Source organism: Lepisosteus platostomus, chromosome 10, assembly GCF_059453375.1.
Source record: "Lepisosteus platostomus isolate fLepPlt1 chromosome 10, fLepPlt1.hap1, whole genome shotgun sequence".
Classification (NCBI taxonomy): Eukaryota; Metazoa; Chordata; class Actinopteri; order Semionotiformes; family Lepisosteidae; genus Lepisosteus; species Lepisosteus platostomus.
Window position 1 is genome coordinate 17428960 of NC_142620.1, and position 141739 is coordinate 17570698.

Here is a 141739-nt window from a genome sequence, read left to right on the forward strand (position 1 = left end):
TTGTTTGATGGAACATTGTAGTAGTACATAGTACATGTAGTACATATACTATAATTTGGAAATTTGATCCTCCCTAGCAATGTTTTTTCAGTGGAGTTGGATAAGAGGAGATTCTGCAGGTAAAGTACAGTACAATCATGTAATCATGTAAATAACAATCGAGTCCTCATTGCCAAGAACAGCCACATTTATTATCTTGACTTTTAATGTCTGATGTTTTAATGCTGTTATTTTATGTAAAGGATATTTACCTACATCTGTTTAGTTTCTCACCTGTTTTATTTTCTGTGAACTGCTTTGAGATGTTTTTTTAAAACATTTTATATAAATTCAAATAGACCAGTAGTACATAAAAAGAACATTATACTATGTTGGTTCTGATGTCAGAAATGAAAGGTTTTCTGTTGTACAAGATTTTATAAAAAGGTGTTGAAAATGAAGCCGGGGACTTTTGTGTTCTAAACACTGTCTTAAGTTACACGTTGTGGAGAAAATATCTTAAAGCTTGTAGCCAGCAGTCAGTTTAAGACATTGAGACAATTGATCGATGTGGGTCTTCAAGCATTATAAAGTACAAAGTTCTTAGTGTAGCTACAGGCCTTGTTATTATTATTTTTATTAAGAAAACTAGAATATAGTTTTGAGTATGTTCTCTTTGAGTGAGAGGGAAAAAACTGTATGCCTGAATTTTTCTTTTAAAACACTGTACTTGAAGTATCTGTCAAGATACTTATTTGTACTTGAACAACTAAACAGATTGGTGGTAGAACTTTAATTTTCAATACTGTTTCTTTTTTCTTTGTAGTTAAACCTTGGCCCAATCAGGACAAGCACATAAAAAGTCTTAGAGCTATATTTTTTGTAGTATTTTTGTTGTGTTTGTCTCTGTCACATTCTCATAGTCGCTGTTGGAGTGAATGGAGTGATCCTTGTGTAATGTCAATCTGATTAATTCAGATATGTTTTCCTTGGCTCTTTTGCTAACAGTGGACTGGAAGGTGTCCCTCACAAACAGGGCTTTTCTAATCATGATACTTTCTTGCCTTTCCCACCTGCCCAGCTCTCCTTCTCACTCTCTCCCTCGCTCTCTTGGATTACAACTGCTTCCTGATCGCCTTCTGTTCTCGCTCTCTCCCCAGTTTTCTCAAGCGCTCACACATTACACACACACACACACAAGGACACACAGCAGCTTTTATTACCATCCTCCCGCAGAAAATAAGGAGTGAGAGCAAACCAGATAGAGAGAGACAGCAAGCAGAGTTCTGTCAGCTGTTTCCCCAGGCCAAAGTGACAATGGCAGCGGATCCCAGCACGCAGCCCAGGGTGGTATTTCAAACCCCCGACAAGGAGGATGAAGAGGCCCCCCATCGTAAACTGGGGAAACTGACTGTCAAGTACAATCGCAAGGACTTGCAGAGGAGGCTAGATATCGAGGAGTGGATTGACGGGCAGTTACACCTGCTCTATGACTGCGAGGTAAGGCCATCCCTTTACAAGCCAAAGTTTTTTGTTTTATATTTTAGTTGAAAGAGATAAGAATGCACTTTTACCAAATCCACAAGCTTTCTAATGAACGCCCACTCAGGATGTCACAAAGAATCTGTTGGCAAGGCTAGAGGACATCAGTATTTGCGTATGAGTCTTTCCAAAATGTTTTGCCTGCTTGCTGAAAGGCATTTTTGTGTAACAAGCAGTCTAAGCAGGGAATCTAGTCTTTCTAACAAAAACCTGTTTATTATCACCAGCTCAGTGATGATAGAGGAACATTAATTGTGTACAATGAGCACTTACAATAGTTGCTGTAGAAAGTCTCTTTTTACTTTTACTTTTTTTTACACATTTTCACAATAATAATCTTTTTATTTTCTGGGCTTAAAAATGTGTGTATGTTCAATTACATCTGAATCTCGGATAAAACAATTTTTTGTCTCATGTCATCCTTTTTTTGAACAGCAAACAGAGTAAAATTCTATGTAGGCTAACAATCTAAAGAAGTGTGCAGCAGCACTATGCAAATATATGATAATGAATATGACATACTGTAAATAGAGAATACTTACCATCTGCACTGTTATCGATGTTAAAGCTATGGAATCCAATTCTTTTGTGTTGGCTTGTTAATTATTGTTCAGGTCCGGTGGGAAATTAGAACACATAAACAGCTCTCTAAGCAGTATGTCCTGTGTAATCAGCATGACTTTATTCTTAAGGATAAGCAAAGTCAGAAATGACTTGTGTGCAAGTTCAGAGAAAGAGAGAAATTCAGACAGAGGCTCACTGGAGCTCTTTAAGACATGCCGATATTAAGGGGGATAATCAATAGAATTTAGTATAGAATAATGTGTTATTCTGAAGATATTAAGTGTTTTAGTGTATAAAATCAACAGGCAGGATACATCAGGGGGTCCTAGACAAAGTCAGCTTTAGTGAAATATGACTTTAAAATACATACCTTGGCTAACATTATAGAACTTAAGTGTTGTGCTCACAATGATTTGTGAGGTGATGGTCAGTAAAAATATTGCCAAAATATGAATCATAGCACTAATTTGATAAAGACCAAGTGCCGAAAAATCATTTTCTTGCTCTTTTGAATTTGAGAAGTTCTTTGTGAGGCTGTGACTAGCATCACAGAACATACAAGGCACATACAAGGCACACACAGTACCTTATGTCTCTGGTGGTACAGGTTCTGAAGAGGTGTTAACATTAGAATCAGTTTGTGTTGCTTAAAGGGGTTGTTCTGATATTTTACTTCAAGGCAGTCAACATAACTGTAGAAGTAAATTGTTCATGTTTTCCTTTACTTCACAATGCAATATATATTGAAAGCATTGACTTTATTCTCTCCTCCATCCATTCCATTTTCTAACCTCTTACAGGGTCACAAGGTTCATTCACTCATGTTTTTATAAATATTTTTGCAAGCAGTATAATATAGTAGGTATGGGAAACCAGCTGGAAAGAGTAAGAACACCACGCACCTATTTATTTTCCAAGCATTTTGCTTATTGTTGGCATATTGTCTTGATAAGGGCATGTGGGAAGGCACAGTGGCATCACTGCCTCACAGCTCTAGGGTCCTGGAGGACCTGCATGTATTGCATTTTCACAATCTCTTTGTGTTTGTGTGCAGTTTTCCTGGGTGTTGTGGTTTCTTCCCAACTCCCAACAACAGGTTGTGGGTTAGGTTTGATTGATTTGATAAATTATGTCTTCCTGGGGGAAGTGGCGTGAAGGGATTTCATAGTGTTGCCAGTATAATCAGTACAGGACTACAGAGAAATACAGCTAAATGAGCATGGCTCACGAAGGTCAAATGCTCTTATTTTGGCCCTTCTCATATGTTGTTTATTAGATTTGAGGACAAAAAACATTAAATTGGTCCCATTTCTTTCCACATCTCAATTTTTTCCTTCCTGTTCTGTTTTTGTGCATTTTCCACCCTTGAGATAAGAGAATTATTATTTATTATTGATCTGTTTATAGACCCCATTAAAGATATCATTTTAAAAGCATTTTGGAATAACTACTGCAGCAATAATGAAAGGCAACAGGGGGTAAATTACATCTAATTTGTCCTATGTGATCTGCAGACAGGGTGGATTTAATAACTTGAAAGGTTTACAATATTGAACTCCATGGGGGGCTATCAAGATGAGCTGCTTGCAAAAAGGTTGCAGCTAATGATGCAAAGATTTAGAAAATGTTTGCATAATGTACTTTAAAGATGGATAACAAGCTACAGGAGAGAAATACAGGAATCATTGATTTTGCTGTGTATATGCTGTATGAAAAGTTCAAACCTAATTTAAATAGCTAACAGTGAAATTTCAACAGTTAAAATTTTCTGCTGAGTCTCTGGGTAAGCCACAATAATACAATTATGTAAATATCACTCGCTTCTTGCCATTACTGTTACAAATAGAGGGGTTACAGAAGAGAGGCGGCTGTCAGGTTTACCTTGCTGGGAAATTATATTAAAAAGTGCAATTGAAAAAAAATTATTGTGTTCACAACACAACAACAACTTGACCATCAACAATGAAACATTCAGTGTTTTGTTCACGATCACAGCCTTGAAGATAGTAACTGACAAGATGTGGTGATTTCAGTTGATATAATGAGATCATTCAACATACCATATCATATAATTAATTTGAGTTTTATTAACTTCTAAAAAGGCTCCGAAATAGAATACAGAAGACCCCGTTTTAAGTCTTTCTTTGCCTGTAGCATGTCTGAAAAGTTACTCTGACTGTAATCAGAGCAGTTTTTTAAGGACTTTGCTCAGTTACTTGAATATTTGATACCTAGTCATGACTCATGCCCTACACACATACATTTGTAACATAAAAATATATCACTTGCCTTCCATACAGCATTGTTTCATTTTATATCCAACAACCAGTCAGGAAAAGATAAAGAATTTATTGTTGAAGTTAACTACTTTCTGTAAAAGGCACTAGGCAATCCTGGTCTTAGTCATTTGGTCAACAAGGAAATACACATTCAGGCCTGAGCAACAACAGGAGCTAGTGTTATAAAAGAAAAGGCACAGTCCGGGCTTCACAAAGGCTGCACATCCAATAGTTCAAGTGTACAGCCAAAGGACAGCAAACAATGTAAGGAAAAAGGCTGGGATCAACTTGACCTCATTCCACTGGCTGGAATGACAGTGTGGGTAGCAGTATGGTAGGTATGCAGCTTGCATTCGTGGGTTCATTTTAACAAAGGCTGTTGTCTGAAATTGTAATTAATCAGGGCTAATCAAAAGTGTAATATATACAGTAAATGTGCAAAAAATATGTCAGTGGATATGTGACAATCAAAAAAGAAGTTGCAACAATTGTCAGAAATGGTCTGCTAGGACATACCATTACCCAAATGTATACAAAATGCTAATTTATTTATTATGTGCAAGCATTTAACTCTGTATACACAACATTAGTTTTGGATGCTTAAAAAACCAAGGCAATGAGGAAGCTTCTGGACCTACTGTGATCACACATCCATCCATCACAATTCAAATAGAATCTGCAGAAAGGTAACCACTAAAATAATCCTCAATATACTCAGTGTTTTTGTAAATGCATTATTTTGCACCTTAGTACAGCACATAGCTACATGAAGCTAGCACCATAGTATATATCAAAAGGAATATAAAGGAAATCAAAATGTTGTTTAGTAAACATGTTTCTCCCACATTTAAATAAAACAGTGATCTGGAAGAAGCAAACCAATAATACAATTATGTAAATATCACTCGCTTTGGTTTGGTTTGCTTCTTCCAGATCACTGTTTTATTTAAATGTGGGAGAAACATGTTTACTAAACAACATTTTGATTTCCTTTATATTCCTTTTGATATATACTATGGTACATCCCAATAAATTAATATAATCAAAATGAAGTGAAGATGACACTAATCTAAATGGCCTTTAATGCTTCAAAGAAATTTAGACATGTAAAAGAAAGGTCTTCTTCCATGTGTGCACTAACATTTGGATATGAAACATGGATCTTGAATCCAGAGAAAATACAAAAAAACATTTAATTCAAAGTAGCATGGATCCATATATGAAGAAGAGTCTGTGACATTAGGAGACTGAAGAGATTGAAGTGGCACAGAACAGATTGAACTACAATACGAAACTAACTTTTTGAACTGAGGTAAAGTGGAACTTTTCCTCCAAGAGACAAAACTAATGTTTTGACAGTTCAGTTTAACTTCATATTAATCTTTGAAAGACCGATTTCTAAAATTGAAAGAAACTGCATTTTAGAAAAAAAAATCCCTTTGTATATTACATGGATCTTTTCTTCCCTTCTTTATCCAGCAATGCATGCAAAGCATAGATGAACTGGTGATATAAATTTGCTTTTGAAACTATCTTTTTTCAGCAGATTCTTTTACAGATCATTTACTACAAAATGGAAATTGAGATAAGCAGCACAATATTGTTTGTTCAACTTCTTCAAGCATTACAATATCCAGTGTTGAAGACTAGACACATTTAATGGCAAAAGATGGCAACCAAGTCAAAGTTACTGTTAATAGTAAAAACAAATTGGGTCACTTCTAAAAAAGCTCTTATATCACTGACAGAATACTAGAAGTGTCTATGTTAACAAATAATGTTCTGGGAAATTAGAGAATTTCAGTTTAAATAAACTTGCTTTAGCATTTCTTTTTTACTTGCTTAGTCATGTAAAAACATATAGGGACATTTTTATATTAATTTTATGTTTTGAAAAAGCTCACATTTTAAAATGTGACAAATGTTTGGTGTCTCCCTTTCCCTCCCATTCACTAATTTTAACACTCTTAATTAACCCTTATGACTGACAAGTGTAGTTTAATTACATATCCAATTCCATGACATATGTCATGTTATTTCTTGAGCACAATGTTTCTCTACCAACAGAAAGATAATGAATTTCAGCATTAAATAGGGTATATCCTCCTTCTCAGGCCTTCAAACAGTAATGTTTCCCACAATCTAAACTCTGTAAAACTGACCTTCATAGAATAGAACGACAAAAAGATGTAACCAGACTTCCTTTGCAACCATGGTAATTGAGGGCCACAGTTCATTCAGGTTTTCATTCCAGCCCAGCTCTCAGTTCCTTTACTGAATCATTTATGCTCTTAATGAAACTGATCAAGCGTTGTTTTCAGATTTTATGGTGGCAGTGATTTTCTATTGCAAACAACACCTGTCAAACTGCACAAATGTCCATTTTCTGTTTACGAAAATGCAGAAGAGCAAATTTCAGAAGTCAGTCTGAAATTTGCATTACACTAGGACTTTTTGTAATCCACAAACAGAAACTGTTTTAATATGTTTTAATGTGATGAGAAAATCGAAGCAAAGGCCTGAAACACAAAATGATTACTCAGTCCTTTCCTATGTCCTTTTCCAGCAATGAAAGTTCCACTTTGTGACATTTCTGTAAAAGATTAGCAGAGGCACATTTATCCATCAAGAGCAAGCTGAGAACTAGCTTTTCAAGGTATACCTGAAATGTTTCCTATGTCAACATAAAACAGAATATGCTCTGCATATTTTGTTGAGACAATAATTAAAAGAATAATCACATTTTCTTTTCAGTTTTCCACAGGAATTCACTGGTTGACACCACCTAATGCCATACTGTGGTCATCACATGTCCTAGCAGTACAATGTATAAATAAGAAATGCCCTTAAATAATTCAGCAATTCTTCCACCACTGAGAGTATGTAAGAGTAATCTTGTTCTTTGTGACAACAAAATAAATATTTGCCTGCTGAATGATAAAAAAACAGAGGTGTTAAATGTAGTAGGCTTCAAAACTGTTATTTATCATGCTTTTTCTAAAATCTACCATTTATTAAATGTTGTATTTATATTTTTTCAGTTTTTTTTAATATACAAGAAAATAACCCAGGCATGGAGCAGTAAGCAAAAACATCCAATTTTTAACTATTTATTTTAGAAAAAACAGTATTAAAAAAAAGGTCCAGTAGCCCATATACAGTATACTCAGTAAAGAAACAAGGACACAGGGCTATAATTGGAGACCAAAAAGACTCAATATCGAACAAAGAAGAGGAAATACCACTTTATACAAAGAGTTGTAGTTATCTGGAAGTCTCAAACTCTGGGCTCAATTAAGAAAAGACAGAACATAATTCAGATTCACTTACAGTAGCTACTAAACCACCCAATAAGCAAGACAGACTCATGTATTATTTGTTGAAAGTCCTTTCAAGTAAAAATAATCAGCAGATTCAAAACTTTTGGAAAAATTAACCTCTCATGCACATACATTTTGTCATTAAATGTAGTGAAAAAAATCAAATGCTTTTGCTAGATGTTATCCCATGAAGATCAAAGCTCTCCAGAAGCAGAAGGTAACTGGAAAGACACAGGCTCACTGGTGTTTTGTATTTTTCAGTGATCCTTAAGTTTTAGTTAAACTGAAACTGGGTTTTGGTTGTGAGTGCATTTAATTGATCTGGACTCATACCAGGCCTTTATCCTTTGTGTGCTCCAATTTTATTGTGTTAAATGGAAAAATGTTACCTCTATCTTTGATGTTACTCAATTTTGAAATTATTTCAATTATGAAACATCAATGGGGCTTTGGGGGAAAAAATTTGGATTGGTAATAGATAATCCTATTTTAATTTAGATATCATTGGAAAATACATCCCTCAGGTTTAAATAATGAAATATCGCTTTAACCCCCAATTCATAATCTGTGCATGTACGAAATGCATATTTTCTTAGAATAAAATTTATATTAAAACCTTTCTTTATTCTGAATGTATAAACTATCATCCATGAAATAAAGAACCAGGTATATTTATAAAAGAATGGGAAACAATGCAGAATGATAGGTTGGATGCCATTGGATTAATTTTAATTTGGGCAGCATTACATTGGAAGAAATAAGGTTAAAATTTTAAAATTCCTCTTTACATTGCTTATAACTGACAAACAAACAGCAATCTTCCTTTTGTTGTATATAGAAATTTAATGTAATTCTTTTATCACAAGTGTTAATAATCAATGTTACGGCTATACAAACAGGTTGGGGACACCATAAGGACTAGACGTTGACTAATACATTATGCAAGAGCACCACATCCAAGAAACATTATTTATTATAAGGAAAAGCAGGATGTAGCTGCTGTACTGTGGTGTTGGTAGACATGTAGGTGGCATTCTGCAACCTGGACAAATTTTTATTTTTTACTTAATTTGTATTCAGTTTTTTAATTTCACATATCAATCCTTCTGGATTAATAAGAAATAACTATTTACAGTCATCTGTCAGTCTTCAGCATTTGATCTTTTCAGTTGACGTTTCATTTCATTTCACTTAGCATTGAACCGTCTTACTTGTTTAATGTACAGTAGGTGCTGGTGGTTCTTCAGGCTCATAGACTTCACAATAGGCCATGCCTTGTTTTTTAGGTTTTTTCTCTTCTTCAAACATGGTGTAAAGGAAATAGGCTCCTTAAAATGTGAGTACTCTCTTAACAGACTCAATATTTGTTTGATGTCAGGCAGTGACTGGATTAATGGTGGCCCAAAGCTATGTTTCTTAAACAGCAATTGCACAGTAACTTATTGCCATTCCATCCATCCATCCATTACATCAATCTTACATTTTTATATTTACAAAAAAGGCTACAGTCGAACAAACACCACAGCTAGTTATATAAAGGATTTAATTTGTTAATTTAACCCTCTGTGTACTTCCTGCACTTTAAACTTAGAATTTAAACTAGGTTAATCTGCCAAATCGGAGCATATTAACCACAAGTCTAAATTCTAAAAACGTGCAACTGCACAGTAGCAAAATGACACAAAAAAATAGAAAATGTCAACCTGTCCAGCTATTTTCAATTACTGCAACGTCCAGTACAGGCTTGTGGTAAACTGATGCTTACCACATTTGGAGCTGGAACTCAACACAGGAGGCACCTCACCTTGGAATTTAATCCAAGATCCAAGAGCTGTGAGGCAGCATTGCTAACCACAATGCCACCGTGCCTCCCACATAAACGCCTATTAAAAGCAAACCGAAATGCATAAAAAGCTTTCATGACTGACACAGCTGATAAGATTTAAATAGCTTTAATTACCCGAGGAAATTATGCTCCATTGAATCAGATTAGACATTACTTAAAGTCTAGGCTAAATTTATAGTTAGGAGGAAAATTAACTGCACCTGTTTTTTCTCTGGGTGGCATAATGGCAGTTAGCTACTGCTGCCTCACAGCTCTTGTCCTGGATTTGATGCTAGACTAGCTTTCTATGTAAAGTTTATATTTTCCTAGTGCATGTAGGATTTCTCTTGGTGTTTTGCTTTCCTTCCAGAGATGTATAAATTAGGTTAATCAGTGTCTCTAATAGTCTAATTGTCCATGTGTGTGTATGCCATACAATGGATTAACCTCTTGTCCGTGGTGTAGCCTTGCCTTGTTATCTTCTTGGATGAGCTCCAGGATGCAGTGACCCTGACAGATATTCCTCCATCATTCCTCCCATTGGTGTACAACATATTTTATGGTATAGTTTTTTGAATGAAAGCTGAAAATTGTCAAATGCTATTGACATGAGGAAAAAGATGAGAGAAACCAACAGTTTAATATATCATATTGTAAATGTACTGTAGGTATAATGTATGTACTAGTGCACTTAGTTCTTTTTTATTTCTTAGCTGTGAAATTCTGCAGTGTACATAATGCTTCAGTGGGAATATTGTTATTATCCGACCTCTGGAATGTCTTTACACTTTTATCATGAAAGGAATATTATAGATACCAGTGTTACATTATAAAAAATGATCTATCCTCCTTAAGCACAGTTTGTATCTCCTGCTTTGTGACCTCAGTTATTGTGAAGGTATACCTGAGACAGAAGAAGACAATTTATGTAGGTGTGGAAGAGGTGGCTGTCAACAACCAAACTGTAAGTCTGTGTATATATGTGTAGGTCAAGGAATATATATCACAAATATTTATTTTTCTTTCATGTACAGGAGGAGGAGATTCCAGAATTAGAAATTGACATCGATGAACTGCTGGAACTTACAGATGCAGAGCAGCGATCAAAACTTCAGGTGACCCTTGACAGGTCAAGAAAGGGAAATGTTGGAAGTTATCATGGAATTAAAATCTTTGATGCTAACTTTTTACACAAATCTTTACACATAAAACGGCAGTAGACCCACCTGCCAAAATATATCTGAATTCTTTTTAAAACTTTGTAGGTAAGATATGGCTGCACCGTCAACAGCCATATCACCCTGCAACTCACAACTGGCAACCCACTGAAGCTAAGCAGGTGTGAGCCTGGTCAGTACCTGGATGGGAGACCTCCTGGGAAAAACTAAGGTTGCTGCTGGAAGAGGTGTTAATGGGGCCAGCAGGGGGCGCTCACCCTGTGGTCTATGTGGGTCCTAATGCCCCAGAATAGTGTGGTCATTAAAAATCCCAGGGCGTTTCTCGAAAAGAGTAGGGGTGTAACCCTGGCGTCCTGGCCAAATTTCCCATTGGCCCTTACCAGTCATGGCCTCCTAATAATCCCCATCTATGAATTGGCTTCATTACTCTGCTCTCCTCCCCACTGATAGCTGATGTGTGGTGAGCGTTCTGGCGCACTATGGCTGCCGTCGCATCATCCAGGTGGATGCTGCACATTGGTGGTGGTGGAGGGGAGTCCCCATTGCCTGTAAAGCGCTTTGAGTGGAGTGTCCAGAAAAGTGCTATATAAGTGGAAGTAATAATAATAATAATAATAATAATTGTTTGAAAACAAAGAATGCAATTTGTAAACAATTGAAGACAAAAATAATTAAAAAATTTTAAAAAGATTGATAGTTCTTTAATAAAAACTAAGATATTTTCAAATTGTCATCAGTGTTATGATGAAAAAAAATGCCTCATGCATTGCAACACCGAGGAAACCCCTCATAATATAACAGCTTTTCAGCCTGAGGAAGAAGTATAGCCATTGTATTGAAAATACATTATTTAGAAATTGCTCTAAGGCAGTGGTTCTCAAACTGTGGTACACGTACCGGCAGTGGTACGTGGAGTGCTGCCAGGTGGTACGCCAAATAACCCTGGAAATGTGTCGTGTGCGCTGAAAAATCGGGACGGGTTTTCATATTTTGTATTTTAATACGTGTCGAATAAGCAGCCTACGTACTACGATACAGTGCGTGCTAATACTTCAGTGGACACAAGAGATACTCTGTAATTCTATACCACTCTATAGAATGCATGCTACGGATGCAAGTGACCAATTGTATTTAAAAAAAGCTACTGTATCTCCAGCAAATAGGGAGAAAGGAGAATGTGCGTGATTTTGGAACAATGCCAACGTTGTAAACACAAGAATGCATAGAAATACGTGCTACGAACGCAGGTAATCTTGTTAGCACACGAAAGCGTGATAACAGAAAAATATTTAAGAACTGTTCTAATTTCTTGAGAAAAATACACTGAGCGTCTCATGCGCATGAAATAAAAACTAAATAAATATGGAAAAAAAACGGAAATGCGGAAAAATGCAAGCTTACGGATTGCTAAAGCAGGTAAGCTACACTATTTTTGAAGAACCTTATTTACAGTTGGCAAGAGAGCTGACACGTATTATGTGTAGAGAAAAAGCTGCTAAACAGCCCATCCTGCTGCCCCCCTCCCCCTGAAAGACACAGTCATTCATAGAATTATTGAAATGAAGGATTATATCAAAAGTACACTGATAGAGCGCGTTAAGATGAGCAGATGTTTTTCACTGCAATTAGATGAGTCTGTAGTCGATTTGGCCAATTTGCTCGTTTACGTTAGATACGAGTTTGAGGGCATGTCCCATGAAGACTTTCTGTTCTGTAAACCGCTACCAACAGGAACTACAGGAGAGCACATATTTCAGCTTCTGAATGAATTTATCGAAGAGAATGGCCTCGACTGGATAAAATGCGTCTGAGTTTGTACAGACGGTGCTAGAGCAATGACAAGCCGACATAACGGTGTAGAATTAGATAGGTTGCTCCAGAAATTAATGTACGCATTACAACATCCACCGCGAGACCTTTGCCGTCAAGAAAATACCTGACGATTTAATATCTGTTAGACTCTGTTGTGAATTGTATCAAGGCTCGAAAAATTAATTCACATCTGCTTTGCTCAACTAAACAGGCTCACCCCTCTCACTGAAATGGTGCTTTTTTATTAGTTGTTGTTAATGTTTTTTTTTCTGTAAAACACTTTGAGAAGCCACCTTTAAAGGCGCTATATCAAATAAAGTTTATTATTATAATATTTATTATATGTATGTGTGAGTGTGTGTGCACGCGCGCTCATGTTGGTCATTGAGAATTTCTGGGGTTCCTATGAGATGATGACTTGTAGGTGGTACTTGGATGCTTTGGTTGGATTAGGGGTGGTACTTGGTCCAAAAAGTTTCAGAACCACTGCTCTAAGGTAAAAATTAGGTCATAAAGCATATGATTTCCTAAAGTAAAAGCATTTGACTTTATATTGTATGGGATTTTACTTTGATCAGGAAATATATTTTCCTTTTAACTAGGTCTTGCAAATGCCCTTATTATTCTTACGTTAAATGTTTTTAGAACATTTTCTTTGTTTCCACAGGAACTTTTACAGGAATGTGGCAAGCCTAAAGAGGTAAGACATTGTAAAATATATAGCCCTCACTTTGGTTTAATCATTTGAACTTTATGTTTACAGTCCCTAGCATCAATCCAGTGTCCATTATAGCAAGAATTATTATAGCCGTTATGTAAGATTGTCTTATGTTATCCTATCTGTACAGTGTTGCTATTTATTTATTATATAAAAGTTATTTTGTTTTGTTAATAAATTCCTTTGTTTCTTCAGAAATTCCTGGATTCAGGAATGCTAACTGCTAATCCAAGGAGTATAATTATCAGGTCATTTGTTAGTGACATAAAATTGTACATAGTTTAACCAAAGTCCTATTACAACAGTGACTTTAAAGGCATTATCAGTGTCTTTTAAATGAACTGCAGACTAATTACAATGATTTTTAAACCAAGGAAGCAGGCAAAATTGCTGTCTTATAATCAGCGGTTGCTCGATTTTTTCTTTTTTTTCCCTTAACCAACTTAACACTGATTAACTTTTTCACTTAATCAGTGTTAAGGACAGGCTCTACTTTTGGTCTTAGTCCTTCGGTAGATTCAGAATAGTACAACAGTAACCTATTATAAAGACACTTGAAACCATGGAATGTTGATAGTTACACAGAACTAAGTTACTGATTAGTACAAATAAGGCTGCCTTCCACCACGCATTAAAGGTTGTCATTTTTCCCTTACCAGGATTTTATCAATGGACTATTATATCGCATGAAGGGTCTGCGAAAAATGTCTGTACCCCAGAAGAAATGAGGCTAATGAAATCTGTGGATAACAGTAATGTGAAGTCATCTTTATTTGGCAGTCTGGATGTTTGTATGTAGAGTTTACAGTGTTCTTAACAGAACTAATGTCTTGATGGAGGATGCCTTCTCTACGCACACATGGATCACTGTCGGTCTTGATGTTGAAGGCCTATGGACTGTTTTTGAACATTATTTATGAATATTTTGACTTTTTGAGTCTGATGTACAAATGCAATACTTGTATTTTTGTCTTTTTTGGGGGGAGGGGGGGATAAAAGCAAATAAACACAATTGTTGACAGTTTTGTCTATCAAAATACCCATACAAAATGACTTTTGTGACTAGCATAAGGATGTGTAAAGTTTCCCATTTATATTTTCTGGTTACAGTGTCAGGTAACATGGGAATAAAAAAAGGATTTCCAGTGTATGAATATTTTAGTTATGTACCCTCAAGCTTCCCTGTGTATTTAAACACATCCAATTAATATGCTTCAAGAAGAAAAGTTCATATTACAAGCCTTTGATGCCTTGTTCATTACTTGCTTTGAAGATTATTATGGTGAAATATCACTAAATACAAGCATATAATAGCAAATAACTGCAGGCCGGAGGATATCCTAGGAAAGAGAGTGAAGCAAATGCTTTTAGAGTCTGTTTCAGAGACCAGCCATGTGGATCTTACTTGAGCGAAGCCAGGGGATTTAGATTAGAGCCGAATTGCAAGACTGTGCTTGAGTATTAGGGTCTACACAAGAGGTTGAATGTAAGTATCTAAACAAGATGTTGAATGTTACAGTCTACACAAGAGGTTAAATGTTGTATTCTAATAAAAGTCTACACAAATTGTTGAATGTTAGGGGCTAAAGACGATGTTAAATGTAGGGGTATACACAAAATGTTGAATGTTAGGGCCTGGACAAGATGCTGGGTTTGGGAACAGTGTTTGGGAAAGCACCAGTTACACTATGAACTACCCTTGATTAATCTGGCTTCATTTCCTCCCTGCTATATCAGTGCTTTATGCAAGCTGGGCAAGTACCCAATTATGTATTTGTCTTTTTAATAGTTCTCTCACATTCATCCTTTCGCGCCCCGCACTCAGTGCACAAAGATTGAAAGCAGTAAAATGTACTCATCACTTTAGAAAAATGTGCTCTCTCTTGAAAATCCAATCATGAAATCATATTATGCGTTGTGAAATTAAGTTTAAATTATGATCGTATTTTCATGTTAATGTACTTGTGGTGGATCATAAAACCTTAATTTACTAAAGATAGCAGATGCGTGAAATACCTGAGATAACATTTACAGAATATAGCAACTCACCAGCGCAGGAATTGTACAGTAGAGAGTAGAGTAGAGGAGTTTATTGCCATACGTGCATATACTTTGGAATTCTTATTCACTCTGATCTCTTGGGACATACAGTACACAATACTCCACACAATTTAGACAGTACATTACAAACATAATAGATAATAACAACATATAAATAATAACAATTAATACAGGGCAACAAAATGCTTTGGCGATCCATGGCTGTACTTATGACTGTTTTGGAAACCAATTTTAATTGCTACCCTTGCCTCCTTCAGAAATATGAAAAAAACAATCATACAAAAATCTATATAGATGTTTTACATTTTTACTATGATTTAACCGTGATTTATGAACTGTCTGGGCCAGTTACCAAGTTATTGTCTGCTTGTTTTGTTTTACTGCTATCATAAAAATAGATCCAAATTGCAAATCTAATCATAAAGCTAAAGAACAGTAACTAACACAATATATTATAATTTCCTTTTATAAATTAACATTTTAGTTATTGCTTTATCAGACTTGGGCACCAAATCCATTTCATTAGAGAAGAACAGGTTAAACCTTTACATTTTCTGTTTATTCTTAAGCATGGTGCCAAGGAGAGGCATTAAGTACTTACAATTGCCCATAAAAAGGGTTGGATTGAATATTGTATTTCATGTGGTAAAAGCCTTTCTGAAGATTTGACATGAGTTTACTATACTGTAGATTGCTGTAGTCATCACATCACAGTAATATTCCATTTACCTATTATCAGAAAGCTGCTTATTCCTTAGAAAGGTTGAGACAATCCAGAGATTACCCTTATTATCATGTTGGTCCATCACAGTGCACTCGAACAAGTAAGCATTCAGGCAAGCAGCTTAAGGAAATAAATAAACATACAGTAGCTTGTTCTTGGAATGTGGGAGGAAACTGGATCATTGAGAAATAATGGGGAGAACATAAAAACACCAGGCATGAATTGAACCCTGGAGCCAGGAACTGCAATCCAGTAGTAATGTTATGCTACCCTTCTTCCAAGTTGCATTTCAATACAGAAGTTAAGACTATGCAAAAATAGGAAAATGGCACCAATGAGGGCGGATTCAGAAATGGCTATAGAACACAGATCAACTGTTACACCAGTATGGAAAAGATGTGTGTAGAATCATATAAAACCATATTTAAAGTGATATTACCAATTTAGAAATAAAAACATTTTGGGGAGTGAGTTTAATAAGCTTTCTTGGTCAGTTATACAATTAAAGTTTAGAAAGCAGATGAATATTTGGGTGATTTCAAATATGGCTGACAACATGCAAACTCTTAACAATTGCAGCACACAGTATTATGATACTCTACTGTATACTGTAAAATGATGTTTTCATTTTCAGTCACATACTTTATTATGTAAAAGATGCTTACATGTAATCACTAAAAACCTAAAATAAATGGATTAGAGATTACTGGCTATGAGTGATACCTAGTAGTTTTAGGGTGTTGCACATCTGAAGCAAGTTTAAATTTCCATTGGGGAAATACATGAACCTATGTCTGTGACGTGATTTTATAAAGTTATAAAAACAATTTACAGTATTAGAGAGGTCATTTGACACACTGAGACATTTCAGAGGAATAAATAGCCCAAAATGTATGGAGAAACTACATCCAGAAGATTTCTTCTTTGACTGAACAACTAAGCAGGCCCCTGAACACAGTTTGCACAAATCATGTTTCATTACATCTTACACATCCGAATTAAATATACAGTAGATTAGTGATGCTACCCTAGCTCTATATTCAATAGGTCTTTTTGTCATTGCCAGTGGAAGGCCTTTGCAAGATACAAACAAAGGACAAGTACTGTGTACACCAGAAAGGAGAGCATGGCAGTATCTGTCACTTCCTTATTCTGCAAGAAGGCACTTTGAAACAGCTTTCAGCCCAATAATGTATAAATTCAGGCTGTGTGTGAACTGCAAAACTCACAATAAGAGACTCACCAGCAGAGACCTAGTTCATGCTTCTGTGACAAACTTTTTGAATGTATCCAAAAGAGGCTTTTCATTGTTAAGAGTACTTCAACTTCAGATCCTATATTTTGCTAAATTGAATGACTATAAACTATTTTCATTAGGTATCAAACCTCTTCACCGATGAAAGAGGCTTTTCTCGGATTTATTCAGTACTTTAAAGACATAAACTAATGAAATGTAAAAAAAAGATGTTTGGACCAAAATGAACCTTAGAGGGACAGATTGATTTCTGATTATGTACTAAATCCTGATTAACATTCGATTTATGTTTCTCTCATCTTCCCTTTATAAAACCAATGACCTTTACAGTAAACTTGACAAATGATATACTTTCTCACCAAATGCAGAACAACAAGCCAGCTTTTCTTATCCTAATAGAAGGTCCAAAGTCAAACATTGCTTGTTAAAAGTAAAAGAAAAGGCTATGCAAACCTCTGAATGCATTGCCTTTAAGTATAAAATCCTTAAGAAAGTTTAACCTAAGTATCGGCTTTTTAACGGTGGAAAAAGGCTTGATCTAATTGTCAGACTATTACCATTTAGCAATGAATGTTAAGTTGTGCATTATCACGGTATGAGTAAGGAACTGGTAAAAGAAAAATAAACAAAAGTAAATAAAAAAATTATAATACTATGATATGACAAAGCACATTATCACAGCATAATATTATCACAGCAAAGTATTATCATCATGCTGAAAATCTGTTATTCTAATTGTTGGAATTGGTTGTAGTAGATAAAAGTCTTATCAGGAAATTCCCATTTCAGGCTTTAGCTGTCGTTCTCATGGGATTAGATTTAAAATCAAGATCCTGTTGTAAGCGACTCTGTAGCTAATGAAGAACTGTTTACTCCCCTGTCTCTCTATATAGTATGTTCATTAAGTTTCAGCTAAATGGTGAATTAACCTTCATATTATTAGTGGCATAGGGGTTAATATACATGGTAGAGAAATGTCACATAAAGTTCAATTGAGAATGATGTATGTCATAGCTCATAATTCCAGTTTATTCACTGTAGAAACCCACATCAGATACTTCTGAACAGCTGACCTTTGATTTCAGTGCACTACAATTATCTCTGCTTCAAGAATTAAAGCTTGAGAAGGTTGTTTTGTTCAATTCTTCCAGTAAATATTTAAACCGATTCTGTGTGCTTAGGAGTGCCTTAAGAGTTTTTCATACTTTCTGGCCATTCTACGATTATAATCTCTGACAGCAGTGTTACCACTTAGCAGTTAGATATTTCACATCTCAGAAGCTAATAAAGGCTGGTCATGTTTATTGCTGGGATCTTAGGCTTCTAAGAAATACCAGGTTTTGGTTGTGTAAATGGTGTAGGTGGACCACTAGCTGGTTCTCGTCAAACCCAAAGTCCTTATATGTTGGCAGTAAGAGGTTCTGACTCTTTAGTTTGTCTCTAAAGATCCCATGATAGTTTGTGAGAGGAGGGGGCATTAATCTTGTCCTGGCTAAATTTCACTCTAGGTTTGCACAGCATGACCTAACGAAATTCTCTTTTTAATCCAATTGGTAAAATTATTTGGGATGAAAAGCACTACACAGTACATTTAACAGTTTCATTTAACTGGAAATAACCAGATTTTTTATCCAATTGTTTTTGGAGAAAAACAACTCTCTCTGTGTGTAAGCAAAAGGATGTCCTGTACAATGTGAACATACTTTTCTCTTTCCTGAAATTGAAAATCTGGGGTTAGTCATTAAGGCCTTCATTTTTCATTGAGTAGGACCCTCAAAACATGATACCTGCATTTTATTAAAATGGTTTCATATTAGCTTTTCTTACTTTAAATAGCAACGCAGCCATAAATATTACTGCTGTGGGTCAGTTTTGATGGAGAAGTACTGCAGGTTTTCTATGCATCCCAAACAAACAATTTTCTCATTTTCATTTTCTTTCATTCTCCGAGAGTAATTTAAGCTCTGATTAAAGAAATGATTTGGTCCATGATTCAACATCCAAATTCAATAAAAGTAATTTATTTAAATACATAGATGAGAACAAATTATTCTTTAGGATAATGACTTGGCCAAGGGACTCACACCGCTGTTGCACATAATTCAAATCAGTGAAGGAAAACAAAGAACAATCTATAAAATGAAAATATAATGGTGAAGGAGAGTACAGGAAGTGGCATACTGTATTTGATGAACAGTTAACATGTGCAAATTTTATGATTTTGTATTCTCAGACAAAACTGAAACTTTTCCAAAAAAAACTGGATTTGGTAATTTGGGAGTATTAACAGTCTAAGCACCAATCCATTCTGTGTGTGTATAAGGATAGAGAAAATAAATAAAACATTGTGTTCACTTTTGAGAGCCACTGCCTCTACTTTGCAGAATTACCAGCTTTTAGTCTAATCACATCAGATTTAAGAACTTGGTCCCTTTGGATAACACATTAAACCCAGGTTATGCCTACCTGGTCATTAAAAATCCTGTAGCACTCTTTGCAAGAGTGGGAGTGTTTACCCCACCATCCAGGCTAAATTTCACTCTTCACTTGTGTAATCTGTACTCCCCTAAATCCAAATAACCTCTCTAGTTGATGAGAACATTGTGAATTGACCTGTCTGTAATGGCTGCCACTTGTCATCCAGGTGGGTTCTGCATTTCAGTGCACCTCATGTATCACACAAATTAGATTAGACAGGATTAATCTTATACTTATATTTTTTGTGCATCACCCAACATAAATCTTAATTTGCTGTACAGTATATGACCAATCTTCATACAGCTCATAATGATTTACAGGATTCAGCATATAATGTTTAGTTACTACAAAAAAAAGACATAGAAGACAAAGACGATAATATAATTTTGTGAGCCTATAGAACAAGCTAGGCACAAGTGCTCTGAAGAAGCATAAATCTAAAGCTGTTAAATTACTTCTTGAGATATTACATGTTTGCTTAAGACCGACACACCTGCTATTTGGGGTGATAAATTTATATTTTTTCTATACAGGGAAAAACATTTTTCTTTTTGAAATATTTTTATACTGTAGATGCCGTTATTTGAAACCCACAGGCAACAGGACCCAGCAGAAACAGAAGATATAAGCATTTGGCTTTAGTTTCTGAAGCTGTGTTTTGCAGAGGCTGGGCTTAGTGCAGAGCTGGTCTTATAGACCAGTGGCTTAACAATCTGCAGGTATGAAGAGTATGAATCTCTATAATGTAGCGTTAATGAGAGAGCTGCAATTTTCCTATTGGATTTAAAGGTAAGCAACCATAAGTCTATTATTTGTATTTCAGATTCTATTGCTTTGTGGGGTCATGATATCTAATACACTTTAGTAAGTACTAATAAGTACAATTGACGATAAAACAATCAATATACTTTGTAGAAATTACCTTTTCATTCCAAAAATAGCATGTTTTTCAAATTTAGTCCTCTGCAGAGAATGGTCCTTTACTACAGGTGGCGTCTGTCTTGCGTTAGAATATCTCACAAAAAAGTTTTGGACGATATGTTTTATTGTATTCCTGTTTATGTTTAGAGTTGGTGAACAACACTTTTAAAAAGCAACTTAGAAGTCTGTCATGTAACATTAAAAAAAGAGTTGAGTGAAAATTATTTTTAAAAGTAGTGTGTGGAATTACTATGTAAATACCTCTTAAAAGCAATGTGGGCCAACATTTTGTTAATTTAAAAAATAATCCCTTCTGAGTCACTTACTCAGAAACTGTAAAACGTTACCTTTAAAATAACTTTACCCAACACTATTCATGACCTACAGTACCCTTTTATATTTCCTGCAAAACCTTCTTCCTTTAGGTTGACAAATATTGTCATTCCAATAGTACTAAGTTACACAGTATAAATGTTTAATTCAAGCTTTATATACTGCATACTCAAGATATATTTTACAAAAACAAACATGGAGTAAGACTGGCACATGGCAAAAACTTTTGTCTAGAATAATGTGAACTTTGTGGAGGTACCAAGGATATATTTTTTTTCTTGCAGGGTTTTAAAAGGAGTTTAGATTTAAATAACCAGATCGAGGGAGAATTCTACTACACTCCCTGTGCATACAGTATATTTTGATAAACAAAAACATGGATGAATGCTCACCCCAATCACAAAATGAAAACATCAGTTATGTAAAATCTCTGGCATCCTTTTGGAAAGGGAAGTATCTACAGTATTTATAATGGGAAATAACATGTACAGAAGGATGTTTTTTTCTTCTCCAGAAGAGATGTGGAAAGCATCCTGCCCATCCTCAGTCTCGGAGACTATTTCACTCTGCCAACTGAGATACAGAGAATTCCGCCTTCTCTACATCTTTTTAGTCATCGAGTTCTCCATGGCTTGCTTCGCCTTGACCATGGCCACCATGCTGATTTACTGGCCATCAGTTTCAGGTACTGCAGGCACGCTGCTCTGATTGTATTCCTCTGCTTCCAATAAAAACCCTGCATATGTTGAGGCAATGCAGAACAGGCCTGTCTGTAATAATGTACACCTCAAATATATGTAGAATTCCTAGTAAAAGCAAGAGAGAGTCAAAGAATCCAAAATAAAAAAAACTGTGTTCATGATGTTAAACTTGCACCAGAAAAACAGGCAAAAAATGTCTCATCTTAAGATCTCAAACTGTAGAACACAATTGGTATTCCGCTGCCAGCCCAATTTTTTGGCTACCGTGCCAAAGAACATATAGCAGTTTTAACGATTTTTCACTCATGTTCACTACGTTTTAATGCATGATGCATGGACAATAATTTTAAATTCAACTACTTTATAACTGTTAAAAATAGAGTAGGGAATATTTAGACAGTCTTTCTAAATGCCTTGCTTACCTCTGTGAACAATTTCTGTGAGCAATTTCAAGCACTTCATAAAGTAAGGAATTTTAGACCCTAGAAAAATTCTTTGAGATATTTCAAACCATCCCTTTTCACGGGTAGTGACACACCATTTCTGTAACCGTTTCAGATCCCAGTCATCCTCAGACCAACCTCTCAGTGTTGCTGCATAAACTCCAAGAAGCTCAGGTCGCAAGAAGAGTTTTTCAGCAAGCAGCGTGTCCCAATGCCTCAACTCACACCTCTCATTTTCACAGCCTTTTTCCTTCACCAAAAGAGACTCCATTCTTAACAAAAAAGTGACAAATTAAGTAAAGGCCTAAACCTAATTGACATTGCTTCTATACCCAAATACAACAGAGATTTGAGCATTCTGTGTTATTCAGCCAAATATGGAGTTTACTCTTTTACAGAGCATATGGCTCTTGCATAAGGGAAGAAAAGTTTCCTATAAATTTACATGTAAGGGAATCCCACAGCTTTTGTACATAAATACAGTGCAGTGGGCACTAGAGGTTCTTTCTGCAACATTTAGCATGTGTTCAGTGCAGACACATGACGTTAAGATTTAAAGGGTAAATTAATATTCGACACCTTTTAAATATCTGTGGATAATGCAGATAATTCTGAATATTTATTAAGGGAACACATCATATGTTGTGGGGAATGTACATTTGACATTCCCCTTCATGTTAGCTAGTTTCTAGTTTAGTTCCTGACAAAAGTGGGGGAAAAAAAACATGTAGTGAAGATTGGTATAAAGGTAATATTTACTTAATTAAAGCGGAAGAAGTGTGAAAGAAGAGATAAGAATTTTAATTAAAATAATAAAAGAATTGCATAATTTAAATTATCACCATGTGTAAAGCTGAAATAAAAAGTGAATGAGTTTAATATCCACAAAAGTCAGTCAGAAACATCAATTTTTGTAAAAGAAATCATTAATGGAATCACTATCAAGAATGAAACTGAAAATGTCAGAAATGGCCAAGCATATCTTACAGCTTTACAGCAAACCAATGAAGTATTAATATAATTGCCTTATTATTTTTTCAGCCATTACAAGCAGAATTAGCTGGATAATTATGTCAGTGACATACAACTTAGTATATCTGTTGTTCAGTCAATTCCATCAGAAAGGATGTGATCAAAAGGCCTTTGGTCTATGATAATTAATGTAGTTTTAGCTTTTCATTTGCAAGAGTATTGATCTCTGGTGGGTTATAGATACATGCATAAAGTATCAACAATAAATGTCTTTCAGTAAAAGAAAAACCAAAATCAAAAAGAAAACTCTACACATAGGAACTGATGACTGATTTCTTTCATTTGCTTGCACTTTATAAAACAAACAAGCAGACAGGGGCTAAGGACAGAGCACTTCAATCCAGATAAATCACTGAAGTTAGCCCTGTGCACTATCATAGCACAGCCCAAATGCTCATTTTCCCCAAAGTATTTTTCACTCTCCACAACAATCTGCATTTTCATTGTGCTGTTTCTTTAATGATCAGTTGTTTAAAATTCTGAAGGAGGCAATTAATGAGATTAATCATGAAACTCAGCGGTGTAACCAATTAGAAGGAATTAAAACTGGAAACTCACAATCTACCTAATGACAACCCAATTTTGTGTTTAAAAAACAGGAAAACAGGTTTCTGAAGAAACTGATTTTCTAGCTTCATCACCACATGAGTCTGTAATGAAAAACGTATCCGGTATTGTCCAGAAAGAGAATCACAAAAGCTCTGCTTTGATGCTGCTTAAAAGCTTTAAAATGGGAATTGCAATATGTATTCTTAGGAGCAATTTTAGCTCATTAGAATCCTACGCCTACCTTTGGGTGAGATAGCTGTTTCCATGACAACCACCGTGCAGCAAATGCTATAAGTGACCTACTTTTAAAATACCCGATTTGTGTTTTACTCGTCCCACTTTTTTTCTTAATCAGCCACAGTAAAGCTAATTCATAAAAGTCTGTTCAAGATTCTCTTTCGCAATTTAACCATATCAAGAAACATATAAATACCATATAAATAACCATATTTGTATAAACAGTTAATAATAATAATAATAGCTTACACTTATATAGCTTTTTTTTGCACATTCCACTCAAAGCACTTTACCGGTAATGGGGACTGCCCTTCACCACCACCAATGTGCAGCATCCACCTGGATGAAGCAACGCAGCCATAGTGCACCAGAACGCTCACCACACAACAGCTATTAGTGGGGAGGACAACAAAGTAATGAAGCCAATTCATATGTGGGGATTATTAGGAGGCAATGATTGGTAATGGCCAATGGGAAATTTGGCCAGGACACTGGGGTTAAACCCCTACTCTTTTCACGAAACGGCTTGGGATTTTTAATGACCTCAGAGAATCAGGACCTCGGTTTTATGTCTCATCCAAATGACAGTGCTTTTTTACAGTATAGTAGCCCTGTCACTATACTGGGGCATTAGGACCCACATGGACCGCAGGGTGAGCGCCCCCTGCTAGTCCCCACTAACTCTTCCAGCAGCAACCTTAGTTTTTCCCAGGAGGTCTCCCATCCAGGTACTGACCAGGCTCACACCTGCTTCAGTGGGTTGCCAGTTGTGAGTTGCAGAGTGATATGGCTGCTAGCAATGCAATTCAACAACAAAACAAAATTATTATTATTATTATTATTATTATATACACAATAAGAAAAATACAATTAAATTGTGTACAATGAAAATAAATTTAAAAAGCAAGAAGGATCAATAATAAAAATACATACTTTGATGACATAACTGAATAAGGACTTGATCTCAAAGCTTAAGATTTTCTTAAGCTTATATTCCAAAAGTTTTTTGTTGCAACTTCTTTAAGAAAAGTTACTTTTCAGTTAATATTTCATTTTGCAATAGTCAAACAACTGACGTCTAAGCAACTACAAAAGCAGGTGGCAAAAAACATCTCATAATTTGTAATGATACAAATTTCCCAGAACAAAAATTTAACTTTAACTTTGCTTCTTCTGAAATTTCCACCACTATTAATTAAAGAATGCCTTTACATATAAATTACACTGGATCTTTTACAAACTTAAAGCTGCACCCCACACACAAATTTGAAAACTTAAACTCTTAAGTCAACAACCCTATTGCAAAGCAATTATTATGATCTTTCCCCAAAAAAGCCCTGCCAGTTTAACTATGCGGTATCACCTACAGTAACATTACATGCTCTTGCTTACTGAAAGATCACAGCAGCTCATCAGCAGTACGGGTGGTGACAATAATACATCTGAATTAGTGACTGTGATGTAACACTTTATTTACAGAACAATGGCTGGAATACATAAAATATTTTACGATTTCTTGTTTTGTCAAACTGGACTCTGTAATATTTTCTAGTGATCACAACCATCTTTATATTAACAAATAATCTGGTTGGTCAGGAACTGCTGACTGAAGAAATAAAAAAGTAAAACAAAATACTACCTTCCCCCACTCCACTTCCATAACTAGACAATCATTATCTATATTCACAGACATTACTGTACCTTTCACTTCTGTCATCTGGGATGTCCTTGTGAAATCTCAAAAAGTAAAGCTTCTCTTTGCCAACATATCATTATGAGCTACAGTGTACCTTTCATTTGCTTATATAAGCATTACTTATAAGAAAAAAACCTTTAATAGACCCAGCATTGTACTTAACTGTAGTGCACACAACATGAACACTCAGTAAGAACAAAGATTGATTAGTCACTTGTACTTAAATTTAAAATATCAACTTCTGAACTTATAATAAGAGGAGAGTCCTTCTTGGATTCTTTTGGAAAACCCACCCAAAGAACCTTCTTTGAGAGTTTTTTCAAAAAAGTTGGAACTCTAGGCCTCTTTACAATTCAGTGCTTAGAAAATTTGCAGAGCTATGGCTCTTTTGAATTGTGACTGATGACTGATGACTGACGACTTACATTCTCAGTACAGTTTTCAAATCTGCTTAATGCTTGTTATTTAAGAATTGTAAGTACTGTATAAAGAAAAGCTTTTTCATGAACGTGTGACATTTTTAAGTGCTCACATGTGAGAGTTATTTTAATTGTTTTTTCCTTTATACAAACAAGGCTAAACAGTTTCTGTGAAAACATTCTGAGGAAGCCAAAGTAAATCATAATACATCAGATACACTTTGATTATGTTTGCTTTCAAGGTTATAATATTCAGAATTTAATTTGTTTATTGCATCAGTACACTGCTCCTCAATCTGCCACAGACAATGTATGGCCAGATTAGTTCCAATAATTAAGCATTAATAAAAATAACAGTAGTTCAGGGGCTGGAGTTGCTGGAAGTGACATGAGCTAAATCACTATTTCACTTCTTTTTGCTTTTCCTTGGAGCTTTGTAACTGGTTGTCCGGTGATCTTTTCTATCAAAATCATCGTGGCCCTCCCTGCAAGTATGGGATATATCATCAGTTAGGTACTCAGTAGTCAGCTTTAAAGTTTCTTTAAGGTTCTCTTTTCAATTTTAAGTATAATACAAGCCACACTTAACTTACTGGGTCAGTAAATTAGATATATTTGTAGAATAAGGAAAGAAGAGATTATTTTCAAAAGCAATGTTAACCTGGCTGGAATCATGAATACGATTTTAAAACTAGGAGTAGCAGTAAGAGAGCCAGCATTCACAGCCAAGAGTTCTTAAAAATTGGACAAACCCACCAGAACAAAATGAACAAATTACCTGACAACTAATAGGGTTCGAAACTTGAAACAATGCTACAAACATTTTACCAATAAACGTAAAAAAAAAACACACACACCTGAAACACCTTTTACAGTAGAGCTCATCATCACAAGAGCGGCAGCGAATTGTGGCATCTTCATTGCAGATACAACACCAAGGCAGCTCCTCCTCATCGCTGTCAGAAAGTGGGGCGGCAGCAGCTATCTTCTTATTTGCTCTGGACTGCGGAGCACAAGGCATCTAAAATATCAACCAGCACAATCAAACAACATCACAGCCCAAATTAAATCAAAACTTCGCCACACTCACCAAAGGTACATTCCAAGCAATTTAGTGGATGGCAGTTTTCTGTCTAGTTGAAAAGCTGCTCTTTCAGCTGCTGGAAATTACTGGCTTTCACAATTGAGACGGTCTCATTTTATTACCTTCTTATGACCAGTTGGTTTTTCTGTGTTTATTGGGCCACTCTGTTCAGGAAGAATGTTGTAGCCACTGGCTTCGTCTAAGGCTGCTTCCTCAGACAGCTGCAGGGAAGGGAAAGCAGAGTTTTTAGTCATGACCATCAATTTGTTATTGGTGACAGTACAGTACGTGGCAAGGAAGATCTATTTGGTTTCTTGTTAAGCAACTTGTGGTAAAGGGAATGAATTAGGGTTGACCATGCCTATTAAAAAATACAAATTCTTTGCATTTATATACTGCTTTCCAAAGGATCCTAAAGTGCTTATAGGAGGGGACAAAGTTCATGAGACTGATACTGAAAAAGAAAAGTAATGTGAGACTTTTAAACAACTGAGGTCGGTCAGGAGATGCATTCTTACTTGTGTGAGAAAATGAAAGTTTCCTCCCTGTAACTGTTTAGAAGCAGAAAATTTCTATTTAGGACACATTTTAGATGCTGAAGAAAAGAAAAATCAGAACACCCCCCAAAACAAGCAAGAACACAAAGAGGCTGCAAAAAACATCCCAAATGATTTCGCAGAGTTTGGCAAGCTCAGGCTTCATGCCTCAAAGGGATATACATAAAATAATGACTTCTTATAAGGGCACTTTATATGAGCACTTACCAAGAAATAAAACACATTTTATTGTTGTTATTATTTTAATATTATGCTCACAAATACAGATGCTTGACTGTAAAGTACAAATAACAGTTATCACCTTCTGGTCTGAATACTTTTAGATCGCACAATATATTTTATATACTGATTTGGATATGAAGGACAAAGAACTATAATACAAAAACATTAATTACTTAAAAACATGCAACCTTAATAATCTAGTATTCAAGAAATGTGCTCTGGTTCCCTCTTCTGGTCAAAGATTTAACAAGCTATTAACCTATTACATTACAAGATATTTAAAGTATGGTGATAAGAGATACAGTATTTGTATACACATCTGTAAGACATTCACTATGTGAAAATGAACAGATGTTCTCTCCGTATTATAAATATCCAGGTTACACACCTGCTTCAATATTCTCTTCAGTGACTCCTCCTCTGTCTCCTCTTCACTGTCTGGTTGACTGAAATCATTTGCTGTGACTGGGGTACAAAACAGAACATAGGGAGTGATGCTGTGAATACCCGAAAGACGTTTGCCAATGATTATTAAGAGGACAGTGGATGATCGTTTTGGAGCGAGAACACAAGGATTGACCTACTCTTGCCAGGGTCCTGTCCCTTCAGGAGCGCCAGCCTCCTTGCCATCTGCAGCACCTGTTCCCGGCCCAGGTTCTCCTGCTTCAGCTCCTCCATGGCCTCTGCTAGTAGCCGGCTCTTCTCTGACTCCAGCTGCTTGGCATCTTGCCGCAGGTCATCCAGGTTCTCATCTAACGTGCTGTCTGCCTTGTTCAGGTTGTTCAAGGGACCATCTGTGCCCGGGAACAGAGAGTGTGATCATGTGGGAAAGGTAAAACTGGCAATTAAATGTAATGTGTAGGCATACGAAGAATTGTGGGAGCATAATTCAGAGGCTTAGCGTGTGCAAATGGCACTAAAACTTTGTGAAGAAGTCTTGAGGTCTCTGTTATTCAAAATTCCTTCAGAGACAAGCCATCTTGATTATATACAAACAACAGTGTGCTCTTCATGTTAGTTATCGTAGTTTACCTCTTAAGTAAAGCACTTCCCATATTAAGAGCTGTATATACTGTACTGTATATAAAAGATATGCTAGTGCCATTTTTCCAACAAAATAGTGCCTATATAAGGGATAGGAAATGCAGATAGTGAGAGGTATATTTAGAGATTCTGTACCTGTAACACCTTCTGAGCCTGATTCTGGTGCAAATCTGTTGTCTATTGCTACCTCTTCAGACAGCTGGGTTATCAGATCACTGGCTTGCTCAGTCTGGGTCCTTGCATCTGGAGGTTGGTGGATCTGCAGCGCATTTAAATAGTCATTATCATAAATCACTAATATTCTTAGATACCCGAATAAAAATGTATGGTTGCTTGTCATATATGTAATAGACCTCAGGGTCTGTGTTATTCTATTTTTGCATGCCCTACCTTTTCCAACAAGCAAGATTAAATTTGGGCTGATGAACTGCTGTTGCTATGGTATGGACTATACTTTTACACTTTCCAGAAAGTTATGTCTATTAATAGTGAAAAAAGACAGCAGTTCTCTGACACGGTTGTTTTATTGTTTTGCATATCCATGGTCATTAAAGTTGATTGGCACTTAAAAAAAAATTGTTTAAAAAAATGGAGGATCACAGGAACAATAGGAAAAACTGCTTTATTTACAGCTGAATCTTTTATTCTGGGGATATTTGCTAAACAAAGGCCCAACTTAAATACTAAGATAAAGTGATTAATCATATTTACAAGTAACAACTTTTTCTTCGATTTTCAATAAGAAATCCTCGTGAGTCTATGTTAGAAAGTATGATTTTCGAAAAATTAATAGACTTCAACAGCATACATGGAACTATCAATGGTATATTTGCTGAAATGCTGCATTAAATAAAAACAAATAATAAATTCTGTGATTTATTAAGATATTCCTGATCCTGAAGTTTCTTTCAGAGATTTTTGTTATTGAATTCTATCCTGATTTCAACAATAAAGGTGGCACGATGCACACAACAATAAAGAAACCACTCTTTCTTCCACAGTCTAAGCTCTCCCGCAGTACTCACTGGTCTGGGGACTTGCGATGGCGGGGTCACTCCCTGCAGAGCGGCCAGGCGGTCCTCCATCTCTGCGGCAGTGGGAATAGGACGGGCAGGGACTTTGAGAGCAGCCAGTCGGGACTCGATCTCTTTCTCCGAGGGAATTGATCCTGGATTTCAGACAATCACATACTTTATAAGGCACAGCCTGGGCAGAGCCTTACAGTCAGGCAGCTAGGAATACTTGGAGCCTTCCAAATTAAAGGCTACCTTAAAAAACAAAACATATGATATATTGCAATTTCACAATAATGAAATATACTGCAATGTTGTCATACAACCTTTTTCTTCTTTGTGGTACCACGATGCTTCTGTAAGTTAGTGTAGCATTTACTATTTTTATGATAGAGCTTAAATAAATAACATATTATAGGGATGCTATTTAATGTGTGCATATACAACTGAAAATCTTGCAAATATGCACCACAATTCTCTTTTTTATTTTTTACATTTTTATTTGGGAATGTGAATACTTGAGGCACTCTTACTAGTGGTAACAAAAGCAAACAATTTTCTCTGTGGCCAGATTTTCCATCTAATTAATTTAGGACAGATCAACTTATTAGGAAAATTTAGGGGAGTGTTACATACATGAAGTTAACAAGCCTAGTTGTTCAAATCAAGATTTCCAGAAGAGAGTGGTATTTTCGAGTCCAAATGCAAGAGTTTCTTGAGTACATTATTTTATTCAAGAATAAATTATTTTATTCTAGCAACTTTCACTTAAAATACACAGAATGAAAACTTAAATCTGGCTCTCCAAAAGGCATTCCATATGACCTACATCTCAAAGAAAGAAGATCTTAAAGATTTAAAAACTAAATAAACTAACTGGGTGTGGTGTCCTCCTTGAGTCTCTCCAGTCTCTCAGCTATGGCCTGATCCTCCTTGCTCAGCCCCCTGGCAACAGGGAGTCGGGGGGCAATGCTCTTAGAACTGGGCCTAGATGGTGGACCCTGCTGGCTCTGCTTGGCTTCCAGAGCTGCCACTCGTCTGAGGATGCAGAAAAATATATTGGTTATTCTGCATTTGAGGACCATTAAAAGATCTGTACTAATCATCTTTCATATTTTTCAAATATGTTATTCAAATGTACTCCACACAGTGCTGGATTAGCTGGATTTTGAATCACAGCAGGAAACATAAACATTGGTATCCTTATATCCATCTACACATCAATTAACAAAAAGCCACTTACTTCTGATAAGTGCTGCAGCAATCTGGAGCATATAGGATAGGCTCTGTCCCTGAAGTATAGGGGACTAGGAGGAACTACACCTTAGACAGGGTGCAGACACAAGCTCATAGGGACAACTTATAGATGCCATGTAAACCAGCCAGCATGTCTTTAGGGAGGTAAGTACAGAAATCAAGAAAAACCCACACTGCAGACAGATTGAGCCCAGGGCCGAAAACAAATTCAGGACCCAAGAGCAACGCAAACAGCCAGGCCATCCCATCCTGTACCTGAAACTACTTAATTCACCAGAACAAATAACTCTTATTTATAAGATATATATAAGATTACTGTTCTATAAACATTGAAGATGTATCCATATAAACGTATTACATTCACTTAATTCTTGAATTATTTTACTTAAATATACTGTAAGGTGGTTGGTAATGGTTGCGTCTGGTTGAAACCGTTTTTAGATTTTAAATTTGAAGAATCAGCAAAAATAATTTTTGTATCTAAAAATGTTTTTAAAATACCGTAGTATACACATATACAAATTAAGCAAATACAACTTTACACAATACTTAAAACTGACTACTGCTGCTTAAACTAAGTGCACATAACTTTTATAATACTAAACATTTAACAGATCTCATGGATATTGTTGCTGTAATGATTACACTTTCTTCCTTTCAAATGGCATCAAATGCCAAAGACTTTGCTATGTAACTTCAGTAAGAAATTGTTGACTGTATCCTGTGAAGTCTGATGATGCCAGAATAAATATAACTCCTCTGAACAAATTCAAATACAGAAAAAGACCTGCTATCCTAAAAGTGAAAAATGCTTTGTTTTCTGTATCCATAAAGGAACAGAAGTGGGTGGTAATGTTTAAGGTTATGTTTTTTATTTTGATTTTCCAAAGGAAGGTGGAATAATTTAGTGTTGCATAAGGTCCTAGGATTCAGGAAAAAATATATTTCATTGGTACCTGCATGAACAAACTCCTGTTTTCAATTTCTACACTGTATAATTTAATAATAAAAAGAAACTGAATTTCCCTATGTATTTCACACCTTTTTGCCACATTTTTTTATTATTCTGGAGACATTCTTCAAAAGGGGTAAAATTCTATTCATATCAACTATTAATATATCTTCAAATTCCAAGATGAAGTAGGAGGAATTAAAAGCAACAACCCAGCATCCCAATGTACAATCACACCAAATTTTGTAACCTCATCTGTGACCAAGATTGACATGATAATCAATGACTCACTTTTTGTAATTCTCTGGTGGTGACCACTTAGCCGCATTGTTTAGGGTTCCTCCACTGCAGTAAATGACAGTAGAGAACAGTAGATAAGCATACTGATCTTTAAATGCATGTTCCACATATACATTCTGAAGCTTAAACCTCTTTTTGTTTTACTTTCAAATACCTGAAGACAAACCACAAAGACAATAATTCAGACCTTTTCTTTAGGGATGATGGTAGCCTTCATTTTACAGTGTTTTTTTAAATATTTAAGGATAATGCTTAATGAATCTGCAAGAAAATATCAATGAAAATCAATTTTCACACTAAAACAAGCTAATGGGAAAGAAATCAATCTATTTTTAAACGGTCTTCACTTTGTTGAAGTGTTTGAAAAATACACTCTATTGTTCTATATAATGCATGACATGAAAACTTTCAAAAAGAAATGGTTATTTTTCATGTTTGTGATTGCAACAACACTTAAACCACTGATATCTTAATCAGCCCTCTACTTTGTTCATGTGGAAGCTGGGGATGAGTTTAAAGGTCACTAACAAAAAGTTTCGATTGCCACCTTGTGAGGTTTCCATGGCATTGCTTGCAGACCTTCTGCTGAGTGTTTCCACACCTTGGCACAAGACAGCTGTAACCGAGACACCCTGCGCAGTAGGAGCGACCGCAGTTCTTACATGCCGCCTACAAGGGAAAGCGTCGAAAGCTATTAGGTGGACAGACAAAAATGAGCACTGTTCTGTGGAGAAATGTGGAATACATTTTGAATCGCTTGACATAAATCATAATTAAAAGAAGCACCTAGTTTATTTTCAACACACAAATACGATTTGATATGAGGTTTGGGTAGAAAGTAAAATGTGTACTTTGTCAATATTAAAGATTGCTCATAAAAGACAGACCTCCTTCTTGAAGAGCGAGAATTTTGAAGCACAGCCGTAACATCTGCTGTCCATGTCGTTCATCCAGACTAGTCCCAAGTCTAGACAGAAAGGAGATGTTGCTTCTGAGAAAAGAAAAGGACGTTTTGTATAGCATTGGTGTTTTATTTTAGACGTGCTCTAAAGTTTATTCCAATTAAAAACTAACAAAATACCATCAATCAGGTAAAGTTGTTAGCTACCGTATTACTATGTTTTACCACCACACCTACCCCTCCTATTGTTGTATTAGTCAAACTGCAGCTGTCCAATTCAACTTACCATAGCAGTTACATGCTTCTCAGTATTAGACTACTAGTGTGCTGTGTTTTATGACCTTTGACGCATTAAAATTGAAACGCACATAGTAATTGAGACTAAAACAATTCGGGTAAGGCAATAAAAAAAGAAAAGGAACAACACTGAAAACTGCGGACTTTTCCAGATTTCTAACCCCAACCAAGACAGGGTCAGGTTGAACTGACGCGAACACAGTCAAATACAGGAAGTTTCCGATAGCTTTCCCACTGCATCCTGGTAGATATAGTTCGAAAAGAAATGGTTATAAAACAAATATTGAATACATAATGAAAATGAGATTTTTGTTGTTTTCCGAGGTTAATATATAGCAAATCAATTAAAATTAAGCAGTATTTTCTTAAACACTTACTCATCGCATGTTTTCTGTTCTTGGTAAGAGTCTTGAATCATTAAACACCCAAAGTGTTGAACTACATTTCCCAGGCTACTTAGCTACAGCGTGTATATATTTTCAACATACTATTACCCTAAATATTTTTCAAGAACAGAAACACAATTTGGATATTAAAACTATAATTAGGAATCCTAATCAGTTGCGTAGTATTTTATTTAAATTCGTTTTAAAGGGGTTTCGAATGATTGGACTATTGTTAGAAACACGTTGGTGTGACGGCCCAATCAATTTCAGGATGTTGGTCTCTGACCCTGGCGGTTTGCATTTGAATTATTTTAAACGCAGGGAGGAGAAAGCCAGCTTGAATCTCATTGTTAAAAAAAGAAACACACTTTTCAAGTATATAGATTTAAGGTAAGTTATTTCAAATTGTTTCCTCTTCCACTGCGAATTGCACAATTGTCAATAACACTTGCTGAGTAAATGTAAGCGATTTCATGGTATTGGTTCCTAAGAAGGGAAACATTTGCTTTTGTATTACCTCATACAGCTTTTTCATTTTAAAAGGCGGAACGTGTAATAACGACCAAACATAACTAAATCTACATCAGAACTATGTATCTTATTGTGGAAAATGCGATATTTTTGCTAGCTGTAGGTTAATGCTTGCCTGTCTTTTGCAAGCCTTTTTTTAAGCATGACTTGCAAAACCAGGGCAATCAGTGAAGTAACAAGCATATTTCGCGTTGTTAGAGGATTTGTTTTCATGCTCTTGCTGCATTGTTCCAGCTGGGACACAGTTCGGTATGGCGGAGGAGTCTCCAGAATGGGAACTGTGCAAAGAGAATATCCAGCCCCTGAAACAGGGTCGGTCCATGTCCGCTCTTCTTCAAGCCCTGGCCAGCCAGGAAGGGGGCCACAGCGCTGCCATCGAGCAGGAGAAACAGTGAGTGAACTTGGCAATCTTGTGTGTGTTTTTTTTTATGCCTGAAGCACGTTTTTCTTTGGCTGGTTGATATCATTTGTAATTTTGGTGCATTATCATTTAGAACGGAGGATAGATTATTAAACGTCTATAAACTACATGGATATTGGTTAACTTTATACTGTTATGTGTAAACCATGATTACAATGTGCCGATGGCGTTAAAACTTCAGTAGATTTGCATATACTCATTTTAAATGGAGAATCTACTGCAGACTTATGAATTTTAACAAAACAGGTGAATCCTAGTAAGTATGCCCCACAAGTGGAAGAAGCTGTGATGTAAAAGTGTTACACTGTCAAATGGCAATGTGAGGTTGAAAATTGTAATCATGCAAAAATGCAGCCATCACCTAATCAAAATGCTTATTTTATAAATGGTTATACGTGAATGAAAAGTCTCTGAATCTGAATAGGATGTTAATGCTGTTAACTTCCTAAACAAGCAGTAGCTTTAGTTGAAAATAGCCTGTAGATGATAGGAGTGCAATATATTGCATGCAAATGTGTTGCAAGGATAAGTTAACATTTTGTACACATAAGTTACATTTTGGGAATGTGTGTGACCTAGCACACTCTGCAAGGCTTGGAAGCCAAAAGGTTGCTTGCACCTTCCAGATGTAAACTGTTTTCTCCCCCATTAGGGCTTTTGAGTCCGAAATCAGATTTTACGAAGGGGATGATCCGCTTGATGTGTGGGAAAGGTAGGCTGTTTTTACCGTTCCTTCAGAAATAGGAGTTCTCTACTATAAGACGAATGTGCATTATTCTCTTAAGATACCACAGCGTTTTAAATTCTTTAAACTTTTGATTGGTGTAGTGTTTTTAGATTTGACTTCTCAATAATCTTGATACTGATCAAAATATTTTGATATCAAAGTAAGCATGCATAGTCAAAAATGTTGTAACCTGCAGTTCCAGTAAGTATTAGTATACCTATTGACTTACCAAACTTGTTTAAAAGTTTGCTGTGACATAACAACATTTGTTTGATTGCCTAGTTGTCCCCCAAAAAATAGAGATTGTAAGTGCTAAGAGAGACATATTGCATTAGAATAAAAACTGTATAAAGTATTTTCCAGTACTGTAATGCTACAAACTGTAAGAATAATACAGAAAATGGTAAGACCTGGGAATATTTTTTTTTCTTGGGGTTGAGGCATTTAATCTTGAATAAAAGCAAACTATTAAGTCAAATTTCTCTTGTCTTAATTTGCATTCTCAGGTGGTATGTAATGCAGCTTCTGTAAGTGTTCTGAATTAAATGATAACATTAATGTGGTTAGTGGTTAACATTGTAACAGCTATCCAAGAAAAAAACAAAAGGCCTACAGTATATTCAGTCCTACAAGTGTTATGGTTTATTGTAAGGTGAAAACAATGAAACAGTCTGTAAATATAAAAAAAAACTTTTAAGTACAGAGACAAAGTACACCAAAACCAATTCACTTCAAACTTTATTATCCCCTTGGAAAAGTTCACTTTACAGGCAGTCCAGTACAATGAAGCCAGTCAAACATTACCAAGAGTAGACAGTACAATAGTGTCATAGGACATAAAGGAAAGGGTTTTTATAGATTTTTACACCTGGGGACACAGAGGTCAATTCACAATTTAGGGCGTGAGACACCATAATGCTCGTGGCCATGTTTACAGCCCTATGTTTGTAAAAAATATTATTTTACTTATTTTCTTCTCTGATTTTCAACCTATTTCAATTAACAGTACTGATATTTCCAAACCAGCAAGTGATACAGTATTGTTACAAATGGGGGGGTATGAAACTGGTGAAAGTCAGGAGTTGACCGAGCGGTTTAGTCAATCAACTTGTAACTTGTAAGTGATTTCTAGCAATATACCCGAGTGGCTAGTATAAGTAGAGGCATGTGAATTTCTTGTTCTCTGGCATAGCTTTTTTGAGAGGAGTAATAATCCAGACACACTTGGTTAAACAAATATTTATTGCAATGACAAAACACAAACTACACTACAAACAACATACCACACACAAGTTACTTTATGTACAGCATTTACACACAAGGCCTAATATTCTGGTCACCCAGAAAACCCCAGACTGCTTCTAAGCATTAATAAGTTCTCTTTGAGGGTAAATGTTCTGAAAACAAAGGAACTGGTCAGTGATCTTAGGAAAAAATGCAACATCTCTCCAACCAACCTTAATTAATAGTGCAACTATAAAAAACGTTAAAGACTTAAGTACTTGGGACTAGTCATAGATAAAAAAAAACCTGAGATGGCACAAATCTGACACTTCAAAAACAAGTCGACAGTCTTTTTTTCTTAAGAAACAACTTCAAGGTGGATAGAACTATTTGAGCACTTGTCTGCAAATCATTTATTGAAAGCATCTTAACATACTGTTACAGCTTTAGGTGACTTAGAAGTGTGTTTTGGATTTTAGATAAAGTTTGTGACACTGGGAAGAGTAAACACTTCAAACTCCAAAGGAGAGAGGATGTTTATTGAGGTCAGGGGGGTCCCTTGAGTGGGGATAAAAAAATGTAAAAAATGTATCTTAGTATACCTAGGTGAGTTGTGGGTTAATGATTGCAAAGGAGCAGGACAGAAATAGACAATATAAGATCACATTATAGAGCTTGGGGAAAAAAGGACAGGAAAAAAGAGGGAGAGGAGTACGGAGGAGTAGGGACTTAAAGCTTGCTCCAGGCGAGAGCCCCTACTTTTTGACCATCCAAATCATACCTGAATGGAGCAATGTATTCGAACCTTGTGAGAGAGAGTGTGCTTTTCTGTGTTTTAGGGAACTTGAGTTTTCAGGGTAAAATATACCTCAGTTAAAAACGTCTTTCCTGCTTAGGGTGCATTTTTATGGATAGGGATATAGGCTCCCATTTATTTTGTGGCATCCGGGGTGCAGAGAGAGATTTAACTGTAAGTTCCTTTGTATTTAGTTAGAAGGCAGCTTCTCTCTAATAAGGCTACTGTAGGCATTAAGAGTTTAAACAATTTAGTAAAATAATTTAGAATGGGCTCATGATGATTTTTAAGTCCTATAATAAGCTGACCAGGGTTGTGTCATCAGCAGATGTAATAAGATTTTTATCTGTTTTTTCTTTTACATTTGTTACTGTAAAAAAAGTACAGAAGAGGGACAAGTCGCAACCCTGTGGTGATACAATGGAACTGTAGGGAATGTGAAATATCTAGTTCCCAGTTTAACTTAAGTCTAGGACCATCTTATCAAGTTTAAAATGAAGCTCTGTGAGAGGTTCTGTGCAATCAACAGTATTGTATTAAAAGCAGCAGCAAAATCACCAAATAAGATCCGTACAAATGCCCTTGCTTGGTCAAGTTGTTGATAGACCAAATCTAACAATTTGATCATTGCTTTATCTGCTCACCTCTGTAAGCAACTGCAGGGGGTCAATAAGGTCCTGTGTTCTTTGTGATGTGATGTCACAGAAGACACATGAGAAAAGACAATTTGAGATTGACTTCAGCATTATACTTGACGTAAATGTTGCCCGATTCTAACTATGGAAAAAATAGGATTACTGGAATGTTACATGAAAAACTGCCGTCACATTTCTGGAAGTAATATATAAGGCAGAATTTTTCAGTTACCTGCTACGAGCTCTTTACTGTAAGTATGAGCAGAAATGCATTTGTGCAGTGACAATTTCCCCTCCCATCTATAGTGGGATGAAAGTTCTCAGCTATCATGGCCTCTTTTCCAGGCTAAAGATCATCTAACTAGACATTGTTGCAGGTTCGGAAGAGAATCAAGTATAGACCACCTGTAGCTACTGTGCAGTGAATGATGAGCTTCGTGCTACAAGCAAAAAATGGAAATGTTAGAAATCATTTTATGCTGGCGCATTACCTGGACTGTATGTTTTCTTCCTAGATACATAAAATGGACACAGCAGATGTACCCCCAAGGAGGAAAAGCAAGTAACTTTTCCACCTTGCTGGAGAGGGCCGTCATGCGGTTCAAAGACGAGACGAAATACTTCAATGATGTCCGTTATGTTAACCTCTGGATTAAATTTGTGAGTGATCGACTGCTATCTTCAAATTATGTTTTGAGAAGTGTGGTGATTAGGTTTGTGAACCTTTTTTTTTTCTTTTTTTTTTAAAGGCTGGAATTTGCGATGAGCCTCTTGATCTGTATAGCTACATGCATGCCCAGGGCATTGGGATAATGACAGCTGTGTTCTACATATCTTGGTCTGAGGAGTATGAGAAGCATGGCAATTTAAAAAGAGCAGAAGCTGTCTACCAGGATGGTCTGAGATGCCGGGCCGAACCTTTCGATAAGTTGCAGTACCATCACAAGTACGTTTATTTTTATTTACAATAGATTTTTGTCCTCTTTTGTTTTTTAAACATTTTTGCCATTTGGCTATATTTAGGGTCTACTATATAATAATGAATGCGTACCCTTGGTTTTTGTATGTGAGGTTGCATAAGGTCGGTTACAACAAAAAACGGAATTAAATAAGATGACAGATTAGATGATCAGTACAAATGCACAAAACTACAAAGGGTGACAATTGAGTTGACATGTCCATTGGAAAAATTCTGCTTGTTTGTGCACATTTTAAAAGCTTTGTTAAGGGGCTTGTGTGTGGCTCAGCCAGTCAAACCCTTGCCTGCAGTGCAGGTTGAGCTCAATGGAGCTCTATTTGAGGTTTTAGCCTACATCATATTACAAGATGACTGTGTCAGTCCATATTTAGCTCGAGTACTGGTAGGATAGGATTTGGGATTATTTAGAGCAGGGGTCTCTGTTTTTCAGTACATAGCATTCCTATAATGTGCCAGTCACCTGCAAGCCTGGCGCCTTCTCTGCTGTCAGCTACTGTAGAATTTATAGCCAATGCCTTTTCAGACATGTATTGAAGCTGTCGCCAGTGCACAAGGTTAAAAAAAAGTAAATGTTGATCGCAAATTGGAGTGGTATTTAATTGGCAATTCCCAACTACTTAGGGGATGAATCACCCTTACAATGCTGAATTAGTTTAAGACATTTTAGGGATTACAATATGCAATTTCTTTGCCAAGTCTGATGTTGAACATTGTACTGCTTTACTGGTCTGGTACTTACTGACCCTCTCTTTCCAGGAACTTCAATTCACGTGTGATTCATAAGGTTGTAGCAGACATGGCCAATGGGGAAGAGGAAGCAGAAAGCCCTGAGCCCTCACAGCCTCAGAGGGCTTCACTGGCAGATCTTAAGCCCAGAGGGCACAAAAAGGCGATTGTACCTGTGGAGCGGATAGGGGCTGCTGCCAGCTGTAAGCTCATGGTTCCCTCTTTGTTTTTGCATGTTTTATCTTTAAAATGTTACAACCTTAATTCAAAAACAGATTACACGAAATTGGTGTTTTTCTGCTTATTCATTTCTTTCTGGAGCTTATCATGTCTTTTGCATTTGCTTCTTTCTGGTAGATCGTGGTGGGGGACTGAATTTGCAGGCACCTACCTTAAAATCTGTCCAACAGAACCACCGATTAACAGTGTTTGATGAAAATCAGGCGGGAATTGTTGAATCCTCCAATTTCAAGCCGGAACCCTGGCTTGCCCCACCGGAAGCCAGAGCCAAAGAGAATGACCCCAAGCCAGAAAAATGGAATGGTGTCAAGGTATGCAACAAGAGACGCCACCGTGCAGTCTTGGGTTTAGAAGTGTTTGTGCTCCTTTTGTGTGAGCTCCCTGGCTAAAATATTTTAAAAAAGCCTCAGCAAATAATTCAGTGGTTTGAACTGGATGTGTATTCTACAACATCCAGCTTTTGCAGCTCAGTCCCATCCCATTTGTTTAGTATTACCTTTGCCTTCTGGCTGAGTTTGTGGTCGCGCCGTTTGGTAATGGAAGGAATGTTCCTGTCAAACTGGTTTTCGTTAGGAGGGAGATCTGAGGATTGTTCTGACCAAGAAAGGTGATGGGAGCCTGCTCTCAAGTCAACCATAGATTGCCTCCCAAACGCCTTTGATCAAGGTTTCCTAGCATTTGTGGGTATTGTCAAAACCTGTCAGATTTCAAACTTCAAAACTCCCCGCTATGCTAAATTATATAAAATGGCTCCATTTTTTCCCATTGAATAAATGATGTTTTTAAATATTAAGTAGTTTTTATCTGTTGTGAAAGCCTGCCATTTAAAGTTTTGAGGTTTTGCCGGGATGTGAAAACTTTGGAAAAACTTCTATAGGCACTTGAGATTTTAAAGCCCATTCTGATGTGCAAACAAGATACACCAAGAAAGTCTTTGTTTTGAAATACAATTACTACAGCAGTAGTTGGGATCTGTTCTTAAAGCCATTTAAAGCCTTGGTAATAGTCAGGCTTGGAGTTATTTGAAATGAGTCTTATGCAATTTCCAATTCCACAGAAAAAGTCTGTGTCCAGTTACAGTACCGAGGTTCCGCCTTGCAAGCCAAACTTCCAGCCGTTTGTGGAGGAGTCTGATCAGCTGCCAGCTGTGTAAGTACTACAGTGTGATATGACAGTTTGGATGAACTCCGCTTGGTGGTTATTCATGGTTCAGAAATAGGTATAAGCAGTCAGTCTCCTTTCAAGTGTCCATTTTCTCTTAAAAAAGAAACTAGAAACTTTAAATATATTAATCATGTAACTATACAGGGTGGCAAGGTAGCACAATCATTACCATTGCTACCTTGCAGCACTGGCTTTGCATTCCTGGGGTGGTATCTGCAAGGAGTTTGAAATATAGCTTAAGTAGCAGGTTAATAAGTCTGCCCTAGCATTTCTGGAGTTTTTCAATAAGGTGAGCTTATGAGTAATAACCCCACAGGGATGTTTCAAAATTGTTTGACAGAAGTTAAATCTCAAGTGAATAGAAATGATCAATTCAATTTTTTCTTCAGAATAACAGTTGTTGAATAAATGCTTTACTTTTTGGATATAGTTGAGCCACATTAGCTAATTGTAAATATATTAATAGCTAATAAATTTAACTAAAAACAAGTTGCAGCCAACTGTTAACTATTTTTTCCCCATCATGTTTTCTATTGCATGGTCACCTAATGAGTGAGTCTGTGTTTTTGTGCAGAACACCCTGCAAGATTGACCCATCGGTGAACAATGTGCTCTCGGCCAGAAAGCCAGCGAAAGAGGAGACCCCACTACAGAGACTACAGGTCCAGCAGCCCGGTGATGGGGAGAAGAAGGAGCAGAGTACATACTGCAAAGAGTTGCTCTATAGTGGAGCCACTGAATTCTGCTTTGAGGAGCTACGTGCTGAACGCTACAGGATAAAGAAAGCCAAAGAAATGGAAGGTAAAACAGTAGGGCATTTGGCAAGCTCACCTTGCATACTGTGCCTACTTCCGAAGTTGGATATTTCTTTATTCACCAAAGGCTCATATATGATGTGCTCAAACTTTGTTTCAGGAAACTTCCATCAGGAACAAGCAGTTAAAAGAATGGAAGTTCTTCTCTAATTTTAACAGTGCGTTCGATTATTCGTTCTTCATTCACATTTACAGGGGGAAAAAATCCAGATTTGTATGTACACCCATCTCTCAGTTATAGCAAGTAGCCATATCCCTCTGTGACTCACAACTGGCAACCCACTGAAGCTAAGCAGGTTTGAGCCTGGTCAGTACCTGGATGAGAGACCTCCTGGGAAAACCTAAGGTTGCTGCTAGAAGAGGTGTTAGTGAGGCCAGCAGGGGCGTGCTCACCCTGCGGTCCATGTGGGTCCTTATGCCCCAGTATAGTGATGAGGGCACTATACTGTAAACAGGTGCTGTCCTATGGATGAGAAATGTCGAACTGAGGTCCTGACTCTCTGCGGTCATTAAAAATCCCAGGGCGTTTCTCGAATGTAACCCCGGCGTCCTGTCCTAATTTTCCATTGACCCTTACCAATCATAGCCTCCTTATAATCCCCATCAATGAATTTATCTTCATTACTTTTCATTACCCACTGATAGCTGATGTGTGGTGAGCATTCTGGTGCACTATGGTTGCCATCCAGGTGGATGCTGCACATTGGTGGTGGTGGAGAGAAGTCCTCATTACCTGTAAAGCGCTTTGAGTGGAGTTTCCAAAAAAGTGCTATATAAGTATAAGCAGTTATTAATATTAATATTATTAAGTAATTGAAATAAAGATAAAGTAATGTAATCTTCAAATTTATTTTGAAGACTAATAATTCACCCAGTATGTCTTATTTCTACATTAACAAAACACTAAATAGCCAAAATAAGAACATTATTGCCTGTTTATCGTTGCCCTACTTGCCATAGTACAGTAGATAAGATAAATGTGATATACAAATGAACTTGGATGCACTGAGGAACTGTTGTTGGAGGTCACTATGAGGTTGGTACCTTTATTACAGCAAAAATCTCTTTGTGACTCTGAAAAATAGGCATAATAATGCATGCTTTGTTACAGTGAAAATGGATAAACTGGGTGTTTGTAAATTGAGGTATATGAGTATTCTCTTCTGTCTTTGATAAAGGCACGTTTATTATGGAGCGCATCTCTTAGTTTTTCTTCAATTCATTTTGATTTGAACCAGTAATGTTTCTTCCACACTTCAATCATAACAGGAGTATATCTGTGTACAGGATTCTCCCATTGTAGTACTTCTGTATATATGCTAGGTTTCGTGTTTTAGTGTTGAAAGCACATAGTATTATTGACAGTCATTGTCACAATGCAAGCGTTGAAATGCAAATGGAATTCATTTTCTAAAGAGAAACTTCAGTGTCCAAGTCGGCTTCGATTGTCTGTGACATAAATTGCCCAGGTTAGTTGTTTTATAATTTAGTTTCCTTTTAATATAAACATTTTTGGCTTAAGAACCATGAAAAGGAGTAGGAAAGAAAATAGTGTTTTGGCAGTGGAGCACAGCTCCCCACTCTAATTTCTTTTATGCTTTTATATGTCTGTGTGTATATATCAATATTTTCCTCTAACATTTTAGAGGAAGTTGCTAAGCTGGCTAGAAGAAAAGAGGAACTGAGAAGAGAAATTGAGGAAAAGGAAAGACTGCTTCAGGAAGCGAGTGTGAACAGTCTGTCTTGTTTTCCTAAGCAGGTGAGGAAATGTGACCTTAATTGGAAAATTTATCATGTAGGACTTTTTTTTTACCTCCATATTTGTTGCTTATATTTTGTATTCTATGCTGTTGTGTAGATGAGTTTTGAACTTTTGTTTTGAGATACCAACTATATATGAATTTGTAATTTTACCATGTACTGCACATCACTCTCATATAGTACCACTGGTAACCTTTATACATTAGCAGTTACAAAATGTTTAAGAATTGAAATTTTGTTTTAACATTAAAACAAGATTTAACTATTTATACGCTGATTTTAAGAAACATTTTTCGTAGGTCCCACCAGACCACCTTCAAGTTCCAGAAATTAAGTTTGATTCGGTGTCTCTGGACCAGTCAAGAGCACCTGTGGACTCTCTTGAGGGATCAAACACAAAGTTCACAATTTACGATGAATCGGCACTAGGTGCCTATCCTCCACCAAAGTAAGACTTCAGTGTGATCTTGAATTTGTTTTAACACAGTTGGGGGGGGGGGGAGTGTGATAAAAATGTAATGATAAAGCAGTTTAGAACACTTGATGCAAAGAATATGTTCTTAGCTAGTTGATCCCTTTAGCAATGTTATGCAAATAGACTAAATCAGAAGGTAATCACTGTTCCCATAAGAAAAATCAATCAGTTTAGTTTGTGTCAATAATATACCAGATTCTTTGATGAGCAGTATTTCCATATTGACAGATATGTCATGTTTTGACATTAATGATCTTGGCTGAGAATTTCTTAAACTGTAGTGGGTTTATTTTATGATAAAGGAGTGGGTTATTTATTTAATGTTATAAGATCTTCATCTTAATTTGTTATAACTGAGAATTGTCTTTCTCTTTTTGTAGAGACCAGTGCATCCCAAGCCCTGTTGACCTTCTAGGTGTGTTTTCAGGTCATATTTTTGTTTGTAAGATGCCTTCCTCTTGTAAGAACAGATACTACTAATTTTCCAATACAACATCTGTGGATTGCACAATCCTGTAGAGCCATTCCTCATTTGACATGTTGCAAGCTCCACAGTGCCTGACAGGAGACTTCGGGGTATGTCCCTCAGTGAAGCCACTACAAGCTTGCTGGCTCTGGGCATATCACAAAGGATGTATGCTGGTAATCCAAGAGAGATTTGATTGACTCAATTCTACCTTGGCGGTACTCTGCTAGTTGTGTGCCTTAATAAACATAACATCAATTTACAATTGATTAGGGACACAATCCAGGCTCAATCGATTCTCCACCAAACTCAGTCTGTGCTCCAAACAACAACTATTTTTTTTAACCACTTGAATGCTCCACAGGGTAGATTTTGTTTATGAATAAAAATATTGAAGAATAAGTGTTTGAAGGAACCTCCTTTTATGACTCTTTACCTCTTAGTTTTTTAGATGTTTTTGGATTTAGATTCTGGCTAACAGATTTAACACTTAATTTATGCTTTTTTCTGTGGCTAAGAAACTTCTATTTTTATTTCAGATGATGTTTTCACAAGTCCGTCAGTGAAAGATGATCTTCAGTTTGAGGCAATGTTTCTGAAGTCTTGTAAGTTTTATTAAGATTTCATACCACATTAGTGCCATATCACTTTGATATTGTTGCATTCATCAGTGAAAATGAATATAACTTAGGTTGGAAGACCGTCTTTAATTTTGGAATAGTATGTATGTTTATTGGGGGTTCAATTTATTTGCAAAACAAATGTTAGCACCTTACTATATTTAAAATATCAAAGAACTAAAATGCTCTTTGCTCTGTATCCAGCACATCAAAAATTGTGATTTTGTTTATGAGGCATTTTGTGTTTTATTTATTATAGAAAAATCATTTTTCATATGTAAGGAGTTACATCTGTTTTATTAATACTTACAATGTGACCTTATGAACATAGTTTTGCTGTAATTGGGAATGAAAATAATTTCCCAACCACACACTGTCCATTATTGTTTCTGATGTGACATTGCTGGATGTTAAGACTGAAATATGCTGATTTGTATTATTTAATTTATAGGTAATGATGGATCAAGGCTGGAAAATGTACCTGTCAACAAACCCCTCTCAGAATTTCTTCCTTTCACTATTCTCGAAGAGAAACCAATCAGTGAAAGTCTTCAGAAACCGTATGTACTTTACATGTATTTTACTAGCCTCTATTTCAGGTTTAAAGCATGGTTTTACGAGTCACAGTTTTTCTTTGTTTCAGGGTTTTTGAAAAGACTGGAATGCTCACATAAAACTAAAATAATGTCCACTTTTTTCATGGGCAGGTAGAAGTATACACTATATGTGCAAATAACTAGTGAATAATGATTTTAATGAGTGAAATTATTAATCACCTGGGCTGTACCTGATAAATTGTGGTCTCTTTGTAATGTTTCTAAGTATATTTGGTACATCACCTACAGCTTGTCACATGAAAAGTTTTAAATTATTTGTAATGGTGAAACTATCTTTTGCATTGGATTTTTTCAAATGTCACATAAGCACATAAAACATACTGAAACTTTAATTCATGCTGGATCCTAATTTTAGAATTAATACACTTTTTGATTGATAGCTGACCGTCACTGTCATATTATTATGATCTCGAATCATGACTTTCTTCCGATTTCTAGAGCTCCTGTGAATGCTTCGAAACCTACTGTTCGCAAGCCGTTGGCTGCAATACTGAAGCCACTGGGGAATCCTCCACCAAAAGAAGCTGCAGATGATTGTGTAAAACTCTTTTCCTTTCTAAATTGGAGTTCGATATATTATTTGAAAGGAATGGGCGTTGATGTATAAAGTTTTCTTCTGTTTTTAAGTCCATAAAGTTTTCACTGGGAAGAGTTAAGGATGCAAAGATATTAATGTTTGCATTTCAGCTACAATATTTTAATATTTTACAGAACCTAGTACTCTTGTTTCCCAGTCATATTTTTCCTTAATTTCTTGTCCGCGGCAATGTGAGATTACAACAAATGGAAGAAGTCATTCTGAGGTTTTTTTTCAGGATGAATTGGAAGGAATTGAGCCTTTGAATGAAGATGCTATAGTTGACAGCTACAGGAATAAAACCCTCTGCCCTGTGCCTGATGACACCTGTGACTTTTTGCGAGCAGCACATCTGGCGTCCACTCCTTTCTCTGGAGGTCTGGGCCAGAGGACCAGCTCAGACTCCGAGAACACTCTGAGCAAAGATCTGTCCAATGTTAACAGTGATACCCCAAAATCTGTAATAACGTCTGTGAAAGATCCTGCTTTTGAGGAACCCTTGATGGTAAATAAGCTTAGGTAAGACAAAATACTTTTTCTCATTAGAATATAAGAGGTCTGGTGGAAGCATCCCTTGTAATTTTCAGTGACTTGCTTAGAAAACTATGCTTCAGTGTACCGGTATGGGCTTTTAAGATGCAGTTCAATCCCATAGGTGATGGCAAGAAAAATGGTTTTGGCTACTGCAATAATGATTGAATAATATGCAATAACTCGGCTTTCAAGTGGAAGTTTATTTTAGAAAAGGCAGTCGGCACCTTTTCCTAGATTCAGAGCAGCCTAAATACCAGAACAAATTCTATGGTTATAAGCAATAAAATTTGTGTTAAGAACAGACCAGATGAAATGTAGATTTCTTCCTGTCAGGATGCAGTAAAGATGGATGAATAGCTGGTTTCCTAGGTTACCGTCAAGGCCTTAGGACTCCTCATTTAGCTAAGTGGTGTGGAATAGAAGTGCAGATATGAACACAGCTGTAAGTCCTTATTGTTACTATAGAATTTGTGTTTCATGGTTGTGTGAGATTGTAAATGTTTTGTAAAAATTGTTACATAGAAATCAACATAGAGATTTACCATGTAAAATCTAACAAGTGCATAGAATGTTAATGAATGATGAAACAAATGATTGAGTCATTTGTATCTGTTTTGCTTGGGCAATCACATTATTTCTGAAGGAATTACTTGCATTTTTTACTGCTCATAACTATTGCACACATTAAACAAAACATTTTTAGGACTACTTTTTATCTGTAACTGTTCTGTATATTTTCTCCTTTTTACAATGGTTGACCACATGCAGCAAAAGTGTAGTAGTTTTATTGTTTAAAATAAAGTAGTGGCTTGGGCTTTGGACTTGTAACTGAAACGTTGCAGGTTCAAGCCATTCAGATTAACTACAGCAGAATGCCCAGCTGTATAAATGGTTACAAAACTAAATCATCATAGAGATTATAGTGACATTTGGTAAAGGTGTTAGCTAAATAATTCTTCCTTCCATTTATGTGGGATACCAGTTGCTTGCAGGACATATGCTCCAACACACAAGGATGATTAACCTAATTAACCTAGCCAACATGTCTTTGGAAGATGGGTGGAAATGGGACCACCTGGTGAATGCCCGTGCCAACATGGGGGCGTCATGCCAATGCCACGTGGCAGGCTCCCCACTCCAGAATTATCCCCAGGACCCACCAACAAGAATTTTATTTTAGTCATTGGTGTACTAGATGAGATACTGTATGACAAATGGTGGATGTCATTAAATGTTGGACAGGTATAGTGTGTGCTACAAAACCTTTTTTTTTTCCCTGAACAATGTCTCCCATTTTGTCAGGTTTTTATTTTGTCTGCTCCTTAATAAATCTGCCTTGTTCCCCTGTAGTCCTATCCCAGAAGCCAGTCTGGAAGACACCCGCTCTACAGCTTCCTCGGCATCCTCCACTTCCTCCTCTATTGGAGGTCAGTCCGGCATGAAAGACATGAGCCTTCCACGCAAATGGGAACTGAGTCAGTCTCTGTGTGTGAACACAGTTACTGAGCAAGAAGATCGCCCGCAAACTGCAGGTAAGCGCTAGCAAGCACCCAAGTGAGAATCTGTAAGCTAACATAGTTATAAATGAGTTCAAGTAGGTAGCTGCATCCGCATCCATGGGCTGCAAAGGAACAAGTTAAGGTTAATTCCATGCTGAAAAGAGAGGAAAAGAAACAATGTTTCAGCTATGGAGCCTTCACACCCGAAAAAGGTCCATGGTGTGTTTTACACACTGCTAGATTTAGAGGAACATGTCCTTTTATTTTGGGGGGTATTCTTAAAAGGATCCCATTGAACCCTTGATTTGGAGACATTGCCCTCCAGAAATTGAGTCTCCAGTTGTTTTTTCTAATTACTTGTCTGGTGTGTAGTGTCAATTTGAATAGAATGTATTGAATGCATGTAGAACCAATTTGAAAGCAATGTGCAATTAATAAATTAATTATTAAAAATGCAATTCCAATATATGCTAGTTATATTTGTAATATGAACACTATACTATTGAAAACTAGTGTATTTAAATATGGATGTTCCTGGTGATGATCTCTATCTAAAAGGCAAGTGTTAAATGTCAGCTCGATTTGATCAGAAAATTATTTTCATCATTAGTCCGAGATGGCTAGCTGTAATATGCATAGTTAAAGGTATTGTTAAATGATAAGCTCTCTTGGGGTTGACTGACTTGAGTACTAACGCCGAATGGCTTTTAATAGCCTAGTTAATGTGAGTAATCAGATGTATTTACAACAGGTCTGGTGATTTGCACAAGTGTTTTTGGAATTTGGTTGCAGATCTCAAGTCTTTTGTATTTTTGGTTCATAATTTGAGATTCCTTTTGTTTCCTCTGAAGGCTCATATGCCGTTTTTTTTGTGCTCTCTGCACAACCCTGCCATTAATCGGTATAACTGGGATGTGTGATATGATTATGTAACGGAAATAGCAGGCATGTGCACATTAAAGTACTAAAGGTTATGCATGTGTTTATGCCAACTCACACACCCAAATAAATCGTGAGGACTTGAGTGGATAAATTATCCCAGTTGTAAAATATGCTGTTTGTATTTAGAATTCTTGTTTCTACCATTTTTGTCGTCACAGTATATTTGGATAGAAATGTTCATTTAGATGTATGTGTAATGTAGCTCTACTGTGTTTGAAACGTCACGAGTTTTTACTATTTAAATGACTATTTGTTGGGGGTGTAAAGTTTTGTTAAAAATAATCTTGAAATAATAATGGTGGTGTTACTTTTTTCAGTTATGTATTTTTTCTAATGGATTCTTATGGTTTTTTGCCTTTTAGGACACTATACAAATTGATTCAATCCACAAAGTTTGAGATAATGTTACCAGTATTGACAATCCACAATCGCAGGATCTTAACTTTTTATTAGTATTTTATCTCTTTTTCCACTGTCTTAGACTGATGCGAAGCATACAGATTATAGACATTTTGCAAACACCCATCAGAAGAATTGTAGTAATGTAGTTACTGCATTATCATGTAAATCTGTATATTTGTAAGAATCAATATTCAGTATTAATAAAGCATAGAAGTTATTTATATGCTATTTGGTTTGTTTCTGCAGGAACTGTGATGGAAAACCCTGTGGGCTTGCATGTCAGAAAACAGCTGTTGGAGAAATTTACTCTGGGGAGTATTCCAAATCTTCACATGGAGCTGGGGTCTTTGCCTCAACTAGAGGAGTATTGTGTATTGCCTCTAGGTAACTGTTTATTTTATACACTTACCTGAATATAAAGTATAACAAATCATGTTTTCTCAGTTGTCTCATGTCAGACACTACTTGTACTTGCTGAGTTTAAGAAACCATTTGTACAACACTTACTATATGCATGTTTTATGCTTGGTGTGTGAATGCACTTACATAGGATAAATGCCACATCTTCAATATTCCTTTGGAGTGCGAAAATCAGTGCTAAATTACTGAGCACTAGATCTATTTATAGAATGTGCCATTTCAGAAACTAGCTCTTCATTATCAATGCCAAGTACATTGTAAAAACATGTAAAAACTGGGTATGCTGCCTATTTCTGACAAAAGTATTTTTGTGTGCATACCTGTTCAGTTTTATAGGACAACCTTTTGTAATGTTCTTCAACTTAAAGCATATTGTACAAGCAGAGTACAGTGAGAGCAAGGAAAGGAATGTAAGAGTTACTAAATTATATTTTACAGTTACTGCAACTCCATAAGCTACTGGAAAGGGTTAAATTTTCTTAATTGTGACATTCATAAAACGTACATTTTCTTAAAAGGTGATGACACTTATGAAATCAAGCGGGAGATGGTTTGCCATGAAAACTATAAAATGTTTTCTGGAAGCAGCTGTTTGGATGATGATGATGATAAAGTCATTATAGTCAAGGTAAGACCTTTAAATTGTTAAAATAATTTTTTATTGCCTGTTCCCAGCTGGGCTATATTTGCTGTGATTTTGTTTGTGTTTCTAAGGCAAGAAAAGGTAGAGGACAAATAGAAGCTACAGTGAGATTTTTGAGAAAACATCAAATTAAATATAATACGATCCACTCATTGTTAAGTACCGATGCACTAAGATGGCTGCCTTAATAAATGAAGTGTTAATTCCATTCTTTGGCCATGTTCATTGCCTCAAGGCCAGCTGCATAAACACTTAAACAAAGCCCTTGTATCCTTCATTTAGAATGGAGCAGTTTTCTTTGGAACCTCCTTGAATAATATTCTCTCCTCCTCCTTCCGAACAAAAAAAACATTTATTAACACTGTACTCAATGGACACTGCTCAGGAAAGTTCAAACCCACTCCTGTAGCATCAGAAGATGTGAAATGCTTAATACTGAAGTGGTATCGTAACTCATGTCGGAAAGATTTAAACGTCTCAGAATCTAGAGGTGATTATAGTAATTTTATTTTCCTGCAGGTTGACTTCCAGCCTGTGCCCTGGGATTTCTACATTAACATGCAGTTGAAGAAACGCCTAGGTGCAGATTTCCCAAGATATTTCAATGACCTGTGCAGCTGTTATATGTATGAGGAAGGCTGTGTGACATTGAATGAGGGAGTGTACTCAAGAACTCTGCTGGTGAATATTGAAATGAACCTACACAATGAATACAAAAATATTGGCAATTATTTAAAGCACACAAAGCAATATAAATAACTAATTCAAAACTGTTGTTTTTTCTAAAATCTGATTTGCTGTTTGACTTCAAATAGTCTTGAAGATGTTTGTTGCAAAATGATCTCTTCTTCACTTTGAACATGAAGAACCTTAGCATTTACATAATAAGCAGTTCTGATATTTCAAAAAATGAATACATTTTACATTCTTTAGGGTTCTGACTGTTTCTTTTAATGACAGGATGTTTTGGAAACAGCTACTCTTTGCACAAATGTGGCTGCTTTTCTAACGGTGAATTTGCTGGAGTTAATTGAACAAATGCACAGTTGCCATTTGGTGCATGGAAATGTCAGACCTGATACCTTACTCCTGGAAAGCAGGTATGTTGAATGGCTATGGTTGATTTTGTAAATCTCAGCCTTACTAGTCCTGTTATGAACATTACAGAAAGATGCTGCCATATGTCAAAAACAAGTGTTTTGGCTATTTCTTCAACTATTACTGAGAGCTAGCACTGTGAGATAATTGACTTGAATTTGATTTAAATGCATTAACTTCACAAACTGTATACCTTTATAAATTTGTAATTAGCAGTGGAACTTTAAATTAATTTTCAATGCTGCTTCAGTAATTGTCAAGCAATGATAACCATGGATGGAATCATTCGTCTAAATGAAATTATTCAGTCTTGCTGATTATTCAAGGATTATTCAATCCCTTGCTTTGTGAGTATTGTGTAGTATATTTCTAATCTTTTGAAAACAATTCAGTTTTCTGGCGGAAGGCGGCACTCCCCTGAAGGTGGTAGATTTTACGCACAGCTTGGATTTGGATTTGCAGCCTGAAGTGACATCGGTCCGTGGGCTTCAAAACGCTCAACCCTTCCTGAAGCAAGGCCTGTTATCAGAAACCTCTTCTCCTTATCAGGTACAAGCAGGGCTAATTATAAACTACATATGGGTTTTAAAAACTTTACTGTGTTGAGAAAATTAGTGACCTGCAATGGAAAAAGTACCAAGTGGTTTTAGCTTGTAACAGTCCATGCTATGGTTGAAAAAATGATTGTGAAATGTGACATAATTTATTTTTGTTTTTGATATGGTTTAAACTTGGTTTGAGTAACAAAACATACATTTTTTTTAAGAAGTACCAGCACAGGTTTCTAAAATGTACTTGAATGAGGTTTTGATTTTTAAGAACTAAAAAAATATTTCACTGAAACGTTTGTTACATAAAGGCATTAACAGCAACTACAGTAGCTCTAATCTTTGTCAGATACTTCATAACAGAATCCAGTCTGTTTTTCTATTGCATCTTGGAATTGATCATTGAAACTTCCGTTTAACAATTTTCTAAATTAAAAATGAAGAGGGGCATCTTTTTATCCATTTTTATCCTTTGATCACCTTGTGTGCTATTTATTTTAAGTAAAATGTTAATATACCCTGACAAAAGATTACTTTTAAGCTTGTATTCATTATCAGCTGAGCACAGCTTAACTGCTTCTTTGTTGTTTTTTTTTTATACACAGCTAGACCTTTTAGGAATTGCAGATACCGTGCATATGATGCTGGAAGGAAAAAACATGCAGGTCATCAAAGAAAACTCTGAATGGAAACTTGTCAAAGAGTCAGACGTCTCTTCTGGGAAGGAGAACGTGTAAGTTATCATTCATTCTATAGTAACCTCAAGAGCATTGGCTTTTAATCTTTTTTTCCTCTTTTGTTTACCATCTTCCTTCTGTCTTATGTCAGCTCAGGTAGTGCCTTATCTCCTTTGTCTTTTTTTAAAAAAGGATTATAATTGTTACAGTTAAAATAAATGATAAGATCCTAAATGTCTTGTTTTAACTGTTTTCCATATAAAAACACTTGGAGTTTGGAAGCTAAGAATAGTTTCAGATGAGAGTATTTTTCTCATTTGTTTCATAGGACAGTATTGTTCTAAGAATTCCTTCTATTGGTTTCTCAAAACCAGGTTCAAGAACTTCAGTGCATCAAGATGTCGATTAGTCACTGAATTCAGTCTATAGTTTATGTTAAACATTTCTTGTTTAGACTTTGAGTGTTCCAGAACTTCCAGTGTTACACTGCTGTATTGACTGATAGACTGAAAACTATTTTTTTCTAATCGCATATAAAGCTTAGAAGAGGTCTTTGCAACTCTTATCAATTTCTGTTCCCTGACTTTGCAAAATTGCATCTTCATAAATTCTTAAAGAAATTTTATTTTAGTATCGGACTTGGTGCTTGCCTGATATCGAGTTATACTGAAAGAGAATCAAACATCCACCTAACTACATGTGATTCTTGCTTTAAGCAATTTGGAGGCAAGAAACTTTACAAGTATTTTTCCTCAGCCTTACTACACGTGTCAAAAGTCAACCTGACTTTTGAGGTCTTTGAGATGCATTTCCAAAGCTTGCTTACTTTATCACTAAGTGCCTTGCTAATAGTTTTATATAGTAATTTAGAGCTCCTTGATCTTAAAGGCCCACATATCTGAACTCTGAACTGGAAGCAGGCATGTACTGCAAAATAAAATGCAAAGCAACAGTTTTTTTTTTCCTTTTTTGTGCAAGCAACAAAATTAATATATTTATAAAACATGCACAGTTGCTTCCAGTATTGATATTACTTAAATCTTTAGGCTTGATGTTATGAAAGCCTGCTGTTTGCATACTCGTAAATGATCACTTTTAAACTGACACATAACAAAAAGGCGAAATATAAATATTAATTAATATATACAGCAGATTTAAATATTATGCACAAATCATTAATTTGTCTTTTTTTTACCTGAAGAAATTTATGTGCTCAGTTATACAGCTGGGCATTTTACCAAAGCAGAAGAGGATGACCTCACTGCCCCACCCAGGCTTTGAGCACACATCTTTCTGTTTACAATTCCAGAGACCAAACCACTATTCCACAGCTGTCGAATTGTGACATACAACACCGTCCACAATACAGCAATCTTTAATTTTTATGTTTGGGTTAATTAGTAACCCTGTGGTTGAAAACCCCTGCACTAGGGGATAACGTTAAGAATGATAACTTATGGATATTACAAACAGGAAGAAGTAATTTGATCTGACTTGCTTGTTTGGTTGCTAGTAGCTTCAGATAATGATCAGATAATTCTATAACTTAAAAGATTTTATGAAGTTGGTATAATCCAAGTGTGACCTTCCCTACAAATTAGGAATTAGTCTTGTTGCTCTCTTTCATGCTGCCTGGACATGAGACCATGATATACTCTTTAATTTTATGGTACTGCTGTTGTTTCTGATTGATTTTTTTTGTAAACAAAAATGTTTCCATGCAAGTTTGTTTCATTGCAAGCTTTCTGACTTTAAGTGCTATTCGAAGCCAGGGATAAAAAAAGACACTAGTCTTGGAGTGTTTCACAATGTTAGCTGTTTTTAGACCTACCAGATAAGCACTCCTGCCGTTTCAGAAAGATTAAAAAAGATCATAAGTCTCAAAAAAGTTATTTTTTTGTTTTTCATTAAGGTTTTTTGTTAATATGGAGCTTTGACATTTTGAAGCTGCATGGAAAGTAGGTTACAGAGTAACTTTTTTTTCATATTTCCCTTCAGTTCTAATACTTTTCATTTAATTTGCAGAAATGTAAATAGAGGCATTTGGCAGGATTTCTTCAGGAAGATCCTTAATCCTGGGAGCAAACCCACAGTCTCCATTCTTTCTGAGCTGCGTCAGGAGATGTGCAAGGAGAACTTCCTTAAAGACATTGAAAAGGAACTGGCCTTTTTAATCTAATGTATTTTTGCCACTGTTATCACAGTGACCCTTTACAGCTTTTTTATTTCTTTGTAATTTTTGCTTTTCATGTTAACAATAAAGCTTTTCTACTATTGTAAATTCACACATTTTCCATGGTTTGCTGTTAGCATTTGCTCAATATGTCTACTAAGAGTTGAAACGTGGGAATCAAAATAAGGAAGAAGCTTGACTATTAAGATAGTTGTACATAGATTTTGTACAGGGGATCCAATAATTTGATTGAACACCTTATTAACATTAACAACGCCTGTAATTAAATTCCACAAGTAAATGTCAATGGCATATCTAGGAAACTATGATGAAGTGGCCAGAATGTTTACTGGCTTTGTTCCTTATTTTCTGGAGCTTACAAGTTATGTACAGAAATCCATCTCTTCTCAGAAGTTAAACGGAATCGTAGAAGAGGAATTGGCTTTAAACAAGGCATCAAATCAGTAATATGTATTAATGAGGCAATGCCAGGTCAGACAGAGTGCAAAATATATAGCCACAAAATCCAAACTGCCTTCCAGCGAGGCAATTATTTTATGTGGTTCCCTGTATCAGTCTAATAGCTATGCAAATTACTCAATTTAGGAGTTTAAGAACTGCAAATATAAGGATCACCTTGTGTATCGGGCTGTTAATCATCTGCTTTTACAGTCTGTAGGTGTGGTTTGAGAACACTGAACAGTGCAAATTAAATATAAATGACAGGAAGGGCAGCAAAGTCATAAAAGCACACAATAATAAAATGCAAGTTTTTGGAGAGACGCTACTGAAGAAGGGAGTTGTTTAGAGAGATACCTTTGTCATTGTGAGCTACCAAAGAGCAGAGGTGTTAACTCCAATGTAAGACGGGGAACTCGTATCTTTATACAGTTCAGAGAACATTACTTAAGCATGTACCTCAGTAGCTCTTGTACATGTACCTGTGGCAGGTAAAGTTTTGATTAATATTAATTTACTAGTGCTGCCATCCTGAAACAAAATACAGCCCTCTCAAGTCGTATACATTTGTATAGCTGTTAATAACTTAAGTCGTGTGCATTAAATGTGAGAGGAGGTTCAAAATTATCTAGAGGGTATACACCTGCCAAGCTGCAAAAATAAACCTGACATCTCATTTCCATGTTTGTTTCCAGATCCCTGACTATAAAAATAAAGTGTATTATCCATTTATGTGGTTTTATAACCAATTCAATTCAGTTTTGCCAAAGCCTATACCGGCTACAAGCGCAAAGGCAAAGGACAGGACACAGTGGCAAATGCAAATTTCCAGGTTTCCCAGAAATCAATTACCCTTCCATTATGTTGGACTGTGGGAGGAACCTAGTACACCTAGAGGAAACCCATGCAAACATGGGGAGAACATATGAACTCCATACAGACTGCACCCCAGGAACTGAGCCCAGGGGCACAGCACTGAAAGGCTACAATGCTAACCACTGCACCACTGTGTTACTCTGAAGTGCCTAATTTTCAGCAAATTCCTTGCACAAAGCATCATGCAATCTCTCCCCAACTTGCTGATTAAGGATTTTCTGAGTAAACGGTTTTACTAGGTAATCGATTGATAATGAACAGGAATGAAGGAAATGTATCGGATAACTCCCACAGTGAATTGGCAGTGCATATTTCAGCTAGCATACCTGCATAAGGACACTCCTTAAACTCCCTAGGGTGCATACTCCTTACAAATCCATCCAGCTTTTTAAAAGCTGAAAGCAAATTTTAAAGAGGCCTCACACAGAAAATTCAAATAAATGAGTCTGTAATTTAAAGAAATAAAAACCGTTTTAGTGTTTGTGAAATCAAGTATGAGTGCAGGAAAAAAAAGTGTATACAAGCAAACAGTTCAATTGCTGGCAATACCCAGAACTGGTGATTAAGGGCCCAGTTGGCATGAGCAGCCACAGGGGTACTGCAGTGCAAGGATTGAGAACTAGTGATCTAAGGTATTCTTCATAGGTTATAAAAAACCTGATGTAAAAAAAGCGTCTTTGCCTTTTGGATTCCCGAATTGAGAAAAACATTTTATCAGTTATCTGCAAAAGGCATTTACAATGTGCACAATATGTCATTACAATATTGATTACTGCTTATTTCTATTTCGCAGTGTTTTTTTTCTTTTAATTGGATCTGTAATGCAATCAGTTGAAATTTGTTGGGTAAAAGATAAGTCTCTGGGACATGATGATGTGCAAATTAAATAAAAAATGTTGACTGCATTTTTCACTAGGCTCTGAAATAGCCGCATGCGAAATATTGAAATTGGATTTTGTTTTTTTCAAAATCAACTGTATTGGACCCTATTCAAGCAAATATTTATTTGAAATAAAACTCCATCCATCCATTTTCTAACTGCATCATCCTATTCAGGGGGAGTCGAAGCCTCTCCTGGCAAGTAACAGGCACAAGGCAGGATTCATCCTGGCCAGGACACCACAGACTGACACAGACACACACACTCACACCTGGGTCAATTCTTAGTGAAGCCAAATAATCTATAACCTTTTTTCACTTGGCAAAAACCCACGCAAACACAAGGAGAACATACAAACTCCACACAGATAGCACCTAGGTCCAGAATTGAAGCCCAGGGCCAGTGCTGCAAGAGAGCAATGAAAGTAAGAATCTTAAAAAAAAAAAAATTTCTAAAATGACATTTAAGCATCACCTCATTTTACTATAGAAAAGCACAACCCAGCTAGTTTGTACCTCATTAAATGTACTACAGTATCCCTGAGGACGATGGCTCTTTTACATCACATGATTTGAAACAAACGAATAGCTCTGCAATTTAAACTAAGCAAATTACATCTGTTTCACTTGTGAAAAACTTGTTCTGCTTCTGCAGTCTTTAATCTAGCGTTTGAGAATTGGAAAATATATTCAGATTTGGCAGCCATGAAACTTTTTATCTTTCTATTACATTGTCTGACAGGTGTTCAGTAATACAGGCTTTTCACACAGCAAAGTTAATGTTTAACTAGATGGGAGGTACGGTGACTAATTTGCAAGTCAAAACCAGTTACTTCGGCTTTCTAAAAAAAGTACTTACTGCAGTTCTCCTGTCCTGCTGTCTGAATAAGAAGTTTTTGCTGGATGGAATAACAAGAAGTGAGGTTGAGGATTATAGAAGATTGCTGGTCATCTAAGAGAAGTCTACAATCGTTAGGAGGTGAGACTGCACTACATGAAGCACTGAAGATGACCTGCATCTAACCCTCTGGTAAGAGAATGCTGAGAATAAAAAAACAGCTGTCAAAGAAAGAAATTCAGATATGAATGTTAAATAAATGGCTGCATTCCATCATTTTATTCCCTTTTTATCTCATGATTCTTTTTATCTTATGGTTCTGCTGATTGGCTTGTTATAAGAAAGGAAAGGTAAGGCCCATGATTATTCATTTAACAGATTACAAGGTTCAAACTGGTCCACATTTATACCCTTTTAGTGTGGTGTATATGTAACAACTCAATTGTAGTGTTAGGACAAACTAAACGTTTAAGAAATTGTCAAGACCTTGTACAAATGTACACTTTAGACTCTCCTAGCATGTGGAAATTAATGTGGAAAGGCACTATTTAAAATAAAGTTGATTATTATTATTCTGACACAAGCTCCTGCGATCTCTGATTTTTCAGATCAGTTAGCAATTCAATGAGGATTTTTGATACATGTATTTTAATGCCATAACAGAAGGTACTTTGAAGTCTTTGCAATACAGATACCAGCTGTTGGTGATATAAACGGGTTAGTGTTGTCACTCCCAGAGAGAAGGAAGCTTAACAGCTGACACATTTAGTCCCTATTGAAATGAAGTACAATGCCTTAAAGAACCTTGCTCAAAGGCCTTTGAGCTAGCATGTAAGACTAAATCTTTGGATGGTCAAAACCATTTATTTTGTGTAGATGCTGTACAGTTTTAACCTGTACGATATTGTTTTCTGCTTTAGAATTGGCAGTTCTGATGCTAAACCTTGAAAATGTCTTATTCCCACTGCGTATAGGAGTAAATATCCCTTAAGCGGCATTACTGTTAACTGTAGAATTTTGTAAAACAGTAGCTCTTGTTTCATGCTTAAATATGTTTTCAAGTGTCCTGTCATTTTTAAGATAGAATCAAAACAAAAAACAAACAATAAACAGAACCCGACAAATAAAGGAAATATAATTAGCTTCTTTAAAATTTTTTAGTTTGATTTAGCTTGTATGCAAATAATGACATTTACAGTGCACTCAAAGACTTATAATTTTTATGTAATTATAATAGGCTTATGTGATGAGTACTAATGTATGAACAGAAATTGAGTGAAACCCTGACCTAAAGTGTTGTATTACAGTGTGTTAAAGTTCTAATCCTATCCATAAAACAATAAAAACGATTAGCAAGGAACGCTTATAGATAGTTTGTCAGGAAATATGTTCAAGTAATATGGTAAGTTTTGCTGGGTTTAATGCAACTTTGTAATAAACTCCAGTTAGCAATTAACTACCTGTCTGGGCTTATACCTTTCACCTTTTCCCTGCTGGAAATGATTTCCTAATAAGGAACTTCGACTCTGCCTGAGGCCTTATTTCTACACAGAGATGTGACTTTATGCTTGACGAAGGGTTTGACTGCAAACGTCTAAGTAAAAGAGTATTAGCAGATGGCTCAGGTTTGCCAGAAGGAGACGGGCTTATAGACTACCAGAGGCTGGGGGTGGGGTATACAGTATCAAGAGCTTCAGATCAATTTCCAGCCTGGCTTTCAATTTTAACTTTTTAAAACCACCCACTGGGGTGCAACAGGCAGCCTTCAAAGAAAACAGACAGGAACCTGATCAAGTCCTTTGCTGGATTTATTCTCATCAGGGTGTTATCAGCAAGGTTCACCCACACAGCTGGCAATCCAGTGCCATGCATTTCTATTCCAGCTCCAGCAACCTGTTGATTTGTATCTCACAAACAAATAAGCCAGAACAAAATTAAGCATCGCTGACCCACGGTTCTCAAGTATAGACTTTTGGGCCTTTGCCTGCCATTAAATTTACCTGTTGCATGGTCCCTGTGCCAGATGAGTAAATATCAGTTAATGGCAGAATTACTGCCTTCTTGAAGCTGATTTTTCCACACCTGTTTAGTTACTGCAGAATGTTAGAATGTACTAATCAATGGAGTATTGCAAATGTCTCTGCTTCTGAGTAACACATTCTCATTCTTCTACTAATGTTGTAGTGGAGGTTGGGGAAAAAAAGCTCAGTCACTTTTATCCTTCATAACATAGCAGAATAAGATCCTTGCATTGATAAACTAGTAATCAAACGAACAAGGCAGGCCCAACTATTATTAGGTTCCTCTCTTTGCATTTGCTCCATATTAGGTTTAAGATCACTTTATGGGCCATATACAATTTCTTGTATTAGGAATTTGTCTTTTTTTTCGCATACCCCAACTTGCTCTCCATGAGACACACAGACAGGGAGAGAAGCTTGGGGTCAGAGTGCAGGGTCAGCCATTTATACGGCGCCCCTGGAGCAGTTGGGGTTAAGGGCTTTGCTCAGGGGCCCAACAGAGTAGGATTCCTCTGCTGGCCGCAGGATACGCACCAGCAACCTTCCGACCACAGGAGCAAATCCTTAGCCACAAAGCCACCGCCCGACCCATGATTTACACTTGTAATGCTGTTGTTGATTGTGTAAAGTGGTAAAGAAAACCCTGGATGGCTTAAAATATTAATTCTATACCGTGTTTAAGGGTTTCATAAGCAATTTAGTTTGTCATTCTGATGATGTATAACTGACAACATTTGATTAATTTAATTTTGAAAACTGTCAGTGTGTGATATACTGCACAAATCTCTTGCATAGCATTATTAAACAAAAAGGGAAATTATACTGAAAAGTAGGGCATTGGAATCCAAAGACTTCAGAATTTCAGTTCACTGTGTTAATGAATAATAAATAATAAATCTCGAATACTGTATGCTATTGACTTTATTTTCATGCCTCCCAAATTATATTTCTTCTTTATATAGGTATCTCTTGTAGCAAATACATGCTTATTGTTTTACTGTAGTTCCGCTGTTAAGCAATGATAATCAGTGTGGAGGACAGAGAACATGCTTCTAAATCACCAGAGAATAAATGAGCTTCAAATTGCTGGATGATTTAATTGACCTTCACTAGTTAAAAAGTGATGTCTGTTTCACAGCATCTTTTAAGTTAAAATAAAAAGATAAAATGTACTGTATTTGAAGTTCTTCAGCATTTTTAGAAGATTGTCGAGATTTTTTTTTCCAAGATCTATCAAATGGTATGCTTTTGTTAATTCTTTCTGCATGAGCTCAGCAGGTCTCTTAATTATCACTTACAAAAAATACAAAGCATTGTTAGCAGGCTTAGCAATTGGCAAGGGACTAAAAGAATAATTCTCAGTTTACCTAAGCTTTTTCACTTCACTTTGTTATGATCAATAACACAGTTAACGACCTCTAAAACCTTAACAATGGTCTTGATAAACAATATGCATCTGCAGCACTCCATCTCGCATGGGTAAAAAGCAATCACAGTGGCAGTTGTAGACAATTACTTTGTAGACAAATGAGGGTGTTTCTATTTACACTGGCTTATTCACTAGCTTTGTTTGTCCATCTGTATGTAAGCAACACATATTGCATACTGAGAATGGAGGTAGGTAGGTCCCTTTTCAGACCATAAAGGCCCATGTGGGAATGGGGGTCAAGGGCCTCCATTTTTCTCAACCATCCGACACTGGGAGTGGAGGTGATGTGGTCAGTATCACGCTCCGGCCGGCCTATTACCCCCGGAAGGATTAAACCCCGGTACAGGCTGAGTGGACCTGGGAGCTGCCTAGGAGGAATTAGAGCAAGCTACATCACTTGCCCCTACCTGGGGTTGAGCGCAGGACCTTCCAGTCAGGAGCTAGATCCCCTTGCCGTCTGAGCTACCACGGCTCCATACTGAGAATGTGGCTAGCCTTTATTAGTTTAACTTTATTTTTCTCTAGTGATGTTCACTGGATTAAGAAATGTTTTAATCGAAGAAACAGTTACAAGGCCTTTATTCCAATGTGACATAGATGCTGTAGGGAGTTATGTTAGGAATTTCATAGTTTTATGTAATGTCTAACTGCAGTCGCAGACAATGACTGAGACACTGATTTATTAATAGTCATAGCTCTGAATTTCTTTGGCTGTGATTCTGTATGTATGCCTGACATTAATCATGTACTAGCTCAATTAGAGACTGATAAGCTAGACAAAAGCATGCGTTTTTTGAACAGCTTCAAGAAAAATTGCAATTCTGGGGGGAGGTTTGGAAGGAACACTGGGAATGGGGTCTCTAGTGGTTTGTTGTCTTCATATCATAATATAGTACCCCTGCATAGAGATGTTGACTGTATTGCAGTTGTGGGACGGAGCAACATTCTACTACTGTCCATTCTAGGAGACAGAGTTTAAACTTTATATGTTGTTCTTGGTACACCGGATATGTAAAAAAAAGGCAGGGTCATTGTTGACATAATAACAAAGAGAGAAACACGAAGCTGAAAGGTAAATTTGAATAAGGCCCAACTTTTATCCCACTTATATAAGGTAAGAATACTGAATGCTGCAGTTTCCGTGGGAGGTTTTCCTTTATACAGTATATCTCTTTTACAGCATTTTTCAGTCGTGTTAGTTTCAACAGTGTTTCTGGTTCAGATTTGCCTCTAAGTCTCCTGGGTTTTAATGGCTTATAAAATTGTGTAAATCTGCATTTTAAAGCCCTGGTTATTTAACTTATATAGCCTCCTTCAAACTGCTGTGTCCCAAAGCACTCTACGTAGTAAAATGCAACAACATGTACAGTAGTTGCTTATAACTAAAATTCATTGTGCAATAAACACAACACATACATATGAAACTACTTGCTAAAGTGCACATAAATACACAACAAAAAATACAAAAGAAAAATCCTAAAAGAAAACCATTTCCCCCAACATTAAAGACCCCCAATATTACTAAAACTGTGTTGGGGAGTCTTAAAAACACATTTCTTTGTCATATCATGATTGTAGGCAGTTGTATGAATATATCATGTTTATATGTAATATAAGCTCCTGATGCTGCTACAAACACAAATAATGTTCCTTTCTTAGGATGATCCACCATCTTCCCTGTCAATGGATCCTTACTTGTATCAGTGGGTCTCCTGTAACCTTTGATGAGTGCAGTAACCTGCTTTTGGGCCTAAACAATGGCCATTCCTGAAAAATCCTGATTAGATTTCTGGACAACAGTTTTCCATGTGAAACTCTCTTTGCCAGTTGTAGATGATGTTCCAGGGAGATCGTATCTCTGAGCTCAATGAAAAGCCAATGTGTACAATTCACATTTCTGTTGACATAAATATGGGATCAATTCAGATTGTGCTTCATGGTACAATGCAATGTTTTACTCTCTCGTGAAATTACCCAAATGAGTCCAAAAATTACCTTACTGCTGCCATTTCAAAATGTAATCTTCCAAACATGAGAACTTTCCCTCAATATAGTTATAGAATCACTCAGTTTCAGTGATTTTCACTTTCTCAAGACATTCATACCTTAAGAAGTTGTCTTCATTACCTAACATCTTTTGGGAAATGGGAGTTTGATAAGAATGCAGATGTGGGCTCTTCTTTGTGGGGAAAGATGGTTGCAGGGTTAAATGAGTGTGTGAAAACTAATCTTCATGCACTGGAATTCTCTTCCAGTCTTCTCTGATTTGAAGTGGTTTGTGCACCTCGCCATCATTATTTGAGTCTGGAAAATGGAAAAGCTATTGCTATGAAATTATGCTTTTGATGTTTCTGCAATTGAATTATGATTAACATTGTCTGTAGCAGATGCAGTGAATAACCCTTTTCTTAATGTCAATGGACACACTATGTCCTCTTCTAGTAATTTTATGACCACTACATCTACATATTATACCACAATTTATTATTCTCTGTCATCTGGAATTACTAGTAATGTAGTTGTCTTTGTAAACAACAACATTCCCATGTGAACTAAGAGCAAAGTTGCACAATTTTTTAAATGTCTATGTTGCTGGTTCTTCTTCGTAACCTACGAAACTGTTATAATGAAGCAGCTGTGTCATAGGCATGTCTATTTTAGATATATCAAATATGAACTGAAATTTTATATCTGTACTAAGTTCTGGTTTATTCTTCAACACATCCTGCATTGAGGGAGCTAGAAAATTTAGGCTTCTGATCAAACGTATTCCTTCATATGATTTTAGCTGTTTTTACGAGGAGAACAGCTTCAATGTACTCAGAAGCTAGTGAGAGACCTTTGTTTGTAGCGAATCTTCAATGGTAGATGTTTTTTTGTAAGCTGTTTGTAACTGGATGTTATTGAACATGAATCAATTGATTTGATAATATTTTATCTTGTTTTTATTGGAGAGAGTTGGATTGTATTGGAGAGTGTGCACCCGTTACCGTCAGTTGTGTAGTGTGACACCCCCAGCGACTCACTTATAGCGCTCCTCATACTGTAGCCCCTACGACTCTTCATGACTCGCTACGATAATATCAAACAGGTTTAATTTTCTCATAACCAGTCCTAAGTCTTAGGGGTGGGCTCTTGTGTCTGTGACAGTCATAGCCAATGAGCACTCAACCAGAAGTCCAATGCATACAATACGGCTACAAAGAAAGAAGGAAAGCAAGTGTTTTGGACTGGGCAAGTGGAGGAGAGACTCGTCAAACTTTGGAGCCAGCACAGATGTCTGTTAAATGTTTTGTGTTTCTCATTTCGTGTTTGTTGTTTGTTGACTTTTGTGTGGTGCTCCTCCTCCTTTCAGAACCACTGAAATTAAGCCTCCTGTGCTGTCCGGTATTGCCATTTTGGGTTATTTATGTAATAAGATAACTGGAGCCACCTTGGCATTCAATAACACCAAAACATTATTTACGATGTGGCATAAATTGGAAAAGCAGGTACTGTATGTTCAAAAGCATAGAAATTGACACTTTAATTACCCGAATCAGACAGCTTTGTCACATTCTGCTGCAAAGACAGGTATTCCTGATAATTATTTGTGGTCGACTTTAATTTTCATGCTGCTTTCTAAAAAAATACAGCAGTTTTTCATGCTTGTATTACCATTTAAACAATTCCTGTAATTAAAGGTACAATAGTGTCTTAATAAACAGTATTTCATAGGTATAGTTTAAAATACCAGTATCTGGGGGATAGGCCTTTTATTTTATAAATTAGATTTTAAAACACCAAAATCTAAATCCTATTGCAAAATTAAATAATAAAGTAAAAGCAATCTAATTGAAATAATTCACCACTATATTTCTACATTCTGAATTTTGTTTTAGATTAAAAAAAGCTTCCGCTGTAAACTAGAATTTTATTTTTTGCTAGTCAACATTGACTAAGAAAGGAAATTGGGTTTCTAATATTTTCATTATATTCTGAAGTAAAAGTGAAAAAGAGCAATTTCATACATTTCTGACATTTCTAAATGTGATGTTGGGGTAGTTGTTTCTACAACAAGGTAAGAAAGAGCAAAAAGGAATAGGACTGAACAAACTGTTAACTGTTCCAGTGGCCTGGTTCATAGGTTGCTTTTATATTTCTAGGCATTTCTTTTCTAACATCTCCTTAATAAATGGAATTTATAAAAAAAAAACTAACGTTTCTACTTTACAAAAAAATAAATTATAGGGAACACAAAATATTTGAGTCCTATAATACTTCCCAGATGATGTTCTTTATATATGGGATACTGTCTTCAAATTATAATATTGAGAACAATTTACAGTAGTAGTAGTGGTGCATTGGCTGGCATCACAGTAGGCATGGCAGGGGATCACTGCCGTTCCACAACTCCATAATAACTTTCACTTTAGTCTGTATGCAGATCCCCCCCACCCCCTTTTTTCTTTACCTTATTGTGGTTAAAGCAGGAAATTACTAGATAAGAAGCAGGCTACACCTGCAATTACTAGGCAGATATTATCCAATTACATTTTAGGGGGTGGGGAGAGGGAAGACCAGGTGGTGTCCTGTGTGCTAACCTTTACCTCCAGTCAGTCTGAAACCTGACCTGATGAGCAGACTGTTATTTAGCACTCCACAAAGGAATTATTCATGGGGGAGCCTCTATGTTTACCTATAATAACTTTCCCACTTGGATGGCTTTATTTCAAAAATGGGGTTACTAAAATCCGCTGTAGCCTATCCTGGAGCAGGTATTGAGGAGCACATAAGAAGTTTGCAGGCATGATAAAATGAGTCATCTTCCACAAAGAATCTCTGAGCTGCCTGTCTGCCTGAGGGAGGAAGGCATTAGCTTTCTCAGGCAAGCTGCAGCCTGCAGTGAGAGGCAGTGTGAGCCAGCGCTCATCGTCTGTGTGCTCACAACCAGTCCCTGAGGAGGCTGTTCTTCGCAAACAGCAAGGTAAGGGCCTGCGTTTTTCATTATTTTAACTGCCAGAATCCCTCCCTTTTTCTCTTGGGAGTGCTGAGAAAACAAAGCCGAGATTTATTAACCAAAGGCTGGGTAGCAGCACAGAAGGCGAATGCAGTAAGCTCTGGTGAAAATGAAGAGGAGAGCACACAAGGCAAGCTTACTCGAAAAGATGCCTCACAAGGTGCAACTTTTTTCTTTTTAATCCCTTCTTTCTTCTTTCCTCCTTCCTCTTTCACTCTTTCCCTTCCCTTGAAATAATTTTCTCTGCATCCAGGTGAGATAGAAGAAGCTGATGTCTTTTGTTTTACTCCCTGTGAAAGAAAATGTAGATACCTCAAATAATTTACCGTTTGTGAAACACTCAGGTTTTGGCATGGTCTTTGAGCTTCTGTATTTTTTTGTGTATGTTGAAATGTCAGTGTGTCTTTGAATGCTGTTCAGGTGAAATGCAGTATTATCAAACCTCACTAAGCATATTGTGCCTGTCATTTATCTGTAAATACACATTATTTTGTTTCTATTGAATTGTTTGCATTTTGAAGCCCGGGAGAATTGCTCTTTAAAGAAATAAAGATTGACAGTCAAGATGATGCATATCCTTAGCAGGCACTGGTTTTAGCAACTTGAAGAGCCACCAGCTGTGAGTTTATTTCCAACAGAATTTGTAGGGTTGTAAACTTATCTTGGGAAATTGAAAGGAGGAAAACAGTACAGGATTTCCATCTGAAATTATTAAATAGTCTTTTTCATAGAACTTTATTTAATTCTTTGTAGTCAGCTAAGACTTTCTTTATTTGTTTAAAAATGGTATTGTTCTTTTTTCATAACTTTTAAAAGTTGCTTCCAGCATTGAAACGTAGTACCTATACCTGGCCAATCAAGTCATTTCACTCAGTTTTGAAAGTGCCAATGAGAAGCACACGTCATAAATACATAAAATTGAGTCAGCTCTGTTAGTCTCCTCCCCCCCCTCCCCCCCAAAAAAAAAACCTGACACACCTGTATGGTGTATCACTCCTTCTAGCTAAATGTATCAAGAAAAAGAGGTCTTATGACATTCCACTTTGGTACCTTTAGAGTAATATAAACACCCTCTATGTTAAAAAGTATCACTCTGCAACTCACAACTGGCAACCCACTGAAGCTAAGCAGGTGTGAGCCTGGTCAGTACCTGGATAGGAGACCTCCTGGGATAAACTAAAGTTGCTGCTGGAAGAGGTGTTAGTGGGGCCATCAGGGGGCGCTCACCCTGCGGTCCATGTGGATCCTACCACCCCAGTGTAGTAAAAGGCGCCGTCCTTCGGATGAGACGTAAAACCGAGGTCCTGACTCTCTGTGGTCATTAAAAATCCCAGGGCGTTTCTCAAAAACAGGAACGGTGTAACCCTGGTGTCTTGGCCAAATTTCCCATTGGCCCTTAACACTCATGGCCTCCTAATAATCCCCATCTATAAATTGGCTTCACTACTCTGCTCTCCTCCTCACTGATAGCTGATGTGTGGTGAGTCCCCATTATCTGTAAAGCGCTTTGAGTGGAGTGTCCAGAAAAGCGCTACATACTGTAAGTGTAAACGATTATTATTATTATTAAAAGCTGTGAGCTAGTTTACATAAAAGTTTCTGTTTTATGGCCATTGAACAAAGAGTACCATTAGCCAACCTCTCATAATTGGAACAAACTGAATTCAGTTATATTTATTAACTGTGATGCTTTCTGGTGTTGCATGTATAAGTGACAATGACATAGAAAGAACTCATGTGCAAGAGAAAGTGTACTACCACCATTTAAGTTGTATATCACCTTTCAAAATTTTTTAACTTATTATTATGGCCAGTTTAAGCTCCAGAATATATAATTAGTGATTCTTCAGTAGGCTTCAAAAAGTTTTTCCTTTAAGAGGATATAAATTATTGACCCCCCCCTACACACCCCCCCTCCTTTTTATAACACCCTAGACCAAGCCAAACCACTTAATTTGAGCTCCACTACAATGACCAATTCAAGCTAAATGTATCAAGAAAAAAGAATCTTTGAAGTGTTAATGCTTCACTGTTCTTCTGTATTTATATGAATACTCCTTATGATAAAGGCTCAAAGTTTTAAAACTCTTTTTTTCCAGAGACACTTTTGTTGAGTGTATGAGGAGTCAGTTTAGATTGCATTTTTTAAACAAATGGTGTCAACATTTGTTTTGTCAAACTAAAATACAGAGCAGAGAGAACTAGAATTGAAACTTTAAGACAAACAAACGAGTTGATGTGTCTTCACAGAGTTTATCACCTGTAGGTTCTAGTTTCAGAGTATTAATGAAACCCAGCCTTCACATATCAGAACAGGCTTATTACCATTGAACATGGCCTCCTATGTTCACAGCTGCACTTCAAGAGAGCTGGACAGAATCAAAGAAGTGCTATTAAGTGAAATTATATACCAAAGCATTGTGCAGATGTGAGGAAAAATAAGGCTTTGCAATAGTGACAACCATGAAAACCCAGGATAAACAGCTTACTCAGACTATGTGCCATGTTACGCAAAACAGTTCTATTCAAACCTGAAAAATTAGAGCACAGGACCTATATTGAACCTGTTCTATGAAACATCTCTTTCCTTTCAACACAAACCCATTATAAATGTAAAGCAAGTTTTTATTTCATGGTTAGGTGTTCCAGTAGCTGTCCAACTTAAAATTACAGATGTTTAAGTGAGGCTCCAATGTGATTTTACAATATAAATACTAATAACATTGTAAGTTTGTTAAACTGTATATAAAAGTCTATGCATATACGTTGCTATTGCTATTTTCCTGGCTGATCAGTTTAAGGCATAGCTTGATCTAGGCAGTGTCTGGATGGTACCTTCTATTTTTAAAGGTACTGTATGTGTTCTCAAAAGAGGTACTTAATCAGCTGTTATGTCTATATATTGTTATATATTGTTACTCAGCATTTACAAAAACAGAGCAGCTTTATAACAGATTTCTTTGTAAAAGACCTGATAATCAAATGAGATGCTTGACCATATTCATAAAGCATTTGCCTTCAGACCACAATGTTTTCCTAATTCGAAAGCAATAGAATGCAGTTAGTATCCAAAACATGTTGCAACAATACATGTTGCATGTCTGCTACAGGTTGCTTGTGAATTTCCTTTTGATTTTGTAGTTTGTTTTGCTCGTTATTTCATCTACAAAAAAGCATGGCCTGAAATGTATGAAAGCTTCAGTGTTTTTATTATGGCACACCTAATTTGCCTTCCCTGGCAGATAGCTTTTAGAACAGCTACCTGTGCCAGAACAGGCAGTTAGCATTGACAAACAAGAATTAAAGTAGAAGCAGAGGCTGAGGCACCAACAGTGAAGAAAAACGGAGCCATCAAATTTCACATTTGGGTAGATTACGACCTTTGTTCTATCAACAGACCCTGGTCTTAACAAATAACTTAATCTCCTTGAGTAGATAAGCATATTGACTTAACGAATACCCCAAGAGAATTCATGGGGAATTCAATTTGACATCAGCATCCCTACATTCCAGCATCCAACCTCTCAAACTTAAATTGAATGATTGCTGATAATTTCTTGATGAATGAATACCCTTTTGTCAAATGTTTGTGACTTTGACTAAATATGTAAATCTTTTTTAAATATAACTTTTGTAATAAAGCCAAGATATTATCAAGGGGGATAGAGTGGGAAACAATCTATTTAATCCCTACCTTCCATTTGTTCATTTGTTATAAACATGGGTTATTGGTATAGAGTCAGTTCATTTTCATATTGAATAAATGCACATTCAATTAATTGTCAATCCATTTACAAATTAGATAAAAGAACAATGAGAATGGCACATTTGCAGACGTACATATTAGCGCCCTCCATTTGCAACATTATTCATTATTTTGCTGCGTACCAATAATAAATTAATTAATGTATTAAATGTTATGAAGTATAGAATACTTCATTGAAATAAAATATTTCTTTTGAGAACACATTCAGTACATTAAGAATTGGAAGGTTCCTGATAAAGGATACCATGGTCAGTCTCAAGTTTGAAAAATCTGCTGAGTTTTAATGGCTGAGATGGTAGAAAATGTGTCCATGAGCCAATAATCCCCACATTACACTGCAAAGCTGCCCTGTATGGCAAAATGGTAAACCCATCTTGCATCAAGATTGCTAAAGCATTTGTGATACTACAAAACTGTGGAAAAATGGCCTGGTTCCCAGATGAGACAAAATTTGAACTTTTTGATCTAAATGTTAAGCGTTATGTCTGGTACAAACCCAACGTAGCATTCACCAGTGTTCACCAGTCAACACTATCCATACTGTCAAGCATAGTAGTGGAAACATTATGTTATCCTCTTTCACTCATAAAAGTGTTCGGTCTAAGCATTTACATTTTGACTAAAAATATTCTCTAGAAGGGGGTAAATGTCCAGTACATGTAACTTACAATCATGATTGAGACATCTTTATTCTCACTTTTTAGAACTAATAAAGATTTTGGAAATTAGGCAAGGGTTTCATAGCTCAAAGTAGTGTCATACGTTTTGCAAACAAGGCTTACTGCGTCAATAATTTAAGCCTCTGAGAGAACATTTGGCTCGTTCTACTGTTGCTACAATATTACTGTTGTAGCTACCAAGAAGAGAGAGATTGTTAATGGGATTGAAGCCTGCATATTCTTTAATTAACCTAAGTGCTGGTAGAGCTTGATTGCATTTAATTGTGCATTTTATTATCTATTTAAAATATGATATATAGCAATGATGTATAGCTAGAGTGTTTGGACTAGCAAGAAGATTCCAGGATGTACAAACTATTCAATTAATTTGAGCATATCTAGTACATCAGACAAGGAGTGATTTAATGCACTACTACTGCACAGTGACTCCCACATGTCATCCACGTGGGTGCAGCACCTGATCGTTATTATTGTTTCTTTTCACAGCCTTTGTGACTTCTGAAAATAGTAGCACAGATCATAATGAATAACAATTGTCACAACTGTAGTCTTTCACCCTTAAGGGCGCGCCTTTCACTTCGGACTCGATTTTGTGCACCTGTCCCCTGTTCCCAGTCCACCTTAAAAGCCAGGCGCTGACGTTAATCTGGGTTCTGCATCTGATCTCTGTATCATGCGAGTCCGGGACCTGGAAGCACCTGGTCCCGTTAAGGTTTTATTTTCTGATCCCGTTCCCCTCCTGCTGGTTCCGACCCGGTTCCAGTTTTTATCTTGTTTGTTCTCGGATGGACTCCCTGGCTTTGGACTTTGCTCGTGTTTGGATTCCCCCTTTGGATTGCTACTGGATTGTTCGCCCCGGACTCACCCCCCTGGACACCTGCGCACTTTGGACACGGACCCCCCCCCCCCCCTGTATTCATTCCCGATTCCTGCATGGCTTTTCTCCCCAGTGTTTCCTCACTACCCCGGATTGTGTCGTCCGCATAGGGTCTGGAAAGAACTGTTCCGTTACAAAAAATAATGGGCTACTTCTGCTTCTTATCTCTGGGTATGATTGGCGGACGTGAAGAGTATTTCTGTCCTGTGTTTCACCTTACATGAAGGTTTTAGCTTTCTGAAAGGCTAAAGAATAATGAAAAAGGTGTTATAAAAATCTGCTTCAGAATCCCGGTTATGAATTCTCAATCCTCAAAGCACATTGATTTAACTTCTTCCCCTCTCAAAATGAAAACCCCTCCAAAAAGTATTGCTTTGCAATCCTTTGGAAAGAAAAGCATTATGTAAATTCACAAGGGATTACTATTAAGCAAATATTATGACTATACAGAATGTTTAAAAAAACTGTTGATTAAGGAGATTATTCTACATGCGGCCTAAATCTACAACAGTGATATCTTCATTATAAATAATGTTTAAATATTCCTATCTGTGTAACAGCTATAATATCCTGATCTAAAAGGCATGGTTTAACCTGAATGGAGACTGTTTCTGAACGGTTACAAATTTCTGTACAGTTACAAATAGCTGTAGGTAGTTAACAACATCTACAACTGACAGATCTTGACATCAGTTGTGAACCAGTTTGGGAGGTGCTTTGAATGAAACAATTAGGAAGATGTCTACAGTTGTAGAGTGCTGCTAATGTTCATGGGGAAGAATGGTAAAAAAAGCTTTTTCTCATAATTTACATTGGTTTCCTCAAGGCATCTTTTATTTCAAGTATTGACCTTTGAATTCCAGAACGTATTTCAAAAGAGCCAAAATACCACCTATGCAGCTGTCCCATGAGTTTTACTCTTTGCTATAGAAACAAAGAGATCCTAAAACAGACCCCTTACAAACCTGAGATCAGAATATGACCCTCTTTTGTGTTTTTCTTATTATCTTGCAAAATTTGCTTTTCAGCTTTTTGGCAAACATTTGTCCAAGGATAAAAATGTACTCCAACACAAATACAGATCCATGCTTCATTCTATGATATCAAATTTAAAAAAGAGCATTGTTTCCATATTTTGATTTATTGTCCATCTCATCAAATATTTCTGTTTGTACCAAATAATCCGTTGGGGTTTTTGCATTAATCTGTTGTGAAAGCCCATTTCCTATCCACAATAAAAACTGGACACTTTACTTTATCTGAAAGTAAAAGTTCTATTCATATGAATACAGTTCAATGTGCAGTAGCAGGTTACATACATTTATATTACTAGATTATTTCACTGCATTTCTGCATTTCAAAAAGCTAAAAATAACTGTTACATAAATATGTATGCTTCATAAAATACAATATACAATATAATTTAATATTATTAATTTGCATATCAGATGGCTTTATCTAAACATTTGTCTGCTGTAGGTACTGTAACTAACAACAATAATAGTCTTTTTATAACCCAGCATCAATCGCATTTTTTGCTTATGATGGCAATAGCTCCTTTTACATAAGGCAATGTTTGCTATAGCTTTGGTTTTCAAAGGTTCAGCATAGCGCTTTTAGGACATTTTTAATTAAGATGCATTAGTAACAATGATTTAAATAATGAGTTGAATAAATAAGACCCAGCTATTAGAAAAGAGCTACTCCACTGTTTATTATTTTACATTATAATTATTGAAGAGAAAGCGACTGATGATGAGAGGCAGCAGCAGATTCAGACATGTATCTCATTTTTATCTTAATGAAAAACTTGACAGGTTAAAATATGTTCTTCTTATTTTTTTTTCTCCATATGCATTCCAGAAACAGGCCTGCAAGCCTCAGGAAAAGAACTTAAATATATGAACAGCTCCCAACTTTGTCCATCTAACAAACAAGCAAAACCAGAAAACCGTGTTAGTGAGGCTCTGAGATTAGCATGGGAATCCGCATTTACTTATACAGTACCTCTGTGTGAATGGAGCTATCTGATTTAGCTGGGATTATACTTTTTTGACAGCCAAATACAAAAGAGGCTTTGCCTATCTCTCCACCCACATCTCCCCATGATTAAATACAAAATGTCTTCTGCTAGGCGCAGAAACCACTCGGGGGAGAATCAGTGACTCAGTCTGCGATCTCTTCATTAGTCACTCATACCCTTCTAGCTTCAGGTATTGGTTATTCAGACTCCCACCCCTTCCATAAAAATCAGGTTGAAAATTTAAACATTTTTTGCCTAAAGAAATAACATATGTACAGATCCAATCACTCATCACTATCATCCACCACACCCAGAATTCAAAGTTGTTCAGTTTCTAAAAAAATACTGTACAAACATGCCACCTCTCTCACTCTTTCATCTTTTCTCACTCTTGCAAACATATCTTTGAGTTCCCCACGGATTAACTGTACAGGGACCAGGAAGTCTAGTCCTTGCAATAAGCCATAGGAAAGAAGGTAAGGTTAACTGTATGTGTTATGTTACCTTTTTCAAGCAGTTTGAGTTCACATAATGTTGAACTCTTGTGGGGCACTACTACTGTTGTACTCCTTCAGATGGATGTGTTACCTTTTGCTTGGGGAAACTTTGCTTCCTCTGCAGGATTATTTTTTGACTAATTTGTGAGTTTTTCTTTTTGGAATGTCCCTCTTTAAAATCAGGTATGACTCATCCGTTTTTGTGGAATAACAACCAAGGTGTGTGATTAAAGATGTGATTCAGAAAATCAGTTTATTGGAAACAGTACTTTGCAATTGTTTTTCATCTTCTGAGGTTCTTCAAAATTTCTATGGAAAACAAAATACACTAATTTGTAATTCCTGAGTAGTGTTTTTTGAAGTAGAAAAACGGCATGACATTTTCAGCCCAGACTTAAAGTATGTGTCATTAAAATAAACTGTGATTTTAAGGAATGTAAAGGAACTATGTGGATATTTTGCTCAGTCCCTGAAGTTTTAGAATATAAAAAATCACAATGATTTCTTACTTAGAAAAATCGGAGACTATGTATTAATCTGTTTTATGCAGAAAAAATATATTAAAAATGTAAACACTCATGTAAATCCCAAAAATAGTTATTAATGATTTCCTATTACATACATTTTGTGTATCACTTTACTTTGTTAATAATGTGATGCTCATTTCTCTGTCAAATTAATAATAATTTGAGATCTCTTAGATTTGCAACAAGCTAATGGGGGCATAGAGAGGACTGAAAATGACTGAAAAATGATTTGGTATATAGTCTTTCCTGTATTTTTTTTCTTTGCAATATTTTGTTTTTATTCCTGACACCTAAAATGAGCTGTGATAAGTCTTTGCTCTGTAGCATGAGATGAAAGAGCAATGCCTTTTATCATTATAATGCATGGCTGTGGAGCACTGGCTACAATTTACATGTAATTCCTGACTAAACTTTTGCCAGTTTCTGTAGGAAAATGGTGCTATGTGAGTCCATCCCACTTCCAACATTTTAAAATGACTACGTTTTAAGCATTTTTAAAACCAAATATGTCCTAACATTGTGAGTTACATGTTATAAACTGTCAAACACAACTTTATTATTTCAAATAAAGTAATTCCAGTTGATTCTGTTAATAATTTAGTCCACTTAAAGCTTTGGTGGATTCCACACAGAAAAATATAGAGTTTTTTAAACCTATGTTACTTTACAAAATATGGCTCCTAGTCAGTTGTGAAAGACGTAGAACCCAGAGATTTAACCAAGTATGCCATCCACTTGTAGGCCAGAACAGAACTGACACCTTCAGATAAATGGATCTGAAAACGTAAAAGAAACAGAATATTTTGCGAAATGTGCAAGACATACACACATTGGAAGTTCAAAGTTGTTTTTTATTTATTTTTCGAGTTAGCCAATTCACCTTTACAGTATGTACTGTAGATAGGATTATCTGTTAAATAAATCATCAACTGCTGTGATAATCCCATATCACTTTAAAGCAGCTTTTGGCTGTGTTGTGTGAAATGAAAGATGTCATCTCATAACATGAAAATAGGTTAAGGTTGTCAGGAAAAAAACAATCTTGTTTTCTTTACATTCAACATAGCTGGAATTGTTCTAACGAGTTACACCATCATAATCCGTGCATTACAAGGGACATTTGATTCCCTCTGTACATAGGCTCTGAATTTCCAGCGACCACGAATGGGAATTAGCAGTTAGAAGATGGATGGAACCTCCATTCCCATCTTAGATAGTGCCATGACCAGTGTAGGCAGAGTATTCCAAGTTCCATGTGCTGCTTTTTTCAGCAGAGAAAGCAGGAGTGATGAGTGATTTAAGTGAGTACCTTGTTTAGTGTCCTCTTGTGGGACATTTTGTACTAGAATTTGCTGAGAACTAGTGAAAATAAGCATCACTTTGCATTCAATAGGTATTTTAATATCTTAGTTTTTGGCACAATACAAACCTAATGCATAGTTTTCTCTGTAACATCCTGAATTCAGTGACAATCTATATTTTGTTCTTAGTCATTTTGTTCTTATGTAAAATTATAGTCATACTAATGTGGCCAGCAGCCATATCACTCTGCAACTCATAACTGGCAACCCACTGAAGCTAAGCAGGTGTGAGCCTGGTCAGTACCTGGATGGGAGACCTCCTGGGAAAAACTAAGGTTGCTGCTGGAAGAGGTGTTAGTGGGGCCAGCAAGGGGCGCTCACCCTGCAGTCCATGTGGGTCCTCATACCCCAGTATAGTGATGGGGACACTATACTGTAAAAAGGCGCCGTCCTTCGAATGAGACATAAAAGCGAGGTCCTGACTCTCTGTTGCCCATCCCAGGGCATTTCTCGAAGAGAGTAGGGGTGTTACTGACCCCTGGCCATATTTCCCATTGGCCCTTACCAATCATGGCCTCCTAATAACTAGCTTCATTAGTTCTCCTCCCACTAATAGCTGATGTGTGGTGAGCGTTCTGGCACACTATGGCTGCTGTCGCATCATCCAGGTGGAGCTGCACTTGGCTGGTGGTGGAGGGGAGTCCCCATTACCTGTAAAGCGCTTTGAGTGGAGTGTCCAGAAAAGCACTATATAAGTGTAAGAAATTAATTAATGAAACTCAGTTGATAAAGAGCTGTTATGGTGCCTCTGGCTTCACAAAGTCTTCAAGATGATTCTTCTCTCTTATTAAACATTATTATTTGACATGCTGCACAAATTTTGAATTTCACTTCAGGTCACAAAACATTTTATAGCTCCTTTACAGTTCCTTACATCAGATGCATTAGATACAGTAGTCTCCAAATATCTTAATATCATTTGATGAACTGAACAAAATGTGAGACAGAAGCAAATCCAAAGCTAAAGACCTGCATGACTTTCAGAACTACATAGACAGAAATTTTTATCGTTATCACTAGTTCACTTGACTGACAATTTTATTCAAAGCAACTTACATGTGAGCCCGTTCATAGAGTTCTGAACGTTAATAGAGCAATTCAGGTGATGTACATTACTCAAGGGTAAAAAAGCAGTGCCTCATCTTGAATTTTAACTCACAAATGTTCAATACCAGTTCTAACTAGGACCCCAGGAGCAATAGAAATAAACCCAGCCTGAGGCATCACAGCTTGATTCCTATTCTTCACAAATCACATTTTTTTTTACTACTTGAGTTTCACTTTTCTGATCTTCCCACTTTCCTAGTGGGAATGTCCAAAAATGTAATTTGTGTTTCCTTCAAACACATTATATATTCCCATTTGACTTGGAAATAAACTAGTTCTGTTTGGAAAAATCTTTTTTTCCATATGCCCCAGACACATACTGTAAGGTCACAAATTCCTGGTGATACCAGAGCAATTTTTGAAAATGCCTACTGTAGTTTTTAGCCTGTTATCCTTTCGAAACCAGTTTTCCGATGTTGAAGAAAACTCAGTCTTCACTCAGGTTGGGAGATTGTCAAACAGAGATCTTAATTCAATCAGCTGAAGGGGAGCATATCACAGGGAAAGGGTTTCCTCTTGCACTCAGTATGCTCACTGGACTGAAGTTACACTTTCCTTTTTATACATTAAAAGTAGGCAAGACTTTAACATATCAAAGGAACATAGAGGGAAAGGGGCAGTGTCAGAAGTCAAACAAACAGGACAGGAAGATGCCATTTGGCATCCTGCAATCTGTTTCATTTCTCTCTGGTTGAATGGGTGTGAAGAATCACAGACTCGGTCTTCCACACCGACTACACATTTAGATTAACATTTCTTATGTCCTCTTCCTTGTGGGATACCAACCATTCCATAAGTCTTAAGATTTATGGTGAAGGATACCATATTCATAATTTGATGACATGTCATTGATAAACCATTTATGTTCAATTAATACAAAAGGTATGAATACAATTAGAAATAGTGGTAATTGTTTTTTAAATTTGTATTGTGGGTGTATTCAGTCCCCCTTGTATATTTTTTATTACATTATAAGTCATAAATGTTGAAAAACTTAGGCCTATGCCTTCATTTTCTTTGCTAAATCAACTTTTAGTTAAAGCTTATCAAAGCTATGAATAAATCTGATAAGTATAATCTATTTTAATAGATGTAAAAACTGTAAATATGTCTAAATGAAAGAAAAGAAAATGGAAAAATTTGAATCTTGAATGGAAAGTTTTAAAAAGTTAGAATGGAAAATGGAATGCTGGTAACCCTTAAGATCTGGAATTAGTTACCCTTTGTTCTGAATCACTGGTCTCCAGCTTGGAGTCCCAGAGTTTTGGGTTGTAGAGTGCACAAGTCCAATTGGTGGGTGAGATGTGTCTTTAGCCATTGTCTAAAATAAGGTTAATAAATTATGATGGCAATTAATCTATTCAAGTAAGTTCTGAATTGGCTGGACTTCATATCATAAATTCCTATAGCTTTCTAAGATGAGGGTTGTTTGCTTGGTGACTTCACAATCTTCATTATGTCTGAGAACACAAATAAAAAGGGACATATAAACTAAAGAATTGAAAGTAAAAATTCTTGCATGTCACTCAAAGCAATAAGAATGTGTCTTTTTATCTCAACGAAAAAGGAAGTTATATGTCTTAGACACACACACAAACCACCCCCTCCTGTCCTAGTAATCAAAAGCTCCCTGCTGAAAAAAGACTTTTAGTATTTTTGGAAGTAGTTACTTGACCTTTATTTTTAATTTCCCTTTATTTTTTATTATGTAAAGCATTGTCTCACAGATTCCTTCTCAGGACCTATCATGTCTTCTGATTTCAACATTACACAAGGAGTAATGGCATCTGCTTATACGATTTATATGCATTACTTGTGTGATTACTTTAGACGGACTGAAGATGTGTTATACAAGCTCATCCTTGTACAGGCAGCAATGCTGTGTAAATAGGTCACTGCCACAGAAGAGTATTTTTTTAGCAGAAAAGACACAGTATTGAATAAACTGGTTCCTGAGCCAGTTTCTGTGTCTTGTGGATTCTATTTGTTTTCCTGTGGGGGCTCAAGACCTTCATTCCTATGATAGGATTTCATGGACCTAGAGGAGTTCTAAAGAAATGCTTCTTCTCACAGTTGCACAGGGAGAATGTCTAAGAAAATACAGCATGTTCAATGTACTATATGTGAGAGGTATAAATTAAACTAATGATAAATTGCAGAACAAATGATTTAGTAATTAACGGGTTTTATTTGTATCCTATTGTGATCATTTTTACTTGTTTTAACTGTGAATTTAAGCTTTTCACTTGCTTAATGACTAAATAGACAAAGGGTATTCAGTTATTTAATGTACACAATTAAAAAGTATGAGAGGAATAGTTAATTAAATTAATTAATTAAAACCTCTCCTGTGCCATTTGAAAAAGTTAAGGTTTGGAAATGTTAGCTTTCTCCGCAGAACCATTTTAGTGTAATTAAGTTTTTTCTTTGGCATAAAAGAAATGGGAGCCTCCCCATTTCCATCATTCATATTTTTCTAAACTGTGACAATAGAGTCTGCATGCCCTGTGTTGCTTTTGTTCAGCACAGGAAGAAAAACAATGCAGTGAAGTTTGCTAGTATTCAGTGACAAATAACTTGTTATTATCCTGTTATTATTATTAATTTCATTTGCACTTTTATCCATGTTTACCTTTTTATACAGTTGCACTCTTTATTGCAGCCAATTTAAAGTGAAGTGCCTCGCTCAAGTGAACATTAGCACTGGATTGTGAACCCAGTTCTGAGTCAATAACCCTAACCACGTCTCACAGATGATTTTTATGTTTTCAGAAACGTTTTGTACTAGAAGTGACTGATACACATGTATCAACAAAGCTTATTGAATAGAATTCAATATAATAAGTATTTTACTTATTGAAAATAATTATTTTCTCAATACAACAATACCTTGTATTTTCTTCTGGGAAGGAATTAAGATCAAAACTTAACTCAAATGAAATTCATGAGTTCTAGATCTAGCGCTTAACTGCTATTCATTGCTTAGAAGAAATCTCAATCATACAGAAAGCTGCCATCCATCTTCGGTTAAGAAATTTCATTTGCCAGCTGTTTCCCACTTCTGATTTAATCTTTGATCTTTATATCACTTAACAACTAAATATTTTACTGAATTCCTCACATCTAGATGGGCAAGGCCTCTCATTTGTAACCTTTCATATGTTTTTTTATGATTTGAAAATATTTTAGCAGTTTTCTTAATAAATGTCAAGCCAAAGATAAAGGTTACAGTGTGTAGTGGGTTGGTACATTAAACAGTATAGCCTCAAGGAAAACATAACTTGTATTGGTTTATTTATTCAGGTGGGTAGCTGCGTCAGCATGCGTAGGCTGCAAAGGAACAAGTAATAGGTTTATTCCATGCTGAAAAAAAGAAGAAAGAGAACACAACATTTCGGCCGTGGAGCCTTCTTCAGGTGTGAAGAAGGCTCCAGGGCCGAAACGTTGTGTTCTCTTTCTTCTTTTTTTCAGCATGGAATAAACCTATTACTTGTTCCTTTGGTTTATTTATTGTGGTTTCTGGTTTTCAATCAGTATAATTTCCTTAGAACAGATTTCACACCTGGGTGCCCTGAACCAGTTATCTTTCTACATGAATAGACTAGGCTTCATTCTTTTCAGTTAACAGATAATATACAGTAGAGTCAGATAAAGCTGATTTCTCATAAAATTTTGTTTGCTAATACAGATGAAAAAGATTGGATGAAAAAGAATGGGTGGTAAAAAAGCTCAAGTAAAATTCAGTGTCTGTGTCCCACACTAGAATTCCTTCCCCTTGGGAAGAAATATCTGAAAGCAAAACATTGGTGTTAACAAAAAGAGGACAACGGTTTTGCCACGTGAGGCTGAAAATAACACCTTCACCTTAAACAATATGGTGTCTTTAAATTTGTCGATAATGTCATTTTGGATTGGATTTATAAACTGGTGGGAAGGAGTAACAAAACTAAATAAACAGCTTCAAGGCACTCTCCTAATCGACACAAGAATGTAAATGGTAGATGTCTAATTTTCACCCCTCAGTCACCTCTTAAATGTAAAAATGTCTCTTTCTTTAGCAGATTTGAATTGTCAAAGTTACATAGTGTATTTTGTGAAATATTTGGAAAATGAATTTCCCCTCCCCAGTCAGGTTCACCGGGATTCTTCGGTATGTCTGGAGTCTACATAGCCAGAGGATGCATTCCTTTTGTCATTCACAAACAGGAAGTTGTACTGCTCTTAAAGCGAAGACTCAGCTTTAAGACTCATAGTTTTTCTGTCTGTTAACCTGTGCTGTCCAGGTGGACCTCACAATGGCCTTGCTTCCTGACATGAACTCTTCTCGTTGTAAAAAAAATGTGCCCTGTTTTCTGCAGGGACTTTCTCTTGTGGACCTGAAAATGTTTCGCAAGAAAAAGAAGAAGAGGCCCGAAATCTCAGCACCGCTGAACTTTCAACACCGGGTTCACACCTCCTTCGACCCCAAACAGGGGAAGTTCATCGGCCTCCCCCAGCAATGGCAGAGTCTCATCGAGACCCTCAGAAGGCCCAAGCCCATGGTAGATCCCTCCAGAATCACTAATGTGGATCTGAAACCAAAGAAGGTAAGTTGTGTTAGTGTTTTTTCACATTTGTGAAGAAAGAATTGCACTTTGTTTATTGCTCCAAATACATGGACAGTGTAAACTGCAACAAGGTTTAGGACTGCGACTTGTCTACCTCTTGGGTATTAAAGTTCAAGCCTCTATCGACAATTGATAGTTAGGTAATTATAAAGCCTTGCTTGTAAACAGAGAGTTAAACAGTGATTTTTACCTAAAGTTTTGAAAAGTTTTAGACAGAATTTATCTCAGGTTAGATAAAAGTGAAACAATGCTTTTTGAAACAGAAAAAGGTTTTTACAGTTGTCTTGCCAGTTCAATCCTGTGCTGCCATGGATACTGATTCAGTATCAGTAGATATTCAGTCTTCAACCTTGTTTTTTTAAATATCTGAGAAGAATTATCTTGCTACAGCAGTTGCATTGAGCTAAGATCATGTCTTTGGAAAACGTGTTTAAGAGTTGAAAGCCATCTGACAAATGTAGTAGTTCTTTTTTGCACGGGACAGCTATACATACATATTGTCCATGAAAAATCCAGCAGGATGTTAGATCTAACTGCTCTATATAGGTAATTTGTAATAAGCAATAAGCATTCACAGTAGATGTCAAAATCAGCAAAAAAAGTTGCACTTACAGCTTTTATTCAGCAATATACATGCAAGCAGGCAAAGATGACAATCAGTCATTGTATTCCTACACACTGAGGTTCAGCTCTAAGCCAGGGAAAAACTTGGACACAAACCTAATTTTAAAGTTTAAATGTTTTTACTTTCTTTTTTACTTTTACTTTTTAAGTATAAATCCTTCTATTACTATTTTTCAATATGGAAAGAAATAGACAGTTTTTCACATAAACAGTATAACAGACATCCATCAGAATTTATTTGAAATTATTCCTTCTATATTCAGGCTTTTTTAGTATGCAATTTTGCACTCTCTGTTCATTCTGATGTTGATTGACAAAAGTAATTAATTTCACCATAAGTGGCTGCATATTTTAAATTTATAAATGCAAATGTGGTTTAGTGATAAGACAAACTGAATTTGGAACATTTTCATTGCAACTGCATTATAAAGTCTGTGCCACTATAGTTTTTAGCTGTCCAATTACTTGATAACAGGTTGTGGAAATTTCCAGATAACAATGACCTATATGAAATTTGACACGTTTTATTTTCATTAAATATAAATGATACAAATGCGGACAAACTTGTTAGGGCAGATTTTTATAATATTTTCCAAAGACTTGGCTAACTCAAAAGGACAGTTTATGTGGAGAGTTTTTAAGTTATTGCCAAGCATTAAAACAATTATTGATGTGCTGTTAGGATTCCGCAATGTGAAAATATTTCTTGCCAATGGCTCTACTGCCACATTTTGTCTACCATACTGAAGGTGTCATTGTTTCCTTGAGAAGGCTGCACATTAAGCAACCAATTCTGAAGCCTCGCACCCATGATTTGATATGATGTATCTTACATATTAAGTCACATTTCACTATTCCTCCTGCTCTTGATAGGAACTGTAAAAGCATTCCAGGGAGATGTTGCAGAGATCTGCCAGTAGCTATGGTGACCAATGTTATCTATTTATAGCATGCTTTTTTATTTGGATGTATGCAGCAAACTGATTTCTATCTTAATTTTTTTTCACTCTCTTATTGTCTGAAACCCTCCTGGCGCAGTAAAATACCTGCAAATAACATTTAATATATTTTAAGGATGACCTATAAGCAGAGCTCTGAGTGAAAAAGTGAAACGAATTCTTTCAAAATTAACACTTGGGATAAATTCAATATGCCGAGAAGATAAATTTTTGTGTTACCTCACCACATCCCATTGTCATAAAAAATTACATTTCTATATGAAAGCTGTTGTCCTTCAGCCACAAGTTAATGCCGAGGAGTAGCTGTATTTTCGGGACCCTTCTTTCCGATGTTTTTTTCTGATTCTCCCATGCATGTGAAAGAGAAGGCGAAGAACAAAGTACTCTAGGAGAATATTGAAGCTGAATACACATGTTTGGCCCATAAAGTAGTAGGAGTTCAGTGTGGTACTCTTAGTTTTGTGTCTCAAATCCCATGCAATTCACCAAAAACAAGCATCACGTACTGTGGCATTGCATTATACAATACAAAGTTCATATGGTACATACAGCACATCCATACATTTTCTAACCTCTTTATTCAAGTCAGGGTCGCTGGGGAGATGGAGCCTAACCCAGCAATCACTGGGCGCAAGGCAGGATACAACCTGCATTGGATGCAAATCCATCGTAGGGCAGACAGACACAAATACAGACACATACATGAACACGCTCACACCAGGGGCAATTTTTGCAGAAGTCAATTAACCTACTATTACTTCTTTAGACTGTGGGAGAAAACCAGAGCACCCAGAGGAAACCCATGCTAACACGGGGAGAACATACCTACCCTACACATACAGTATACTATAATGCCTCAGGAATTGAAACCATGGCCCCAGAGCTGTATGAAAGCTTACCACTGCACAATTGTACCACCCGTATATAATATGTGTGGGTCGTAATTCCCCAGTATAGTGACGGGGATGCGATATTGTAAAAAGGCGCCGTCATTCAGATGAGATTTAAACCGAGGTCTTGACTCTCTGTGGTCATTAAAAATCTCAGAAAAGAATAGGGGTGTTAAAAATTCTCAAATAGAGTAGAGGTGTCCTGGCTAAATTTCCCATATTATTATTATAATAATATACACACGATCTGCACATACATGCATACTCCTGAAAATCATGAATAAAATTATAATCTGGATTTCTGTATGAAATAAGGTCTTGTGGGTGGCACATTGGAATGGCAGTTAGCAGTACTATTTCGTGCTGCTGGGGTCCTGTGTGCAACTTCAGCCCGGAGTGTCTTCTGTTTTGAGTTTGTTGAGTTTCTCCCTATGTCTGTGTGGGTTTTCTCCAGGTACTTCATTGTCCTCTTGCCTTACAAAGATAAAATGTCTAGGTTACTTTGTGTTTGTGAATGTTAACCAACTTTATTATAATAAGGAATAAGTAATAGGTTTATTCTATGCCAAAAAGAGAAGAGAGAAAACATGTTTCACAGCAAAAACATGTTTTCTCTCTTCTCTTTTCAGCATGGAATAAACCTATTACTTGTTCCTTTGCAGACTGTGCATGCTCACGCAGCTATCCACCTTTATTATAATAAATAATGTGTAAATAAAATGACTTGAAGTACATGTTTTGAACAGTAGATGGGGCTTTTGTTTCAATTTGCAAGGCACTGTAGTGACCACTTTCATAGAAAAGGCTGACCAAGACCATGAACAATGCCAAAAGGAATGTTAAGGTTGGTTTAAGAATTTGGGATTAAAATGTTAAATAGTGCAGTTCATGAAGTTCAAAAGTTTAGAATTTCCTCCCTAAATCTAACTTCCAATCCTCTCTGATTTTTTAAATATCTGAAAACAGTTAACAAAGGTATTCATCAGATTAATTATTAATAATCCACTAAATTTGGCAATAAACTGTGAAAACAAAGCAGATCCTAAAGACTGGGACTAAGACCCATTAACTCTCCTGTTGTCTCTTGAATGGGAAGGCTCTTTATCATGCAAATGACTACCTTCTGTGTGACATAGCACTTAATGCTTCCAGATGGAATGAACTCAGGCATGGCTCAAGGCAGTGTTTAAACCTCGATGTTGCCTTTCCTGATACACTGGAACTTTACATTGAGCTAAAAAGTCCAGGAGGCATTTTGTTGATAGAATGAAAAGTATTTCTGAACTCCACAAAAAATCAATTTGAAGACCTTGCTTCAGGGGCTTTGAAGTCAAGGATTTTTCTTTTTTCTTTCAAGCTTAATATTTAATATTATGCTATTTATGGTGACTGTTAATCATGTGCTGGTTGACATGTCCTTGGAAGGGTAGTTTCATGTAAACAATATTTTGCTTCAGCTCTGAGTTTTGTTTTTTAAAAATCAAACATTTGCTTTTAATAAGTACTCTAAGAAAGGGGTTGCTGCTTGTAGCGTAAGCCAAAATAACATGTATTCCCGACAGCCTGTTGCAGTCTTAACAAGCATATTTTTTCCCTGCTAAGGATATATCAGAGACAGTTCCCCTCCGTCTGAAATGCAAACATCTGTGTAAAAACTATTTTATTTTCTTTGAAAAGAAAAATCCAATCATGGCCTCCTAATAATCCCTATCTCTGAACTGGCTTCATTACTCTGCTCTCAACCCCACTGAAAGCTGATGTGTGGTGAGCGTTCTGGCACACTATGGCTGCCGTTACATCATCCAGGTGGGGCTGCACATTGGTGGTGGTGGAAGGGAGTCCCCATTACCTGTAAAGTGCTTTGAGTGGAGTGTCCAGAAAAGCACCATATAAGTGTAAGCAATTATTATTATTATTATAATTATAATTATTATTATAAATCCACTAAAATCAAGGGCATCCCACATTTTCACTGTAAAACATAAAGTATATAAGGAAAAGAAAGGAAACACAACATTTCGGCCGTGGAGCCTTCTTCAGGTGCACACCCAAAGAAGGCTCCACAGCTGAAACGTTGTGTTTCCTTTCTTCTCTTTTCAGCATGGAATTAACTTTTACTTGTTCCTTTGCAGCCTACACATGCTGACTCAGCTACCTACTTGAACTATACTATTTAAGTATAGATTTTCTTTCTTTTGTTTGTAATGTTTCAAAAATGTTTTCAATAGTAGTGCACATTTGGCAATATATTTATTTCACGAGGAATGACAAACACCCAAGATGAAAGTGTCATGGAGCAAAATGGCTGAGGGCTGGCCTCCCAGCCACAGGACAAGGAGACCAGGACCCCCATGCAGGGTGACCAAGGGGTAGCTGCAGAGGTGGAGATGGGATGGAGGGATGCAAGAGACAGGAGCGATTGCTAATTACTGACAGCTGAGTCTGATTGAGCTTGGTTGTTGTCATGCCTCCAGAACTTTTGTTATAAACTCCATGATGTACCATGCATCTTGTTAGTTAATTACACTAATGAGATTTCTGCTACCTGTTGACTGTGTAGCTTTTTGTCCTACTACAAAGCCACTGCAAACCTGCTTGCCCAGGTGTGACATAATTTGAAAAGGTTGTGAACAAAGATGTGGGCAAAACGTTTGTAATTTGCTTTTAAGTATAGAAAAGGGAGTATGGTGTCATACAGGGGATTTTCAAGGCTGGACACATTCAAACAAACCTCCAATTCATTGAAGAGAAAAAAACTGAATAAATCAGGGCATCTCTTTTCTGCGTTTGATTCGTGTAATCAACTAAAGGTTACAAGCTGAGTATGAAGAGAAAAAAAAAACTTCAGGGAAAAAGAAGTAATATGTGTCCTGACATTTACAGTGGTTAGGGTTATTGCGTTTCTGTACATTGTTCATTGTCTAACAATGTGATGACATTATTAAGTTGTGCAATGCAATGATAATGGTAGATAATGCCAAACTTTGCTGAACTGTTTTACACTAAACGTTTCTAGACTCTTTCAATGTACTACTCCCTGAAGATCACTGCATTATTGTCTGCTTAAAAAAGGATTTGCTTAGAATTATTTGATTTTTTCATCTGTAATTCCGGACTGTCGACAAAGTTTTAGGAGGTGAGAGGTGAGTAGGTCATGTTTCACCTCTATAGAACCTTTCTGCTGTACTGTACTGTATGTAGGTTTCAGAAAGAATGCCAGGATTCACAAGTTTTAAAGAAACCTTACAAAACTTGTAAAACTTCTACATAATTAGAAAGAATGGTAATGTAACTACTTTTTGAGAGTATTTTACACATCACTTTAAAATTCACCATGTTCATGTTTTCAATATTTCATTTAAATTAATATACTCAACAGGAAAAAAAAATCAAAGTTTGTTGTGCTAAAAGAACAAAAGTCAAGAGCAAATTCTTAAAATTAATTTTAAACATTGATCAAAATCTATGTAAGGAGGCTCGCGGTGACTGTAACGTTTAACTGTTTCAGACCATGTGAAATTCTTTGCGTATTGATGTCCAGGTTTCTTGGTGTAATTGAACTGTACTACTGTACATATGATAAGGATTTCATACATGGGGGTGGGGTGGTGGCGCAATGGCTGGAAAGTTCAAATCCTGCGGCTGGCAGAGGAATCCTACTCCGTTGGGCCCCTGAGCAAGGCCCTTAACTCCAACAGGGACGCTGTATAAATGGCTGACCCTGAGCTCTGACCCCAAGCTTCTCTCTCCCCATCTGTGTGTCTCATGGAGAGCAAACTAGGGTATGCGAAAAGACAAATTCCTAATGCAAGAAATTGTATACAGCCAATAAAGTGATCTTAATCTTAATTACACCTTGGACAAACAATGGGATGTTAAACTCAATAGGTGTGAGTCAAATTTAAAGAAAGGGTTTTGGTCCAGTATTAAAATTAAAAATTATATATAGGTCGATTGTGCTTTGAAACGGCTCTGTTTGTCCTAACATTTCAAAAAAGAGAAATGTTAGAGATCGAGAATTCATTTAAAAGGAGTTCCAGGCAAGTCCAGGCACAAATCATAAAAGCTCAAGACATACATACTGTATACAAGTTGACACATCAATTAAGCTTGATTCAAATGGGGCAAAAAAAAAGTATTTTCTTTGCTTTGAGGCATTTTGCCTCGTCTTTTAGAACTGCATTATGGGTTATTAAAATATTTGGGAATGTGTGCTCTGGAGTCGTATATAAAATTTGCCCACAGGTGTTCACTGGGTGTGAGATTGAGACAGGTATGAATCAAGAGGAAGAGAAACATGCAGAAAAGGAGATAGAGGTTAGAATGGTGGTGCTGTATAGTTATTTAATGCCATTTCAAAGCTGAAAATAAAATATCTTTGCTAAATCAATGAAAAAGATAAAAAAATTGTAAAACTTGTACTGTCCTTGTTCTAGGGATCCCTTCTGTGCTGCCATTTATGCTTTGAGAAAAAAACAAAGAGTAAATCTTTACTGTAAGTTACATTTAGCTCAAACTATTTGACAATGTTTACTCCTGTATCAAGTGTTCTCCTCTCATAGATACATAGATATTGTTTTCAGTAAATTAATGTCTGGAATTTAATGCAATGCCACATAATGCAAACAAAATTGGCCAATACAAACTAAAAATATTTACTGAATGAGTATATTATACTCATGTCTGCATATCACTATTTTGTGACTTACTGTATGATGAACGGTTTAGATAGCTGTTATTAAGCAACAATTTCTACACACATTTAGGACAGCCTGAACATATTTCTTTCATTTAAATAAATACATTGGCACCTACAGAAGCATATTTTGGAAGGGAAAGACTGAATGAGGAAAAAATCAGTTAAGGGAATAGATAATAAAATACAATTAGAAATTAAGACCTTAGCTACAAGAAATAAAGAAAAATAGTGCTGTAGAGCAGAACAATTCTAATTGCTCCTGTCCCCCAGTGCAGCTTGTCAAATGTCAAATGCTGTGTGAGTAAAAGTACTGTTTGCTTCCTGGGCTTGAATCAGTCAATTTTATGAGTCATACAGATGGATGGAATTTGATTCATTGCACTCGACAGGAATAACTTTATCCCTTTACAACACCAAAGCTTAAAAGCACATTTCCTCTTTCACTGTGGGAGGAAGGGATGGACAAAAATCTGTTGGAGATGGCAGCTTTTGAATTGAAGCACAACCCAGTTGTGTTCAGGACACACCTGTTAGAGTTCTGTGTGTTCCCTCTTTATCTCACTTTTGAAAACTGTCATTTGAACAATGTATTTTATCATACGAAAGTCGCAAAGAATATTATCAATGAAGTTCTCAGAAATGGATTATAAAAGTACTTGATACATAAGGTAATAGTATGTCAGTGAAACAGATATCTTCCATGGCAATAGACTCTTGTATTCAAAAATGAAATTGTGACTCATGCATGTGACCTATAAAGTTTGAATATGGTTTGATATGAATGCAATTTGCAAGGAACACAGGAGTATAAGGTTACAGACAAAATAAATCAATTTTGTCCACTTCAGTAGTAGTAGTAATCTAAGCACCTCATCTTTCCAGTTATAGAATATATATAAAGGAATCAGCTCCAGCAAAATGGCTGGGAACAGCCTTTGCTAAAAGAGCAGTCTCTCATTTTTAGACTTACTGTATATACATTTCTTTTTCAGTTACACTTACGTTACTGGCCTTTGTTTCATTCTTTAGCAGTATTGCAATAGGTTGATTTTGTGAATATGTTCCTGGACTTTGAACTTTATTCAGGAGTAGAAATCCAGATTCTAAGTGCTGCAAGTGAGCACAGATTTGTAAATCACATACATCAGCAGTACTGTTCTATTGTCAAACGCATACAACTGCCAAAGATATTTTTTGTAGATCCTCACAATTTTCAATAGTCAATTGTTTCTTTAATTCTCAGGTCACAGCAACAACTCTTGTACTGCATTTGAAGAATAAGAAAGTGCAGACAGCATCTCCAACCTGGCCAGCCCTTACGCTAATAAGCATTTTATATACTATAAGCCACATTCAGAAGGGGTAGTGCTAATTAGAGGTGTAGTACATCCTTCACTTATATGAATTATTGTCTGTAGAAGCCTTATAGGCCTGAGGAGGTGTTTGGAGAGTCAAAAAGATTCCAACCAAATAATACCATTCCTGCTCTCACCAACAGCAAATTACTTGTGTGCATTGGTGGGGAAGAAGTGAAATAGTTCCTGAAAAAGTATTTTCATTTTTATGGTGCAGATGATATGTGCATGGAGGCCTCATAACTGGTACAAGAATTCTAAGAAGTTAGTTTAAAAGCTCAAGATAGAATATCTGGGGTAATGAAATTCTTTTGAATCCTAAATGTCACTTTTTCTTCTGACAAAAATGCTATCATTATAGTTCTTATGATGTTTCAACTTAAATACCATTTTATTGCCTCTTTCCCTGCCAAATGAAAGTGGAATTTAAGAAAATGATCCTCTGTGCTGCTGTACATTTCAAGCTCATTTCAGAAAATGGAAGCAATTTGTGTTCAGATTTATCCAGGATAATAAGCAGCAGATTTTAACCTTGTTTTTTTTTTTAAAAGGTTCATTTATATGACAATGAATAATCCAAATTTAAAATCATCAAACATTATGTGCAGATGTAAGCTTACTCCTCATAAAAATTATTTTGACCATTTTAATGGTCTTTTATTCCTGTCACTGATTTTTTAAAACCAGATAATTATTTTTAACACACAAAAACAGACATACACATAAATACACGTGTTACTGCTTCTTCATTTTCTACAAATATGAGACAAACATTGCCTGGTCTACACACCAGACAGATATAGTTTGATACAAATGCAACAGAACTCTAAAAAAATAAAACAAAGATTAAGGGATTATGATTATTTCCGTTTCCATTTTCATTTTCAGACCATTGTACGTGGAAGCTTTATCGGCCATGGTGACTACATCTCAGCAGCCCTCTCAGACTTGAGCAGGCTCTCCGTGACAAGTTCCAATTCCTTGCGAAAATCCAGCCCATCCTCACGAAAGAGGGCTCAGTCTTTGGGTCGGCTGGGAGAAGTCAAAGAAATCACGAGCTACCAGTATGAAGACTTGAGCCAGAATGGGAAAAGTGAGGGCCAGCGCTGGAAGGACAGAGTCCGGAATGTCAGGAGTGAAAGTGGGAGTCCGCACGTGGGCTTGAGGAAGAGCGCTACTCTCCAAGCCAATGGCGTGCTGCCAAGGGCCAAGTCCACTCATGAAGTATATCTGACGTCTCCGGACAGCCAAACACCATCAAGCTGTAGCCTTCAGCAAGGCAGTGAACTGGGCAGCTCAACAGAAAAACTGAATTTCAACCATCAGCCCAACGTGATGAAAAGGGAAAAGCCACCCGGGAGGATTCCTCATGAGCTGAGGCCTGTCTCCTGCTTCTATACATCGGGAAATCACTTAACAGATGGACAGCAGCAGGCCGAGTCGGGCTCCAACACCCCTGAGCTCAGGCTCTTGCAGAGGCCTCTCAACAGCCCTGGGCGGCCATTTTCTTCGTATGACTTACAGGTAAGGTTTAACTGATCAAATCAGCCAATGTTTACAGCTCAGTAATAAATTCCATTGGAAAATATGCTTTTTAGAAATTCTAAGAAACACAGTTAAAAATGTTTAAAATAAGATGAAATCCAATTTCTATCATGAAAAATAACAATATCCTGATTATCAGAATGTACATTCTAAATCATCAGATTATGATTATTATGTGATTAGCTGGAAACATTTTAAAATGAAAAAGAAGTCCCCAGAAATGAACCTTTTAATTTGTTTTAGCTAATGATGTTATTATTCTAAAATATATGTAACAAATAAAAAGCCATATTTCGATTTTATTGTATTACACATTAAAAATTGCTTTTAAATTATCCACTATTTCTTTCTAATAACAGCAATGACAACAAAATGTCAGGCTTCGCCTTAAGTAATTTTAATCTTGATTGTTGATTTATTATGTTTTCCCTGGCACAGCCTTATATTAAAAAAAAACAATCAATAATTATTTTTTAAAATTTTTATATCTCTTTATTTCTGAAATGAACTGAATCCTTTAACAAGTCATATACGACTCTCAAAGGCTCATTGTACCCCTGAGCTATAACCCTTGGTTATTCTAGCACAGTCAATACTCTGGTGTGTCTTACTGATGACGTGAACTACAGGCCCTGAGAGGCTAAATGGGCTGTTGTTGTTCTAAAAACTTGTTATGCTCACATTTTAAGATAGATGCATATTTAGCATTCTTGTTTTTTCTGCCTTGGGCTTCACTGAGTGAGGACACACTTAATTTATTTATTTTTTCTTTGCAAACTGCATTATTCCTAAGAATAGAAGGGAACAGAAATTATCGGACATTATGGTACATATTAACTGGAATTAGAGCATTCTCTAGGTATTATTTGGAATATGATCTTCATAAACAACCCTCACTTGACAAGCCATGATAATAATCATCGTATTGTCAATTTTGGAGCATTTGCAAAAGAGCTCTTTTATTTTAAAAGCAGGCTATTCTTTAAGTGAAGATGGCATTGCATGGCAGTGAAACGTGATTTGTGAGTTACAGCTTTTCACAGCTAGCAAACATTGAAACATTGTTTGTTGCCAGGAGCCTAAGATACTTTCAGACTTAATACCATTAATACTAATGTTTCAGATAAGATCACTTTATTGGCCATTTCTTGTAAAAGGAATTTGTCTTTTCGCATATCCCAACTTGCTCTCGATGAGACATAGAGACAGGGAGAGAAGCTTGGGGTCAGAGCACAGGGTCAGCAGGTGCCCATCAGAGTAGGATTCCTCTGCCGGCCACGGGATACAAACCGGCAACCTTACAGCCACCGCACATCCTTTAGAAAGGAAGTCTGTTCCACTTGTCAACTTGTGCATGTGTTCAGCTGGGATCAGGCGTTCCAATGGCTTCTGGGCCTGAGAGGAGTCATGCAGCATTGTAAGAGTTGTGTGAGGACCATTACAGTTTGCTGTGAGTGCACGGGTGGACCTGTAGGTGGCACTATTCCGTCTGAACCTGAATTAAAAAAAACTATAACACAGAACGATCAAAGGGCACTTTGTGTTTTAGGACATCCTTTGGATGAGACATTAAAGATAAATTCTGTTAAAGCCACTTGGGGCCCATGCCTAAAGTTCTTAAGCAATTTCTCACTTTGACTGATCAGCTGTGTGCAGTGTGCCTGCTGTCACGTAATGGCTACTGTGTGCAATCCAGATGGGTGGTGAACCTAAATCTATGAGGTGAGCCCTTTTGTGAAATGTTTTGGGATCCTTTAAGATCAAAAACACTAAAAAGATGCAACCAGTTATTATCCTCATTATCTGCAAGATCGAACACAAAAATGTTGGAAGATTATATAAGATTTGGAAAATTATAATATTTTGTAAATATCAAAATGTGGCTTTTCCTGTATGAAATACTACAACTATAACCTTATTTGCTCTAACTGAACTATGCAAATATTTTGCACAGTTCGACTTTGCAGCCATAAGGTTGTTTTTTTCAATGATTCCCCTGACAAGAATATTTACCTGTCCTTGTTACAGGTCCGTCTCCTTCTGTTAAACCTACTACAATTAAAAAAATTAAATTGTTGAGGGGATGTCAATCAGAAGAAGAAAGAGAAACAATCCAAGTTATTGAAAATCAGAGCTTGAAGAATGTTTGTGTAGCTTGGGTTTTTGCAGGAACATGGGTGTTGGCGAGCTGACAGGGCCTTGAAGGCAAAATAGAAATATGTCAAATGATATTTCAAAGATCACTATGAGTCATGATCAGCCCTCCATTTACATTTTCTTTTTTGAATGTCAGTTTTTCATGTGTAATTCTAATGAGCATTAATATGCTGACAGGCATTAAAAACTCCTCTGTTGCTTTTTTAATGCCTGCAATTCAGCAGGCATTACTCACAAAACTGGACTATTACCTTTATGTAATTACAGAATTGGTAATGTACTGTACCTCTTACAAGGTGCAATTTACAATACAAAGTGTATTTTAGAATTCTAACTTAATGTACTGCAATTGTGTTATTTATGCTGCATGTTTTATTTTGATAAATAACACATTTTATAAGTAACTTGCATTTCTTGCTTATAAAATATGTATTTTAATTTTTACTAGAACTTACTTATAAATTATTTAAAAGGCCAACATCTGCTTGGAAATGAATAGCAGCTCATTGTCTAAATTCAATCTACACTGCATCTTGTGCAATGGTTGTAGCAGGGATGTTATTTCTGTCCTTCACTGAGAAATTTAAATGTAAATCACTGCAATAATACAAACGCTCCTCTCTGCCTTTACAGGCAGACTCAGTCTTGAGACATCAGCATGGTTTCCTGCCCAATGGCACCAGCAGTCCTCTGATAACAGGCACAAGAACTCATAAACCATTGCGGCCTTCGTCCAGTTACACGATCGGACTACTGCCTAGACAGAACGGCACAAATGCATTTCTGAAAACAGCCACCAGCCCCCCGCCAGCTCTGCAACGACAGGACAGTCCCTCTCAGCCCAGGCCTTCTCCAACTGGATCTCCTGCTACCAATTTACCCAGCACCTGCTCCCCTTCTCTTAAGCCCCCTCCATATGCTTCTCCTAAGCCTGTCCAGGACCCGCCCAAAGTAACCCATGAGCAGTTCAAGGCTGCTCTCCAGATGGTTGTGGACAAGGGAGACCCTCGGACTTACTTGGAGAACTTTGTGAAGATAGGGGAGGGCTCAACTGGGGTTGTGTGCATAGCCAGAGAGAAACACAGTGGACGTCAAGTAGCTGTGAAGATGATGGACCTCAGGAAGCAGCAACGCAGAGAGCTGTTGTTCAATGAGGTACATCTCTTTCTCGTAAGGAGCTGACATTCAGGCCACATTTTCAAATGTGAAACCAAGTTTTTGTCATGTGCTCAGAGGTAGCTGAAATCTATTTGTAGCTTTATTTCAGAAACAAGCAGTTGTATGAGATTGGGAGTTTAAATTCGCTGTAACAATCAGAAATTGTACAACTAAATTATGAGAGTTACTTGACAACTTTTTGGAACCAATCAATCTTAGATAATTAGATAATAAAGTAGATTCTAAATATACAACATACACTTTATTGATATAACCAAAACATGCATAACAAGCAACAAACAGAATACGTACTGTATCTGTGAAACAATCTGTTTTGATATGAAAGCTCAAATAATAACTTCTGAGTTAAAATATAGAGTGTTAGAGTCTAGCTTGTAGGTTCTATCAGTCTCAAATAACTAAATCATGTTTTTAATCTCAGACACAAGTAAATATGCATTTACTGTCATGAACTAAACAAAAAACATACGTTTGTAATGATAATTTAACTCTCCAGAATTATGATGTGAATAATTCCAAATTATGAAATTTTACTCAACACATCTTTTCAAAATGTCCTTGATGATTATAAACTTTGCGATGGTAGAAATAATTGGTTTCCATAGCAGCTTGGGTTGGGGCTTAAGTAGCTCTGCCAAAGGTATTGTGTTGCCGCCACAAAGAAAGAGTCAAACTGTCTAATTTTGTTGATCAGGCAATAATAACCGTGGGTTAGCAAGTCTTCTTCTGTTTCAGAATGAATATCTTGGCCAGAATTCTGCACTTTACTGACTTACCCTCTCAGCCTGGTGTTTTGGAGAAAAGTCTATTTGCAAGTTTAGAGAAAGATTTCAAGTTAGTGGTTAACTGGCGTAGTTGTGTTGGGTTACAGGTTATACAGGCGACATCACCAGTTGCTTATTGGCGTAGAGGCCATTAGGTTTGGTTCTGGACCCAACACATCCCCAATTGATGAATCTTCCTTAGGGTGGTGGATAGTGATCTTTGACCTGTGGTTTTGGGAAGAAACCAGCCTAGAGACCTGCTGGAGCCCATTCGCATTATATATCATTACATTGTTCAGCTTTATGATGTCTCTCATCAGAGGGGCCTCTTTAGCCACATTCCATCCACAGACAGCACTTGGCTGCTAGGTCAAGGCACACAAAGATTATTAGAAATTTTTAATAACACTTAAATTTTAGTAAAATGAAAGGCCTTGCTACTACACAGTCTTTTATGAATTTGGCATTCTGCAGTGACACAGGGGATGCTTTCTCCAATGTATAAAGAAGTTTAATGGATTAATATGTTTTTTGTAGAAAAATTGACAGAATGTTCTATATTTTGTTTAATGAATTATGGTGTTAATTCTATACGCTTGCAAACCATACACACTATTCTTAATGTTCCTTTCAGGTTGTCATAATGAGAGATTACCAACACAGAAATGTGGTAGAGATGTATAAAAGTGCCCTGGTAGAGGAGGAGCTCTGGGTTATAATGGAGTACCTGCAGGGTGGTGCTCTGACTAACATCGTATCTGAAACCAGGTAAGTCATTATGTTTTATGAACTCTCAAAGAAGATATTCTGTTATACATAAATATTTTTGCTTGTACTCTCATAGCCGAACAGGAGTCTAACAACTTTATATGAAGGAAAATGATTCCACAGCTGTAATAGGATTTGCCAGATTTGCCTTGAAGTTTGAATTGATTTACAAAAACTAATCAAATACTGCAATACAAAACAGTGAAGTGAAACCAGAATCCTTAATTGATTCCTTTGTTTTTTAAATTTTTTATTGGATTTAGGAACCTCATACAACCTAAACCACAGAAGCATTCAATCATTTTTTCAGGGGAGATGTATGTAATACTGACTGACAACAGTGTATGGTCTGTGATTGCAATTGTATTTGCATGTTTGTTAAAATCTATTTCTGTCTATTATGTTTTAAGAAGTGCAATGTTACTTGCTAATACTGTATTACTGGCTAATATTACAGCCCTACATGTTTTCATGAAAATATGAGAAAAATTAAAACTGATGAATTTTCATTAGGAGAAATCTCTGCCTGTTGTCCAAGTTGTAATTACCTCTTTTTCACACAACAGTTTTGCTTCTAATTTATATTCCAGGATTGGGTGAAATCAGTTTGCTAAATCATCATTGTTCCGTAGTACAGCAACCATGTCCTTAACAGGGTTTTAATCTCTCCTCTTGCGAGTCCAGCTTCCTGAACTGAATATCCACACTGACCCCTGGCTGATATTATTGATTGCACCTGAAAAATGTATTGTCTTCCTTGTTGTTTGATTAAATACATTAATTGTAAAAAAATAAATAAGTGTCTTGTTAAAATAGAACAGAAGAACAGAAGTTGCAGAAGAACCTCTATAACAGAAAGGAATGGATGGGGAATATGTTACACAATAACTATACCTTCATTTTTACTGTATTTATTTTAAATTGTGATAAATGATTTATTATGTTTCTTTAGTGCCTTTCATGGTATATCATTTCAAGGCATTGTACGATAAAGCAATCCAGAAATCTGGACTGATGCACAAATACACATAATAAAACAGCAAATCAAATAGATTTAAAAACAGTATAAAAGTGAATTTTAAGACAGGATTTTAAAGTTTTAACTGCATTATAGAATCTGATATGGGCTCTGAGATCATTCTGCAGCCTTGGAGCATCAGAACAGAAAGTACAGTCTCCCTGTGTTATGAACCTCATACTGGGAACTGGAAGAAGGTCAGAGTCCATGGAGTGCAGGTCATGTGTAGGTGTATAGGGGGTTAACAATTCTCTGATGTAGTCAGAAGCCAAACTTTCAAACCCTTAAAGATGAGCAGCAGTGTTTTGATATACTGTACGGCTGGCACTGCATCACAAGAATCAAGCCTGGAAAAGACAAAAGCAAACATTAGCTTGGAGGACTGGAAGAGATGTGTGCCAAGATGCAGAAAATTATCTAAAACAGAGATACAATGTTGTTTTTCTGGTGTACATTTCATGCCTTTCCTGTCCAGAGCTGAGCAGATCCACCTCTGTTAAAAATAAAAAAAAAATAAAAAGCTACACAGTGGCCCAACACCTTCAATAGTCATTAACTTCTTGAACTGTTTAATTTTCATTTTGAATGGAACATTGGACTAAATAATGTAGGCATACAGTAGTTCAATATCTATGTCAGAGGATTAAGGGTAAAAAGGTATATACATTATATTTCAGTGTAATATACATTTTTTAAACTGTCCAATGTTATAAATTGGTAGTTAAAATTATGCTAGTATTTTCCAGTTTAAATGAGACATTTGAGGCAATGGACACTGTCCTACTTACATTAAAAAATGAATTTAATTTTTAAAATATATGCTTATCAACTTTTTCTTATGAGCTGTATCCTGTGATATGACCCACCTACAGTATTTGTTTACCTTTCAAGATAGGGTTATGTACTGTGGGGGTTACTCATTTAATTCTCTTTCTACACCTGTCACATCTGTAGTTTAAAAGTGGATTAGTACATGAACTCAAGCCACAATTGCAGCATTTCCGGAAAATAAACCTCCAGTTAATCTTCCAAAACAAGCTTAAATCAAATAAATATAATCTTATTCTTAAATACATAATTAGATTAATTTTTTTTTTCAGGTAGATTTATCTTATTTTCTCAGTGAGAAAATTATTTTGGAAATGCATAATTTTATGTATTTTGGAGAATGCAGGAAAATGACAGTTTTTTTATTATTTGCAGGTTAAATGAGGAGCAAATAGCGACTGTGTGTGAGGCAGTCCTACAGGCTCTGGCCTACTTACATTCACAGGGGGTGATTCACAGAGACATTAAGAGTGACTCCATTCTCCTCACTGTTGATGGACGGGTAAGTTTGATGTACAATTGGAGTTTGTTTATACAGGATTAAAGGTAAACACAGATATTTGCACTGGCATCTTGGTTTTTTCCATTTTGTGGCACATTTGTTTCAGTAATCACAAAAATACAGTCCTGATATCTGATTTGTGGTTTTCATTTGTTCATTAAGAACACTCTACATAACACTTTGCTTAAGAAGAAAAACAATGCCCACAAAGGGAAGAGTCTATCAAATGAAACACATTTATGAATTAAACGAATTACCATTCTTCAAAAGTTTACTTTCTGATATTGATCAAATTGATGTGTAAATGAATCAGCACAAAATATCCAGCACATGAGAAGCAATTAAGATGTATTTCATCAGGATACCTTAAGCATCAGTTTTCATTTTTAATGATAAAAATTTCTAGATGCTATGAGGATGAATACATGGTGTATTGCATGAATTGTAGTTGAAAGACCACAGATGGTAATAAAAAAAAATGATATAGTTTCTGTTTGTTTTGTGTAGGTGAAGCTGTCAGACTTTGGATTCTGCGCGCAGATTAGTAAGGATATCCCTAAGAGAAAATCTCTGGTGGGAACACCATACTGGATGGCTCCTGAAGTAATTTCCAAAACACCTTACGGCACAGAGGTAAGGAAACAGGACAATTTAGAAACTCACTCAACTTATTAATATGCAATTTAATTTTTCAAGGTATTAATCTGTCTGTTTTCATGTCTTTAAACTATGCTGAGATATTATATAGACATTAGAAATACACTTTACATTTTTCCTGTACCCTCAAGATAAATAATACAACACAATATTTCTCAAGTTAAACTGCGATTCATACCAAACCAAATTTAGCACAATGTATTGTTGTGTTGCAGTAATTTCATTTTTCCAGTGAATCATGCAACTTTCTTAATGATTCAATCTTATGGACCAGATGACCATCACTAGACAACAAAAGACATTTCTTGTGCTTTAAACAATGATTCCCCTGCCTCAACAGCTCAATTTAAACCCATTTGAACACGGTGAATCATCACTGCTTGAATACAGAAATGACAGGCAGGGAGAATGAAAAGTTAAGATGTCACTATTTTCTGTTTGAACCTAGTCATTTATACTTGCTATGAGTGTGAGAACGAGGACATTGTTAGCTCAGATCCTGAAAACCAGTAAGGACCCTCTTTCAAATGCACCTTACAACACAGCCAGTAGGTTAGAAAGATGAAACATTTATCTCTTTGTAAGAATGTCTTCTATATATGTAGTCCACACATCTAAGCTCAGATACCCCCTTAATAATAAATAATTTATTTTCATGTATTTATTATAGAAATATCTACTAAAATTTCACTATAATCTTCATGGTATTGGATTTGAGGATACAACATTTGTTTCAAATCGTTGCATTTCTGTAATAACTCTGTAAGCTTTTAAATATTTTCCAGAACACAACTGTAAACTGTACATCTAGTTAAGCAGTTGCTCTACACCTGGACTGCTGCTGTGCATGTCCCGATCTTAATCTATATTCAAACAGTTACTGTAGCTCACTCTCTTGTGATAGTGTTTGGTTTATGTCCTTGCTTGTGTTTTATACAGTAGTTTGCGTTTGTGTTCATTGTCAGGTGGATATCTGGTCCCTGGGAATCATGGTGGTGGAGATGATAGATGGCGAGCCCCCCTACTTCAGTGAAGCACCAGTGCAGGCCATGAAAAGACTTAGAGACGAACCAGCTCCAACAGTGAGAAACACCCATAAGGTGAGCTGCACTGGCACATGCTATCTCAATGCTTTCCCTTCCATGAAGAAATTATCTAGCAAGCCCACAGTATAATGTCATTGAAAGAACTACTTATTGTGGGGAATAATAGCTTTTATTGCTGTTAGGTAACAGAAAAGAAAACACGTAGTAGCAATTCAGCATAGCTAGAGAGAGCCTTCAGGGTTGGCATTTTTATAATTGACATTATATTTCCTAATGAGTCATGTTTTTTCCATTGTGAGATCAATGACAATAAAACAGATGTAGAACAATGGTTCCCAGCCTTTCCAGGTGTGTGGACCCCTTTTTTTTAGTTCTACAGACCATCATGTGCTACCAGTTATTTTTACACACATGTTATATATAGGAATCTAATGTCATTCATATTTATTGACTTTACTTTGAGTAACATACTGTACCCAATGAGATGACTGATACTGCTTTTCTGACTTCAAAGAATGGTTATCGGGTCAGAATGATGAAAATGCTAAATCTGATGACAGTGTTAAAAACTGATTCCACATGAATTTCACTTGGGGAACCATTGATGCTGAACTATCTGGAAAATACTGGGCACATACTGTAAATGAAATGGCTGGTATTCACATGTAATATGCTCTTTTCAAAGCCCAAGAAAGAGGGTGCTGGTGAAAATTGTGTAATTAATTAGAAAGCAACATAGGTTCCTTATTGTCGCAGTGCCACAGATTATAATAGAACATGCCATTAGCCTCTCTGCCTTATGGTTCTCCGATAGCACTAGTTTATTTTTTTCCATTTGAGTCAATATGCTGAATAGTGTACAAATAAGTGTATTAAGTTTAAAATATTTTGTTTCGTGACTTAATAGATCTCACCAGTTCTCAAGGATTTTCTTGACCGCATGTTGACCCGGGATCCTTTGGAAAGAGCCAGTGCCACTGATCTTCTAGAACATCCCTTCCTCCTGCAGTCTGGAACCCCCCAGTGTCTGGTGCCCTTGGTGGACCAGTACCGCAAGCGTATGTCCAGGTGTTGACATGGGAGTACTCCTTCCTGTTCTATTGGTTACTGCTGCTATCTTGGTGAGCAGGCAGCATCTCTGAAGCTGGTCGGCCACAGCAGATATGATGTCAGGGAATGTCATGGGCTTTGGCTCAGAATCACTGCAATATGTGGCACTGCCTGATCCACCCTCACCTGGGCCTCATGGTAGACAAAGACAGCGTTTCTCTCGTGGCCTGGAAACACCTCCAGAGCTGTTTACTGAAATGTTAACACTTGCAGAAGAGCTGCAATGACCTCACGTAGAGAAAGCAGCACTGGTGTTATCTGCTATACTGAGAATTGTTCAGTTAGCATCTTTGTGAATTCAGTGCAGGTGCTGAATTCAGCAATAAATGTCTCTTTGCACTGACTTTTACTAAGTCATTTTACTCAGCCTGGACTTTGGTACAGAAATCTCAAAATAAACACAAACATTTTTGACCTAGGCTTCTCAGACAGAAGTTATTGCATCGTGAAATCATTGGTTTGAGTTCCAGCCAGAGGGAGTCTGGTCTTGACTTGGGACTCCCCAGACTCATTTATCCACAGTATTCCACATTAACAAATAATTGACAGGGATGTTTCAGCTGGACAGACCACAGCAATGATAATCAGGCAACTGATGTGGCCATATGGACACTATTAGATTTGTCCACCACCTCCTAGCTTTTGAGTGAAATCATGTGGATATATAGGTTTATACAGTATGCAAATTAAAGCAAGAGAACTGTATTATAAGGGCACAACAACAATGTGCTACAGGGAAGTTAATTGTTAAACTGCATTTTAAATAGTTGTTTAACATTTAAACAATGACAAATGTATTATTTTTTCCATAAATGTAACCAATATTTACTATATCATTATTTTTGCTTTTGTATTTATTGCATTTTTTGTATAAATTGCACATGCTTTTCTTTAAAGTATTGTTGAATATTGTTAAGATGAGATGTTGTAAAAAAGACTTTTATCCTTAGAGGTTTATGGTTGTACAGTTTACCTCAGTTGTAATCAGGGGAAGGTAATGTATTGTAAATACAGAAACAATATATCTCTTGCATTGAGCAACTTTATTGTTTAAATGGTTTACATAATATTGCATCCTTAGGCTTTTATACAGTATATTTGCTTTAATGTTGAAAGTTTACCATTTTGAATACGAAAGTGTATTTAGCTTAGACTTTATCCTCATATTTGTTGCAATTTCTGTTTTTCTGATCTTACAATGAATGAATTAAAAATGAAAAAAAGATAATAAAAATTGGAGGTTTTGTGTTTGCATTGTTGTAAATGTTAGCCTTCCCATTTAAAAACACACAGACTTTACAGACACATAAGGAAATTGGTTTTGTGTAGTTTTAATGGCACATGTAACTATACAGTAAGACTTGTTTTTTTCCTCATATTTCATTTGCATTGTTCTCTCTCACACACGTGAAAGATATATTTCAGGAATGTTTTAGACTCCACAGTACTGATGGAAATACAGTATATCACTGTAAAACATATTTTAGGAACCTGTGATGTCTCTTCAGTCCAGAGTTTTTTTAGACACCACAGTACAGTTATCAGAGCCTTCTTCCACCAGAGGAGATACTGCTAATCTTGTACCACACCACACCAAGATGTCCCTGCATTCCTTTAAGAGATAAAGTCACAGAAGACTGCTGAAAATATGGAAGCTTTTTAATATTAGAAATAAATTTATTTAAAAAAAAGTGGTTGAATGTTTCTTTACACTGTAAATACAGTATTTAATTCTAACACTAATCTAGAGTTGGCTTAACATAGCAGTAGTCTATTGTTGATTTGAACGGGAAACTCTTTTTATGAGGCATCTCTGAACTTTTTTCTGAGGCGTCTTGATTTTTTTCACTAAATGTAAAGATGTCTGAAAACATTCTTTGACATGGTTTTATTAAGATAACAGATGTGTCAATATATCGGCATGTGTAGAGGGAGGTTGGTTTTATCTAACTTGTAGATTTTTACACTATATCCAGGTAGTACAAACTGGTAATACATTAAACCTTCTCCCAGAAAGGCTGGGCATTAATACCATATTAACAATATACAGCTAGACTCCTTGTAAAAGAGAAATATAGAATTATATTATTTTGATTTGTTTTTGGCCAAAAGATTAAATGATGTAAATGACCTCTTTCTTTATGGTGAAATACAGTAGTGGAAGCTTTCAGAGAAATACACTAATTTCTTTAAACTGCACCAAGACTTAAGTCATGCGTCTTTGCATCTCCCATCAATGAGTTAAAGCCAGTGCAGTAACTCTATCTGTGGATGGTACTGTACTTGAATTTCAATCTAAATTGAAGAATTTGGGGGTGATATTTAATCCAGGTTCTATTAAATATCTAATGTGCAAAATATTGTAGAAACATCATTCGTCCATCTCAGAAGTATTGCCAAACTACTTTCTATGTTGTCTCTGACTGTAACAAAAAACTGATCAACACGTTCATCTACTCATCTTTTCTAGAATTGAATACTGCAATGCCCTACTTGCGGGAGTATCTAAATCCATTCAGAATAAACTTCAAAACTATATGTCCAGAATTGGGCAACCAGACTATTGACCAGGTCAAGTACAAATGATCAAATTACATCTGTCCTGGTGTCCTTGCACTTACTTCCTGTCAGGTTTTGTTTTGATTTTCACCTATAAGTCTAAGAACTATAAGGCTTTTATTTAACTGGTGTCTGTGTCTGCTTCTTACATCCACGTCTGCTTTTCAAATCCCATGTGTTATTTGTGCACATGCTTACACACTTAGCAAGTTAGTTTCAGACCTGCGTCTAAAATAACCCTTCAGAATGCTATTTTCCTTTTTATAAGTTGCAGAAATGAGACTTGATTGCTTTTCGGGTCTTTCCAAGCAGTATGGTATCTTGAGTGCAACATAGTGCATTGAACCCACTTTTATAGGTCCAAATTTGGACCCAGGGTCCAAATCTGCCCTATAAAAGGCCTCTTTTAATAAAATCACTTGACAGAGAATAATATTAATTGTAAAAATGTTAACCCACAAACTGTTCTCTTACTCTATACATTATGTCCGATTATGTAAAAATCTGAAATCAGATTAATGTGGAGACATACAAGAAAGTTAACTTTCCAGAGAAAGTTCTTTTCAAACCCTTCATCACATAGGGGAAAATATTTTTTTTTTCTTCAAATAAAACGTTTTCAATATGTAATCAAAGATAGTTATTAGTTTGATTACTTCATATTACATCTGGTTTCACCCACTGAACAGTATTGGATTATTATTATTGTTATCATTGCCTTGATGGCACATTGAAACATTGAATAAGTAGTTATTTTGACAGTTTTAAAACACTGGAGGAAATTCGGAGAAAATGTAAGGCGATAGAGTAAATTTTGTAAAGAATAATCAAAACCAACACAAAACAATAAACGAAGTTAATAATTTATTATAGTTTATTAACATTAAAAAAACAACATTACAGCAAAAACGGTCATATATTTAGAACACACTAGGTTCAGAAATATGTTTCTTTAAGACAAATACATTTGATTGCATCTCATTTGTAACTATTGGACACAATAGGACAACATTGCTACTGCTGATGCCACAGTTGGCTACAAATTTATACAGATGCAGTAAATTCAGCTTCAATGCGATAAGGTGCAGTATATAATATTCTATCTACAGTATACATGACTTGGACTTATAGCTTTTTGCTTATAGCTTATAGCTTTTTGTTCATGCTTTTTAGAAATGTTTTCCTTAAACATCAGTTTTAGTTGTCACACTTCTGCATTCGTGATACTTTTATCTTAAGCTCTTTACATAGATATTAAAACATTTTAATTTTTAAATAATTTATCTCCGCTAAAATTTTCTATAAATACTTACTTTTGCAGTGATTATGTTTACGTTACATTACAGTATTGTAATTGAATAAATATGGTTAATCTTTCATTATTTCATTTTTTATTAAAGTATTCGTTCTTTTTTACAAGTAGCTTTTCCCTTATTTAAAGAATGCTCTGAAATAATGTTTTTGTGACGTTTTAATTAATACTATTTACACATTATGGATGACATTGTAGCCATTATGTTCAAACTCACATTTTACTCCACTGATGCTGTCAACGCTTGGTTGATTATTTACTTTCTGGTGCGTGTATGAAAGCGGAAAAGTCTCGGATCTGGACATCCTGACTCTTTCACCATCAGACACAGAGGGGAAGTCTTTTACCAGTTTCAGGAACTCTGGGGCTGTGAACCTCCGGAGTAACCGTGTTCCCAACGCAGTAATCATCGGCGGCCTCATCTGGATCCTCTCCGGTGGCATCTCCACTCTCTGGGTGAGAAGTTTGTCTGGGCGCCCGTACTGTGGAAGGCTTAGTCTCTTCTGACACATTCTTATTCCCGAGTGCGCAGAGCTGTCATTTTCTTTAGAGCTCAAATTTATATTTGCTGGCTGGCTGTGTTCGAACTGGTCAGACTGCTCCCGCCTCTTGTGATTTAGTAGCGTTTTAGGCGCAGTGACATATTTGTCAGAGTCATTCATCACGAAATACGAGTTCTCTTGGTACTGCATTTTTGCAATTACAGATTGCTCACCCTGAAGTGACCCCCTCCTAACTCTTATGGAGGGATCGGTTGTGTCAGACAAACCACCTTGATCTGATTGCTCGCTGTTGAATGACTTTGCGTTGCTCCAGACTGGAATTCTTTCTATCTCCTCTTGTGTAACTTCAGTGTCTTTGTACCCACCTGCATTACTTTGCTCTGCTGTGCCTTCTGTTTTTAAACCCTTTCTGTCCTTCAGTTTGCAATTTTGCATTTGTTTGACTGTGAAAAGAGCAGTGCTTTTAATTTCCTGGCCATCCTTGTCCACGTTTCTGTGAAGCTGATTGATAAAAGGCTGCTGCTGGCCTTTTTTTTCTGGGGACTGGTTTTGAACTTTGACTCGTTTTCTCAGTCCATTGCTGTCGCCTACTCTGAGTTGCTTTTGAAACACAGCAGGCAGGTGATCGTCACATTTACTGTGGAACTGTTTGGTGAACCTTTCCAGCACTTGTCTGGGTAGCCGATTGGGCCGCCGTGTTTCTCCCTGTTCTTTCCTACTCACATCCACGAGCTGCTCTTCCAAACCGAGGCATTTATTTCCTGGGATGCTCAGTGCCTGGACACACTGGTTGTGACCAAAGAAATTCGCCACTTGGATGGCTGAGTGTCCAGCTTGATTGGTCCTGTCCAGCTTCAGCCCAAGTCTCTTGAAAGCTCGGATGAGAAATTCCAAAACCTGGCTGTGACCGGAGTAGGCAGCATACATCAGGGCACTATTACCCCACGTGTCAGATATTTCAGGGTCTGCATTGAACTGCACAAGAAGCTTCACCACATCTAGGTGTCCCAGTTCGCACGCCAGGCTCAACGCTGTCCTTCCCTCATCGTCCTGGCAGTTCACATCTGCTCCCTTCTCCAAAAGAAGTCTAGTGAACTTCACTCTGGTTGCGGGGTCTGGTAGAGACACAGCAAACATCAGAGGAGTTTTGCTGTTCTCTGTTTTGGAGTTGATTATCCTTCCATCCAAGGCATCCAAGATGAAGCGAGCCAAATGCACTTTGCCACTATGCATGGCTTCCAAGAAAGTCTTGGTTCCAGATCCTTGACACAAGTCTTTTGGACGAAGCATGCCTGCAATTTTCTATTATTTAGATTCAGGAGATTTCTCTTACTGAAGTTTATCTAATGAATTCTACAAGTTGAGTTAGCTCACACTTTGCATCTTCTGTCCCTGTGTGTGTGGCGTGTAGCTGAGTGATGCTAAGGGAAGAGGTGTGTGGCTTTTTATACCTTCTTATTCATACTGCCTCTGTTGCTATGGGAACAGCCGTCCGAGGCTTGTGATGCTCTTACAGCATCCATTCAGAATAACTTCTCCATGCTGAGAGGAGAGGGAAGGCTGCGCTCTGTAACTAAATAAATATACAAGGAATCAGTTTGTATTTTCATATCTGCAGGCAATAGTGATGAGTATCACTTCCAAAAGGAGCCACTTATCATCTGTTGTCATGTCACCAAGGCTACTTTTTTTCTGTTAATGGATATAGCCCTGAGCTTTAAAATGCCACATGTACAATTGCACTTTGAAATGCTTATTTTGTATTTTTGGTGTGAATAAGAAAAAAACCCCACTGTGCTCCTAACACCACTGTGAAGTACGCATAAAATAAATTAAATAGTTAAGAAAATGGAGTTTCCATTAGTAAAAGACATCTAAATTTACCTTGTTCTTTAATTGCTTAATTTGAGTTGCAGATTGGCAGTATTAGGTGTTAAGTGGTTGTGTTTCATTCCCCATCAAAACAAGAGATATAGCAAGAATGTTTAAATGTGTAAAACAAACACTTTAAATTAAAGCATCTTTTTTCTATATTTCAGTAAAAAGTCCATGTGCCAGAAATGCATTTCAGAGCATGACATAACCTTTAAATTTTTATATTGCAAATTTTATCTTAGCTAATTAAAGAGATCAATCTTTTATTAATTAAATGAAAACATTATGCAAGTTAAATTTCTTTCCCTGCTTTTTATTTAATATATATATTGAAGCTGAAATTTCAACAGAAACTCAAGGAATGTGCGTGTTTGTGAAGTGACCATCTTGTCAGTTTTATAAATGAGACTTCAAAAATTAAATCCACATTAAAAAAAAGACTTTCAGAAAGAGAACTTTTCGCATTGCAACTGTTTTAGGATGGCAAAATTATACAGTAGTAAAACACGGAACCTCATATTAGCTAGTCGTTTTGAGCACATTTCTCTTTTTAGTTAAATTTATGTCATTCTGCCTTACTCTAAGATTTGAAAATATGTTTTAGATATGTTAGGAAAGGAGTGAAATTAACTGAATTAACTTTGTTCTTTATTGAATATAGAGTGAAATGACTGTACATTTTACAGCATTTAGAGAGCTTGTTAGTGTATTGGTACTACTTTTACAAGGTTTCATCTTCAGAAACACCTTGTTGTGCAGTATGACCTTGGTGTTAAATGTCAGGCAGCACCTGCTTCTGTACCAAAACAACCTGTGAAAAAGCATTAATTAATTAGATGCTCTCAATGATACATAAACTGTGAGTATCTGATATACTAACTATGTAAGACCCTCTCTGATAGTTGAGTGATTGCACTTAACACACTTAATTAAATCTGCTACTTTTCCCTGAAAAATAATTAGAATTATTTTACAACAAGTATTCAGAATTTGTCTGAATGCTGTCTAAGGTCTGTGTGGGCTTTGAATCTTGGATGAATGAAGGGGATGAATAGGAAATTTACATTTGTGAAAGGTCCAACCGTAGATGTTTGTTAAAAGGAATGGCATTTCAAGTTCCATTTTGTGCTGCTAATGTTGACCATTTTATACAGATACTTAGTGCCTTACAAAAATGGTAGAAACTGTACCGCTTTGTTCCAGGTATAAAATACCTTCACAGATGCATTATATGTTGCTCAATTCTTTTGCTTGGATTTGTATTACTTTATTGTCTATCTTGTTTTTCTTATCAAATATAGAATACTTAATGCAAATACTGTATAACTTAAATATTTTAAATTTAGCCAGTTGCTGTTTGTCTGCCAAATTACTGAATCCCTGCTATTCTTCAAACCTTCCTTCCCCCCTTCCAAGGTGATATTCAAAACCACTGATGGTCTTTTCCCATCCAATATGTCCCAGTCTTCCCAAAGCAAAACTTATTATCAGCCACTAACAATGTGCTCCTGCAATGAACCAGGATTATTCCAGAATTAGGAAGCCCTCTGAAACCGTTCAAAATAGGTTTCCCTCCAACAATCCAAGATAAAAACTGCCTTCTAGGGAATACAACCCACTTGTTCATTTGCTTCAGTCAGAATGATGCAGATTGTGCACTAAATGCAGATTATTATCCAGTATTATAAATATCTGTTCAGCATCTTCTACATTGCTGAAACAACTGAGTTGACAGAACTGAATTGGCATTTCAATTAATCTGTAAATTAAGGCATAATTTATCCAAAACAAAGAAAACTAAAGCAAATGAAACTATTACAAACATTTATTTTTAAAATGCTTGCTAACAACAACATTTACAATCCTTTTCTAATTTTGACTGAAATCCCCAAAAGAATAAAAGAAAATCAAATAAATGAAAACAGTGACAAAAAGCCACATGGTGTCCATATTAATTGCATTTCATCAGTAAATATAGTGGCAAACCATGCCTTTTAATCACTGCTGACAGCCACCTGGAACTAATGATCACTTTTGGCTAGCCACTCTGTGGGTTTTTTATGTAATTCACATAAAAAGCCTCCATCGACAATCAATTGTTTTCTAGATAGAAACCAATCAAGCTGGTTCAATGCTCTCTGTAAGCAAAATGTATTTACCCTGGGCTTCAGAATGACTCCAGTTAATTCTCACTATTTTAACAACATTTTAGAGTCGTACTGGTTTAGAGAGGTCATGTGTACAAAGGATGTGTCCTATTGACTACTAGTAAGTAGTTTAGATTTCTTTGTCCCACTGCAGAAAATAGAATAATATTCTTTACATTTCATTATTTTCTGTAACTTGTTTTTGTAAGTACATTGTTTCATAATCTAAGTTAAAATTTTATACCTCTGGACAACATATAAAATTGTTGTTGGGGTGTTCTAAGAGTTACAAAATGTGTCTTCTTAATGTGGTTTAAGTACAGTTACAGGTAATAAAGCAGTGTATAACAGTAAAAGTGTAGTAAATCATAGAAAGGTATGATATAACATAAAAAATGGGCAGCTGATTTATATCGGCAAATATATTGGAAAATGATATTGGTTGAGTTGGAAATTATATTGGTTGGAAAATTGCACCAGTTGCCTGCATGCTTAATATGTTGACCACTTAAGGAGTATTGGGTATGGAGAGATATTTTTGTATGTTTGTAAATATGGTTAATTGTTATGCTTCGAAATGTGGACAAAAGGTATTTTAAAAGGGGATAAAATATAGTATGCTAGAGAATTAGAACACTGAAAGATCAAGCATTGAACTTATTTTGTGTGTGTGAGGAGTTGAAAGGCTTGATTTTTAGAAGTCTTATTTTAAACACTGTCTTATTTCTTAGAACATAGGCCTAAAACAATTACCTTTCGTCACCAAATATCAGAAACCCTACCATTATGAATGCAGGTTTTCCACTTCAGTCAGGTATTAACACAAAAGTAACACATCAGGAGAGTTGTTAGCTTAGGTGTGAGAATAAAGAAAACCCTGGTTTTCATGCACTGTAGCTTGCCAATGAAGCCATCAAGTATAAATAGTGGAATCAAATTATACATATCTCACAACAAATAACTATTAATTCAAATACTCAGTTTCCTCTAGTCACCTTCTTCAGTTCAAGAACTACTAATTCCTTGGTTCAGATAACAGGCCTGTCTCAGTCTTATACAGTAATTATCAAGCCCGATTTCAGTTCCACAGAAAACATGGATTGGTATTGAGTGATCTGAAAGACTTCATTAAAAAGGTATGCTTTTTTTCCCAAAGGAAAAATTATGCCAAAGCTGGACAATATAAATATTAAAATTCATATTCTATATTTAGATTCATATGAAAATAATATCAGGCTGAAATAAGGGTTTGAAAACCATTTTTATTTTTCCTATGCTATTGCTATTGCTTTCTCAATCTGAGAATCCCATCCAGCCATATCTTGAAAGATACCAGGAATTCAGCTTCGAAAACATGACTGGCATTTTGTTCCAGACAACCACTACTCTTTGTTTAAAGAAGTGCTTCTTATTTTGGATAATAAAAATGCATTTCCATTTGGGTACTTGATTCACTGAAGTAGTCCTCATATTGTGACTGCATATATGTTCGAAGCTGTCTGGTACAATGATGTAATAGTACTGTTCTTTTGGTACATGTTGCTATGTCAGAACAGCCCAGGAGAGTGAAGAACCATGGCAACTCAAATGAAAAGAGGACTCTGTGACCTCGCCAAACTCCCATATCTTCATTCACACTCTACTTAAACCTCAGAATGTCATATTGCCCATAAGAGTGATGAATTGTATTTGATGGCTAATTACTGAAGACAAAGAGCTATTCTCAATTTTTTGTTTTTTACAAAACTAGGTCTAGATCTAGATCTAGGTCCTTAGATCTAGATAATACTATACATTCAGGCAGTCAATCAATGTTCTTAAACTATACAGTAGGTACAATTCATGTAATTACTCAGATAATTACTCTATAGGAACAAGTTATAGGTTTATTCCATGCTGAAAAAAAGAAGAAAGAAAACACAACGTTTCGGCCATGGAGCCTTCTTCAGGTGCTCTATATTACTAATTACTCTATATTACTAATTACTCTATATACAGCTGTAATGCACATAATTTAATTTGGATCTTTGTTGTTTTTTTGGTGTACACTAGGAATTGATGCATTCAGTTACTCTATTATTTTACTGTAAGTGTTTTAATATTGGTTTAATATTCATGCACAACTGATATATTGCATATGGTATGTTTGCCACAAAGTGTGAGTAAATCTCTAAGGCTTTAGTTAATTAATTAAAAACAAGATAAATTATGAATTTATTTTTTTTAAATGTCACTTGAAGATTATTTTGAAAAAAAAATGTCCTTTTTTAGCAGTGTCTCTGCTTAACAGTAATGAAAATCATTTTTATTTCCAAAAGATTCTCTTTAAAATAATTTGTAGGCATATCTAAAGATTTGAAAGAGTTTCTTTTGAAGATTTATTATCAAAAGGCTGTATCATATGAAGATGTAGCTGTAGATGTTATGAGCTCTGTAAGGCTTTTTTAATTTCCATTCTGAACACAAATGGCTTTTCTAACAGCTAATTAAACTGCTGTCCCAGGATAGTGTACACGTTCCATTTTAATAATGTAATTACTGCAATGAAAGTGACATGAGGATGATGATGTAACCTCTGTTTCCATCCAAGGGCATAAACAACCAAATCAAATTTACCACAGGCTAAGTACAGGTAATGTGCTAATTTTTTAAAAACTTTAAATTATGTGATTCGTTTGAATTTAATCAGAAAAAATAAAATACTTTAATACCAAAGTATCAACAAATACAAATGTGCAATGTGTAGAAAATCTCATGACTACAACTTATCATATATACTTACTAAAGCATGACATTCTGTTCTTTTCTTTACCCTGCTATCAATTTTTAATGCATTTTCAAGGTGACTTTACAATATTATTGTAAGTCAGAGATAGATAACTGAATCATCTGCTATTAAATTTGTGTGGATATACTGTATAAACAATATATACATTATCATACACAGTACAAATAGATTTGAGTAGCTTTGATACTGCAATGCACAGATACAAGAAAGTTCTACTGCTAAAGTAATAATAGGGGAATGTATAGTCCTGTGTTTCTTAAATACAGATACTATACTCTTTGGTGTGATGCATTTGCTGCTCCCCTGTCACATTTCTCCTTATCTTGAATTCCAGGATCGTTCTAGCTGTCCTGTTATTATTCCCCAAGCTCAAGTGGAACTATTGTATTGGTTCAGTTGCTTTGAAGACACATGATAATATGTACTTAAGACGTATGCTTTGAAATTGCTTTTGGTAGGAACTATTTTTGACACTGTGTACACCCTGGGACATTCAGATTATAACTTATTTTTTACAGTGTTGGTAGTGGATCTTATAGTTTTTAAAAAGCATTCAAGATTTGTAAGACTTGACAAAACAGTTACAGTACACACTATAGCAATATAAATATATGTCATCAATAGTGGCAGGAACATAAACTGTAATAGAATGTACAGTAAGTCACAAAGTTATTTCTAAAACAGTTTAGGCTAATGTGTGGTTTTAAAATAATTTATTTAAAGCATGTCATATATCCATTTGTTGGAACTTTAAAATAGAAAAAAAAATCATAAACCATGCTTTATAAATTATTTTGCAACCTAATTCTTTTATTTATTTTTTTACAATCCTATTGTTTTATGCACTTTAGAAAATTGCAATGCAGGCATACCTGAATCAACTACCACCCTAACTCTAAAAACTATTTCTTAATGAAAAAATGCAACATTATTGAAACACTAAAGGAGGGGATAATCATATAAATGGCTCTGAGAGTGTAAGAGTAGAGCAGAGCAGTGGTAAGTAGAAAACTTTATGCAGAGATGTTCCAGATTTGTTTGTTTTTTAAACATGCTCTAAGCCCAGTAATGCATGGGCAAATTGACTGAATGGGCTTGTGAATGACAAAATGTTTGATAACATGATGGTTATCAACATATAAAACAGCTTATGTCTTTATAGAGGGGATGTTAAAATGACTTATGTAAATCTGCAAACATGTTGCTTGGGCTATCTGCAGACTTTGCACAAACTAATTTACTTCACCAAAATTAAAAGTGAAAATAAATCAGTGAGTGTCAAAATATGTACCCCTTTCAATGTTCCAGGGGCTGAAGATCCAACTAATAGAAAACATGAATGCAATAGCACAGAAATAGCTATAGATTAAAATGTTATTGATTGTTTTTAATCACAGGCCGGTTCTTAGAATCATTAAGTAGAAATTAGGGTAAAGTAAAACTAATCTGTGGTCAGGAGAATCTAATTACAGAAGGCAGTATGAGAAACGAAAACCACAGCTGCACTTTTTAATTTGTGTCCCAAAAGGCAATATTATAACAGCCAATTTAAAATACCCCCGGGCATGCTGATTTTCAAAACAAGTACTTGTTTTCTTAAAGGTGAGATAAAAAATAGAATTTACTGGAATTAATACTTTAGGCCTCTCCTTTGCCTAGTTAAAGTTTTTCTAATAAATGCACTTGAAGCCTTCAAAGTAATTACATACAGCATGATGTGCACTAAAGCATTACATGATAACTCTCTAGTGTAAATAATCAGACCACACCATTTCCCATGTACAAAACCAACCAAGTCAGTAGCAACAAGGTATTCTTTTATATGATTTGACATACCTTAGTTAAATAAGATTCAGGCTAGTATACTGTAACCAGGTCTCCTTTCATCCCTAAATGTAAACATGGCAGTTGGAAGGGCATTTCAACCTTAATTGTACTAAGTTACATCATACCTTTAAAGTGTGACTTTACAAGTCTGATCCATTTTTGATTTGGTCAGAAATATTTTAGTCTGATGCCATTTAGTAGTAGAAATAAAAATATATTTCAGGAAAACAATTTTACATCTTCCTAAATGCATAATTCTTTTAAAGTGGAACTGCAGTCACAGTTCTGGTTATTAAATCTCGGTAACAAAGTAAATTAATTGCTATTACAAATTCCAAAATAGGAAACTTTATCAAAGTACTTTTGTCACAAACCCCTGCTCATGTCTCAGGTGGGAGCAGGAATTGCGAGGGAAATCGGCCCTTCCTGCTCACTAGTCACTGTAATGATTAATGTAATGTGATGTATGAGAGAATAAGTACAGGTTGTGCAGCAGACATTTCACTGCAGGAATGTTCCAACATTATCTGCATGCAGAGTTAACAAGTTGTGTCATCTCTTGTATTGTATTGTAAGTTGTTTTCTCATCAAAACCATCTTGAAATTGAGTGCAAAATGTCTATTTAAAAGAGATGTATTCAAAAGCCTGCTTCTTTACAATATAATAGGGCAGCTTCAGCTCACCAGAAGTTTGGTTGCCTCATACTGAATCACAGAATATGGTGTTGCACACACCTAGAAATTCAGTCTATTTTGTGTCGTACTGTAAATTGGAGGTTTTACACATTACTGTGTACATTTAATTTTCCTTGTGGTGTTAAGTGCACTCATCAATGCCGATTCTTTCTAACCCCAAAATATAAGAATAGTGTTGCTGTTCCATTTTAAGCTGAAAATTATAAGTGAAGCTGTCCTGTCACAGAATAACTGAGAACATCCTGGTTCTGTGATTTATTCTTCCAAATATAGTTTCATATAAATAATGACAACCATGAATTAGGTGTGTTTGAAGATGTTAATTGAGTGTTCAGTAATATCATAGTGAAATTTGGCTCAGCTTGATTGGCTGAAGGCCACATTCCTGGTCAAGGAGGAGGCTGGTACACCCATGCAGAGTGAGGAGTACATCATGCAGAGATGGGCTGGTGGAGGTCTAAATTAGGTGACGTGAGAAGAGAAGAGGGATTTGCAAATTATACAGTACAGTATATATTGTGTAGCTTTCAGAAATGATGTTTTGAATGATAATGTGATTTGGTTGTCATCATCCTTCCTGAATCTCAGTAAAGATCTTCCATTCAGTGATTCATCTCATGATCATACCTTGTATTTTATTTTTTTTCAGTTTTACCTTGGCATGCTCCCTTTTGAGAAATAACATAAGCTAGCCTGTGAGCATGACTTCAATATTCAAAGATTTATGTATTTACTCCTAAAAGTTGCATGTGTTGTATTGTAAATTACATGTACTGAAAACTGAGTAAAGCTAAGCCACACAATTTCTCAGGTTCTTTACCTAAAGACAGCAGTGGCCAAAAACAGTGATGTGCATATTACAGTATGCCTTACAGTATTTTCCTTATGGAGCACACCTACCCTTATCATTTTCAAGTGAGGCACTATGAGCTTTATCAAGGTCAACAGGCAATTTGATTGTTTTTTTGCTCTTCCTTCCTCTGCAGAGAACCTTCCCTCACTTCTATTTTCCTCTAAACTCTCTTCTAATGTTTTTTTTTTCATTACAGGATTCAACAGCTTGAGTTTAGATGTAGTTTCACACATTGTCACTCTCACTCTGTGAGAGCACCTGGTCTGCAGCATGATGCATGTCCATGTGCCTTTAGAAAGGCATTAGATTGGGATAGATCATAATCCCTTACAATGTCAAGACTTTCTCAATTTCTCAAACTTTTTGTTTGCAGAAGACTACTGAGGCACTCTTATAGGAATGTAATCTTATTATTGTGAGAATTGTTCATGTCCAGATCATGACCAGCTCCTGTCTGACTTGCTCCTACCCCATCACGGTTTGCAGAATGAATGAAATGTAGTATGGTCTCTTGATAGTATAAAAAGGTGTTTAAAATTAAATTTTAGATGAGAATTACTAAAGAAATTGAGCTCTTTTATTATGTATTGTATGTATTGTGTAATGGTTCTCCATCGATGATGGTTGAACTTTGTGCAGCTCATCTGTTTGGAAGATGAACTACATGAAGAAACCTGTGCGGGAGAGTATTTTGAAGTGGGAAAGCCGTTGCGCTGGGGAAGTCCCACTGTCTTGACCTCAGAAGCCTGGGTCCAGTTGTATGAGTAGTCATCACGACTGGAGACTTCCTTGGTTGCAGTGGATCGCCTTGATGCCTTTCCGTGCCTTGTCATGCCCTTCGCTTTCCACAGAGCATTGCAACAGTGTAGTATCCCATCACTATACAGGGGCATTAGGATCCACGCATACTGCAGGGTGAGCACCTCCTGCTCTCCCAGTAAAACCTCTTCTAGCAGCAACCTTAGTTTTTCCCAGGAGGTCTCCCATCCAGGTAGTGACCAGGCTCACACAGCTTAGCTGCAGTTGGTTGCCAGTTGTGAGCTGCAGGGTGATATGGCTGCTGAGTATTGTGTAAGTGTATGTTAAACCAGCATGGCTCCTGCATTTGTATTAGCCCTTAACATCCATGAAATCAGATGCATTTATTTGTCCACTGGTATATTAAAATAAATCTTTAAATCATCCAGAAGAATATAAAGTATTTTAAAATACATATTATTTGTTCACTGCGATGGACTGGCATCCTATCAAGGATGTATGCTGCCTTGCTTCTATTGGAATAGCTGGCTTGTGACCCCGAATTGGATAAAGCGGTTAGAATATGGATGGATGGATATTATTTGTTCACTGACGTTTGCCAGAAAGAAAGCAATTAAAGTTGGAATTATAATAGATTGCAAACTCCACCCTTAGCCACAATAAGATATCTTATACACATACACACAGAATTTTGTATCTATGACATGCCAATATTAACCTTAAGAAAAAGTCCAAAACCAAACAGGACAGATAAAAACCCCACTGCTATTCACTTTACTTATTGAGTACTGAGCACATTAAGATATATCTCTTTGACAGACAAACTTATCTGCCCTTTTGATTGTGTTCCTTTGTTGTGCTCCTGCATGTCACCCTTTCAGATGAGCATGCTATTATTAAAAGTTTAAGGATGTTATTGAAAGTGTTTAACATCTCAGTCGGACCTGCCAGTAACTTGACATCAACCTCATTGTCTTCCTGTCCTACCACAGAGTGAGGATATTTATCCCTGTGTTAAAACACAGCCTGTTGTTATGCATACCCACACCCTGTAATTACTACTGTTTCCCTTTATGTTAGTGCTAAACTGTAATTAATAGTTTTAATATGCAGTTTTGTTAAATCTAATACCTTGCTTCCAGCTGAAGAGACTTGAGTGACAGAAAATTACAGCTAACAGTACATCTTTCTTAGAAACTTGAAAACGGTTGTGTACCATAGAAAGCAAGTGATAATAAAAAGCAATAAATACAGTAAACAGGAAAATAACCTTGTAGTATGAATATACCTGCAGTGATAATGATCATGAACTGGCATTATTATTTGTTAGTTCACTATACTGAGAATAAAAAACAAACTTCCTGCTCTATTTATGAATATATGTATTTAATAAAATAAAGCATACATATTTTGGATATTTATTAAATGTTTCAGTACAATTAATTGATCATTCATGGCTGACCATGATACACTAAAGTGACTGTCTTTTGCACAAACATCATCTTCTCAATAGTGAGCCCAAGTTGAAGCCCAAGTTGAATGGGCTTGTGTGAATAAAGTCAAGGAAGAAAAACACAGGAGGGAACCAATATGCCCTGCTTATTAAGAAAACAACACCTTCATGCCATCAGTATGTTGGAGAGTGGACTAAGCCAGCTCGCTGTTACTTACCATCTGGAGTGATCTCAGCCACCTTTTTTAACCTGGCAAAATGTTACAGTAAAACAGTCCATCAACACAGGAGAGAGGTCCTGATCTGGGAAGTAATGATTCATGATGCTTCTCTAAGATTGATAGTGAGTTGTAGGATTGATCAAATCCTGGGACCTCATTTGCTGCCCTTCTCGTGGGTACATCCTAACAAAACATCATCCCAGCAGGATGACGTACATTGTCGTACTACTCAGATTTCTTGCATGATAAAAATATGCTGTGGTGTCCCCATTTGCCAGACTGGATTCCCATGATACTGTACATTAGTGGAATGAGCTGAGATGACCTATGGCATCTGGGGTTTAGAGAGTATATGATTGCAAGTCACTTTAGATACAACCATCTGCCAAATTAATTAGTATAAAAGTAAATGTGTGAATAAGCACATTATTGTCCAGGATCTATTAGAGGAATAAGACAGAAACGCACAAGACAGCATATCAAATCTGGTGGAAAGCATGTGTCACGGGTGTACAGATTGTATTGATACAAGGGTGTGCAGGCAAGACCCATAAGTGTTCTGATGACAAATATTAATCTGCATAATTAATTTACTTACTGTATGTCTTGTCTTTTATGTAAAATATTAGTGTCCCTGCTACTAAAATATTTCATCATATTCCTTCTAATGACTTTGTGGAATGATGCATTTTCAATATAAGTGATACGTGTATGTTTAGATTTTCTCTAAATCTTAATGAACTTCACAATACCTCACTTGTGAGGGCTATTAAAGATAGATTTATTGTGACTTGATCAAGCTTGATGTAATCATTCAGAACTCGAGGTTCAGTGACAGAAAACATTTGTACATGTTATTTTTTATAAAAAGCAAAAACAAGCTCCTACCTGTACATTATGTCTGTAAGAAGACATCACGTCTGAATACATGAGAAACACATTTAATCTATAAAGTCACTCATCATGAGACCTCTTATGTACTGTATACTCTATGGTCATAAAGAAGCATCTTTGATAAAAACTACAGTACTTGTTGAACTTTTACAAAAAATGTGAACTTGTCTAAACTAAACTAAAATGTCTTTACTAATAGACATGTACAATACATCAGAAACAGTCCCTAGTTCCTTCATGTCTGAATCCTGTCAAAAACAGATAGATAAAAAATAAATAAAGAAACATGAAAAAAATTAAAGCAACCAACAAGACAAGCTTTTATACGGGGATAATGGAGTATAAAGGGCTCCACTGAAAATGTCAGAGATTATGAGTCATCTTGAACAGCATTGTCTGTAAATCAATTACATGACTCCACTTTCTTTTTTAGCTTTAAATTATGCTGTGACTTTACCAAGGAGCCATTAGTCTATAATTCTTATCAGGCTTTCTTGATTTATTCCTATAAAAAATGCTTTAACTTTACTTTAAATGCAGAAATAACTTAGAATTTGTGTGGTTAGGTTCAAGACTTTAACTATTACTCTAAAACTCATATTTGTCTGTCAGACATACTAGAAAAAACCCATCACACATACAGTATATAACTCACTCTATTCAGCTTTAATAATATGAGGGTAATACGAGGGGGGGGTTCATAAAGTAGCTTTTTCACCTTTATAAAGTCAGTGGACCTGCTCAGAAATTGCTTTTATGCTATTTTCCAACCCATTAATTTCTAAAATGTAGAACTCAACACATTTCTTTAAAAGACTTCTGAACTTGCCACAATACGGTAACATATTTACACATGCCTATGGAAATGTCTTTAATGTCACTTGTAAGTGAAACAGCACTTAGCAACATTCTTATCAGCACTTAACATTACACTGGAAGATTAGAACTAGCTAATCTGACAAGCTTCACGTGGATTGTTTAAATCTGTCATGTCATCCAGATATGAACAAGTAATAATGATGAAATACTTATAAGCTCTTTGCTCAATGACTACAATTGCAATTACAATACATTGTATTACTTAATAAAAGTAAAGAGTTCTTGCTACACTTCAACACAAGTAGGTAGGGAGGAATTGAACCCCCAGTAACTGAGCCTAAAGTCTATACCTAGTATCCTTCCACCCTGCTCAGACGGCCTGTAATAACACAAGAAACTGAGTGCTATCTGTCTTTTCGACATTGCTAGTGTCACAGATAGAATGAACTTGCTATGATTTGGAAAGGAAAGCTATACATAAATAATGAATTATACTGAGTGGGCAATTATTAAATTAATACTAATTCACCTTTATTATTTCAAGAAAATAAATTGTTGAATTCCATGACACATAAATTAAAACCCTTTACTGTATTTTTTGAAGCATCTTGTAATTGGTTAGTAGAAAGTTGAACTAAAGGCAGTTTAAATAACTCTAAAATCTTTAAAGGAAATTATTTTGAATATTGGGCAAGTAACAGGGTAGTATTTGGCAGTATTTTAGATGTCACAGATGATACTTGGATGTGTTTCAGGAGACAAACAGTTCTTTGTTTAGAAAAAAATGTTTTATCACAAATTTAATAATTCTTTGAAAAACTGAATTCAACTTATTTCTAGGCTGAAATGCAAGCATGTCTCTAGGACAACAGTTAGGTTTGGCAGGCAAACATTTAAAAATAGAATGAGAAGGCACATGTGTTTGAAATACTATGTAATGCTGCTGAAGAGCACTATAAAAAGACTGTTTCCCATTGTATAAACTGCTCAGGGTCTAGGCTTTTGTTCAATCTCTGTGCATCTAGTATCAATTATTCATCTACTAAATACCTTGTTGAAGTAGAAAAATAAAATCTTGCATTGCTTAATGTTGTACATCAAAGGAAAAGCCAGGGCACACAAACACACAGCTGGAATACTGTATTGATTTTGTCTTAGAAGCAGCGCTGTATGTTGGAGTAAATTTATGAAAGCACTCATGGTGAAAAAAAACAATACATCTATTTGTGAAAAATATTTTTTACATACATGTGGATATTGACAATGCGGCATTATGATTACTGAGTAAGAGTGTAGTGAATTGAATTTTAAGAGCTTCTCAACATATTGAAAAACCATATTGAAAAACAAGACAACCATATTTCAAAATTCTAAATTATGTTAGCAGGCTAACATTTAGTAACATTTTGTAACTTGTGTATGATTTTCCCATATTTGTGTGGAGGTCCTCCAGGTGCTCTAGTTGCCTCTCATGATCCAAAGACATACTGGTGGGTTAATTGGCTTCTGGACAAATTGTCCCTGGTGTGAGTGTGTGTCCTGTGATAGGGTGATGTCCCATTCACGTGTATCCCACATCGTCCCTCTTGCTTGCTGGGACAGTGAAGTTGGTAAATTTGCTTGGGAACATGCTTTCTTAGTGGTTGTTACAGTTTCTTGTGCTACAAATAATTTTCATTTTTATTTTACTGAACTATATACAGGAAAGTTATCATTCTGGGACCAAAATACTGTACTTACATTATAATTTAAATTAAAGACTACTATTTCCTACAATCACATAGTCAGTCCCTGTGTTACTGTAGAGTAATGCCACAGAAGTCTTTCAGAAAAACAGTTAATTTCTCAAAATGTCACTCTCTGCAAATATATGAAGTGTTTTAACAAAAGACTGGGAGGAGGTCCAATTCTACTCTGACCTATTTCCACTGTCCTGTGCATAAATGCCTCCAGACACCCTTGTTTGTACTGTGTATCTTTTCTCCCACCACATCTGCATCCCATCTTCATCCTTGCAGTGGCTCCCTGGTTCATTCCTTGTGAACTGAAGGGGTGGTCCTGTTACCCTTGCTCTAACACTTAAGTGTTGTTCCCTAAGCCAAGCAATTTATGTCAAATAAATAATAGTTTTAAAATGTTCTATGTCACACTAATTAAGATTTGACCAAACTACAAAACATCTATTTTTGAAGATTGATTGGCTCTATGTCTTTTTTAATGTTAACTTAATGTTCTTTGAGTACACTACTGTTGTTACACTGTAAAATAATTATTAGTAGTTTCAGTCGTAAGTGGTTTTCTTCCAGACATTTTTATCTTCAGTCATTTGAAATGAGAACATCTGTATTTTTAACATAACATGCAAGTTCATTTCCTGCCTTCTGTGTATCAAAATCTAGGGCACAATTCCCTTAATGTTTTCCATTTTATTATTTAATTTTCTTTACTTATCTGTTCAAATAAAAATCAAGCAAGTGGAAATTCTGTATTGTTAGCATGGTATAAATGGTATCAGAATGTATAGTATATGTATAAGTGTCTATTTACATTTTTTTCTAAAGAAGAAAACAGCTGGTATTGAATTTCCTCAAGACAGGTAAAATTGGGAAGTCTAATTTCCTTCCACATACAGTATATGTTTATTTTTAAATAAATCTGAGTAGATTTGATAGAAATATTCGAACCAATAAAATTTTACTGTTACTTGAAGCAAGCATTCAAAGGCAGAAATAAAAACTAGAACTCAAAATCTAAATGAACTAAATACAAATTACATACAGAGAGTTTGTGAGCATCTGTAACATGACGTTTAGTTCTTGTCTGATCTTAGAAACTGAGCAAGTCTGCACCTATAAATCAAATGGATAGGAGACATCTAGTGAAAATCAGGCTGATTGTAAATGGTTGAGACAGGGCATCAGTCGGTGTCTGTTTAGGAAGCCACAGCTCTATGGAATTGATGGTTTGATGAGCTACAGCTGTGGGCTGTCCTATTATACAAGGCCTGTCTAACCTCACTTGAGAGATGCAACAAATTGTCTTTGACTGTAGGGAGACTGCACAGTTTCTCTTGTGTTTGATGCAGGCTGTCTGTGCATGATAAATGCTGGCAGCTATGGATTTGTTTGACACTGACAGGCTGTGCATGAGAGATGATGGCAGCTGTGGGTGTGTTTTAAGCAGGCTTACTGGACATGACAGAGAAGTTGGTAGTTGCAGGAATGTAAGAGTACTGTATATGTTTTCACTCAGGATACAACAGGGCTGGGTAGCTGACTGCTACCAGCAGCAGGGTTGAAGCGCAAGAAAAGCAGCATCATGGGTGCTGTGTGAGTATGTGTGACCAAGGTCCCTAGGAAAGAGATTTTTTTTTATGTGGGAGCCTGGAGTGTCTGCTGTAGCTCTGAGGGAGAGCCTGGTGAAATAATCTTATAAGCAACAGAAAGCTGAATTGCCTGAGATGTGATACGGTGGTACAGAGCTGTGTGCTCGGTGCTGTCACATTTGTCTGTAAGAGTGAACAGTGAGAAGACAGCAGGTGGAGAACACCAAGGAGTTGTCTCCAGCAGGGTTACAACATGTGAGATCAAGGAGCTTGGATAGAGAGAAAGTTTCTTTTGAAAGCCTGTGTAGTTGTTTACGATAAAATGGCAATGTATTTATGAATGACTGAATGGTCATTGATCCGGAAGGGCTGCCCATCGGGCTTGTGATGAATGTGTAGCTGTGAGACCAGAGATCAGGAGACATGCCTGTAATTCCTCTGCCCAGATGAATGAAGGGTGGGACAGATTATTATTATACTCCTTGCTTTGACACATGAGTGTGAAGTTGGGAAACTGAAGAGCAGCCAATTCAGCTGAATTCCCTCTCTGCCCGAATGAGAGCAGGGTGGGAGGGCTGATTATTAGCTCCTACTGTAGCACTACCTTGTCCAAAAAGCAGGAAGTGTAGCCAGAAGGACCCTGAATTGCAGTAGTGCCAGCCTGTCCAGAATCTGGCTGGCTGCGATAAGTATGTACTGTATGTGAAAAACAACGCTAGTAGTGAGTGAGAGTAAGGAAATTGTGTCCAGATGAGCCCACAAAGAGCTCACCTAGTGGGGTTGGGTGTGTCCCCTCTAGGTGACAAATTCCAAAGCACTGCTCCACTATTGGCATCATTTGAATGACATGTTAAACCACAGTCCTGACAACCTTTAGTCATTAAAGATTCCAAGGTACTACTTTTAAGGAAACAGGGTTTCTCTTATACACTAAGGTTAGCACTACTTCATGCAATATCAGTATAGGTTGTAAGAAATGTTCCCACAAAACAACAAGTATTTCCTTATGTCGGCTCCTGATATGCTGTATAGTCAGCTGCACAGGTAAATTCCCCATAAACCAACCTATAATACATTTTTAAAACAAGTCAGTTCAGAAATTTGAATCATGTTTCCAAACCCTTTTGTAATTAGAAGAAGAAAGTAGCTTTGTTCAGACAAATGAGCATATTTGATTTGCAAGCACAGTAAAAAGTACTACAGTATATAAGGCAACATACACACTCCCAGCAGTTGTATAACTTATCTGGTTAAGATAGAATGCACTGGATGGCCACCAGCCTTAGAAAACACCTAACCAATGGTTGGGTAGATAGCTGCTCTAGTACGGAAAAGTATTAGTGAATCTATGGACTACAGTGAAGAAGAATGGAAAATATTTTTCTCTTCCATAGCCACACTTGTTGTACTTGGTACCACAGACACTGTGTTTATTCAATTGTTTGAATGCATTGTATATTTTAATCCAGTGTAAATTGTTTACTTTATTTTGTTTGCTTTGAGTTGATTTACATAACTTATGACAGGTACTAAGATAGCTTAATGAAGGTATTTTGATACTGGACCAGTCCTTCATTTATCACTCGTAGTACAGGTTTTGCAAGCAGTTGAATTTAAACGAGCATGCTTCCTTCCACCCCTAGATTTAAATCATTATATTCCTCTTTCTGAATGTGCTGGAGGTTAAAGAGATTATTTTTATTTTGATAATATTCAAAGATTCAGATTTTCTCTGAAATAATTTTGGCTCCATCTTCTAATTTCATTTTTATTGTTTTAGCCCATCTCATTCATAAATGCATTTCAATATATCCTATGAAATGAAAAAAAAAGTAAGATTAGTTTTAGAGGATGGTTGAAATGGTCATGTTTTTCAGAGGAATGCTGAAAGTAATGCTATAAAATTAAAGACACATGACAAATTTTCAGAAAAATGGAACACACAACTCCAATCCCTATTTGGAACTAGTTGTTGGGCCAAGCAGTCATCACAACCCTGAGTTTAGACAAACTGTTTAACAGTTTGTTATTTTAGCATAAAAGCCCTGTGACAAATGACAAAACAGGCAGAATTTGACTGTAAACCTAAAAAAATAATTAACAGTATACAGTTTGATTGGTTACGTTACTATAGGCAAAAAAAAAAAAACATATTTACTGACTTGTTTCTGAAGATTTCAGGAAGCATGGTGGTGTGTTGCTCAGCATTGCTACCTCCTGGCTTCTATTCTAGTCGTGGGTGTATGTGTGGAGTTTACATGTTCTCCATATGCTTGCATGGGTGTTTATCTCTCAGAAACACGTGAGTAAGGCTAGATTGGCTATGTTTTTCCATTATCATTGTAGCCTTGCAAAGGAATGACATCCTTTATGGGGTAGGAGTAGTCATCCGATCTCAGTTTTGACACAAGGGCCTAGAGTTTCCAGGATACGTTCCAGCTTGTTGTGACCTGACCAGGATAAGTGGCTCACTGATAATGGCTTACTGACTTTGAAAACGTTTCGCTATGGTGATAATACCCAACACTGGGTGACTTTAATCCTCCATTACTTAGGTTTTCCGCAATAAAATCACATTTTTTTCATATTTCTCATGTATAGTATGGATCTATCTTGCTTTCTTATGTCTTTCTCAGCAATATAGAAGATCTTATATATCTACATGCATTCCTTCTACTATACTGTATTTTTCCTTTACCATAGCATTATCAAGATATGAAGTTCTATGAAGGCTTGTTAATGCAGTCTGAGATGTGGACCAAATATAGTTAAAACATGATTGTTTTACACAGAACAGAAGGTGTTCAGTTTTCAGAAGAATTTTGTAAATTTAAGTTTAATTTTCATTAGAAGTCCCAGAAACAACCCCTTTTTACACCTAAAGAGATTGTTTTATCTGGGTAGATCTGGAACTCAAAAAGTTAAAAATACAGAAACCGTACAGAAAGAAAACTGTCAGTTCAGACTGCCAGAACCTTGAGTCCTAGAAAGATTTGCACAGGAAAAGGTGATAATAAAATAAGAACGGTGCTTTATTTGCTTCAGCTTATAGATTATTAAGTTCCACATTAAATACTTCAATTTGAGTTAATTCCTAATGTATTTCAGTCATGCCTCTACAAATGTATAAAATTAATTTTAAGTTTAAACAGGTTGCATTCAGGTGTGTACAGCCCCCAGATTCTGTAACATCAAATCCATTAAAATGATCTTATTTTGCAATTTCATTTGATAAAATTCCAGTATTTTGGTATCTCCCTCATTATATACTTTTCCACTTGTATTTTCTTCATGGTACAACACACGTTTGGTAATTATAGGTCACAGAATATTACCCTCTTCCACTCTTACCAGCTACTGGAGATGAACTTTAATTCTTAAATCTATTATTTATGCTGGTAACCTGCTAAGGATTTACTGTGGTCACATGAAATATGTAAAAATATCAGATTTTTACCTCCCTAGTCCAGAGTTAAATACACCAATACTTTCAAGCATCCAATAAATCAAGATCTCAGGTGCATACTGTATATTACTTTGATCATGCAGACGAGAGCTCATGTCATTTTTATAGCGCCAAGTTGTTTAATATTTCTTTGGAAAGTAACATGTCTGAAAAAGGCCTTTACTGTCTGTGCAACGTTTGGAGTCCAAATGCTGTGTATTTAAGAACAATTCACTTTACTAAATTGCCAAATTTTCAAATAAGTATTACTCATGGATGCTAAAACATACAGTACTCAGACCCATGTTAATCTCAAAAACTTCCAAACAACTAATTAATAAAGATGGTAATATTAAAATTTGACAGCTACAGTACTTCAGATTGTTAAAATTAGAATTTAATCTTTTTATGCTCTTCCCAAATATGAATATTGGAATAGTATCACCTAATGTAAGTAAAGTAAATCATAAATAAGCTTATTGTACAGTATATTTGCTGAAACAGACATTGTAATTTCAAATTAAATAAAGACTTTGAGAATCTTCTTCCATCAAAATGCATATTTAATCAGAATAGAAGTGTAAGTACAGACTAACAAATTGGTTCCAAGGTATGTGCTTCCAATTCTGAAACTGAAAAGAGTCAAGAAATCTTTAGCTTGAGATGAGATGCAGACGTGGGGTTGCCAAAATGCAGCCTTAATATTTCAAAATAAGATAAAAGCTGACATTAATAAATGCACATCAGTAACAGATGTTTTTTTTATTGTGCTGTAGATTCTTAGAAGATGAAACTGAAGAAAGGGAACAAAAGGCTGTTCTATTTATAATAATTTGAAAAGCAAGGTCATTGATGCTTCATCCTTGGGCTATCTAGCCTTATTGAAATTCTTCCCTAGTATCACTGATGTGTGAAGTGGCAGAAATAGAAGACAGAGAGCTCTCACTCCATCTCCCCTGACAACCTCTATTTGTAGCTCTCTTCCTGTGCTTGCAAGTGACAGCTCAATAAATTGGACAATTGGATAACAAATGTATTACTTTCTGCATTTGTTGGAAGAGTAGCTGGCTGAGGAATACTGGGAGTAATGGTTCTACATGTAATTATATCCAGTGAAAAAAAAAAACAAGGCCACAAACAATTTAACTGGGCCGAACTAAGAAAAACAGTCCGATCATAAAACACTGCTCTGGCTTTCATCACTATTCTGATGCCCATCCCAGGTGACAGGGTGAGTTTTTATAAGACCACCTGTACAATATATTTGTCATGACTTTAAACCACACAACCTGTCACAGAACATTTGTGCATACCTCTGTGTCAAGGTTAATTAATTACTGAATTAATGAATTAATTGGAAAACAAACAAGAAACACAAGAAACAAAAAAAATACATTTTTTTGTCTATTTTTGTATGGTATTTTTTAATTCTCTCTGCTGTTGCCTTTACAATTAAGTAAAAACTGTTGATGCTTTATAGTTTTTATAGTTTGCTACGGATTTATAGCTTGCTACATGGATAATAAATGGATATAAATTCTTAAGATACAAGACATTTTCAACATTAATTCAGTTGTTTACTGCATTGATAATTGTCTGAAGATGCTACAATATCTCAAGGCAATATCTTGAAGGCATCAAAACTATTCATCAAATGATTTTGATGCTGTACAACCAGTTCGATATTAAACAGGAAATTTATATTTGAAAGAAATTTAGCAAACAACTTTCATCCCACATTGTAAATGTGGTATGCGTTTCATGACAAGAGTGCACAAAGCATTGCATTATATAAATATTTAAAAACGGCTTTAGTTTTTCCATGTTGAACATAGTTATACATTTGTAAGTAACAGTGGTTATCTGGTTGTGGTAAAATTGTATTGGATATAAGTTAATCTTCCACATGTTGACTTACATTATCTGTGTGAAAGTGCTGGGAAAGGTACTGTATGGAAAATAAGAGTGATTTATTGAGGAAGAGGAAAGTCCGGTTTCAGGATCTGATATTTCTTTACAAAATAAAACATGTCCTTCTTCATTATAACTAAGTTCAAGGAGTGCAGGGCTTACAACCCAAAGACAGTAGAGTTAAAAGAAGCATCATGTTCTATGAGATCTGAAGATGACAGCTGACAGAGGATGAGCTTTGAGTGTCTGCCAGTACTGCATGGATAAAGGGGTGTTAGTGCAGGCAGACTGAAGGGTTCTTGATAAAGACAGATGCAGTAAGACTAAGATAAAGTTGCATTAGTACCACAAGCCTTTAAATATCAAGTGAGCCTCTGTTACAGGTTAATAAATTAAGCTCTTTAAATCTTACACTTTCTACTACAATACCTAATGATAATTGTGTGTTTAATGATTTGCCAATGATGTAACGTACCAATGTTACTTTAATGATGTCTGGATTGGTACACTGTGTCTTTTGTCCCAGGTGCTAGGAAGGTCTGAGAGAAATGCAAATGTATAAATTTGTAAGAATCTGTAAGAACTTTGGAAAGGTAGGAGAAATGGATCTAAATGAAAGAAAACATTCATATCCATGCTAATTTCATAATTGCACTACTTTTCAAATCAGTATATATAGATAATAGAATATAGGGAATATATGGCAAATAAAATAATAATTCAGCTAAACAAATCAGCATATACAGTTGAAATACTGTATATGTGAATTCCTTCCAGATGAATCTTGATTAAACAATCTTTGCAACGTGCATTTCTTGTCTTATATAAAGTGACAAAAAACGTCCCTGTGATTTTTTTTTATGTGAAGTGAATCTCAGAGCTAGATTTAGAGAAGGTGGCTGGAATGTGTGCAGAGGGGGGTTAAGAGTGGTTTAAGAGTCTGAAAAGATAACTACACAGCTGTCAGTTATCCGAAAATGGACATTAACAAGCAAAGAAGATTCCACTTGGGACTTAAATGGATTGATTTGCTCAGGCTTGAAGTTGCATCCTAATTTGGCACTCTCCTTAGCCTTTATAAACCTTGCACCAGAAGAGCAATGATCACAGGAAGCTGTACTGTCTGCTGAGAGTTTTGAGTCCTCAACTTCTTTTCCAGACTGAAATATCTTCTATCACCCTGCCACAATGGCCGATGCTCAGATGGCTGAATTTGGAGCTGCTGCCCCTTACCTGAGAAAATCCGAAAAGGAGCGTCTGGAGGCTCAAACCAGGCCCTTCGACATCAAGAAGGAGTGCTTTGTTGTGGACGACAAGGAGGAATATGTCAAGGGCCAGATAGTGAGCCGTGAAGGGGACAAGGTGACCGTGCAAACTGAGCATGGAAAGACTGTAACTGTGAAGGAAAATGATGTCCATCCTCAGAACCCTCCTAAGTTTGACAAAATCGAGGATATGGCCATGTTCACCTTTCTTCATGAGCCAGCCGTGCTGTTTAATCTCAAGGAGCGCTATGCAGCTTGGATGATCTACACCTACTCTGGGCTTTTTTGTGTGACTGTCAACCCTTACAAGTGGCTGCCGGTGTATGATGCGCAGGTTGTTAATGCCTACAGAGGCAAAAAGAGAAGCGAAGCACCTCCTCACATCTTCTCCATTTCTGATAATGCCTACCAGTACATGCTTACCGATCGGGAGAATCAGTCCGTTCTCATCACTGGAGAGTCGGGTGCAGGAAAGACTGTCAATACAAAGAGAGTAATTCAATATTTTGCCAGCATTGCTGCTGTTGGAGGAAATAAGAAAGATGGGGGCAAAGGGACACTGGAAGATCAAATCATCCAGGCCAACCCCGCTCTAGAAGCTTTTGGCAATGCAAAAACCTTGAGAAATGACAACTCCTCACGTTTTGGCAAATTCATCCGAATTCATTTTGGCGCCAGTGGGAAGCTGTCATCTGCAGACATAGAGACTTACCTTCTTGAAAAATCTCGTGTAACTTTTCAGCTCAAAGCTGAAAGAAATTACCACATTTTTTACCAGATATTGTCTAATAAAAAACCTGAGCTGTTGGACATGCTATTGATCACTAATAATCCATATGATTATGCCTATGTTTCTCAAGGAGAGGTTACAGTTGCATCTATAGATGATGCTGAAGAACTGATTGCAACTGACAGTGCTTTTGATGTGCTTGGCTTCACTCAGGAAGAGAAAATGGGGGTTTATAAGCTGACAGGTGCCATTATGCATTATGGAAACATGAAGTTCAAGCAAAAACAGCGGGAGGAGCAGGCTGAGCCTGACGGTACTGAGTCAGCTGACAAGTCAGCTTACTTAATGGGACTGAACTCAGCTGACCTGTTGAAAGGTCTGTGTCACCCCAGGGTCAAGGTTGGCAATGAGTATGTAACAAAGGGGCAAAATGTAGATCAAGTCTATTATTCCATTGGTGCACTGGCAAAGTCAGTGTATGAGAAAATGTTTAACTGGATGGTTGTGAGAATCAACCAGTCCCTTGAGACCAAACAGCAGCGCCAGTATTTTATTGGTGTATTGGACATTGCTGGATTTGAGATCTTTGATTTCAACAGCTTTGAGCAGCTTTGTATCAACTTCACTAATGAAAAACTGCAACAGTTTTTTAATCACCATATGTTTGTTTTGGAGCAAGAGGAATATAAGAAAGAAGGCATTGAATGGGAGTTTATTGACTTTGGCATGGACTTGCAGGCTTGCATCGATCTCATTGAAAAGCCCCTTGGAATCATGTCTATTTTAGAGGAAGAATGCATGTTTCCTAAAGCCTCTGATCAGACTTTTAAGGCAAAACTTTATGACAACCACTTAGGCAAATCAAGCATGTTCCAGAAACCACGAATTGTGAAGGGAAAGACGGAGGCTCACTTTGCCCTTGTGCATTATGCTGGCACTGTGGATTACAACATCACAGGATGGCTGGTGAAGAACAAGGATCCTCTAAATGAAACAGTGGTGGGGTTGTATCAGAAATCATCTCTCAAACTGCTCAGTTCCCTGTTTTCTAACTATGCAGGATCCGACGCAGCTGAAAAATCTAGCAAAGGTGCTAAGAAGAAAGGTTCATCTTTCCAAACAGTGTCTGCTTTGCACAGAGAAAATCTCAATAAACTGATGACCAACTTGAAGACAACTCACCCCCACTTTGTGCGTTGTCTGATTCCTAATGAAAATAAGACTCCAGGAGTCATGGACAATTGTCTGGTCATGCATCAGCTCCGTTGCAACGGTGTATTGGAAGGCATCAGGATTTGCAGAAAGGGATTCCCGAACAGGATTTGTTATGGTGACTTCAAACAGAGATACAGAATCCTGAATGCTGCTGCAATACCAGAAGGACAATTTATTGATAGTAAGAAAGGTACTGAGAAACTCCTGGGGTCTTTGGACATTGACCATAATCAATATCGATTTGGGCACACCAAAGTTTTCTTTAAAGCTGGTCTTCTGGGTACACTGGAAGAGATGAGAGATGATAAACTTGCTCGTATCATCACAAGAATTCAAGCAAACTCTAGAGCTCTGCTCATGAGAGCAGAATTCAAGAAGCTGGTGGAGCGAAGAGATGCTTTAATGGTAATCCAATGGAATATCCGTGCCTTCATGGCAGTAAAGAATTGGCCATGGATGAAACTTTACTTCAAAATCAAGCCACTTTTGAAAAGTGCAGAGTCAGAGAAAGAAATGGCTAATATGAAGGAGGAGTTTTCCAAGCTCAAAGAGGCTCTTGATAAATCCGAAGGCAGACGCAAAGAACTGGAGGAGAAGATGGTGTCGCTCTTACAAGAAAAAAATGACCTACTTCTCCAATTACAGTCTGAACAAGATACCTTAACTGATGCAGAGGAACGCTGTGAACAGCTGATCAAGAGTAAAATCCAGTTAGAAGCCAAAGTGAAAGAAATAACAGAGCGAATGGAAGAAGAGGAAGAAATGAATGCTGAGCTCATTTCTAAGAAACGAAAGCTGGAGGATGAGTGCTCGGAACTTAAAAAAGACATTGATGACCTGGAGCTGACCTTAGCTAAGGTCGAAAAAGAGAAACATGCCACAGAAAATAAAGTTAAAAATCTTTCTGAAGAGATGGCTTCTCTGGATGAGACCATAGTAAGACTGACAAAGGAGAAGAAAGCATTGCAAGAGGCACACCAGCAGACACTAGATGATCTTCAATGTGAAGAGGACAAAGTCAATACATTGACAAAGGCCAAATGCAAGCTTGAACAACAAGTGGATGAATTAGAAGGCTCCCTAGAACAGGAAAAGAAAGTCAGAATGGATTTAGAGCGTGCCAAGCGAAAGCTGGAGGGTGATCTGAAATTGACACAAGAAAATGTGATGGACTTAGAAAATGACAAACAACAACTGGAAGAGAAACTGAAGAAAAAAGACTTTGAGATAAACCAGCTGAACAGCAAGATAGAGGATGAGCAGGTGGTAGCAGTTCAATTTCAGAAAAAACTAAAGGAAAACCAAGCACGCATTGAAGAACTGGAAGAGGAGCTAGATGCTGAGCGTGCAGCTCGTGCTAAGGTAGAGAAACAGCGTTCTGATCTCTCACGTGAACTTGAGGAAATCAGCGAACGTCTTGAGGAAGCAGGGGGAGCCACATCTGCCCAAGTGGAACTGAATAAGAAACGAGAGACAGAATTTCAGAAGCTCCGGAGAGACTTAGAAGAAGCTACTCTCCAGCATGAAGCCACTGCAGCTGCTCTGAGAAAGAAACACTCTGATAGTGTGGCAGAACTAGGGGAACAAATTGACAACCTCCAGCGGGTTAAGCAGAAACTGGAAAAAGAGAAAAGTGAGTTAAAACTAGAGCTGGATGACTTTGCCTCCAACATGGAGCAGATAGTCAAAGCCAAAGCCAATCTGGAGAAGATGTGTCGCACACTAGAAGACCAAATGAATGAATACAGATCCAAGTCTGAAGAAAATCAACGAGCACTCAATGATTTAACCACTCAGAGAGCCAAGCTGCTCACTGAAAATGGTGAGCTAAGTCGCCAGCTGGAAGAGAAAGAGTGTTTAATTTCTCAGCTGACACGAGGGAAGTCATCCTATAGTCAGCAACTGGAAGACCTGCGCAGACAACTTGAAGAAGAAGTTAAAGCAAAAAATGCTCTTGCTCACGCTGTTCAGTCTGCTCGTCATGACTGTGACCTTCTTAGGGAACAGTATGAGGAAGAGCAGGAAGCCAAGGCAGAGCTACAGAGACTCCTATCCAAAGCTAACAGTGAAATGTCACAGTGGAGAACCAAATATGAAACTGATGCTATACAGAGAACAGAGGAGCTGGAAGAAGCTAAGAAGAAACTTGCTCAGAGATTGCAGGAAGCCGAGGAAGCAGTTGAGGCTGTTAATGCCAAATGTTCCTCCTTAGAAAAGACCAAACATCGCCTGCAGAATGAGATTGAAGATCTTATGCTAGACCTGGAAAAATCTAATGCTGCTTCTGCTGCTCTGGACAAAAAGCAGAGAACCTTTGACAAAGTAATGGCTGAATGGAAGCAGAAGTTTGAGGAATCGCAGTGTGAGCTGGAAGCTGCCCAGAAAGAGGCCCGGTCTCTGAGCACAGAACTTTTTAAACTGAAGAATGCTTATGAGGAAGCGTTGGATCATCTAGAGACACTTAAGAGAGAAAACAAGAACTTGCAAGAAGAGATTTCTGACCTAACTGACCAGCTTGGTGAAGGAGGGAGGAGTGTTCATGAGTTAGAAAAAATAAGAAAACAGCTGGAGCAAGAGAAAACTGAACTGCAATCTGCCCTGGAGGAAGCAGAGGCTTCTCTTGAGCATGAAGAAGGCAAAATTCTGCGTGCCCAACTAGAATTCAACCAAGATAAAGCAGACATTGAACGTAAACTAAATGAGAAAGATGAGGAAATGGAGCAGGCAAAAAGAAACTATCAGCGTATGGTGGACTCTCTACAGACATCCTTAGAATCAGAGACACGTAGTCGGAATGAGGCCTTGAGAATCAAGAAGAAGATGGAAGGAGACCTCAATGAAATGGAAATCCAGCTGAGCCAAGCCAACAGACAAGCAGCTGATGCCCAGAAGCAACTGAAGGTAGTCCAGGCATACCTGAAAGACAGCCAAATGCAATTAGATGATGCCCTGCGTTCAAATGAAGACCTTAAGGAGAACATTGGAATTTTGGAGCGCAGAAACAACTTGATGCAAGCAGAGTTGGAGGAACTCCGAGCTGTTGTTGAACAAATAGATCGTGCCCGTAAACTGGCAGAGCAGGAACTTACGGAGGCCACAGAGAGAATGCAGCTCTTGCACACTCAGAACACCAGTTTGATTAATCAGAAGAAGAAGCTGGAAGCAGATACCGTCCAGCTCCAGAATGAGGTTGAAGAGGCAGTGCAGGAATGCAGAAATGCAGAGGAGAAAGCCAAGAAAGCCATCACTGATGCTGCCATGATGGCAGAAGAGCTGAAAAAAGAGCAGGACACAAGTGCTCATCTGGAACGTATGAAGAAAAACATGGAGCAAACCATCAAGGATCTACAGCATCGCTTGGATGAGGCAGAACAGATTGCAATGAAAGGAGGGAAGAAGCAGCTCCAAAAACTGGAAGCTCGGGTTAGAGAGCTTGAGAACGAGCTTGAGGCAGAGCAGAAACGGAGCGTAGAATCTGTCAAAGGAGTGAGAAAGTATGAGAGGCGCATCAAAGAGCTCACCTACCAGACAGAAGAAGATCGCAAGAACATTGCTAGACTCCAGGACCTGGTAGACAAGTTGCAGTTGAAGGTGAAGGCCTATAAGAGAGCAGCAGAGGAGGCAGAGGAGCAGGCTAATGCCAACCTGGCCAAGTTCCGAAAGCTCCAGCATGAATTGGAGGAAGCTGAGGAACGAGCTGACATTGCCGAGTCTCAGGTAAACAAGCTTCGAGCTAAAACCCGTGATGGAGCTGGCATGAAATCACTTGATAAAGAATAGTTAGATATGTTTCATCTCCAGTCCACAGGGGGTTTCTAAAACATTATTTCACTGTTGAATTTTTGTGCTAGGTGAATTCACAACATAGAATTGCACTCTATACAGTATGGCAAAAAACATTCTTATTATTGTATACAATGTTTCCCTTATATGTCCTTACATTTGTTTCCGCACTTGCTAAAAATGTGTAGTCGCTCTTTAAGTAAATCTTAATTTTAATTGTAATGCTCAAAATTTTCTTCTTCACTTTCCATTTGCTCATCTTTTAAGTACTGATCAATGACAATGAAAGTGGCTTTTCACAATTTGCATATTACAAAGCACTCTTGGTTGTTTATTGCTGCTCTTTTGAGTATTTTGTATTTTATGTTTTAATTCACCTAACTACATGAATTAATTAGATTAATGCATAATGGAATCATCACAGACAGCTAATGATCAGTTTGTTAACAAGGATTCTTTTCCATAGTGAAAAATAAAGTACCTTTTTTTCAGAAAATACAATACAGCACTAATGAAAAAAGCAGCAACAGTGTAACATACTTTGTGGACAGCAGTCCTAGTCAGTGGTAGGACCTCATGCACTCATTTATAGGACATGGGTGTTAAAGAATAATTTTCCAGACCAAATCTGCATTTAATCAAGCATCCTTTGTAATATGCTATGTAGACAATGCAAATCCAAATAGAAAGACAAATAATATTTAAAATAATAGCATTACCAAAATAAAATACAAAAATCAACTTCAGCTACATATTTTTCTGCTAAGTATTACTGGTCACTATCAAATTAAAAAAATGGACAAAATCTGGTCAGTAATGTTTCAATTCACTTATATCCTAAAAAGATTGAAGGTGAAACAGTTTTCATTATTTTATTTAGTTTTAAAATTGAGTGTTTGAATTATATAAGGATGTATGAATAACTGATATTTGTCTTGGAGAATGTCAAAACAACCTTCACTGGCGATCGTATTGACAAGTGATTTAAGAATTCTTTCATTTTTATATATTCAACAGAATAAAAATTAGAACATTTCTTATATTGTAAAAAAGGTATTATGGCAATTTGACCTGAATTGACTCTAAAGTCTCATAACTAATGTTTCATAACATTTTTTTCATTTATATTAAAAGAGTTCATGGGATAATTAAAATTGTCTCAACGTGAATTTCTGACGTAAAATAAATAGCTGAACTTTTATGTTCTTAAATTAGAATTTCAGAAACAAAAATGTTGGTTACCAATCCCAAATTTACATACTTCTTGTTCATATTCATAATCCACATTCTTTAAGTCTGTGGCACTGTATGGGTTTTACAGAATAAAAATATTTAACAGTTAATTAAAAAGTAAAAATGTGTAATTTACAGCGAGATTCACTACCCTGCTTTGTGGAGGCAATGGCTGCAATATACCCCTGTAGTTAATTCCTGTAAAGCATGTACAGTGCGACACTAGGACCTATGTATATAAAATACGAAAGCAGAATTTACTTTATGATAGGAAAAATAAAAATCTTAACCACTACCTTGGTGTTTCTACTACAATTGTTGCTTAGATTAAAAGTTGCAAATAATTGTGTAACTTGTTAAGATGCGTGCTTACTGAAGAATCAAAAGGCAACTTTATTATGAATGCTTGGTTACCACAAGCCAGTTATTGCTGAGGTATATTTTTTGGCACATTTCCAAAACAAAAAGGATTGTGTGGACCTACCGACACAGTCAGTACTCAAATTAAATTCAAAAGTCCCCTGTCTAATCAATTAATTTTTAATTCACTTGACTTGGTGAAGTTTGTGATAAAGACACAAGGCAAAACTGTAGCTTTTTCCTAACCTGCTGCACTAATCATTTGGAATTCATTGTTGTGTACCTTTCTGCTCTTTATGTAGCTCTTACAGAATACATTTATTCACACTAACAGGTTTTCTTTGAAATATGTGTGTATGAATCAAATTCGTAACTATAGAGTGTAATTTCTCCTGAATAACAGTGCTATGTTATCAGGTTTTATAGACTTTGTACTGCACTGTTCAGTATTTATTCTTACAAAGTCTTCCTTTGCTATAGCAGATTTTCATTTTGTGCTATAGAAATGTTTATTTCTACTAAATCTAAAACAGACTTGTTTATGAGGAAAACTTCATTAAAGCCTGCTAAAACATTTAAAAAGCTAACCTTCATTGAGTATGCGATAGAGCGGAAGTAATTTATCTGAATGCTGCAAGCTGTGTATGCCAAATGATTAGAGAGAAAGGGAAAATGTATCTGTCATCGTGTCACCTTTTGCTCAGCTGTTTTGACTTAAGTCTCTGTGGTAATACTAAATTATGTTTAGGGAAATCATGGGCTGTGGTGCAGCTGGAAAACAATGCATTGGAAAGCTAGGAGGGGACTATTTAAAAAAATAAAACAACTAATTTCTTGGAAAAAGAAATGGCATGGAAAGGGAATCATGTTGTTGGGCAAAGTGTGAGTACTTTGGATTGTGTTGGGCTGTGATGGCCCTAGGGAGCTTTTATTTTGTAGTTCAAAGAAAATTAAACATGTTGCATAACCCTTTATGTAATTCACTATCTGTATCACATGGAAAAACTGCATGTATTACAATGATTTTTTTACATAAAGTATCCCTAGTACTCGTGTTCACAGTACTATATATTTCTAGTAAGACTAGAATATATTTTGAGCATGTGTCTTTTGGTGTGCAGGACATTTCATAGACTATTAGACTATTCTGATTTAAAGTGTAACATTCACAATTCTGAACTGAACTGCTTAGTAGTGAATGAAGTAAATTTAAACTTCATAAACTGTAATTTTTCTTCAAAGGCATGGAAACGTTTTGCTCTAAATCCCTTTAGCTCCTAATGTCACTGAAGAATAAGGGGAAAATATTTATCCGCTGAAATTGCTGTGCATCATTGTGATTGGAAGGACTGAAGCTTATGCCAGATGACAAATATTAATAAAAATAAATAAAAATTTTAATTTCAAAGTGTGTACTGCTTCCTGTTTTCAGGTTTCTTTCTTTTATGTTATATGTATACAATTTTGAGTTGAACATTTGACAAATTCAGTTTAATACAGTATGTATCAAATTTGGCAGCTATCATTTTATTTCACGTTCCCTGTACATTCAAACTAAAATGTTCATAATTAATTCCAACATCTTTTAATGTGTTTTTACTTAAAAGTAAAGCCAATCTGGGGGGTTGTTGCAGCTAAGGATTGATTGATATACAGTACCATCCGCAGAGAACAGAAGAAATTTTGGAATTTCATTAAGCACATTTTCAGAGCAATCCTGGTTCTGTCCCTAAAGTGACGATGTTGACAGAACCAGGTATTCTCATGTTTTGAGATATTACAAAGATTCAGACAGCTTTTACTTTCTTACTTGAGGGCTGGCAATCAATATATAATGTCTAAAATGTACATTTTAGATGATCTTCAAGAGACTTTTTGGACAGGATAACAAAATCTAATTAAATACAGTTCTGCAACAGGCGATAATGCCATTGATGACATCGCAGCACAATTACACATTTCAATTCACATATACAATTCATAGGACAGACTAATCTTGTATTTTAGCAAAATGGTAGTGGATAAACACATTTTTGAAAAATATTCAGAAAAAAAAACAAGGCTGTAGCTGCTTTTTCATTCCTGAAAATGCTATCAATAAAACTATTATTTTTTCTTTCTTTTCAGAGACTTGCAGTGTCTTAAAGGAAATAGGTGTTTAGCAATATGGCAATATGAGATTCTTCCATTTCAGACCATTGCAGAGTCCAGCTCTATGAATATTTAATTAATAATCAGTAAGATGAGTGTAATAATTAAGTTGATGGTTGCAACAAATTGTGCAATAAACTAGATTGAAAGTGTCACAAGTTGGGAAGCCCTGATTTAGCAGTTCACTTACGAATAAGTACTATGACACCTGAGCTAAAATTGTTGGTGGTAAATGGTACACTCACACTTTTTTTTAATTCTGAGGTGGCGAATGTTAGAAAATATTTGTTGCTTTCTAATTGCATTTTAAATGTGCTATATTACCTACAGAAATTACAGCTATGTTCCTTACAAACATTGTGAAGGTATATGGTTATTACTGATTTTTTAAAATACTTCAGCAAATGTAATACATTACAGATAAATCTTACTTACAATATTTTGCTATTTTTAGGAAAATGACGATATTACTTACTGTACAATAAGATGGAATTAGATAAACTCTAGGTTTAAAACATTTAAGAAAATTGTAGAGGAAACCAAGCAGTGTGAATTCTAAAATCACATTTCAGAAAGGCATCCAAAAAGTGTGAATCCACACTTGACAGAGGAGACAGTAGACAGAATAGCTACTGTCCCCTTTAAATGTCATAGAGGGTGATAACTGCTACCTTGCTTTGATAGATAGTTCAAAAAGATAAAGAACAGAAGTTATTAATAATTATATTAATACATTTTTATCAAATAAGGATAAACTGATCATTCTTCCAAAGGATGAG

General features: G+C 36.3%; 5 protein-coding genes, 1 long non-coding RNA gene and 1 pseudogene across 12 annotated transcripts; 5 read left to right on the plus strand and 2 right to left on the minus strand.

Moving 5' to 3' along the window:
• Window positions 1-970: 970 nt before the first annotated feature.
• Window positions 971-16708, plus strand: ppp1r14d (protein phosphatase 1 regulatory inhibitor subunit 14D). Of its 2 annotated transcripts, XR_015941677.1 has the most exons (5): window positions 1140-1479; window positions 10544-10624; window positions 13167-13199; window positions 13877-15601; window positions 15635-16708. XR_015941677.1 is itself a non-coding variant. In XM_088648515.1 (4 exons), exons 1-4 carry the CDS (start codon window positions 1297-1299, stop codon window positions 13943-13945), a joined length of 366 nt encoding a protein of 121 aa, XP_088504641.1. In that variant the 5' UTR covers window positions 971-1296; the 3' UTR covers window positions 13946-16708. The 2 variants fall into 2 exon arrangements, 1 of the variants encoding a protein (XP_088504641.1); XM_088648515.1 differs by having other exon boundaries at window positions 971-1479; window positions 13877-16708.
• Window positions 16709-19378: 2670 nt separating this feature from the next.
• LOC148653468 (uncharacterized) lies at window positions 19379-23023 on the plus strand. Its single transcript, XR_015941678.1, has 3 exons — window positions 19379-20524; window positions 21504-21674; window positions 22249-23023. It is a non-coding gene; the product is annotated as an uncharacterized LOC148653468 (long non-coding RNA).
• A 2379-nt stretch (window positions 23024-25402) lies between these two features.
• On the minus strand, window positions 25403-34207 carry zfyve19 (zinc finger, FYVE domain containing 19). Of its 4 annotated transcripts, none has more exons than XM_088648512.1 (12): window positions 34071-34207; window positions 33383-33486; window positions 33043-33164; window positions 32487-32540; window positions 30864-31024; window positions 29999-30141; window positions 29109-29232; window positions 28514-28723; window positions 28318-28394; window positions 27273-27371; window positions 26924-27069; window positions 25403-26551 (listed from the first exon to the last, which is right to left on the minus strand). In XM_088648512.1, the coding sequence occupies exons 1-12, from the start codon at window positions 34072-34074 to the stop codon at window positions 26473-26475; spliced, it is 1323 nt and encodes a 440-aa protein (XP_088504638.1). In that variant the 5' UTR covers window positions 34075-34207; the 3' UTR covers window positions 25403-26472. The 4 variants fall into 4 exon arrangements, with proteins under 4 accessions (XP_088504638.1, XP_088504636.1, XP_088504640.1 ...); XM_088648510.1 differs by having other exon boundaries at window positions 26924-27087; XM_088648514.1 differs by lacking the exon at window positions 34071-34207 and adding an exon at window positions 33683-33907 and having other exon boundaries at window positions 26924-27087; window positions 33383-33462.
• Window positions 34208-34336: 129 nt separating this feature from the next.
• On the plus strand, window positions 34337-55901 carry bub1bb (BUB1 mitotic checkpoint serine/threonine kinase Bb). The gene is made up of 24 exons (XM_088648506.1): window positions 34337-34469; window positions 34845-35001; window positions 35684-35743; window positions 38929-39073; window positions 39163-39359; window positions 40149-40321; window positions 40476-40669; window positions 41416-41507; window positions 42097-42323; window positions 43984-44096; window positions 44398-44546; window positions 44954-44988; window positions 45579-45644; window positions 46111-46219; window positions 46715-46814; window positions 47092-47372; window positions 48738-48919; window positions 50477-50614; window positions 51169-51278; window positions 51813-51974; window positions 52254-52393; window positions 52784-52940; window positions 53545-53672; window positions 55642-55901. The coding sequence occupies exons 2-24, from the start codon at window positions 34862-34864 to the stop codon at window positions 55793-55795; spliced, it is 3252 nt and encodes a 1083-aa protein (XP_088504632.1). The 5' UTR covers window positions 34337-34469; window positions 34845-34861; the 3' UTR covers window positions 55796-55901.
• Window positions 55902-58854: 2953 nt separating this feature from the next.
• On the plus strand, window positions 58855-104070 carry pak6 (p21 (RAC1) activated kinase 6). 3 transcript variants are annotated; one of them, XM_088648518.1, is made up of 9 exons: window positions 58855-59033; window positions 82487-82714; window positions 92151-92786; window positions 95598-96119; window positions 97542-97675; window positions 99897-100023; window positions 100531-100656; window positions 101646-101780; window positions 102634-104070. In XM_088648518.1, the coding sequence occupies exons 2-9, from the start codon at window positions 82511-82513 to the stop codon at window positions 102799-102801; spliced, it is 2052 nt and encodes a 683-aa protein (XP_088504644.1). In that variant the 5' UTR covers window positions 58855-59033; window positions 82487-82510; the 3' UTR covers window positions 102802-104070. The 3 variants fall into 3 exon arrangements, with proteins under 3 accessions (XP_088504644.1, XP_088504646.1, XP_088504643.1); XM_088648520.1 differs by lacking the exon at window positions 58855-59033 and adding an exon at window positions 66885-67257; XM_088648517.1 differs by lacking the exon at window positions 58855-59033 and adding an exon at window positions 67323-67450.
• A 2181-nt stretch (window positions 104071-106251) lies between these two features.
• On the minus strand, window positions 106252-108646 carry ankrd63 (ankyrin repeat domain 63). The gene has a single exon (XM_088648516.1). It carries the CDS (start codon window positions 108498-108500, stop codon window positions 106881-106883), a length of 1620 nt encoding a protein of 539 aa, XP_088504642.1. The 5' UTR covers window positions 108501-108646; the 3' UTR covers window positions 106252-106880.
• A 22671-nt stretch (window positions 108647-131317) lies between these two features.
• LOC148653473 (myosin-6 pseudogene) lies at window positions 131318-140217 on the plus strand (annotated as a pseudogene).
• The last annotated feature ends 1522 nt before the right edge of the window (window positions 140218-141739 follow it).

What these genes read in the sequence shown, in the direction of transcription:
- ppp1r14d (XM_088648515.1), top strand. Translation starts at nt 1,297, where the DNA reads ATGGCAGCGGATCCCAGCACGCAGCCCAGGGTGGTATTTCAAACCCCC. An exon ending in ACCTGCTCTATGACTGCGAG is followed by an intron (nt 1,480 to 10,543) that starts GTAAGGCCATCC and finishes TTTCATGTACAG; the next exon opens with GAGGAGGAGATTCCAGAATT. An exon ending in AATGTGGCAAGCCTAAAGAG is followed by an intron (nt 13,200 to 13,876) that starts GTAAGACATTGT and finishes TTCCCTTACCAG; the next exon opens with GATTTTATCAATGGACTATT.
- zfyve19 (XM_088648510.1), bottom strand. An exon ending in GGGACAGGACCCTGGCAAGA is followed by an intron (nt 28,395 to 28,513) that starts GTAGGTCAATCC and finishes TTTGTACCCCAG; the next exon opens with TCACAGCAAATGATTTCAGT. An exon ending in AACCAACTGGTCATAAGAAG is followed by an intron (nt 27,088 to 27,272) that starts GTAATAAAATGA and finishes TTGATATTTTAG; the next exon opens with ATGCCTTGTGCTCCGCAGTC.
- bub1bb (XM_088648506.1), top strand. Translation starts at nt 34,862, where the DNA reads ATGGCGGAGGAGTCTCCAGAATGGGAACTGTGCAAAGAGAATATCCAG. An exon ending in AAGTTGCAGTACCATCACAA is followed by an intron (nt 39,360 to 40,148) that starts GTACGTTTATTT and finishes CTCTCTTTCCAG; the next exon opens with GAACTTCAATTCACGTGTGA. An exon ending in GTATTGTGTATTGCCTCTAG is followed by an intron (nt 50,615 to 51,168) that starts GTAACTGTTTAT and finishes TTTTCTTAAAAG; the next exon opens with GTGATGACACTTATGAAATC.
- pak6 (XM_088648517.1), top strand. Translation starts at nt 67,400, where the DNA reads ATGAAGAGGAGAGCACACAAGGCAAGCTTACTCGAAAAGATGCCTCAC. An exon ending in GAGAGCTGTTGTTCAATGAG is followed by an intron (nt 96,120 to 97,541) that starts GTACATCTCTTT and finishes TGTTCCTTTCAG; the next exon opens with GTTGTCATAATGAGAGATTA. An exon ending in AACATCGTATCTGAAACCAG is followed by an intron (nt 97,676 to 99,896) that starts GTAAGTCATTAT and finishes TATTATTTGCAG; the next exon opens with GTTAAATGAGGAGCAAATAG.
- ankrd63 (XM_088648516.1), bottom strand. Translation starts at nt 108,500, where the DNA reads ATGCTTCGTCCAAAAGACTTGTGTCAAGGATCTGGAACCAAGACTTTC.